Source organism: Sinohyriopsis cumingii, chromosome 18 (assembly GCF_028554795.1).
Source record: "Sinohyriopsis cumingii isolate HCF-2022 chromosome 18, ASM2855479v2, whole genome shotgun sequence".
Classification (NCBI taxonomy): domain Eukaryota; kingdom Metazoa; phylum Mollusca; class Bivalvia; order Unionida; family Unionidae; genus Sinohyriopsis; species Sinohyriopsis cumingii.
Genome location: NC_142978.1, coordinates 12,926,526 through 13,067,164, shown reverse-complemented (window position 1 = coordinate 13,067,164; position 140,639 = coordinate 12,926,526). Strand labels below are relative to the sequence as shown.

Sequence of the window (140,639 nt, the reverse complement as noted above, 5' to 3'; positions counted from 1 at the left end):
CATCAGTCAAGTTAAAAACTTCATGTATAACTGATTTCGGGAGTGTTTTCAGAGATTCATCCATAGGTTCAGTTTTTTCTAAGTCAATACTATTGCCTTTCTCATTCTTAGCTGGTGCAGGGAATCTTGCGGTTGGGTCTGTTTGATTGGGTTTTGGTAGTGTTAATTTCTGCACGGCAGTGATAACTGGTGCATCGGCCGAGTCGTCATTTCTGCAATTATCATCTTTGAATCCAGTATCAGATTTATGCCTCTCTAAATTTGGTGGATGAAGGTGTAGCTTCTGTTGTTCTTGTTGTTCGTGCCTGATAATAATCTCTTCCTGCGTCTTCTCTTCCTTGATAACGGCAAGCGTTAGATCGTTTTGAGTTTGAGGATCAGTTGGTACATTAACAAAAGCTTTTGTAATGCTTGGCAATTTGTGCTTCTTTTTGTCTAAAAGGTCTAGTATATTGGCACTTGGAGGCGATAGGTTCTCCTTGTCCTCTTTGTTTCTTCCTCTATTTTCTTTAATCAAAGAGAAGAGCAAGGGTTGGCTCTCTTCTTTGGGTTCTGATGGCATGAAAGGGAGAATTTTCGACAGATTGTCCATAGATTTTGATTTTACTTTTGAGTTCTGCTTTAGGACTCCAGGTATTGATTCAGTGGAATTATGAAGTGCTGGTTCAGTTTGTGCAGAAGGTAGTCTAGGCAATGGAAACTTCTTTTCAGTCAATTTCTTTTTCCGTTTTTTGGCTTCAATGGCTGTAAACTCCAACTCCATCATTTGTCTAAGGGACTCCCGAATTTCAAGAATACTCCGCGGTTTGATTTTAGGTTTGGTCTTGTAAACGGAACGTACTTTGATGCCATCGCCCGTGTTATTTGCTTTCCTCATCGATTCTCTCAGTTTTGTTTTTTCGTGCATCATTTCTTTATAGTATACAAGACCCGGTACTTTTGGTTTTATCAAAACCGACTTTCCTTCTTTGAAGTCCCGTATCAAGTGCTGCATTTCTGTGTCCTCATCCGGAATTATTTTTGACATTTTAAACGGTTCAACTTTTTTTGGTGGAGGCAGACTTTGTTCGGTGAGTTTGCAATGCAGATACTGAAGAAAAGGAATGAGATCTCCGTTTTTCATTTCCATCCGTGTTTTCAACTTTGATTTTACATACTCACGCATGACATCCAGAGTTGATGGATTTTTCTTGCCAACAAGTCTTTCAAAGTTTTTGGTGTCTAGAACAAATACTTCTGTATTAGCCGTACACCTTACGGTTTGCATGTAAGTTGTAAGTCCAATCAAAAGTTCGGTGTCACCGATTACTTCCCCACCCTGGACGGTACATAGATTGATTGTCTTTTCCTGCATTCTCTTTTCGATGGCTGCGTATCCTTCTGTCCGACGTATAACCAGGTCTTCTGACTTTGTCTCCCACACGGCAGGGTCCTCATATTTTTTTAAAATAGCGGCACGCCTCAGGTCTCTGCCAAAATCAGAACCAAATCAGCATCTCATTGAAATTATTAACCAAAGATCAGGAACGATTCGTAAAGACTTCTTTTCACAGGACACGAATCAGACAACATTGATTTTAAAAGTGTCTATTGTATGTATATTTCACAAATTCGAGATTGGAAAACGATCAGATCAGTCTCTAATGTTACGTCTAGCTGCTTAAAGTTAAGAAACAAGATTAGGTAAACTCGACATGCGTTCAATTTTCAAAATATAAATTTATTTCAATAAAATTTAAAACAAAAAAAGTGAAAGAATTACAAATAACTTAAGTGTATGAATTCATAGAATATTATCGTAAATTGTACTTCCAATTCTGACTAATCCGGAAACTTTCCAATGGTATTTCGAATGAATGTTCTAATGTGTTTATGTGCTACCGTGCTAGCACCACTGAAAAATTCAAATGTTTGTACATTAATATAAACCCGTGAACGTAGAATATCTCCGAAGCCTTTTAAAGTTGTACACATTCCAAGGGAATTATTTAAATATTCAAGTCCTTAATTCATTCAATAATGCAATAGGTACTGACTGTTTAAATCAAAGATTTTCCACTCCGCTAAACCCAAGGAACAAATATTATAAATAAATCACTATTTCTTCTCAACGACATTTACATAAACTAAGGAATAGAATACGTGGCGCATGTATTCTTATTATATATTCTCTATATACGCACCAAATCAACCAAATCTAAATTATTAAAAGTTTTTGAACAATTAAATCATATTATTTCAAAATATCTCAGTCATGTTCTGACCTTCTCATACTATTGAACCAATCAACAATTAGGACGTGCATAATAGCTCTACAGTGCAAATTCACCCCTACTTTCACGTGATGTATAAGTAACTTCCATTCAAATGAGTGTGCGGCAGATTTGACCGAAATAGTTGTTGACTTGACCTCAACGATCGGCCTTGATTTATGAATGAGATTCCTACAACATAGTGTACATGCACGTTACTATAGTGTCACCCGGCCACTGAATATTAGAATATAAGATATACATGTCATAAACCCAATGACTAAAATAAAACTATATTATAAATTAAATAAGTGACACAGAATTCGGTAACAATAGACAACCATACAGTTACCCCTAAAATGATGAATATGAAACTAATACCAACAACGCTCTATGTCCTTCAACATTATTGGAGATCATTGAAGAAAATGTTATTTTGCTGTATTAAACTTATGAGACTGAGATTATCTGAATTGTAGAACAAGTTTTTGCACAAACAACACACTCCCTTCACATGGATATAGATATATACATAGATTATTCTAAACAAAGGACATGACCTTTTACTACCGATGTTTAATGTCCACGAATTGTATGAATTAATGTAAAAGAACTTCTAGTTGTATGAAATAGGCCATAACGTTATACGTGATAACCAAGACACAAGTAATGTTGATAAAGCATTCTTATGCAAAACATATTTAAAAATTTCAAATTCTTGTATATATGCTTAAAGAAGTTGGAGTTGTTGCCCTATATTTACCTTAGATGTTCGAATTCCATGGAGATGATATCCACGCCAGCTTCGAAAGGCCAAAGGTTCTGGTACTGTTTCTGATGCTTCTTTGGTTCTACAATTATCTTGGCGCCTCCTCTGTAAGAGGAAAGCAAATAGAATGGAGCATGTGTAATCTGGCCACGAAAGGCACAATCATGTTAGGCCGAGGTGGGCAGTAATCCGGCCATGAAAAGCACAGACACATTGGACCAAGGTGGGCAATGATCCAGAATATTAAGATATTAAGAGTCACACCTGTTGCAGGGCTAGCTGTTTCCAGGATGGCGCGCTATCTTCTTTCGAAATGTCGCCTCCACGCGAGCTTGATTTCTGCCATAATTTTGAAGGAATGTCTGTTCTTGTTTTTGCATATTTCCAATGAATTTGTGTGTGTGTGTGTGTGTGTGTGTGTGAGTGTGTGTGTCATTGTGTGTGTGTACTGTGACCTTTTTTTTACCTACTTCACCTGAGCAGCAGTTGGATTATTGGAAGATATGCTCAGATCAGAACATCCGATATGATCCTTACATAATCCTTACTTTGGTAATATTTCGGTTAAGAACATACGCATCACAGTAAGTTACCTCCCCTTACATCTCATATAACGCCACTGCCACCGAAAGATGAAATTCATAAGGAATTTGTAGAAAGGGTTTTACTCCATGTAGCCTTGTTTTTGAAGGACTTTGCCTAAAGTACTTGTTAAAATATAAAGTGTAATGTAAACTAGCAGATTACTCATTGTCAAAATACTTTTATCAATTTTTTTATAAAAGAAAATGTATCGCTAAAATCAACAGCAATGATGTTCCAAAGCGAGGTAACAACGGATTGTACAGTCAGAGGCATTGTTCATGACGTCATCCTGGGAGCAGTTTGGGTCACACAATAAGTGTTTTTTTTTTTTTGTTTTTTTGATTGGATATGGTGTAAATGTTTGATTGAAGAGAGATCTATATTTGATTCCCAAGTTGTTCCATCGTTATTTACTGTGTTGTCCATAGTGCATGATGTCATGTTGTACGTACAATTAATGAGTCTAGTGCCAGCGGAGTCTGAGATTAAAGTTAGGTCTACCATTATAAAAGCGAATGCCAATTTTCCTAGCTCTATTTTTATGTGTTTACCAACATTTTTAAAGTGAATGATTTTGTGCAAAATTAGTTCATTCATTGTCCACTTCGCTCTTCATTAGGGTACTATATGGGTCATTAATGTACTATCTGGGTCATAAATGTACTGTCTGGGTCATTACAGTACTCTCTGGGTCATTAATGTACTATCTGGGTCATTACAGTACTCTCTGGGTCATTAATGTACTATCTGGGTCATTACAGTACTATCTGGGTCATTAAAGTACTCTCTGGGACTCAATTGTCACTTCCTTATATGTGAAATAAGGGCCCCGAGTGGCCTAGTGGTCTAAAGCGCTCTCCGTTACGGATCACTGCCATCTCACCTCTGTTTGCGTGGGTTCGAGTCCAGGATTCGGCCAATGTGGGTATGTGAGAAAGCTTGCCAGTAGCTTCTCGTGGGTCGGTGGTTCTTCTCGGGGTTTTCATGGGTTCTTCCTCCACCATTAATACTGGCCTCCATGCATAGCCTATCGTGTGCTGAAAAATGGCGTTAAACCCTACAACAACAACAACAACAACAACAACATATGTGAAATAACTTTGTTCACATAAGATTCTTCATGGTTCTTTTTGAAAAACTATTTAGTTTTGCGGAGTCGGGCTGGCATGGCTCTGAAGGTGATAATCACAGAAGGACGAGCTTCGTCGTGCCCACTCTTATTACTGATTCTTCTTCATTCTCTGACGAGAAGCACGTTGGTTATGGAGTTTTATTTTGATAGAAGGTGGCTTCAAAAGTGACAGCGCTCATCGCCAACCGGGGCCTTAACCAAAAACTATTGTGTGCTACCTTGGGCAAAGACGTTACTCGGATCTCCTATGATGATTTTTCCATACGGATCACCTCATGCGGTTGTGGTAAAAGAAAAACACACAGGATGTGATTGTCCAAACTACTTGCCTCCCCAGACAGGTCGCCGACACTTTCTTTCACTTCGATACTTCGACTGTCGCCAGTTTCTTCCGCGAATGCAGATTGGTTACTACAGTTTACAAGGAAGACATCTGTCATTTACATGTTTCTGACGAGCTATGTTTTGATACTATCAAAGGATAGACGAAAAGTGACATCATTCTGTTGTTTCGTCTACAACTAGCAGATTTCGGTACTGTATGGCTGAGGAGAATAACACTGCGGAACGTTTTCGAGAAGCCACATTTTCATGGAATTTTCGCGCACCCTACACTAATAACAAAGGTGGATTTCGGGCACAGCAGACAACGCCGATATGTGCCAAATGCCATTTTTATGTAATCTGGCGCACTTTTTCGCATGGCTGCCTTAGTGTCTTAGAAAACAAAATAAATACGCCTGCGTCTGGTGTAAAAATATGTGGCGGGGATAGATATCAAATTCCGTGATACAACTGAGAAAAGGATTATTTGAGAATCGTTCGAAGTGGTTAAATTAGGACTAAAGTTTCCATCCTTAATAACCAGGAATGTGGACATGTTCAGGTTCGAAATGGATAAGTTTGTATTTGCGGGATTTCAAGCATGTCAACTAAAATGTTAACGGGGATATTTTTTCTTTTAAAAATAAAATTACTATTGGAAAGAATATTTTCTAGAACTCTCAGTTTTTTCCCCCATTTATGAATTTATTGCGTGTAAATTCCGTTTCATGGTCAGAGTTGATGATGAGTTGTTGTCAGAGTTGTTGATGAGTTTGGATTTACAAAGGTCAGATTTACTTTTGTGAGTACACATTATGTGGAAAAGATTTTTTTCTCGTAAATTTAAATTAGTTAGGGTCCTTATAGAAAGCCATAATTATAAAACACTGAGTTCAGCATCAACTATCGTCACATGAATACTACAACCCTTTCGTCAATTCAGGAATAGGTATTGATGGCCTTGTTGTGTTGAGCTTTGATCCCAAACGGCGGCGATATGCTGTGTTCCCTATACCATACTGATAAATCGTGTTCCAAGATTCAAAACAAGAAGAACAATCATTGGTTCTCATACATACATGGACGCAGATAAAAGCATGTAGGTACAAGCCCGTAAATACATATAACTGCAGTGACTCACCTAATTAAGAAGCGAAGACCCGTTACAGGTTCTCCTTGTTGCACTATATTTGTATCAAATATAAATGTCTCTTTCCTCAAACTCATTTCCAGGAGTTTCTTGATTTTTTGAGTCATGTGGCAGAAGAATGGATGAGCGTCGATAAATTCCCGAATCTCAGCATATTTTCTTTCTTGCTCGACCTTATAATACAAGCAATTATAATGTAAGCAATTACAGAACAAACTACGCTGTAATCAATATTTACCTAGAATTACCGTAATGACAATACACTCGTAAATTAAATTGTGATTTGAAATTTGTCATGAATGAGAGAAAAGGCATTGATTTGAAACAACAAAATAAATGGAATATTGCTGCACTTAGGCGTACCTTTATGTACGTAATTCTTAAAAATGAAACATAATTTAAGTTTTAAGGATATGTGTATTACTTTAAAAATAGATTTAAAAAAGTTTAAAATGTATGTGATTTCACACATCAATATGATCAAAGCGTATCAATAAGTAATTGACTGAACTCAAAAAGAGTTATGTAATCATTTACCCCGAGGGGAATTGTAATTGGGCTTGTGATGATGACATTTTTGAAAAGTGACTGTAATTTTAATGATTACATTTGAAAGCAATTAACCACCAGGCTGGTAATATAATCTTATCTAGTTTCAGTCTGGAGCGATTTAAAGCACACGCGTCTCTGATGATGTACATAACTTACTGTTACTGGTGGAGCTTAAATGATTGATCTTCCAGAGTTAATGATAGTATATCATGAACCTATTTTCTTGTTTTTCTTGGCAATTTATATGCATGTCTCGTTTAAATATCCTTATTGCGCCCCAATGATCACATAAAATTTGTACCCTGAGTGCCCTGTCAAACAGATCCTGCCCGATAACCATCAGATCCACATCTTCATCGGAAATAATAGTAGCGTTGCGAATAGAGTCCCTATGCACCAGCGCCACCTCACCGAAAGCCTTTCCTTGATCTTGAATTACGAACAACAAATTTGAAAAGCACCATTTTCTCGTTTAGTGACAATGCAGCTTATGTGCAAACACACTTAAAGAAAAAAAGACACGTAGACAGAGGCAGATACAAATATAATGGAAGGAAAGAAGAGGGTAGAAATAATAAATCAAATCTTATCATTGTACAGGCAAAATAGAAAGGACGAAATAAACGATAAGGAAGGATATACGTCTTGTATGTTACACATCAAAATCTCGAGCTGACTCCTCGACAAATTTGCAGATTTTTACATTTACTATTGGAATGGTCATATCGAGTATTATATATCGATTATTATATATCGATTATTATATGAAGAATGAGCACAGTATGCTGATAAGAAAATTAAAACTGGTTGTTCATGTAAAGTTAAAGGTCTTCTTGACAGGGTAGCCTTGAAGGTGAAGACAAAGTTTACGTATTAATAAATGTGTATTGAGAATTATATTTGAATATACCGAAATGAAGAAGAAAAAAAATCGGTTATATTATAGCTGACTTTTCTTACCATATTTCATAATCAATTTTCCATATTTGCTTCTGTCCAGCCGTACAAGTTTATTTTTCTCCTCTTCCGTCTGGACCCGTTTTTTATCCTCTTCTCCTGCATCATCCTCATTCTGACCGTCCTTAGATTCTTCGCCACGATCCTTCTCGTCCGCTTTGCCGTTTGCTTTATCCTTTATTTTCTGTTTCTTTTTCGGCACGTCTTTTGATGGTTTTTGTGCAGGGAGAGAACCATCATCCATTTCTCCCGTCAATTTAGGGTCGATGTAGATTGACACAGATCCCTTCAGAACTACGTAAAAACTGTACAAAGGGAGTAAAATCATGGATTAATGCAAGTCCGAGATCAATGGGACGATAAGCATATAACTGCCTTGTCAATTTTGTTAAATTGGTCAGACTATTATCTAACAAAAGAATTAATCTGAAAAATGGCTCTCAAATCTTAAGTACACGGTTGTGGGATTTTAAAAGTGCTTTGATTGCAATTTACATTTATTTAGGATAGCGACACTGATAGTTATGATTTGTTATGTTCCAGTAAGGCTTCTTTAGAACGTGGGTAATTTTGTAGAAATTAAATTGCTTTTAGAAAGTGCTACGTAATCTATGCATCTTTTTCTTAAAAAAAGATTATGTCCCAGTTGTTGCTCCACAAATGTAGCCTATGATGAGGTAAACTAATGAACCGGAACTATTGAAATGTAGAAATATATATAAACATTATATAGGGTAGTAATATATTTCAAATAATCGTAACATCACTCGGTCGTTCAGTAAATGTGATTTACCACCTCAGATATGGTCGTAGGGGTTTGACCATAAATTTTGTTGCACTAAGGCTTACAATGCTCCGATTGTGGCTCTGTATATTGTTGGTTGTTAACAAAGTAGTTCCGAATATATTTCCTTGTGGCCGTCAATTATATACCAGGTTTCTTTTTCTCTTGACGTAATAGGCCGAGGATGTTCCGAGTGATCTTTCAAGCTAGAAAAATACTTTACAGGTTCTTTATATTCGGGACATTATTAAGCATCCATATTAGAGTGAAGAAGCAAACAAAGTCTGATTTCGTGATTTCACAGAATTAACTCAAAACAACACAAAACAACAAAAACAGATCATTGCTGGTTATTGAATAATCTTACAAGCAATAATTAAAAAGAAAACAAAATAAAATTCAAATATTCCTGACTAGTGGTTCAATGCAGACGAATACAAATGTTGCCTTACAATGTCTTTGGCCACTATGGTTTTTAAAAATAATTTAGTTAAGTATGTTTACTATACCTTGATATCTCAATGAATACCCGAAATGACAATCAGTATGAAACAGTAAATAGTTTTGTACAGTAGTCAGGAGGAGAGATGTCTCCCTGGCTCTTTGATGCTTTGCACTTTGACCGCAAACTTTGGACTGGTAGTACAGAACCTTAGAGAGACTTCTGATTCAGACTTCATGATTTAAACGTTACGCCTATACATTAGAATTTGGGAGCTTCAAACCTCGTGCTTAAGACTCAGATACCGAAATTCATCGGTATGAAGTCCAAAGTCTAAAGTCCGGATTAAGAATATGGAACTTCTTCAAGTCTGAAGTACATGTCTGAAGTCCGAAGTGTGAAGTTGAAAGTCTTAAGTCCCTCGTGTACATCTTTACAAGTTAGAAGTCTCAAATCTTAAACCAGAGGTTCCTATAGCGCTTTGATACAAGTTTGAAGTCTGAAGACTTAGTCCTAGATACGATGTATGAATTCGTTTGTCTGAATTATACAATAGGAAATATGAAATAGGAAGCCAAGCATACCTCCACGACTTTCCTACGTTGTGATATGGAAGTATTTTTGTGCATTGCTCCCTTCTAATTTAACAATAATTCAAAAAGCTGATGCAGTACGTGCTAAAATAAATGATTCTCTAACATTTTACTCGAAAGAATGTTCAACGGCTGTTTTATGTTTCGTTTTAATGTTATAATACGTATTTATGCATAAAACAATGTATTCTAACCGTATCAAAGTTCGGAAGGATCAAAGAGGGAAAACTGATTAGGAAATGCCTAAAATGCCCAGTGTTGTATCCCTTTGTATCCCCTTTCCCCGTTGCTAATTGTTTAGAACGTGTTGTGATCATCCCGCTTCAGGGCAACTTTCAACGGAACCATCTCGTGCAAGAGGTTTTTGATTTTCGGTTGAGTCCATCTGGTGTAATTGGTTTCCGATTATCTTTGTGTAAAAGACACTGGTGTAAAAGGTTTTTCGGTCCACAACCCTGGTTTAGTTTTAACACAGATTTTTTGAATCAAATCTGAACGCACTCAGTCATGATGAAAGGTTGTTCACAAGAAAAATAAAATAGGAATAATATGTGCGACTATAACTATCAAAAGTATATTCACAATTGACCTTGTGATAGGTCCAAGGTTAATCATATTAGCCCAGAATTTAACGCCTGCGTAACTTAATGTGGACCAGTATGACTGATATAGGACTTACACAATGCCAGTAATAAACCTTTTAAATGACATTTTTATTAATCGGTATAATGTCACAGTCCCAAGGTCTTAAATTTAACTGCCTAAGTATGTATTTGGTCTACTACACTGAAAACAGTAGCTCATGTAATGTCAGAGCAGTCTTTATATGAGGGTCTAGAGAGGGTTATACAGGGATTTATACGATGATCATAAGGTGTTAATCAAGACTTAATGCAGGGTCATACATGTATTTTACGAGCATTTATAAAGGGTTATACAGGACATTATAGTGTTATACGCGACTATAGACGAGACTTATACATGGTTATACCCGTTTTAGACTCGGTTGTACACAGGGTTATAGAGGGCTTTATCAAGGGTTATAAATAGGTTTATAAAAGGAATTTTCCATGATTATGCATGACTTTGTACAATGCTTTAAACAGGATTGCAATGGTGCAAAGTTTTGTAGACAATTTCACAGTACATTCCGTCGTGGTCAGCGTGACACGTAAACATTAAGTTCATCGTACGGAATAGACTCACAATAAATTACTGACTGCGAGGGATGGGATGTGCTCTGTTTGGGGCATGAACTGAATTTGTATTAGATATGACAGAGTAAGCTCAAACAGCGTAAAATGACAGGGTCGAGTCAAGCCAAAACAAACTTTTTGGGAAATCTGGCGTTGTTTTAAACAGTTGTCATAAAATGATATGGTCCAGAATAGTTATTAATAAATGCGGAATAGACAGGATTATTCTGACTTCCGTGGGGATGTTAAAAGTTTGGCGGTTAGAGAAAGCAATTGACTGACTAAGCTACATAAGGGGTGTATGTGTGCCCAAAAGGAATTCAAGGTTTTAAGAAATTCTCCTCGTAAAATTAGACAGCCGAAGTTTCTAAGGCAAGCCAGAATTTAGCACCGGTAAAAAATACGTATTTCTGATTAGATTGTCCAAGGGACAGGTGTCGGAAAGCTGAGGACACGAAAGGAGAACGATTCACTACATTGAAAGAACGAGTCTCAATAATGCACAATGAAATAGCTCCATATCTCTACCGCCAAGACGATGACCCGCAGAGAGAGAAAGAGAGAGAGAGAGAGAGACAGAGAGACAGAGAGAAGGCATACGGCAACGCAGACCTATCACCAACAGTACTTTGGAAGAATAAAAACGCAACCAGGTGAAGCTGACATGTTCGATCAGTCATATGATGAAATTTATTCCATCGGTATACCTTAATTGCTGTTAGACTGAGGTGACGTATTCATATGTCACATCAAACTAATTCTTTCCCTCGATTAAGAACAAAACACAAATATGATTTTGTCTGTATTACATAACCCTTCTTTTATAAATTCTAAATGTTTTACCCGTACATTTTGAATGAAATTAAAGCAAATTGTACGTTATAAAATTTCGATTCGGTGCGTCTAAGAATACGTCAGTGAGGACACCTAAATAGTTCCAATGTGGTTATCTGATAGGAAACAGCTTAAGACTAAACGGGTACGTAATTTAAACAAATGTGTGGAACATGAGATGAAAAAGAAATGACCTCTACGTCCAGCATCTCTCCTGAATAACAAGCAATGTCCAATAGCTTTTAAATAAGGTTTTCAAACAGTTAAAAAGCAGAAATCTCAAAACACGCTAAAGCACGGCATCAACAGTGTTCTGTCCCATAAAAGCAAATTTAACACGCAACCAGTGCACACGTTATTAATAGTTAGAGTCTGACATAAAATTATAGAGTAGTATGTGACAAACGCGTTCGTCTGATATTAAATTGTAGAATAGAATGTGACAAACATGTTCATCTGACATTAAATTGTAGAGTAGTATGTGACAAACATGTTCATCTGACATTAAATTGTAGAGTAGTATGTGACAAACGCGTTCGTCTGATATTAAATTGTAGAATAGAATGTGACAAACATGTTCATCTGACATTAAATTGTAGAGTAGTATGTGACAAACATGTTCATCTGACATTAAATTGTAGAGTAGTATGTGACAAACATGTTCATCTGATATTAAATTGTAGAGTAGTGACAAACATGTTCATCTGACATTTAACTGTAGTGTAGTATGTGACAAACGTGTTCATCTGACATTACATTGTAGAGTAGTATGTGACAAACCTGTTCATCTGACATCACATTGTTGAGTAGTGTGTGACAAACGTGTTCATTTGACATTACATTGTTGAGTAGTGTGTGACAAACGTGTTCATTTGACATTACGTTGTTGAATAGTATGTGACAAACCTGTTCATCTGACATTACATTGTTGAGTAGTATGTGACAAACGTGTTCATTTGACATTACATTGTTGAGAAGTATGTGACAAACGTGTTCATTTGACATTACATTGTTGAGAAGTATGTGACAAACGTGTTCATTTGACATTACAGTGATGGAAGTCATCGTATGATACATTTTTTCTGCTTGTGCCTCTCGTCGCATATAAAATTTTAAAACTAGTTTCATAAATTCCATAGTAAATAAAAACACGTAATATCCTCTACCAAAGTAACAAAGAAAAATAATACTAGATATTTACTCTTTCATTACTTTGTAAGACGTGACTGTATCAGTAAATATCATGGAACATTCATGCAAGTAAATAAATGTAGATCTTAACGTACAAATTGACAGCAATGATATGACAAATTATCTATGTATATTATGTACGGATACGCATACATGCAAACAGACGAATAAATTCGCGGAAAGGCACAAAAAGACAAGAAAAGTAATTTAAATAAAGTTATTTGTGGAATTAGGTTTACAAGTAAGTTAAATTTGTAAATTAGATTTACCAGTAAGTTTGTCAGTGCTGTATTAAACGGACCCTGTCTTGCTAAATCAGTAATACATGTATATTTTGTTGTGTATACTTGACTTGTGAGAAACCACTCATTCTAATGAAAAGTGCTTAAAAATATTCAAAACGTGATAAGTTGGTGAATGGTTTAGCAAGTGGTTGGTGAGTCCCTGTGATTTGATATTTATTATATTTATAAAAAAACAACATTTATTTTAATCGATATGAAAGAAGTCTCCGACAAAGCTGATTAGGAACATATCGTATCTCAAACAAATATTACTGTGTCAGGCTCAGGGGATGATTCGTTGCCTGATTTTATGTTATACATGTATCCATATATATATATATATATATATATATATATATATATATATATATATATATATATATATATATATATATATATATATATATATATATATATGAATGAATGCATGTATATATAAATAATGCATTAAAATTTATTCAAAGCAGTCAGCAAACACTCTTAGCTGTCATTCAAAATATGTATACGTACCACATGTCTTCCATATAGCTGTTTAAAAGGTATCAACTGTTAATTCAAATAACGAAACATGAAAAGACATACAACCTATCTCCAGTGTGTAAATCCCCTTTTATATTAAAATGAATTGTACAGGTTGCTCTGACTTGAACAACATGCAACAAATAACAGTAGATGAACGATCACATATACATGCACGTGGTACAGCCTGGGTTTGAACCCAGGAACTCCAATTGTGTGAAGCAAGCGAGTTGTTGTACCATCCAGACACCTACTGGCTACTGAATAAGAAAACTTGAGGTTTCTTTTTTTATAAAACGATCCTATCTTGGAGACTGTTAAGAACACATGCAAAAGGACCGTATTCACACGCAACAACCTCTCTCATGCACCACACAATGTTATGACGAGGAAGCTGTGAAATATATCTTTTCAAAATGCAGATGAAACATTTAGCTGTTAAATTGAAACGGACAGCTACATAAGTCCTAATACTTAATTTTAATTTTTGTTAACTTTTCTTTTGATGTTTATAGAAAATGAATTGCCGATATTACTCATAAAGGAAAGAGATGCTAGAAAACGTGAGTGTGAGAGTTAACCCGTTGTCCCCCGAAGACTAATTTAATATCTAGCATGAAATAAAAAACGCATTTAGAGGTTTATTTGTGAATGCATCCAAACACCTATTTTTCCGAGATGTTCGTTTAGCCGGATGCTACGGTGTACAAAGGACGATGTTTATGATTGGATATTTTGCACTCGCATGTGCAGAAAGGCGAATATTGGATTTTTATCTGTTATTGCTTATTGGACCCACGATTTTAGTATCCTGGCCACCTTTTACTCTAAATCTCAAACTTACTCTAAATTTTTTTTGCAAATCTTCATCTATCTTTGCGCAAAATGTACCGGTCTGCTTCAGATCAAGGCCAAAATGTCTAATATCCGGACCAAAACTTCATTTCCGAGACCGGTAGTTTGCGGTCTTAAAAGCTCGGGTCTGAAAAAATACTGTCTTCTCTATTTTGTTAACACTAGCAATACGCGTACATTGTTTTGTATCAATGTAGAACTACATCTTTCTCCTATTCTGTAATACCACCTGATTTGGTGTATCGCAAATGATGCTGACGTTACAGAATTTACAAAACAGGTTACCACCTCATAACGCGTAAATGTGGCACGTCCGGTCCATGTTATAAAGGTTTAAGTATTATATACAGATGTGTTATCTATCATGCATATTCAGTCAGATATGTCGTAATTATACAATTCATGATAAGGCTACTTTTCTCGAGGCTGATCTGAGGCCTTGTATCCAACGAGCTTCTGGTATAGATTGAGATTTCTCCCTGTCAATGATGACGTCATCTAAGAACGGTCGCGTGAAGGGACTATTGCAATTACGCTATATTTAGATATAATATGCAGTGTGAGTTAATGGCTTGAATCAAAGCAACAAAAAAAAAAAAAAATAAAAAAAAAAATAAAAAATAAATAAATAAAAAAAATGCGAAACAAACAACAACATTCAAAGGTTGTCGTTTTTTTAATGAAATATTTGTTTCGGATATATAATAAACCCATCGTTAGCAGAGTAAAAATTGCAATCTGAATGCTTCTGACATGACTCGTGTGACAGTGGAAGGATCAGATCACACTCGACCATCGGGAATCGCAAGATCTGATGTCCATCCGCTATCAAACGAAACGCAACAGTCACCCATATTAGTTGTACTGATAACCAGTGATTCCTTCAGGAGAAATACCGGCACCCATTCATTTCGTTTAGCTTTTTTTTTCGGAGACAACAAAAGATGTTATGAATTAGTTTTTGTGAGGCTTTACGCAGAATGGCGTGATTGTGACTTCTGTCTGTTATTGAATCATGAAGAAAAAAAAAATAAATAATGGAAATTACTGCTAAAAGAAAAACAGATATAAATTTAAACAATGGAAATTACTGCAAAAAAAAAAAAAGAAAAAAAAAAGAAAAAGAAGAAAAACACATATAAATGGAAATTACTGCTAAAGGAAAATTATAAATTTGCGAAAAGTATGCAATATCTTTGGGAATCTTGAGCCCATTTTCATTGCTGTTTTAGGGCCTAAATTTGGCTTCATTTCGAATGCCATTATAACTGTTCATTGCCTGTTTTAGGGCCTAAATTTGGCTTCATTTCGAATGCCATTGTAACTGTTCATTGCCTGTTTTAGGGCCTAAATTTGGCTTCATTTCGAATGCCATTATAACTGTTCATTGCCTGTTTTAGGGCCTAAATTTGGCTTCATTTCGAATGCCATTGTAACTGTTCATTGCCTGTTTTAGGGCCTAAATTTGGCTTCATTTCGAATGCCATTATAACTGTTCATTTTTTCGAATTTGAGCCTAACAAGCTGTGTCGTTTACACTGACTATAATAAGTGAGGCAAGGACATGAAGAGTTCAAGTAACATAGGTTATTAAATTATTTAAATCGTCTTTTCCCTTTTCAATATAAATTTAATTATTTAAATCTTCTTTTTTCTTTTCTATGTAATTTGAATTATTTAAATATTCTTAGTACTTTCTATGTAATTTGAATTATTTGGATTATTTAAATGTTCTATAGACTTTTTTGTCATTTCTTTTTAAAAAAATAGTGTGCAAAAAATTCATAATTTCCCAATTTGACCTTTCTACGCGTAAAAGGTCCTAATTACTTGCCAGGACCCAAATTTAAAATTGATAAATGAAATCCATGAATAGTGTGTGCGTGTAATGTTGGATAAATGAAATCCCCGAATAGTGTATACGTGTAATGTTGGATAAATGAAATCCCTGAACAGTGTGTGCGTGTAATATTAGATAAATGAAATCCCTGAATAGTGTATGGGTGTAATGTTGGATAAACCGCTCCGGTGGCCTAGTGGTTAGAGCGTCCGCCTGGGATGCGGGAGGTCGTGGGTTCGATCCCCGGTCGAGTCATACCAAAGACTTACAAAAATGGTACTAACAGCTGCCTCGCATGGCGCTCAGCATTAAGAGGTTAGTGTTAGGACTGGTCGGCCCGGTGTCAGGATAATGTGACTGGGTGGGACATCATGCTACATGTCTGCAGCATGATGCCCCAGTGCTAGACATCACTATAAACTGCCACATTGCAGACATCGTAGCGATATGACTGAAAAATTGTTAAAGCTACGTAAAAAATTCAAATCACATCACATCACACGTAATGTTGGATAAATGAAATCCCTGAATAGTGTGCACGTGTAATGTTGGATAAACGAAATTTCTGAATAGTGTGCGCGTGTAATATTGAATAAAGGACTAGATGCTGGATGGATAGACAGAAGTATCGCGGCATTGATAATCAGACAGGCACATATAAATAACTGCAAACGTGTGTGTGTGTGTGTGTGTGTGTGTGTGTGTGTGTGTGTGTGTGTGTGTGTTTGTGTGTGTGACAAACAGACAGAGAGTAAATTATGTACAAGCCTTAACAATATAGATCTTTAACATGTATAAATGCCATTTTTAAGTCAATCTTACTATACCTAAAAATTTCAGCGAAACGTGATCGTCTGAAGCTAAACTCTGCCCAGGGATTTGAAATTTTGTGTTCAATACTTATTACATATATACAAGCAATTGTCATTATTTACTCTATTTAAGTTAATCGGAAGAAAAGGTTCGCTAGATATTTAATACTCAATAGCATTACAAACAAGACTTTTTCAAAGATTATTTATCATGCCGTGTAATAAACCGGTATTATTATTCGTTACAAGAGCTTCTTACGTACTTATAGGAATACAGCATTATACACCTGGACAGGTGAGTCACTACAGTCATTATTTGTTTTAAACTCTTAGAGTACTTATTTTTTCAATTTGTATTTACCTATGCTACGTTATAACCGTTACCATTGTTGAAATTACGCGAAATTAGTTTCCATAATATTTATGAATAAGAAGATGGAGTGGGACACATTCTAAATCATTATAAATTGCAACGATTGACGCATTTGACGCTACTAAAGCCAACGAAGTTGAGCTAAGAATTTGACTGAATACGTATTAAAACAGAACGTAGTCCATTCCATGATTACAATAATAAGTATATACGTAATACATTTTACGGCTCATAATTTATCATTCTCCATCGACCAGCCAGGAAGTGTTTTAATAGAGTTGAAACAATTCACTTGTTTTATTGCAAATGATCGACAACATCAAATGCTTGAATGTGTATATAAGTACATGTTGTATGTACCAGTAAAACGTCTGTGACACATACATACATACATACATACATACATACATACAGATAGATAGATACATAGATAGATACATACATAGATAGATAGATACATAGATAGATAGATACATAGATAGATACATGCATAGATAGATAGATACATAGATAGATACATACATAGATAGATACATACATAGATAGATAGATACATAGATAGATAGATACATAGATAGATACATAGATAGATAGATACATAGATAGATACATACATAGATAGATACATACATAGATAGATAGATACATAGATAGATAGATACATAGATAGATAGATACATAGATAGATACATACATAGATAGATAGATACATAGATATATAGATACATAGATAGATAGATACATAGATAGATAGATACATAGATAGATACATACATAGATAGATACATACATAGATAGATATTCTGACTAGGTAGATAAGGTAGATCGGACGAGGAGGGGACGAGCCAGTTCGCCCTCCTGCCCTGTAAATGAGCGCGAAATAGTCCGAAGGTTTTCAAGAAAAAGTTCTATTTGCAGTTAGATGGTTAATAATATGCCCTGGAAACGCCTAAAAATGTACGAGCTTCCTTCCGGGGGATTCTAGGAGTTACATCACATAGACTAATTTCCATTTTGTTTACCACCCGAAACCCAACCCCAGCCACCGATTTTCCTGAATCGGCTCATTTAGGTAACTAAACTGTGAATACATGTTCCGACCCAGAGCTAGATGAGAGGAATAGATGCATAAAATAAAAGGAATACGTTCCGAAGCATTTAGATGCAGCAAACTGCGCTATTGAACAGTGTAAAACATGTATCCAAATAGATCACTGAGCCAGATTCCGAAAACCAACATCATAGGCCAGGAGTGGCCGTGCATAAAGCCTTCCAAATATCAGCAACATAGAACCAGAACCGCCGTGCTTAACGCGTACCCAAATACCAACACTACAGACACATAGCGTTCGTGTATAATGCGCTTCCCAATACCAACGCTATAGACACTGAGCTTTCGTGTATAAGGCGCTTCTCAATACCAACAATTACGATCCATATCCGTCATGCGGAACTCATATCCGATTATCATCACGACTTAATTGCTGTCCATAACGCGTTTCCAAATACCAGCAGCATACACCTAGAGCTGCCATGCTTAACGCATTTCCAAACACGAACTGCGTAGACAAAGAGCTGCCGTGCTTGATGCATTTCCCAAAACGAACATCATCGATACAGAGCTGTCGCGTTTAACGCATATCCAAATACCAACACTTTAGACCCGAGCTACAGTGTATAACGCTTTTCCAAATACCACCATGAACGACCCACAGTTGTCTTGCATAATGCGTTTCCAAATACCAACAACATAGACCCAGAACTGCCGTACTTAACCCGTATCTAAATACCAACATCATGGAACCAGAGCTTCTGTAATTAACGCGTTACCAAATATCAACACTTTAGACCCAGAGTTGCTCTATATAATGCGCTTTCAAATACCAGCATGATAGATAAAGCTGCCACGTATAACGCGCATTAAATTGCCATTACTATAGACGCAAAATTACCGTGTATAACGCGAATCAAATTCCAGCATTACAGGACCAGAACTACTGCATATTACAAGTATCTAAACACGCACACCACAGACCCAAAGCCGCCGTGTATAATACATATTAAATACAATCACCATAGACCCATAACTGCCGTGTAGAACGCGTATCGAAATGGCCACACCATAGACCACAGATACCGTGTATAACGCATATCCAAATGCCCACACTATAGACTCAGAACGTATAATGTATAACGCGTATCCAAAAACCCACAGCATAGATCCAAAGTTGTTTGCATAACGCATATCCAAACACGAACACTACAATCGTGGGTATATCATATATAACGCGTGTCCAACTAGCAATAATATAGACCAGGTGTATAACCTTTATCCAGCAAACAACACAATAGACCAAGAGCTGTCGTGCGTAACGCGTCTCCAAACGCCAACAACATAGACCAATAGATGTCGTGTATAACGTGTATTGAAATATCAACACCACAGAGACAAGGCTACCGTGTGTACGTTATCCAGATACCTGAACCATAAACCCATTGTTACCATAGATAAGCTATTGAAATATCAGTACCATAGACCTATATTAGCTGTGAATAATGTGGCCAACAAGTCAGGCTGTATAATATTCGCATGACATCTTAAATAGCACAAATAACGTAGACATCGATCTGCCGGTGCATTATGAACGCTAAAAGTTGAATGAGCTTTATACACGATATTACAAGAGCGTTTACGGTTTGTCGATACTATGCATGATAGGTGTTTTACAAGAGCGTTTACGGTTTGTCGATACTATGCATGATAGGTGCTTTGCAAGAGCGTTTACGGTATGTAGAGACTATGCATGATAGGTGCTTACCAATCTCCTTTGTCTCCTTGTTTAATGATCAGCTCGTCCTCTTTCACTCGTAGGAAAGCACAGTGTTGTACAATATCAATAAGAACATCTGAAATTAAAAGTAATATCGCTTATTATCTTTAGTATTGAAACAGTTGTGCTATATTGCGAATCATAAAATTTTCAGGCCCTTGTATGTTTTATGAATTTAGCGAGACAACTAAATTCGAACAAAAAATTTTTTTTTTGTAGACAGCAACATGGCTGTTTAATATGCGTACCGCATGTGGGCAGATCACAACAAAACCAAAATAAATTATGTTGCTAAAAAGAGCGATGAAACGTTTGAGGACAATTTTTCTTTTCTTTGATCTCCAGTAGTGTCTGTTATGCACGTATTCATCAGAAGATTTCGTAACCCGTGGTACATGGTAAATTCTTACAGCAATTGGTCACTTGCTGAGAGTGCAGCATGCTCAGAAAATCAGTAACACGCAAACTAGTGTTTATTCCGAATCCGGCGGGGACGGTGCTTCTTGATGCGGAAGGAATAATGCGCTCCAATAAGTGAAGGATGGATAAAAGTTGACAAATGCTAAATATTTGCCAAATTACATATGTAGCAAATCTTTTAGTGAAATTTTTAATATAAACTGGCAAGCCAATATCATAGGCAAGTAACTAATAAAATGTCTCCCGATTAATTTGTCAAAATTGTAGCAGGGTCACGCGAAGCAAAGAATAATGGTCACGGTACACCGTTAGAAAAAAGTACAGCATTCCGTACTCTCCGCAGTTGCCAGCAAATACAAGGGTCTGGTAAAAGGTCTATACAAACGGTTGTAACAATAATTACCAAAATCCGGTAAGATCGTTGATTGGTTGGGTGGTTATTCGGCGGTGTCATTCGCATAAATGAATAAATGTCATAATTTTATTTATATTGTGGACAGAATACATAAAATATTGTCGCTTCTGCACGAACAATACCGCTGATCGTCAGATAGTCCGAGTTTTCTCTGACCCTTGCCACCCCATTTTTGATATTTAGACATTTATGTTGGGGTGTAGGGAGGGTCAGAGTACACTGCCTATCGAAAAGTTGAAATTCTCCGACACCATTTGATGTCGGCACATGGTAGCCGCTTTAACCAGCCCAGCAAACTTGAGCGACCTTTCATGGAGATATACCTGCATGAAATTGATAGGAATATGATTTATTTTCTCAAAAATTGTGAGCATATCATTCGTTATGTCTTTAATCAGCTGCCAGACGAGACGAAAGTACATCGTTGCTGAAAACTGACCTGAATCTTGCCATTTGCATTCCTAGTCACATGACTATACAAATCTCGAAACCTACATGTCAATGACATCAGAGGTCATATAGTCACGTAATAGCAACATTAAACCAGTTCTATTGTTGCTGTAGGAAAATAAATCAAACATAAAAATGAAAGTCACATAATCTTTATTAAAAATGAAAGTACACAAACTTCTCATAATATTTAGTCCGAAAAGAACGACCGGAAATCTATAAATGTTGCAGCAACTTGAAGAAAACCTGATTCACTAAGCAGAATACATGTCAATGCGGTAGTCACGTGATACCAACAAAAACACCACTTACACGTGCTCGATACTTGGTTTTCTCTACCCTGCTGCGATACCGACTGGTTTCTGGTCGTTATTCTCGAATAAATATGTTGAAAATTAAGCGTGCATTGTATTTATTTACAAACATTAAGTGACTTTTGTATAATATTTTCTAATTCTATGTACAACAACTTGGGAAACTTGGGACATCTGTGTAATGTCGATATCACGTGACTATATAACCGCTGATGTCATTGACATGTAGGTCGCGAGATTTGTATAGTCATGTGTAGGAATGCAAATGGACAGATCCAGGTCAAATTTCATCAAAGATGTACTTTCTTCTCGACCGTCTGCAGATTAAAGACATGACGAATGCTCACAATTTTTGAGAAAATTAATCATTATCCTATCGATTTCATGCAGGTATATCTCGATGAAAGGTCGTTCAAATGTGCTAGTCCGGCTAGAAAGCGGCAACCTTATGCCGACACCAAATGGTGTCGGCAAATTCCAACTTTTCGATAGGCAGTGAACTCTGACACACCCTACACACCAACATAAATGTCCAAATATCGAAAATGGGGTGTCAAGGGTCAGAGGAAACTCGCAGTAATCGTCAGACTGCGACACTACTTCAGTGAATACGGAAAATGGACACGAATAACATCACTTGAGTAGCAAGAAATTCTGCCCCCGCCTAATTAAAAAAAAAGAAAGTTTATTTGCTGGTTGCACCATTCCATGGTCTGTTTTTATATCAGTACATTCTACCGCATTTGCGCACGGGAATGCTGATGGATTTTCGTACAGAAGAAAAAGCGAGTGACACCTGTTGGATAAATCTTTTATACAGAACTTTACCATATTCTAGGTGGACGTACAGTTCTCTGAGTCACGCAATAGTCTGTTTGAACGAGATTATCAGAGGAATTTTATATTTTATGTCCAAATGGGAAATCATAGACGATTGATGCCCTAAAAGATTTGACTATCAATATACATTGTTAGGAGGGTTTTGAATTTCGTCCTTTAATGTAGGCAAAAAGTCATCGGACGTAAAATACCTCAGAAGAGCTGCCAATTCGATTTTATTGCAAAGTTGAAAGCAGTTTTAGAAAATGTGCTGCGAGAGGTCGTGGGTTCGATCCCCGGCCGAGTCATACCAAAGACTTACAAAAATGGTATTAATAGCTGCCTCGCTTGGCGCTCAGCATTAAGAGGTTAATGTTAGGACTGGTCGGCCTGGTGTCAGGATAATGTGACTGGGTGGGACATGCTACATGTCTGGGTCATGATGCCCCAGTGCTAGACAACACTATAAACTGCCACACTGCAGACATCGTAGCAATATGACTGAAAAATTGTTATAGCTACGTTAAAAATCTAAGACACACACACACACACACACGATGTGCATGAATCAAGTTTCACCTTACATAAACCAAACTTTTATCTACAACATATATAAAGTTTACTTTATCACCGAATGCCATTTTAGAACGAGGATTATTTTAAATATCATAATGCTTTGACCTTTTGAGCTCTTAAAAGAATAAAGAAAGATAATTAGGCGCAATTACTAAGTGTCGATTCCCGTATTACAATGGTGGAGTTATCTATCGTGCAATCATGCATACGGACCGGTTGCTTGCCGGTCACTTCAGGTTGTTTTACTTTTCAGGCAATGTACATTGTAAATAAACAATCCGCGGCCCGCACGGTGGGTAGAGAATAAAGGAAAATGGGTGTGGAGAAATTTTGTTTTCTTGTTTTTTTTTGTGTGTGTGGAAAGCTTTGTCTAATGGAATAAAAGAAAGTTCTTTACTCCGTTAAGGACTATAACATGCATGATGTTTACGTATATACACGCCTATCGTGTGCTGAAAAATGGCGTTAAACCCTACAGCAACAGCAACGTATATACACTTAAAAATTTAAAATTGGGGTACACTGCATGTGTAAAGTAATTAAATGAAGTGTAAGATACAGTCGTATCATATCAAATACATTCGTATCATTTTTTTGTTCGTTTTTAATATAACGGTGCTGACATTCTCGATTGCTTTGGATAAAATGTAGTCCTGTTTTCTCGTTTTACCATTACCGTACATGGATAAAATATAGTTATGTTTTCTTCTCGTTTTACCATTACTGTACATAGATAAAAAAGTAATGTTTTCTCGTTTTGCCATTACCGTACACGGATAAAATATAGTCCTGTTTTTTCGTTTTACCATTACCGTACATGGATAAAATATAGTCATGTTTTCTCGTTTTACCATTAACGTACATGGATAAAATATAGTCATGTTTTCTCGTTTTACCATTACCGTACACGGATAAATTAATGTTTTCTCGTTTTACCATTACCGTATGATTTCTCATACTTCATCTAAATTCACCCCCCCCCCCTTACAAAGCAGAACAATGATAAAATAGATTTAAATAAAACGGTATCCTTGTTGGTCCTGATATTACTATACAAACGTCTTACACATCGTCGTTATACAAAGTATGTGAAGCTGATACAATTTTATTGACTCTTGTAGGAGAATAAACTTAATAAACTATAATAAAAAATAAACTTATTAAACTATAATAAAAAATAAACTTAATAAACTATAATAAAAATAAACTTAATAAACTATAATAAAAAATAAACTTAATAAGCTATAATAAAAAATAAACTTAATAAACTATAATAAAAATAAACTTAATAAACTATAATAAAAAATAAAAAGAGCAAAACAGGCTTCACTTAGATTAAAAGCATATGAAATGAAATAAAACTAAACAAAATGATCGATGGTCTAAGTCACAAACGTTAACTCTCAGGATAATAAGTGTTACTCTACACTTGAAAATTTGGCACAAAGTACCAAAAAAGAGACCAGAAAAATCAAGTACAATTGCTTCAGAAAGTAGACAAATACCTTCGATAATATTTCAGTCGCCTGTCGTACGTTATTCAGTTATTCATGAACACAAGGAATGTATATAATGTACAACAAAATCATAAAACATCAACATACCAATTAGTGTAGTTTCTTCATGAAATACAGAGTGCATAGAGCTATTTCAGGCGAGTTCATAACACAACTGACCGTGTTTCATCGCCAGTAGTAGTCTCATTGATTGACCATTTTCATCCTTCGCTCAACACAGTTGTAAAACCAGAAAAGATCTTTATATTCCCGTTTAAATTCGGTGCCAGAGGAGTTTATACCAACACTAGTTGCACTTGTTATGTATATGCATCAGTCACACGTATTAAAGAAACGCATTTTATAAATGGCAGGAAAAAGAACCAGCCAAACCATGCTTTTTCTAAAACATAATTTCGATCTCTATCGCTTACTGAATACGTTGTGACACGTCAGTCTTTCCCGTATCTAAACAATCTTATCGTTAATATACAGTTAAACGAGTTTAATGAACGAATAGATTCCGTGATATCCTTTTTATTTGAAGAGAAATATAATTTTATACTGATATTGATGGCTGTAAATAAAGAGCCATTATGAGGGACGACGTGAATTCCCCTTTTATAACGCATAATTTAGAACCGAAGGTAAATGTATTGTAAACTGAGATCGTATGTCAATTGTAGGTCAAGCACAATGAATTTTATAATGACTAGTTCTGTGTATTTGTCAAGCGCCATGCATACCGAAAATCCTCACAAACCAGAAGTCCAAAGCAAAAAAAAAAAAAAGTATTTCTATACTAATAGTCATACGCTATTATATTTGACTTATAAGGAAAACTGTCTCACTTGCCCCAGGGGATGGCTACAAAATTCTGAAACCGTTGTTCATATTTGCAGACAACTGAAATCCCCTCCTAAGGTTTAAGGCCTTTGCCTTGAACGGTTTAGGAAGAGTTGGTGGCATTATGCTTACACCCAAATAAGGCTCTTTACTACATAATATCCGCCTTTTCTTTAGAAAGCATATAAATGACGAAGCAGACACTGTCGTAGGAGAGAGAGAGAGAGAGAGAGAGAGAGAGAGAGAGAGAGAGTTGTTGTTGTTGTTGTGGGGTTTAACACCATTTTTCAGCACACGGTAGGCTATACACGGCGGCCAGTATTAATGGTGGGGGAAGAGCCCGGAGAAAACCCCGGAAAGAACCACCGACCCACGAGAAGCTACTGGCAGGCTTTCTCACATAACCACATTGGCTGAATCCGAGACTAGAACGGGTGCAGACAGAGGTGAGATGGCAGTGATCCGTAACGGAGAGCGCTTTAGACCACTCGGCCACTCGGGGCCCCGAAGAGAGAGAGAGAGAGAGAGAGAGAGAGAGAGAGAGAGAGAGAGAGAGAGAGAGAGAGAGAGAGAGAGAAGGGCCTTGCATAAAATTAAAAAATTATCAAATGAATAAATGTAACGTTGCTAAAATAATAGCAAACACATTAATAACAGTAAAAAAGTTTATCTCCACTTTGAAAAGCACGGTATATAAAAGAGAAAAACCAAATAAAGTGCACCCCACCCAAAATTATTTTTTTATAGTGGGATCCACTGGAGACCTAAGTCGGTTCTACGGTTCTACGGTCCCATTCCCTTTACTGTTTTATAATGTCAACATAACTTAGAGAGAAATATTACAACTTCAAAGAAACACACTGACATATTTAAAATAAAAACAAGCAGAGTAACTCTCAAAAACATTAAAATATTTTGCGATAAATTATGAGAGCGAGCGTAAAAGAACATAGATTCTATGGCGTAAGGACGCACTTGATCAATAGAGGAGTAGTTGGTTCGTTGTTGAGGAAGGCATACTAGTTATATCTCGATTTACATATATCTAAAAATGTAGCATTCAATAATTGATTTAGTAGCAAGTAATTTTAATAACTGTTATGAGCCTATTTATTTAAATCACTCGAGGCGTTTATTTACTTTTCAGGAGTATATCGAAATTTCTGTCATAATTGGCTTTTTATTTACGACCTTGTGTGTATAAATGTAACATACTCCAATGTAGACATGTTGTCAGAATAATTAAACTTGTAGAGATACATAACATCTTTTTATTTAAACTGAATGTAAATCAGCAGCGATAAAAAGTATGCAAACGACAAAATATACAATAGCAGCAGGGGGTTATATCTGCTGGACGCTCTCGAGCGTTGACTGGCTTCTATCGTATGGGGAATCCCAAGAGCCTTGAGTGATTTCTTGTGTATTGACAAAATACTTTGTTAAACAAACAAAAACTTGAAGCAATATGTATATTTTTGTTTTAGATACACCTTACCTTTTGCCCTCTTATTTTATAAGTTATTTCATTATTTGATTAAAGAGAAAAGAATTTTATTTTTTTGCGGGTATATACGTCTGGCACTTAAATTGTTTTTTGCCATCGATGTAACTGGAGGTCGGCGTGTGTTACTTTTGCAAAGTAATTTACTCCATAGATATCTTACAGGTAAAGCAGATTCAATAATAAATACCATCCGGAATCAGAGTCGTTTTTTTTTTTCTTCCGGAAAATAAGCGTCAAGAAAGGAACAATAAGATTTATTCTCCGATTTTCTGAGCTTTGTTTCCACTTATCTGCATTTGTCAGACATGGAGAATATACGATATGAATTTAGTTGAGTTGTGAGTGCATCCAACATAAGATGAATCGCTAGAAAGTTTGTAAATATGCAGTAGAATTCAACAAATTCGCAAAAATTGACGTCTCTAGCTTAGTGTAGAAGGATTCTTTTGAGATCAAGTATATATGCAAAGGTCTGGTAACACGTGCGGGTTCTGTTCTGTCACAAGGTAAATATGTATGTCAATTCATTATGGAATAATCCCAATAAAGGGTGGACATTTCTTCTGCAAATTGTCAAATATATGCTGCTTGGTCTTGTACCTAGATGACAACTTCTATGAAACTTTTTAGCATACTGTATACGTACAAAGGTCCGCTGTTGACGACGACATTTACTATCCCTTGTTTATCAAATTCATGTATACAGACCTCCATCGGCAGGCACAGTCAGACGGATCTGTGAGATGGTTGCCAAGTTTTGGACCACAGTTCGTCCCTTTTATGTGCGATAAGGCTTGCGCCCTTACGTCGTTTAGTAGATCCACGCGCTTTTGGTTTCTTTCATCTTTTGGAGTAATGGGAAGAGTCTCGCAAACATAGACAACATAACCCTATCCCATATACGCAAATTTTCAGCTACGTTTGCGTAAAATATAGTATTGCTGCAACGGCTTAGATTCGATGTAATCTTTATCTTGTCGGATACATTTATTATTCGTGACAACATATTTCGGACAAAGCTTTCTAACACATTAATTCTAATTTAAACGAACTGACTGTGCTCTACGTATATTTCTTACCTACCTTACAGTCAGCCTTCGCCACACTTGCTGTCATGTAAGACCTACTATCCTAGGTAACTTATATAAAGTCTGGATGGGGTAAAATATGCATATTTATACTTAGTAGTCGATAGGCGAACAAGCTTTAGTATTATTTCTATTGAGCAACCTGTAATCATGAAGACAGAAACCCCATAATAAGCGTATCTTTAATGCACTTTTGTTAGAAATGCTTTAGAGAAAATTATGCACCTGTCATTGTGATACCTATTACGAAGATTTTACCAATTACGTATGTGTAGTAAGATCAAGGTGAGATTATATTTACCTGTGCAGGTATGCAAATAATTGAGAATACAGGTAGGACATTTATTTAGAGAATGTAAAGTTCAAAACCTACAAACAGCGTATTCTATTGAATATGGTTATCTTAACATGAGCTTGATATCTAATCCTTAAAGTGAAATATAAATACTTAGGAATATTTGTACCACATTATAACTCAGAATACTCAGGGATATAAACAGTACGTATATTTGTCTGTCTTTCCAGGTCTTTTATAGTTTGGTTTTATGCACCATATTTTAATGACTTCAATCAAACCGGTCCTGCCTTACCTGTTACTTTGAGATCATTGCAGTAATTAATAATATGAGAAGCGATCAAACAAAATGTTCAGTAATTTGAGGTACACTCACTAGCTTCACGTCGAATAGCTTTTCTTTTTAAAATGACCTTTAGATAAATTATTACATGTAATAAATAAGAGCGCTTGGAAAACTTTTGACAAATTGTCGTGCTATCATTTAATGCTAGTAATATATCGATCAAATATTATGCAGTCAATGTTCCATTTGGAACGAGAGACAGGTACCATAAACATGTTTAAATGCACGCTTTAATCCGTGTTCAAAGCAAGTGTTGTGCTGATTGTTGTGTGGCTAATCAAAACGATGGTTGTAAACAAAGAATAGTGACCAAACCGGGCACGTATTAGTTCAGAAATAAAATAGTTCCTGTAAAATGCTTTCTGAATCTAAGTGCTGCCGACGGTAACTGGCCATTCGATAGTTCAAAAATAAATAGTCATTGTAAAATATCTTAACAGATGTGAGTGCTGCAGATGGTAAGTGGACGTGATCCACATTTGACGTTCATACCTGACGGAAAGACCCGTCAGATCGCATCCACACCGGCTATTATATGTACTTCCGACCAGGAGCCAAGCGATAATCAAGCATGGCGTGTTTAGTTTGGTCAACATCACCATGGATATCAAGTATCAACTAAATATGTTAACGTTGCGAATTTCAATCGTGTATCTTTCTGCAAAATATCATAGCAAGCCGGTTCTTAACCCGTACAGCCATTCAATTATTTACGTCATGTCAGATATATATATATATATATATATATATATATATATATATATATATATATATATATATATATATATATATATATATATATATATATATAAGTTATATATATTCATTAATGACTTTGATCTGGCCATACATTTGTTTGTCTGTCTGTTGATAATATCAATAACAGAGAATACAGTATCAAAGTATTAGACATCGAATCCTTACCTCTCGTATGAATTTCCTCAGCACTCCAGAAAGAACAGTATGACTTTCTCTCGGTCTTTGAATTACACTTTTTTGCATGTAACACCTGGACATTTATTTCTGTCACTCGTCAAAATCTTCTTATATTTTGTAAAACTGATAACTAGGCATCATGAAGGAATTAGTTACACTCACTTAAACTAAAACAGGCACCTTCAAAAATATCACAGTTATATTGTGTATTCCATAAGACACCATTTCTTACTGGTGCCGCACATGTATGTAAAATACATTTATTGCCTACAATGTACGTAATCCAGACGTGACCTTGATTGTAAGTAAACCTAAACCAGATAAACTTCAACCCCCCGAGGGATAAACCATCAATTTATATATTTATAATACAGCTAAGACACTATCACCGTATGTGGGGGAAATTTGCCGTTTAATACCTATACGAGACACTGACAGCGCGTTTTAATTCGATGCCAGTGGGAAGGTGTGACATAATTTAATACCTGTACGAGACATTGACAGCGTGTTTTAAGCTGTTGCCGGTGTGAAGTTGTGACATAATTTAATACCTAAACGAGACACTGACAGCGTGTTTTAAGCTGTTGATAGTGGCAAGTTGTGACATAATTTAATAACTAAACGAGACACTGACAACGTGTTTTAGGCTATTGCCAGTGAAAAATTGTGACATAAGGTAAACTGAGTGAAAAGAGCATTATTGAATCTATTCAAAAGACAATGTAAACGAGTACTGAGAATGAGATCTCGCCTAATTTCTTATTCAAGTAATATATTCACTGAACTTTTACAAAGCGTTATTTAACAATCAATAAATCAATAAATTAGAAAAAATTACACTTCGTTTACGTCTATAATTTATACAAATAGAAGTCTGTATGTCTTCACTTTTGTCTCTTTGAACATGGGCAGCTGAAATGCAGAAGGTGCGGTTACGTCCCTTTAATATCCTTGCATCCCCTACCAACTCATCCGAAAACTCTCTATAATGAAACTGGCATACGCAAACAACCAATCCAAAATTCGTTCTCTATAATGTACTTACATTCCATAGCAACCCATCCAAAATATCCCAATAATATACTGGTATCCCCAACCACCCATTCGAAAAGTACGTTATGCATTAAATAAACATTGATAATCTTAAAACTACACCTGGTATGTATGTCTGTTAGTCTGTCTGTCTGTCTGTATGTCTGTATGTATGTATGTGTGTATGTATGTATGTATGTATGTATGTATGTATGTATGTATGTGTGTGTGTGTGTGTGTGTGTATGTATGTATGTATGTATGTATGCTTATAGCTCAGGCTGTTAGAAGATTAGTCTAGAAGGAATATTTGTGAATTAGGCAGCCGTAGATTATACATGGCAAGTATGTTTTTAACTTATGATTGGACGTGTAGGGAAATTTTGCCGTGTACTCGGCCAGGTAGGCTTTTACCGGGTAGTGCAAAACCCGGTCGTGTCCTGGTGGGCAGGGAGGATACCCGTCCATTCCTAGTTTTATTCTTTATATTTTTGACAAAACTGAGTTTCACGTTCTCATTAATCACCACAACTACGATTTTTGTAGTATTGGTGGTGCTGATATTGCTAGTAGTAGCAGTAGTAGTAGTGGTGGTGCTGGTGATAGTAGTAGTAGCAGTACTAATTACAATAGTACAATATGAATAATACGAAGATAAAAGAACCCTTAGTTCTCATACGCCTACTTGACCGCAGATAAAAATATTATACACGCAGTGGTTAACAATTACAAAGTGTCAAGGCGGTACAAAATACAACGTTTCGATTCTTTCCTTAATATTTTAACTTGATTAATCTCCAAACCCGATAATGACAGGTACACATTATTTTCGAGTACACTTCAAAATATCTAAAACGTTTTCTCAAGGATAGCACGTTTCATCATGTTCGAGAGAGATTGTTGAATAGTTTTTATTCTCCATTTAGCTCTTGTGAGTGATTATAATGGAATCTTACCTAACGTTGATTTCTCGAACTCGCATTAATAGTCTGAAGGGTAGGTAGAGTGACTGAAGTATGAAGAATGACACAGAAAACAAACCAGAAGTATGCGTAAATGAAACATGTATAGCCACATTGTCCTGTTTTGAAACAACTGCGATGGATAATTAAAAGATTTAGATGGATAATTTAAAAATTGAGACTAATAATTTAAAAACTGCGATGGACAATTTAAAAATTGGGATAGATAATTTAAAACCTGCGCTGGATAATTTAAAAATTGCGATGGATAATTTGAAAAGCCTTTATCTTGATTGATCTGAGTCCATTTAAGTCCATTTAAGTATATTTGTACTGATACTCTAAAGTTTAAATCAATATACTCTTATTGTTGAAACACATTTGGTGTATATATGAACCAAGATGGAATAGGACAAAGAGTTATCACAACTAACGTCGTCATTCATAGAATTGGTTGCAAAATAAAACTGAACAAAACGGGGGCATAAAGCAATCACAGGAGAGAGAGAGAGAGAGAGAGAAAGAGAGAGAGAGAGAGAGAAAGAGAGAGAGAGAGTATGTGTTAAATCACCGTTTAACTCTGATGTTTAATATCAAATACATATTACTATTATCTCTGTCGGATTATGTGTACAGGAACACATGTTTACGAATAGTACCGAAGAAGAATTTAATTAACTTGTCTTTGGGTAAATAATTTTTGTGACCATTGTGTTTGGTTGGTTGGGGGGGTAGGGGGTTAGGTACAGTTTGGTTGTTGCTCATAAGAGCGATAACTCGTATGAACTGAACTACTCTTATATAATGTAAGAGTTGTCTCCGTATCGCTATTCTGTGTGGAAATATTTAGCTCTGATGGTGCGAGTACAAATCTGGAATAAAAGCATGATATCAAGAATGCAAATAAGGACACTGCTGACGGCCATTCGTTTACATGGATATGGAATCTATTTGAAACATTGCACTCCAAGCATTTCAAAATATAACAGGACTAAAGGTAAATCTGGATAAATTGACGTAGATCAGGTTTAACATAGGTTGTTTAAAATGAAATTTGATGTATTTACATTTAGAATGGCGGTACACGAAATTTGCTCTTTAGAGTGTTTTTATTTCTTGTAAATTTAATACACATGGTAATTATGATTAAAAGAGAATGAGATATTGTCATTTATACAATAATGAAAGATTGTCACTATTAGATATTGTCACTTGGTCAACAATGAAAAATTGTCACTTATACAATAGTGAGATACTGTCACATACAATAATGAAATAGTGTCACGATTACAACAATGGGGAATGCGTTCTTTAACCAAACTACAGAAAGTTTACACCATAAAGACACCGGTACTATCAAAACTTATGCATTTCTTTAGCCTCGATCAACCCCCATCAAAACCACAAGAAGTCAAAACTACTCCTATGGAAGAGTCAAAACCGAGAATATTCAGCAATTAGACTTGGATCTGGCAGCTACATGGATCATGAGAATTTCGGATATAGATTCCTGTTAGCAAAAATATTTATAGCTTCGTCTTCCCATCCCTGTGGGGATATTTATTAGAACTTTGAGCATAATGCTTCATCAGATACAATGCGTTTTGAAAAGATGCTTTGAAATCGTGGTGCAATGTTTGATATGCACACAGAAACCTGTTCATATGAGGTACACAGATTACACGTTCAATACATACCTGTCTATATGCATTACACAGTTTACACGTTAAATACATACCTGTCTATATGCAGTGCACAGTTTACACGTTCAATACATACCTGTCTATATGCAGTGCAAAGCTTGATATTTGCATGATGGTTAATTCTGAACTAAAACTTAACTAACTTTATAAACCTTAAGTATTTAAATGGGATTCTTGCACGTTCACCATATAACGTATGCCAAAATAGACATTTGTACATATACACATATAAACGTATGCCATAAAAGACGTTTGTTTACATATACACGTATAAACATATGCCAAAATAGATAATTGTACATATGCACATATAGACATATGCCAAATAGATATTTATACATATACACATAAACGTATGTCAAAAAAGATATTTGTGTATATGCACATAAACGTATGCCAAAATAGGTATTTGTACATATATACATATAAACGTATGCCAAATAGATTTTTGTACATATACACATAAACGTATGCCAAAAAGATATTTGTGCATATACACATAAACGTATGCCAAAATAGGTATTTGTACATATATACATATAAACGTATGCCAAAATAGATATTTGTACTTATACACATATGCCAAATAGATATTTGTACATATACACATATAAACGTATGTAAAATAGATTTTTGTACATATACACATATAAACATATGCCAAAATAGATATTTGTACATATACACATAACGTATGCCAAAATAGATATTTGTACATGTACACATATAAACGAACGTCAGAAGTTGATATTTGTACATGTACACATATAAACGAACGTCAGAATTAGATATTTTTACATGTACACGTATAAACGAACGTCAGAAGTATATATTTTATATGTACATATAAGAACGGACGTCAGAAAAGTATATAGCTTTACACTTACACATATAAATGGACGTCGGAAATTTTGTTACTTTTACTTGTACAACAATATTTTTAACTCCTTCATTGTATATTTTCAACGGTGTCAGCCTCGTGAAAACTCTACAATTCCAAACTTGGACAACACATATATCTAAATGTTTCAAACATTAAAATTATAATTTAAGTATAAAAAATTCAAATTATAAATAAGCATATTCAACGCGTTTCGTGTTCCATCTACCAGTGATTGTTGAGCTTTATAGAATTGTCCATTGCTCGAGAAAACAAGACCATGGTAGTAGCTGAAGATACACTACTCATGGTAATTCGAATTTTCATTTGCTCGAAAAACAGGACCATGGTAATTAGAATTTTCGTTTGCTCAAAAAACAGGACCATGGTATGGTAATGAGAATTTTCAACAAGATCAGTATTATTTCCGGCTATATTCCATATTTCGTATTGTCTTAATGGACCAGTAATGGACCACCTTTTCTAAAAACCATAACTTTAGTTTTAGCAAGGTTAATATTTAGATTCTATTTATTACTTTAATCACGCAAATTATTTATAACATATTTATAAACAGTCAATGTTTTCTGAAAATAAAACAAAATCACCAGCAAATAATAACAAAAATAAAAACAATTCGTCTAACTCTATACAAACATCTGACACAGAATTAGGCAAAAAAATAACTTGGTTTTGCCTTAGAACTACTTTATCCTGACTTTTGCTCACTCTCCTATTGATTTAAGTATGATCAATTTCTAAACCGACACTGGTCGTTTTGGATCACGTTAAGGAGTGTACGCTCTCCATTGTTCTCCAGCCATAGGGGTAAGTGTTAAATTTATATTTCATTTGATATGCGAAACTTATTCGGTTTGTAATGTCTTATCGCGTAATAAAGCATTTATTACAACGCAGATTTGAACTTTGAATTACAAGTCACTATTAGAGGTTAAAGTATTATCATATATCTAGAGATTTTACAGAAACTATTATTATGACCAATTTGGTTTTATTGTAGCTGATTTTAACTGTCGCTGTGATTGTGACTGTCACTGTGATTGTGACTGTGAATATGACTAGAAATGTCTAGAGCTGTCTGAAGCTGTCTGAAGCTGTCTAAAGTTGTTTAGAGATGTCTGGAGTTTCCAGAGTATTTAAGGCTACATGCTGTCGATACGTATGTATGTATGTACGTATGTCTGTGCCACGGACGTAGACGTAGCAAATTCAAAAGGGTGCTGTATGCTGTCTGTACGTGTGTATAAGTATGACTGTACATGTGGTGGATCCATAAAGGGTGCGAGCGGCCGATAAGAGTGTGGGCCAACCCAAGGAATCGTGCGACTGTACAAGGGGTCTAGAAGCATACGTTTGGTTCAGTTGTCATTCCAATTGCATAGTTGTGTTCATAAGATTATTTTGAATCTTAGTTGTGTTCATAAGATTATTTTGAATCTCAGTTGTGTTCATAAGATTATTTTTGAATCTTAATCGAGTTCATATTCAAGATTATGTGAATCTCTCTTGTAGTGTAAAATACTGTTTGAAGCGTATCTGCAGTCCATGAGGTTTTCTTGAATCTGCACTTCATATTGATTTCATATTTTTGGTTTATTTTCAATGTGTAAATGCTGTGCAGAGTGATTTGAGTCAATCGTATGTTGAGAGCGTGAGAGAATCATTGTATTTTTACATCATATATTTTTCTTTATTAATTCATTTCATAAATTTCCATCTTTCTCACATTGTGTTTGTCTTATTCATTTAGTCCAAAAGCCCACTCGGTTTCTATTCTGCGACAATCTCAGGTAGACTGGAATGATGCTTTTAGTTCTCCAGTTAATAAGGAGATAGTATCAGTGGTGAAACTTCACCTTGTATCCAACCTACTTTAAACATAAAAAGGCACTATGACTTCCCATTATTGAAATACACGATTCAACTACACCGTACACAGAACGAAGAACACTTTACATTTTGTCATTTACGCCTTGTCTAAAAACAGTCGACCACAAACCATTTATGTAAAACACTATCTATTGCCGTTTTAAAGTCAACAAAAGCTAAGTAAAAGCTTTGACGTTGATTCAAATATTTATTAATCAATGTAAAAACAAATGTAGCGTCCATAGTTCCCACTCTTTTCTTGAAACGAAACTGTCCACCCGATAGTTTGTAATTGTCCTCCGCCCAATTTACGTCTTTCATATAAAATACAGATAAATAGTATTTGAAATCATCACGATATATATATATATATGTTTCTTTGAATTCTAGGGAAATAAATTATTTCTTGAAATGGTCAAAACATGTTGGTTTTCGTTCTTTTCTTTTACTTAGTTTAAGACCATATAGTCGTAACAATAGTTACCAATGACCTTGCTTGATTGTAATGATTTCAAGCTTCGGGTATAAAAATACAGACACCAGATAAAATAGATACCCTTGGCCAAGCTAGGTTGTTATTGTTTAGAGCTTCCGGTATGAAAATACAGACACCATATAAAATAGTTACACATGGCCAAGCTTGGATGTTATGGTTTAGAGCTTCCGGTATGAAAATACAGACACCATATAAAACAGTTACTCATGGCCAAGCTTGGTTGTTATGATTTAGAGCTTCCGGTATGCAAAGAAAGACAACAGATAAAACTAATACACTGCATGTGGTAGTGACAGGGGCTCTTTATTCCAAAAATATAAATATGGTCTAGTTGTCTTCCTTAAGCATGTCGGTTTAATACATCCTGAGGCACACCTACTTTTGGCTGCATTACGTATGTAAAAATGAGCTGAAAAGTTGAGCGACTTAAATACGTTTTACACACTGTCACTATAGCATTGAAAGTAGATACTTGTCTTACATGGGTATTTTTTATGCTGCTTTACAGGTATCTCAAAACCAAAGGTTGTTGTTGTACTTTTTCTTTGTCATTGTGGTGGTTGGCTTCTTTTGGATACTGGGCTTTTTGATTTTTTAATCAAAATTAAGAACAACACATCACCTAGCTATTCATTCTCACCCATGACTTTTGGTTCCAAAGGTCAACCTTCTAGACTTCCCCGGCTCCGGACGCCCACACTTCAAAGTGAACAAAATTTGTGCTGCACAGCTTGTGTAAACTTTAGACTTGTTTACAACAACGATAACAGCATGAACAACAACAAAACTACTACTACTACTACTACTACTACTACTACTATTGTATTCCATAAAAAGTCTTAAATATACTTACTATTGTCCAGATCATGTAGCAGCTGACTCTGTTTTCGTAACCATGGTAACACGGCCTCGATATCAGCCTCGGTCCTTTTAAAAGATGGTCTAGTAATTACCCGGATGACCTCATCTATAATGCTCGCCATTTTAAAATTGCTCGATTACTTGTTAAATTTTGATTTTTGTTACATCAAACTTCACATTTTAAAAGGTCTCATTTAGCACTAGAGCACAGGCACATCTTGTCCTTTCTGAGTAATCCTATTTCGAGACACCTGTAAAATAACAATAATAATAATAATATGAACAAAACAATAGCACACACACACACACACACACACACACACACACACACACACATATATTACAATGGCAGTCATGATTTTCGTCTTATAAAGAAAAGTATTTCGGTTGTTTAAAGAACAATACCACCACTCGAAACTACACTACAGGATAGTTATATGCCTGGTTTTTCTTCCTTACTCTTTTTTCCTTTATTGCATGCACCGACAATATTAGGAACAGAAATAACGATCATTGACTGCTTGTAAGAGAGCCAGTCGTTATGCTCTTTTAACCCCACTACGTCAGATACACCCTGCATCTTTACAGAATTGATCGTGTTCCCATGAAGTGTGGCAAACACGGAGGCGTAAGGCGGTTATTTATATTTCTGCACAGCACAGAGTGGAACTGTTTCGTATGTCAAGCAGAGCTATAAAACAATGGTCGTTTAGCAGCTTGCAATTCATGTAAGACCTTTTCATCCAAATGAAACAAAGAGCGTCACACAGTGAAGACATATGCAAGTGAAAGCGTATAATAAGGGAAAAAGCACCCCCCCCCCCATTAAAACAAAGCGAAAAAAATAGAAAATATAAAATTAAAAATCTAGTAAGATGATGATGATGATAAAAATTGAAATTAAATTTAAAAAATACAAAAATTCAGGCCATTTTCCATGACGACCATTTGAATTTAATGACATAGAGAAAAGTATTTGCTCGTGAAACAACAAAGAATCAAATTTCTGTGTGACTAGGTTTGCTAATGGCTTAAGAAATATCTCTCTTTATTCTATCCAAAAAGGTTTGCACGAACGAAAAAGAAAAAAGAAGGAAAAACAAAGAAATAAAACTAAAAATATTAACTTGTAACTACGTTTCACCTCTCCCCAAAAAGCAACAAATAAATCAATAAAAAAAGCAAAAACAATATAGGCCTTCTATATCGTATCCAAGAAGCAAGTTTTCATCGTTTAAATTATAATTTAGACAGCTTGAAGCAAATAAAGGAACATTGCTGGATAGGTTTTGAATTTTAGTTTAAAACTGAACTTCAAATCATGTTTGAAATTGCGTTGCTTTGAATCATCACATGACACACAAGTTTGTGACCATAGATTCGTAACATCATCATGTGATAAATATAGTCTTACATTTTCATCATTCATGAATATAGTGGTACATTATTATGTAATAAATATGGTCGTACATTTTCATCATCGATAAATATAGTCTTAATTTTTATCATGTGATAACTATAGTCTTACATTTTCATCATGTGATATAGTCTTACATTTTCATCATGTGATATAGACTTACAGTTTCATCATGTGATATAGTCTTACATTTTCATCATGTGATATAGTCTTACAGTTTCATCATGTGATATAGTTTTACATTTTCATCATGTGATAAATATAGTTTTACATTTTCATCATGTGATAAATATAGTTTACATTTTCATCATGTGATATAATTTTACATTTTCATCATGTGATATAGTCTTACATTTGTGCTCATTTTCTTCTCATTTTATCATATTTGTTGAAGGAAGGCAAAAATTACAAATTCTTAAACATGTGTCATAACTTTTATTTAAAATCAGTATTCGGATGAGATCTGTTAATTATAGTTATGGTGTAATTCACGATGAAGAAAATGATTGTTGTTGAAGTTGCTGTTCTTGGTTTAACGCCATTTTTTTTTATCGCATGATAGGCTACACTTGGCGGCCAGTACATATGATGGAGGAAGAACCTGGAAAAAATCCCGGGAAGAACCGCAGGCCCACGGGAAGCTACGGGCAAGCTTTCTCACATACCCACGCTGGCCGAGCATGAAACTTGAACATGTAAAGGCGAGCGCCTTAAACCACTCAGCCACCCAGGGCCCTTCGTAAATAATTACTAAGAATATTTAAAAAAAAAAAGAAACTCATTGATTTCCAAGAGAAAGTTACAAAACACAGCTTGATAAATTCAATATAATTGCAGATAATCATATCTAAGGCTAATGGCACGATGCTTCAGATTAGGCGAGGGATATATTCTTTTTTGAGAAAAGAAAAATACTTATTAAAAAAGAATAAATATGCAAAGTGAGGAACTACCGCTGTTCCAGACTTATCTACCAGGGTATTCTCAGTTTTGGTTGCTTTTAAATTAGTCACTTTATTGATCCATACAATATGACACAAACTTTTAAATTAGTCACTTTATTGATCGGTACTATAGGACACAAACTTTCTCCTCTACATCAAGAGTCACCGAAAGTTACAAAACACATCCATTCAATCTTATTATGTACAAATGCCACAAAAGTATAGTTATAAAAGTATTGACCCTCAACTGTGATGGTGGCCAGGAAAAAATATATTTCAAATGCATTTATTCACGTAAACATGCTCGTGTACAGTAATACTTATTGAGGCAACACTTCTTGTCCTTTAGACTGCCACACAGTCTCTAAAGACAGGTAGCTGAATGGTTACTTAAAAAATACGCGTACGACAAACATTAAACATATTACGAGGGCAATTCGGAAAATAAAACAGACGGAGATATTATATATATGAGCAAACGAATTCATTAATATTATTAAGAATTAGACGTTTTGTCCTTTCCTGCTCGTGCGCGCAAGTCTGAAGACGATGTTGAAAATGAGACTAGCAACCATTTTTTCTCTGCCATTTTTACGTACATCAGTGACATACATAATGGATAAAATATGGATACACACATACGCCAGTTACTTATATAATGAATAAAATATGGACACACATATTGGTGACGTATATTATGATAAATTATGGATGCACATATCAGTGACCTATATAATGGATAAAATATGGACACACACACGTCAGTGACGCATATAATGAATAAAATACGGACACCTATTAGTGACGTATATAATGGCTAAAATATGGATACACACATCAGTAGTGTATATAAGGGATACAATATGAACACAAACACACCAGGACCTATATAACGTGTAGAATATGGACACATTCACCACAAGAGTACATAAATAATGAGACTTATATAAGGGATAGAGTACGCACAAAGTTGATGTAATAAACTCAACAGTAGTATTCTTTCAGGTTTATTTTGAACCTATTTTTAGCAATTTTACTGTTTACAAGCATTCGAAATATCATTCGGAATCTCATGATGACAGAACTATCCATTGATATTTCTTATATACGGTGATTTTTAGCAATTTTACTGTTTACAAGCATTCGAAATATCATTCGGAATCTCATGATGACAGAACTATCCATTGATATTTCTTATATACGGTGATTTTTGGCAATTTTACTGTTTACAAGCATTCGAAATATCATTCGGAATCTCATGATGACAGAACTATCCATTGATATTTCTTATATACGGTGATTTTGAAGTTGCTGTTTTATATTTGTTTTTAAACCAACAAAAATGTTTTCCCTGAAATAAAAATAAAATGTGTCATTGTAATTGCAACTGGTCACGGACAGTGATCGAAAAAGTCTGTTACTCTTTTCCACAAGCATAGTTTAAGAAGATTGGATTTTACATGCATTTTTTAAAATACGTAATAACTATGGTAAGTATTTAAGAATATGTATGCTAAACTTCATTGGCCCAAGTAACACTACATTAAGTTAACAACCATGGTATTGATCTGTGTCATCTGCATTGTTTTAATCAAATATGCACACTTAAAAATGAAAACAAATCCATCAGCTTTGCGGTAATAGCTATCAATAAAACAGTTCAAGACTTGAATCCAAAAATGCATGCACAAAGTCTACTGAAATTAAATTTCATTATTTAAATTATGTCAGCATCTAACCAATGCCCCATGGAAATCCAGGTAAAAATATGGTCTTTTTATGCTAAGTGCCTTTGATAATCAATGCACAAAGAAGTACAGTTTAAATAACAGAAATATCTCTCGATAGCCCTTTGGCTCTATATTAAGTTTTTTTTTATAAAAAAAAATACAATATTGTATGTATATAACGAAAAGTTGACTTAGACTGACATGACTGCGACCGCTAATTAAAAAAACAAGCCCTTCTAGTACTTTCATTTTTTTAATAAATTGGAGGCCCCAGTCGTGTTAGTCTTAGCGTCCGTACTAGTAGAGCTTGTTTATAAATTGGAGGCCCCTGCCATGTTAGTCTAAGTGTCCGTACTAGTAGAGGTTGTTTATAAATTGAGGAGGCCCCAGTCATGTCAGTCATAGTGTCCGTTCTAGTAGAGATTATTCTTAAAATTGGAGGACCCATTCATGTCAAAGTGTGCGTTCTAGTAGAAATTATTTTTAAAATTGGAGGACCCATTCATGGCAAAGTGTGCGTTCTAGTAGAAATTATTTTTAAAATTGGAGGACCCATTCATGTCAAAGTGTGCGTTCTAGTAGAAATTATTTTTAAAATTGGAGGACCCATTCATGTCAAAGTGTGCGTTCTAGTAGAAATTATTTTTAAAATTGGAGGACCCATTCATGGCAAAGTGTGCGTTCTAGTAGAGATTATTTTTAAAATTGGAGGACCCATTAATGTTTGTCTAAGTGTCCGTTCTAGTAGAGATTATTTTTAGAATTGTAGGACCCATTCATGTCAAAGTGTGCGTTCTAGTAGAAATTATTTTTAAAATTGGAGGACCCATTCATGTCAAAGTGTCCGTTATAGTAGAGATTATTTTTAAAATTGGAGGACCCATTCATGTCAGTCTATGTGTTCGTTCTAGTAGAGATTATTTTTAAAAGTGGAGGACCCATTCATGTCAGTCTAAGTGTCCGTTATAGCAGTGATTTTAAAAAAAAAGAAATTGGAGGACCCATTCATGTCAGTCTAAGTGACTGTCCTAGTAGAGATTATTTTTAAAATTGGAGGACCCATTCATGTCAAAGTGTCCGTTATAGTAGAGATTATTTTTAAAACTGGAGGACCCATTCATGTTAGTTTAAGTGTCAGTTCTAGTAGAGATTATTTTTTAAATTGGAGGACCCATTCATGTCAGTCTAAGTGTTTGTACGATGTTACGTGTTTAGGCTCTAATAAACAGTAATAAGATTGAAGACAACAAGCTTTATGAAATTTAACAAATAATTTATTTCCCTAGAAAATCAAGGTAAAAAAGGAAAAAAATACTTACGGTTTTAAGAATCAAATCCAAAAATAATCCAAAAATAATCCATGAATAAAAAAATTAGAAGTCCTAGTAATAAAATGTTCTAATGAATTTGAGTTCGAGTCCCGACGAAAATCCAAAATGGAAGGCGATGACTTACGCTATAACCTGTATAGTACGGATGTGTCTACAGTTCTTTGTTGTACCACAAAATATAATATTCCTGTGTTTGAATTTCTGAATAAAATTTCAATAAATGTGTTTATCCAAAAATTCTGTATGAGCACTTAAATATTCTCCAGGGAAACGAGTTAATCTTTTAGAATCCAAACAATTTGAAGAAAATTAAAAATATAACTCATGCTGGTCGCAACAAAACGAACACCTTGACATCAAGTGTTTAGAAACCCAAACTAACTAAATTCTCTATAGACTAAGGTTATACAGTCTAAGTAGGACGTAACATAGATACCCGTATGAGGGTCACTTGATTAGTTTAGAGAACAATGTAGAAGCTATTTACGTGTCGAAGGTCACGAATTCCAGTACAGCCTCGATCTCACTTATGTATCCCACAACAAAAAAGGTTGTTTACTCAACTGTTACTAATTTTGAATCAAGTTCAGGAACTAGGACAGCATTAGGTGCTTACGACTAAGCGGTCAGGTCAAACTAATTTCAGGAAAATATCAAATTCCAGTAAAAAAATTACATTACTATAACATGTAATGGAAACAAACAAACTAAAACTAACAAACAAACAATTAAATCAAATCAAATATAAATTAAATCAAAATGTACATTACAACTAATAGAGCTTGTTTTTTAAACTAGAAGCCCACAGGGGTCTCTGCAATTTCTTTTTTTTTTTGGGGGGGGGAGGGGGCAAACATGTAGTGGTCAGCTATTTTATTTTACGGATGTAAGTCAAAACATATTTAGAAGTGAAAAGATCCCAAGTTATTCTCATTTGTAAGACAGTTGCACGTTGCCAGATATCAATGTCTAACTAAAATCTGTCCAAATACTTTTTTTGCAATAACATTTTAAAAAAGTAATCTAACAGAAATGTGACATTTTCAAGTGTTAAAAGTATCTTTACATTAGGAATACTAAACGCCATTTTCCAAACTATATTAAGGTCATCTTCATTCCTTCTCGTGCTGTATTTTGTAATTTTCGTTCATTTTGGAATAAATGCACGGCTTCTGAGGTATGTTTTACTTGTTGCTATTTGTAGAATAGGTGTTTAATAACGATTATTATAACTAATTTCAGCTAGATGGTTTTACTGAAGTTTGATAACTACTTGTTATGCCATTGCTGAAGCAAAGAGCAAAGGACTGACTGGTAGCGTTGTAAAGATGACAAGCGCAATGCTGAGTTTTATCCTTTTCAACGTTTTGAGTCTGGCAAGCTGTATTCACGTTTTCAGTGATTTTTAGAAAGGGGTCCCTTTATTGATGACGTAACAACATCATTTGGTTCTTTGTTTGTATGGAGGCTATCGTCATAGTGTGTGAATTCATTGCATGTTTCATAACTTTTGGAAGTTATTTTTTTTTAAATGGCAATTCTTTGCACAAACCTTTGAAATTGGAATACAGTTTTCCAGTAAAATTCCTACATTACGATACCTGTCAAAATGGAGAATATTGACCTTAAAATTTATGACAAAAAATGATTGTAAAACATAAGAAAAAGACCTATCGTTTTAGCGTTTTTTTAATTGTTTTTTTTGTAACTTTGATCGATTCCATCAGGGCAAATACCAAGGGACGTGGACAATTAGGTGACTGGTCTTAAATTTTATCTATGTCATTACTTACGATAGATGCGCGCGCACACACGCACGCACGCACGCACACACACACACACACACACACACACACGCTCTTCAAGGTTTGATGTTTTGGGCATTCACTGCATCAGACTGTAAGCTATCGATCTGAAGCTGTCGCTCCGTTAGGTCAACACGGTGTACGAATCATTAGAACTATAGTGTATGTCAGACCAGTCAAAGTGGTAGCTATTTAACCTTAGAATTACGATTAATCTATTATTTAACTTATCATTCTTTTAGGTTCAGTTTTTGTAGACATTTGAATTCACTGTTCTTGGGTGTAACTATTTACATTCGTAGGCGCTAAAGTGTTTTCACTTTCCGATATAATAAACTGTAGTAAGTGAGAGGTAACTGAATACGTAAACGGTCGGATTCAGTTTCAATTAAAAATGAAATGTTTATTTAATCATGACCATGCGTACTCTAGGCCACAAAGGTAAGAGTGCGTTTTTAGAGGAAGACTGCAAACATATCATGAATATCCACTGTACTTTGAATGACAACCATTCATATTCGAAACCCATCCAAAAGAATTAAAAAAATGCTAAGTTTGTTTTGTATTCCTGCACATAAATTATATGATACTACCCGTTTATTTTACACCGGTCAAGGTAGGGACATTAAACCTTGCGAAAGAAAGCTGAGTACTCGGTAGATGTGCATAGCGTTTTTTTTTATATAACTTTGATCGATTCCATCAGGGCAAATACCAAGGGACGCGGACAATTTGCATGAAAGTGAAATAGTGTCAAATGTATAAAAATTTACTGAGTTAGGTGACTGGTCTTAAAGTTTACCTTCGTCATTACTTACGATAGATGCGCGCGCGCATACACACACACACACACACACACACACACGCACACCTCTTATTTGTAGCTACAGACGTGAGAATGCAAAACTATGTCACGAAGATGTTTTCTAAGCCTAACATAAATGAGATTCCAGTATAGGACTGTATGTGCACATAATTAGCATGAAAACAATCAATACTTTTCTCAACTCAAGATCGGCCTGGCATGGGTCTTGGTGTGGGGGCGTTACAACTGGAATTGATAAAAACTGAGTAAAGCACCTAGATATTCAACTTTATTGTGAAATGTTAGTTCTAATTATTGGGTGAATTTCTATGACGTCACCAAGTTTAAAAATTCCTTGCATATTTAATCATTTGTGCATCATCATTGCACATAAATTACAAAATTAGCAATTCCTTGACAATTTGAAAGATATTTATAAAACCAATGTTAAACATGTGAATATATTGACTATTTAAATATAGCCTGATGATAACATTTTTAATCTATTTGCCCCTTTTCCTAATAACGAGTTAGTTTCTACTCTCTACCTATTTCTTTTTAATTTAATTTTGTAATAATAATATTGTACATGTGATATATTAAGGATTCTGAATAACACAGGTCATGTTCAATACTAAATAACATAGGCCATGTACAATACTGAATAACATAGGTCATGTCCAATACTGAATACCATAGGTCATGTACAATACTGAATAACAGTGGTCATGTACAATAGTGAATAACATAGGTCATCTATAATACTGAATAACATCGGTCATGTACAATACTGAATAAGATAGGTCATGTACAATACTGAATAACAGTGGTCATGTACAATACTGAATAACATAGGTCATCTATAATACTGAATAACAGTGGTCATGTACAATACTGAATAACATCGGTCATGTACAATACTGAATAGCATAGGTCATCTATAATACTGAATAACATCGGTCATGTACAATACTGAATAACAGTGGTCATGTCCAATACTGAATAACATAGGCCATGTACAATACTGAATAATATAGGCCATGTACAATACTGAATAACATAGGTCATCTATAATACTGAATAACATCGGTCATGTACAATACTGAATAACATCGGTCTGTACAATGCTGAATATCATAGGTCATAGATAATATTGAATGAAATGGTTTTCAGAGTTGAATATGTTTCATACTATTCTTACAAAGACACTTCGTGTATTCGTTCCGTACATTATAAAGACGTCAGAAATACTCAATATAATATACTAATTTTAATTATTAAAATAATTACGCACATATCTCAGGCCATCTTTACAACCTACCCATCTAAATACGCATGCGTGTACGTATATGAGAGAGAGAGAGAGAGAGAGAGAGAGAGAGAGAGAGAGAGAGAGAGAGAATAAGAAGAAGTGACAGAGAATATGATTTTAATCAAGAGGCAGAAAGAGGAAACACACAGGCTGCCCTTCGCAAAGAATTCTCATCCCCTGTATGTTGTCTACTCCCATCCGTTCAGCTTTGCAGTGCCCATCACCCAACCCGATCCATATGTTCAAAGAGGGTATGGTCTGCTGAAGAGGAGATTGAGGTGTGAAGAGTGGTGGTGGTTTTTGACGTTATCCATATCCGATAGCACTGAAAACGCACATATTTCTCCGATATACCACTTTCAAGGTGATACTTGCATCAAAATGATTAGAACACATTGTTTTCAGCCACTCATGAATTTTGAATATATCAAATTTAATTTAAATTACAATCGTTATCAGCAGGAACTCTGTACTTACAATCCAAATGAGGGAGACCTCTAACATTTATCGTCAACAACTCCTTTCTGACAAATATGGCACATGTTGGCCGAATTAAAAATTTCATATCTTTAAGTGAAAACCTCAGGTTTTGGTTTGAACTATAGCTACACTAGCTTGCAATTTTGCTCAAAGCATTCTAAAACACCTGAACAGAATCATTACCTCTGTAAACTATTGGTTTTTACTTCTTGTGTACTAGTTTTTATGTATGTGCAAAAGCCAGATGGTTTATTCGTCGAAGCTTTTACCCCTTGTGTACTCGTGTTTATGTATCTGCAGAGGCCAGATGGTTTATTCGTCGAAGCTTTTACCCCTTGTGTACTCGTGTTTATGTATCTGCAGAGGCCAGATGGTTTATTCGTCGAAGCTTTTACCCCTTGTGTACTCGTGTTTATGTATCTGCAGAAGCCAGATGGTTTATTCGTCGAAGCTTTTACCCCTTGTGTACTCGTGTTTATGTATCTGCAGAGGCCAGATGGTTTATTCGTCGAAGCTTTTACCCCTTGTGTACTCGTGTTTATGTATCTGCAGAGGCCAGATGGTTTATTCGTCGAAGCTTTTACCCCTTGTGTACTCGTGTTTATGTATCTGCAGAGGCCAGATGGTTTATTCGTCGAAGCTTTTACCCCTTGTGTACTCGTGTTTATTTATCTGCAGAGGCCAGATGGTTTATTCGTCAAAGCTTTTACCCCTTGTGTACTCGTGTTTATTTATCTGCAGAAGCCAGATGGTTTATTCGTCGAAGCTTTTGCATATTTTAATATTAACTCCATTGTATGTTTTGGTAGCAGACATTCAAGGTCACAGTAGCTGACCAATGAACTTTTAGCTGATGTTGATAGTTCATGAGTTTCAAGATATAATCTTTTCTGATATGAGGCCTATTGCGTTGCCTACTCTTTTCAACTCTTTTAATCTTTCCTCCGAATAACAAATGAGCACGTTTTTCAAACGAACCGTGGAGTGTGATGACCTTTTATCTGACAGTACATCTATTTCGAGAGATCTTTCATTCCAACATAATAACACTTACATTCCTCCTGAATTAATATTAGTAACACGTTAATTGCATTCCTTCTCAGTTTTAATTGCTCTAAACGGCCTAATGTCTTTATTTGTTCTTGTCCCATATACAATATCTGATATATTCATTTTCCAATTATTCAATATTCTCAATTTTGTATTTTAAAAACTGTTCCATGTATCTATCTAATTTGCAGTTTGAATACTTATTATTTAAAATAGACTCAGTATCATAAATCTATGCATATTTATCGTCAACGCATGCTTTTATTAAACCCACTGAATAAATCTTTGTTTACACTTTCACTGAGTAGCACACGTGTTCTCATGAATAGGCAGTTGTACCTCTCAAATGCCCATTTTTAAGTGATATATCGGTAAAATTTAGTACGAGTTTAATTCTATAAGATATGATGATAACATTCATTTCTGGTTTGTTCATAATAGCAAAGCATAAACATTTCAATTTGCATTTGAATGCCCTCTTCTGGAGAAGGCAAACATATCAACTTAGCAGTCATTACAAGCTGAATGAAGTACAATATCAAATATATTAGTTTCTTACCAATTAGTATCTTCATGTGCGGTTCAGCCTGAAAAAGAAAGGTTCAGGTTTTGGTCATTTGTGCCACTTTAACCTTGTTGATTCTATTCCTAAACAATCCTTTCCTCCCATTCGTAGTCGGATTTTGTCCAAATTTGTACTGCCCACGTAGTTTTCTATTCAGTTGTCTTCTTTTTTTCTTGTTCTGTCTACTGCGTTCGATTTTGTTTTAATTTCATAAATATTTCATCGTCGCTAAGATTCATCGTCGTTGCAGTGAAATCGAGTTTATATGTATTTATCTAACGCGATCTGCATTGTTTCCATTCTTAAGGTGCCGTGCTTTGAACATGCCCTGCGATTCCAGTGTTTTTTCTTTAACACTGCGTAGCTGTTTATCACGTATTCTATTAATACCACTAATGAATAATGTTAATAGTGGTGTACTTCCTTCAAACTTTGAACTGGGTACATGAAGTCCATCAACTCATTTCCCATGTATAAGTTCATCAACTGCTCACATCATCCATAATTTGCATCTATGGAAACAGGATCAACACGTTTGCAATGTGATTTAATGTCCTTGAAAGGAAAATAAACCTCTTCGAACCATGGACCGTGTCCGTCTCTGTTAAATCCCTTCAATTACATAGTTTAAAGTCCCAAAATGTAGCACAAAAAATTATACTAACGTTTAATAGTATCCATTACTGTTAAAAAGTCTCTAAAAATCAACGTTATCAATCTGTATTAGATCCGTTATATATAGATATAAATTAACTGTCTTCATTATTGTTACTTTAACTATTCTAATATTAACAACTCAAATATGACGTCTAGCATAAAATATGTGTTTGTGAATGCTTTCATTTGAACCATCCATTTTCTCGTACATTAATTTAGATTATTGTGGATTTACGACTTAAAGTTTATTCTCACTGAATGAATATTTACATTTTTTTCATTATTGCATTAGTGTTACTACCGTTTGGTCCATCCTGCCTTCTGTTTATTTGGACAGAGGCTTACATATCAACCATCTATATTTTCTTTTAAAAAATTCGTTTGGAAGTTTTATTTTTGTTACACTCACCGTCAAGAACAACATTTGTATCAACAAGAATTTCTTTCTGACAAATATTTTCAATATTCAAGAAACTGGTAACTTAAAATTGACTACCTATGTAACCGAAAATGACGACCGGAACTTTTTGTGAGAAATACAGTGACTGCCTGATTTACTAAAATGGGCTAACGTTTTCGAAACTTAAACAGGTTGGATATCGAAAAAGTGCCTTTTTTCCTTCGTGGACAAGGAACATGCGCAATATTTCTCAAAATGTTGAAAATTAGTTTCATAATGAGACGGATTAATTAAACTCCAAAAATTAAGCCCGTTTCCACAGAAGGTGAGATACAAACATAAACAGAACTGATTTATTGGATGATCACTTTTCATATCAAATTTTAACTTCCTATTTAGCATCAGTTACATCATTAATAAAGTTGAGAAATTGTCCAAGCCTGTACACATTCAAATTAATATATCAAAGACACATGGGATGTCCTATATAACTAAGAAGCAGAACAGAACGTCTAAGCTTATGCTCTCAACTGATCTAGTTTATAGGACAGTGGGGGTGGGGGGAGGGCATAACAGAACTGTGGAGCTTACATAATGTAATATGTATATCCCCTAAACGCTGTAAACGTACTTAAACATAAATAATGACACTAAAACAAGTAGTATACAACAAACATCTCGCCATTAACTTTTGCCAATATAAAGGACAGCAAAATGTGAATGATAAATAATATATCAACCTGATTTACAGAGCTGAGTTAGCAACTGGTCTAACTGTTCGTTATAACACACTGTTGAAATCGAATAGCTACATGTGTACCTGTGTGTGTGTGTGTGTGTGTGTGTGTGTGTGATTTGGATTTTTAACTTAGCTTTAACAATTTTTCAGTCATATCGCTACGATGTCTGTAATGTGGCAGGTAAAGTGATGCCTAGCACTGGGGCATCATGTCACAGATATGTAGCATGATGTCCCACCCAGTCACATTATCCTGAGACCAAGAGGACCAATTCTAACACTAATTTCTAAATTTTGAGCTCTAAGCGAGGTAGCTGTTAGTACCATTTTTGTAAGTCTTCGGTATGACTCGGCTGAGGATCGAACCCACGACCTCCCGCATCCGAGGCGGACGCTCTAACCAAGATACAAGTCAAATTATTAGAACATTTTGTTTGAAAGCATATAGCAGCTACAGGTCTAATTGTTAGTTAGAACATGCTGTTTGAAAGCATATAAATACAGGGCAAATTGTTAGCTAGAACATGCTGTTTGAAAGTATATATATATACAGGTCTAATTGTCAGTTAGAACATGCTGTTTGAAAGCGTACATCTACATGTCTAATTGTTAGCTAGAGCATGCTATTTGAAAGCGTACGTCTACATGTCTAACTGTTTGCTAGAACATGCTGTTTGAAAGCATATATCTACAGGTCTAACTGTTAGCTAGAACATGCTGTTTGAACGCATACAGCTGCAAGTCTAATTGTTAGTTGGAACATGCTGTTTGAAAGTATACAGCTACATGTCTAATTGTTAGAACATGCTGTTTGAACGCATACAGCTACAGGTCTAACTGTTAGAACATGCTGTTTGAAAGCTTATATCTCTGCAGGTCTAATTGTTAGCTAGAACATGCTGTTTGAAAACATATATATACAGGTCTAATTGTTATTTGGAACATGCTGTTTGAAAGCATATATATACAGGTCTAATTGTTAGCTAGAACATGCTGTTTGAACGCATACAGCTACAAGTCTAATTGTTAGAACATGCTGTTTGAAAGCATATTGATCTATTACAAGATAGGCACACCTTCTAAAATATCAGCTAAGGATATTACAAATCTACTTTTCCCAGTAATTTTATCAGACACAAGAATAAACTATTTGATTTTATACTCTTTCAATGATCAATTATAAATACATTCGTGTACACTTTCAACTATTTTATTAACACTATTGAACCAGTGATCTTTCGATAAGTTTCAAGTAAATCTGGAAGACAAAATTATTAGACCACCACATCATTGAAAAGGCAAATGGATTAGTTAACAGGATAGTAAAGCCAAATGAGTCAAGTAATTTGAGACAGCATAAATGTTGATTCGATACATGAGATAATATATAGACCGAAACCGATCGATGCTAAATAGATGAAACATTTGCTTCTATTGAACAAATCGGTCATTTTGGACAGAAAGTTTAAGTAGATCTGGAATTTTGCTGTCATTTAATTCATGTCTGTTTTAAGTATATATAGTGAAGGCCGTGGAGATTTATGACATATGGGAACTTAAATTTAAATACAAATTTGGAAAGGTAATATAATCTAAACAAATCGTAACTTTCCGCATCTGCAATTTTTTAAATAAGAAAAACTGCCCAAAAACACTTGTATTCCAGATCACCATTTTTTTTCTCACTGCCCCCAAACCTTAGCGTGCCAGATCTCCAATTTTCTTTACTGCTGGTGTCTGTTAAATTATGGCTGGATGTGATAAGGACAGGAGAAGAATAAAAACAGAACAGTCCAGTAGAATTCGTTTAGTAGCGACCAAACAATGAGTGGAGTTATGTAAGATTTGCTTATCAGATTATGTTTTTGCATGGATATCAACCAAATGGAATGTGATGTCAGCAGCGAAGAGAACAGACAGAAATATGTATCATAAATTATGCTCTTCGGAAAGAAAACCTATTTGCACTGGGGACAAAACTTTGCTGCAATATAAAATTCATCACAGACTCTGGATAAAGAGACATACATCTAACTATTTTAGAACAGCAGGTTTGATACCTCGGCATTTTATCAAAACTCGTTTCCAGTCACGCACTCTTGAGAAAATACTTACCATCAGCTAAATATTTCTCTCGTAGTAGTTTTCTTCAGCCTTCAAGACTTCAGATCGGTCTGATATTGTCCTAATTATATTTCAGAATCGATGATTACAAACCACATCCGAATAGTATACTAACGGAACTGGTCATGCATCAGTAGTAATCATCAATCACATCCCGAATTACCGGAATTAATCTCCCATTGTTGATCGATATACAAATCTGAATGATAATGCAGATGACATTATGTTCTTTAATCTGGAAGAGGTATTTCATACTTATTATTTATTGCCTGCATTATATAAATTAGATCCCCTTGTCGTGTTGACCCCTAGCTTATATATCACATTGTTTATGTATTCATCCGCGCAAAGCATACATAGACCAGATTACACCTTTGCGTGAACAGCCCTGGGGGTTAAGCCCTGCCACTCAAATTTCGTATGTCTCTGGAACATTAGGTTAAGATTTGTCAGTTAATTTAACATGCAATAAGGTCACGTGTTAGTTTAGATTAAAGAATCACAGGTTTGGCAAAGGAACGAAATCGATCATCAATGTTATAATAGTGTAAGCAAACAACGTCCCTGGGAGCAGAAACTGTTTGGGTTTAGATTTCAAAGAGCCCCTACAAGGTAACATTGATTCTTCAAAATTAAAAGAAAATTGATTTTATGTATAATCCATATTGCGATGAAATCTCATGCTGTTCACAATTTATAAGGGAGTGCTCACCATTGTATTATGTCCGAATAAGCAAATTATGTCCGAAAAGTTTAAAGCAGTAACACTAATAATCTGATATAAAAATCACACTACATGTATCACCGATGAGTTTGTTTTCTTTGTCCTATTTTTCATCTAGTATGAAATATTCGTTCTGTTTTTCCAATGTTAAACCACGTGAATACACTTCAGCACCATGCTAGCTGATATCTACTTAGTTATATTTAATGAGCTGTCAATAAACTTCTTTACTTCGGAAAATGTATATTATGACTGTATTGCTTGAAATGATATGTCTATCTTGTCTGTTAAGAGTCACTTTATTAGAGGAAATGTTATAGTGCAGAAAGAGGCCACATGCGAACCATGAAGACTTTCTATTGTATAAGAAGTGGCCTCTTAATTTAATATTATGTTGAGTATTTTGATTTGTCTAATATAACTTGTGGCAAGTTTTTAAGTTGAACATTTTCAGTTAAAATTTTTGTGGTGAATATTTCAAATGAAATACTTTGTTGTAAATTTTCCCCAAGAACATATTGTGATGCATTTTCCAGCAGAACATTTGTGGCGAGTTTTTCATGAGAACATTTGTGGCGAGTATTTCAGCAGAACGTTTGTGGCGAGTTTTTCAACAGAACATTTGTGGCGAGATTTGAAAAAAAAACATTTGTGGGGAGTTTTTCAAAGAACATTCTGTGATGAGTTTGTCAATATAACTTTTGTGCTTAGTTTTTCAATCGAACATTGAGTTGTGAATTTTTCAATCGAACATTTTGTGTTGAGCTTTCCAGTCGAACATTTTGTGGTAAGATCTTCAATAAAACAGCTTTGCTAGTTTGATAATACTCAGCAGACACAAAGATGTGGGAAACTAATACATTTATAGGAAATATTCAGTTGTCCTTTGTGCAAAACGCCTGCAGTTCGTTATTGCATTTCATCATTTGATGAAACTTTCCAATAATATGAACGTAGAGACTAATTTTATCTTTGTAAAGGTTAAAGTTTACCAGCCATAAATTCGTCTAGAAACATTAATATGTAGTATACATTACCTCAACCTTTGACCCAGAGATATATGTAAATGAAAATATCTATTTAATAAGAATATGCATATGGCATAATGAATTAATCATGTTAGAAAACTGAAGCATAAAGGTATTACAAGTATAAAGCTGTTACAAGTAAAAAGCTATAACAGGCATAAAGCTATTACAAGCATAAAGCTATTACACGCATAAATCTATTACAAGTATAATGCTATTAAACGTAAAATGCTACAACAAGCATAAAGCTATAACAAGCATAATTCTATTACAAGCATAAAGCTTTTACAAGCATAAAGCTATTACAAGCATAAAGCTATTACAAGCATAAAGCTATTACAATCATAAAGCTATTACAAGCATAAAGCTATTACAAGCATAAAGCTCTTACAAGTATAAAGCTATTACAAGCATAAAGCTATTACAAGTATAAAGCTATTACAAGCATAAAGCTATTACAAGTATAAAGCTATTACAAGCATAAATCTATTACAAGTATAAAGCTATTACAAGCATAAAGCTATTACAAGCATAAAGCTATTACACGCATAAATCTATTACAAGCATAAAGCTCTTACAAGCATAAAGCTATTACAAGCATAAAGCTATTACAAGCATAAAGCTATTACAAGTATAAAGCTATTACAAGCATAAAGCTATTACAAGCATAAAGCTATTACAATCATAAAGCTATTACAAGCATAAAGCTATTACAAGCATAAAGCTCTTACAAGTATAAAGCTATTACAAGCATAAAGCTATTACAAGCATAAAGCTATTACAAGCATAAAGCTATTACAAGTATAAAGCTATTACAAGTATAAATCTATTACAAGCATAAAGCTATTACAAGCATAAAGCTATTACAAGCATAAATCTATTACAAGTATAATGCTATTAAACGTAAAATGCTACAAAAAGCATAAAGCTATAACAATCATAATTCTATTACAAGCATAAAACTATTACAAGCATAAAACTATTACAAGCATAAAGCTATTACAATCATAAAGCTATTAAAAGCATAAAGCTATTACAAGCATAAAGCTATTACAAGCATAAAGCTATTACAAGCATAAAGCTCTTACAAGCATAAAGCTATTACAATCATAAAGTTATCACAAGTATAAAGCTATTACACCCATAAATCTGTTACAAGTATAATGCTATTAAACGTTAAATGCTATAACAGGCATAAAGCTATAGTAAGTATGAAGCTTTAACAGGCATAATTCTATCACAAGTTGAAAGCTATAACAGGCATAAAGCTGTTACAAGCATAAAGCTATTACAAGCATAAAGCTGTTACAAGCACAAAGCTATTACACACATAAATCTGTTGCAAGAATAATGCTATTAAACGTTAAATGCTATAACAGGCATAAAGCTATAACAGGCATAAAGCTATAACAATCATAAAGCTATAACAATTATAATTCTATTACAAGCATAATGCTATAACAGGCATAAAGATATTACAAGTAGAAAGCTGTTACAAGTATAAAGATATAACAAGCTTAAAGCTTATAGAAGTAAGAAGCTATTACAAAACTGGATATTTACATATTACCCAGATATTTACTGTCCAAGAGCATTAATGGAAGCATTGGCTTTCATGGGACTCACGGCAATAATGATTTGGAAGAATGGTAACCATTCTAGAAATTGGTGACAATATATTTAAGTATATAGGGATTTTGTAGGCCATAATTGGCTGATAATGAAAATAAGATTTTAGTATAAAAAATCTCCTGAATACTTATTCTAGATGTGACTGAGGAAAAAAAACCCCAGCATAGGCATTGATTTAATTTCAGTCCTTTTACAAAACTGACTTAGGAAAACTTATTACTGAAATTACCACTCGACTCTTTGGTGCGGAATTGAAAGCTCGTGTTTCAAACACATGTAGATCCAGAACATGCCGCTGCTCATATGGTTTTCTCTGAATGGGAACTGTCATAAGGGACGTATCTATCTATCTATCTATCTATCTATCTATCTATCTATCTCTATATCTATCTATCTATCTATCTATCTATAGAAGCTTGGTTATGAGCACTCAGAAATTTAAAGTTATTGAATTTTTAATGCCATAGTGTTTGTATAGGTTTCTATGGAAACCGAATTAGTACCGGGATGCATTAATTGTTCTTTATTGATCTTGACTACTTAATAAATATTTAATTGTCTAATGTTGGTGTGAAAGACAATGAAGGAGTAGTATAATTATACCATCCATTTAACTGGCAATTAAAAAGGCATCCAAGTTTTTATAAATTCACAAAAAATATTTAGATTGTTGGTGCGAAAATCTACCACAAGTAATTACGTTATTAAGGTTATGGAGCTATGAATGAATCAAATAACTCCTTTAATAAAGGTACTGAATTGATAATCAATGCACAAAAAGATAAATTATGATCGCTTATTGAAGCCTTACATTATTATTTCAATACAGTATAGCATACTGAGGAAGTTAAAGCGCTTGGATACGAATGGTACACAATTGAGGGATGTAAAAATACAATAACACCGCATTACATCTGCAAATAGGCACAACGTGAAATAATTTTTTGTTTACAGTACATATATGTTATCTAATTATTATCTTGCAATGTTGTTCTTTTGAAATGAAGACTTCAATTAAAAATACTGTAAATAAACGCTCACCTGTATTATCGACATTAACGTTTTATGTCATTGACAGGCTTTGACTAGTTAGGTGTTTAGAATGCATCACATTATGCACAAAGTTCGGTCTATATAAACAAATACAATTGTACATAGCTACAATACGTTGGGGTAGTTGCCAGCCAGTTCGTAAATGGATCCCAAACATGTCGTCAATCAAGGGCAATATCTATAGTAGTAGGGTTGATCGCTAATCTCGAGTCGAACATTATATCCGTCACATTCAGGATAAATAAATTCTCAATAATAACATCTATCCACGATTTGTTTCCTACAACAAAAACTCGATTAAAGAGAATTTATCCAAGGTACTTAAACACATAATGTATACGAAGGTGCTACAGTTCGATACCTGATAGGCTAACATTAAACCAATTTACGGGATCATCTCTACTAAAACTGCATCGATCAACATTTATATAATCAACAGTAACACTGATTAACGTTAATTTACTCTCGTGATAAAGATTAACATTCTCAGAGTTTTTAAAAAATAGCCTTTCATGTAACTGCCATGCACATTTTGACATAAATGTTGAGAGATCTGCGCTAACTTTGATTGTTTTAAACTCATACTAGGAAACCTTTCATACTTTGAAATTAATAATGCGAAAAATTGAACACGTACAGTACACTATACACATTATGTTGAAAAATGCTTTAATAATATGATGCCATGCAAATAAGTATACATTAAATTTGTACATTCCTTATTTATTAATATCCTCTAGGAAAATAAAAAGCACGCACAAGTTTACGATGTTCTTCTGTATTAAAGCAAGCAAATTTATTCTGAAGTTTGAGATACATTCCTTATATATTATTGTATTGGCTATTTAAAACAAACTATTGACATGAATATTGCTGAACATGATGGCTATTTCTGACAAGATATGGACATGAATATTACTGTACAGCCTGGCTATTTCTGACAAGATATGGAAATGGATATTACTGTACAACCTGGCTATTTCTGACAAGATATAGACATGAATATTACTGTACATCATGGCTATTTCTGACAAGATATGGACATGAAAATTATTGTATATGCTGGCTATTTCTGACAAGATATAGACATGAATATTACTGTACAGCCTGGCTTTTTCTGACAAGATATAGACATGAAAATTATTGTATATGCTGGCTATTTCTGACAAGATATAGACATGAATATTACTGTACAGCCTGGCTTTTTCTGACAAGATATAGACCTGAAAATTATTGTATATGCTGGCTATTTCTGACAAGATATGGACATGAATATTACTAAACATGCTGGCTATTTCTAGCAAAATGTACTGACATGAAAAAATATTTTAAACCATATCTTTCAAATATATTTATGACCTTGCTGTTCAAGCTTGTGATAGTAAATTGATTTAACAGAAATCTGAGAATATGTCTGTTCGTTATCACAGACTAAAACTTTCTGGGTACATTGAGAGCAGTGGCGTCACTCGGGTTGGTGTCACCCAGTGCGGTAGCTCATGGTGTCACCCCCATGGTCCTCCTTCCGTAACAGACTATACAGAATCCTTAGTAATGTCATTTTGGTGTCACCCCCTCTGATGGTGTCACCCGGTGCAGTCCGCAACCCCCGCATCCCGCTAGCGACGCCACTGCTGTGCCTGCTAGTCATGTATTTAACTATGATCGGTTATCCGCTTATGAAATCCGACTAGACCGAGCAGTGTGTGGTCTGTAAAATTTGCAATTTTTCGTTTTGGTGTCACCCCTCTGAGATGGTGTCACCCGGTGCGGTCCTCACCCCCCGCACCCCCCTAGCGACGCCACTGATTGAGAGAGAAAAAATTGCATAACGTATTGAATTTATACGTTTTTCAGGCTGTTCAGTTAGCGTTTCTGTTTTTCAGCTAATTGCACAAATGCAAGCAAAGACCTGATATTGTATTTATTTATCTATTTATCGTGTTAGAAGATATGTTATCAGCTGGTACGAGTAAAAGTCAAAGCATGTCAATCACTCGAAATAGTTCATGTTTCTTCCTCATGCCCCCATATTACGCATCTCCAATCACGAACATTAACGACTATTGCCACATATGTCTGAATTTTTCTTTCTGTTTTGTTTGTTCTTATTTATTCGTTGAAGGAAGACCAGTGTGAGCATATGAAAATGAAAGAACACTGTAAACAGAAGAATGCTGTAAACCAAAGGAATATGCCATAGCTTTCCAGAAATAAAAGGAAAACAATAAATGACCATTAGCCGTGTAAGTTTGTATTTGAGATGGAGGAGTGAAACACACCTTCACGTATTGTGCATTGTTGCATAGATTCAGTCCTACTTGTCCTAGATACGTAGACAGATTCTTGGGTTTTAGTGGTGGGTATAGTCAGAGAGATTTTCTTTAAACTGTAGTTGTAAAATTGTTCCAGTGATGACAACAGGTCGAGACTTTTCCTGAATTTTGCGAAGAGAAGTCCGTAAGTTTCATCCTTGGGTGTTTGAAATAAACACATGGGCTTGTTGGTGAAAGGAAAGATCTACAAGAGGCGTGGCGGAGATAATACCAGGACAAACACTCACACACACGCAACGACATCTCCACCCACACCCCACATGAATGCGCGAACACACATATGCCTCTAGAAAAAATTGTTCTTGAACAGAATCTTGCAATGCAGGAATATATAAATACCAGAACACATAACATATAGGAACAGCTATGATGCTTTAATCTTTTACTTACATAAAGCCTTTGATTATTTACAGATTTAATCTTTTACTTACATAAAGCCTTTGATTATTTACAGAACATGTGGTCTATAATGAGATTCATCGTACAATTTTTCTGTTATCATGATGTGTTATTTCTTGAAAGCGTTTTAATAAAACACAAATGTATATAAAATGATTGCAAGACGAACATTTCTGTATTAGATAGTTTACAACAAAGCTTTCATACGGATTAGAAATACAAACATCAACTCGATAGCTTAGTCTACATCAGGGCTGATCGTTAGACCCGATTAGCGATTGAATCCTTTAAGACCATCGTTATCCCAGTTGACAAAGCATACATTGGCCGCATTAGTACAATAAATGAGACAATGAACTATCCGCCGAATGTAAATTAATAAGGGTTCTAAAACGAAATGAATCAATGAAACATTACCATGAAATACCAACTCTTTATCGAAGTTAGTAGATACATTGTCACTCAAGTTAGTAGATACATTGTCACTAAAGTTAGTCGATACATTGTCACTAAAGTTTGTTGATATGTTGTCACTAAAGTTAGTCGATACATTGTCACTAAAGTTAGTTGACATGTTGTCACTAAAGTCAGTAGATACATTGTCACTAAAGTTAGTAGATACATTGTCACTAAAGTTAGTCGATATGTTGTCACTAAAGCTGGTAGATACATTGTCACTAAAGTTAGTCGATACATTGTCACTAAAGTTAGTCGATACATTGTCACTAAAGTTAGTCGATACATTGTCACTAAAGTTAGTCGATACCTTGTCACTAAAGTTAGTAGATACATTGTCACTAAAGTTAGTAGATACATTGTCACTAAAGTTAGTAGATACATTGTCACTAAAGTTAGTAGATACATTGTCACTAAAGTTAGTCGATACATTGTCACTAACGTTAGTCTATTCGTTGTCACTAAAGTTACTCGATACGTTGTCTCTAAGCATTTATACCACACGTACTATCGATTTAAGAGTCACATACAGTATTTTATTATCTAGTATACCCCCATGCTCGAATATTAGACGATAATGTACTATCCTGGGATATACCTATCTGGGGAATATTAGACGATAATGTACTATCCTGGTATACTCCCTTCCAGTGAATTTTAATTAATGTTGTGCTATTATGGTATGCCCATATTCCTCGAATTTTAGACAACAATTTACTATCCTGTTATACCCCGATCCCTCAATTAATAGATGACAATATACTATCCTCGTATACCACTAACTCTCAAATATTAGACGATAATGTACTATCCTGGTATACCTCGATCTTTCGAATATTAGACTTTAATGTGCTATCCTGGTACACCTCGATTCCTCGAATATTAGACTTTAATGTACTATCCTGGTATACCTCGATCCCTCGAATACTAGACGATAATGTACTATCCTGGTATACCTCGATTCCTTGAATATTAGACTTTAATGTGCTATCCTGGTATACCTCGATCCCTCGAATACTAGACGATAATGTACTATCCTGGTATACCTCGATTCCTCGAATATTAGACTTTAATGTACTATCCTGGTATACCTCGAATATTAGACGATAATGTACTATCCTGGTATACCCCAAATATTAGACGATAATGTACTATCCTGGTATACCTCGATCTTTCGAATATTAGACGATAATGTGCTATCCTGGTATACCTCGATTCCTCGAATATTAGACTTTAATGTACTATCCTGGTATACCTCGATCCCTCGAATACTAGACGATAATGTACTATCCTGGTATACCTCGATTCCTCGAATATTAGACTTTAATGTGCTATCCTGGTATACCTCGATCCCTCGAATACTAGACGATAATGTACTATCCTGGTATACCTCGATTCCTCGAATATTAGACTTTAATGTACTATCCTGGTATACCTCGAATATTAGACGATAATGTACTATCCTGGTATACCTCAAATATTAGACGATAATGTACTATCCTGGTATACCTCGATCCCTCGAATATTAGACAATAATGTACTATCATGTTATACCCATATCCTTCAAATATTAGACTTTAATGTACTATCCTTTTACACCCATATCCCTTAAATATTAGACGATAATGTATATCCTTTTACACCCATATCCCTCTATTGCTTGACAATATTGTGCTATCGTAATATGCTTCCTTCCTTGTCAGATTAGACAATGTTGTACTATCCTAGTATACCCACCTCCCTGTCACATTAGACTGTATCTTATTATCCTAGTATACCCACCTTCCTGTCACATTAGACGGTATCTTACTATCATGGTTTACTCACATCCCTATCATATTAGACGGTATCTTACCAACAAGGTTTTCCACCTCCCTGTCACATTCATTAGACGTGTCTTACTATCATGGTATACTCGCCTCCCTGTCACATTAGACGGTATCTTACTCTCCTAGCATACCCTCATCCCAGTCATATTAGATGGTATCTTACTCTCCTAGCATACCCTCATCCCAGTCACATTAGACGGTATCTTACTCTCCTAGCATACCCTCATCCCAGTCATATTAGATGGTATCTTACTCTCCTAGCATACCCTCATCCCAGTCATATTAGACGGCATCTTACTCTCCTCGCATACCCTCATCCCAGTCATATTAGATGGTATCTTACCAGCCTGATATACATATCCCTCTCACATTAGTAGGTATCTTATTATCCTGGAAAACTGCTCTCCCTCGAATACTAGACGATACTTTCTTGGCATACCCACTCCCTTGAATATGTGACTGTATTGTATTATCCTTATATGTCCCCTCCCTTGAATATGTGACTGTATTGTATTATCCTTATATACCCCATCCCTTGAATATGTGACTGTATTGTATTATCCTTATATACCCCATCCCTTGAATATGTGACTGTATTTAATTATCCTTATATATCCCCTCCTTTGAATATGTGATTGTATTGTATTATCCTTATATACCCCATCCCTTGAATATGTAACTGTATTGTGTTATCATTATATACCCCCTCCCTTGAATATGTGACTGTATTGTATTATCCTTATATACCCCATCTCTTGAATATGTGACTGTATTGTATTATCCTTATGTACCCCCTCGTCGGACATACATTTTTAATGAACGAAATATAGTTAAATCTCCGTTTAAAGTAGCAACCCTTTCTTATCTTGTTATACAATTTTGATATAAATCCTAGTTTGAGATAATATGGATTTTCTATGAATTCCCTGCACATAGCTAATATACCTTGCCTAAGACAGCACATATACATACTACATGAATAGGATGATGCAACACACAGGGGCGGATTAAGGCTCACTGGTGCCCTAAGCACTGACAAATCTTGGTGTCCCCCTCCTTTCCACGTACACCTGAGAAGATAACCCTAGGGTGCACCATGATCAAGAAACAGAACATTATGATCAATTTGCACTAGTTTTATCAATTTTTGTTTACAAATTTTCATTCGTTTTTGTTTCTTTTCACCCTTTTCTAAACTTTGTGGTGCCCTCTTTGACCCTGGTGCCCTAAGCACGTGCTTAGTCTGCTTAATGGTTAATACGCCCCTGGCAACAAATATACATACTATATGAATAGGATGAGGCAACACATATACATACTATATGAATAGGATGAGGTAACACATGTACATACTATATGAATAGGATGAGGCAACACATGTACCTACTATATGAATAGGATGAGGCAACACATGTACATACTATATGAATAGGATGAGGCAACACATATACATACTATATGAATAGGATGAGGCAACACATGTACATACTATATGAATAGGATGAGGCAACACATATACATACTATATGAATAGGATGAGGCAACACATGCACATACTATATGAATAGGATGAGGCAACACATATACATACTATATGAATAGGATGAGGCAACACATATACATACTATATGAATAGGATGAGGCAACACATGTACATACTATATGAATAGGATGAGGCAACACATGTACATGCTATATGAATAGGATGAGGCAACACATGTACATACTATATGAATAGGATGAGGCAACACATGTACATACTATGTGAATAGGATGAGGCAACACATGTACATACTATATGAATAGGATGAGGCAACACATGTACATACTATATGAATAGGATGTAGCAACACATGTACATACTATGTGAATAGGATGAGGCAACACATGTACATACTATGAGAATAGGATGAGGCAACACATGTACATACTATGTGAATAGGATGAGGCAACACATATACATACTACATGAATAGGATGAGGCAACACATGTACATACTATATGAATAGGATAAGAGGCTTAATACATAATCGCATGTAAGGTCTTAGTGTTACATGAAAGAATACAAAAATGGAATCGAAAGGAGCACATTCTTTGAATATCAATATCCCGGCAGATTACAAACGGAACAGGTACAATATATGCCTAACATATCGTGTTCCGGGGAGAGAATCTTAGATGAATATTCTCGAGACGGGAAGTTAAACAAGCTTTTGATACGTAAGAAGAAGCGAATATACAAAATACTTGCCGTGTTGAAACAAAGCTACTTGCGTTTCCATGTACTAAATTGGCTGAACATGACAGGAATCAAACTTAAACTAGAAGTAGGCTTAAGGCCAACATCAGACCAGAGCTATTTAATACCTGTTTGACCGCAGAAGCTGACATGAACCAGGCGAGAGCCCCCCCCCCCCGCCAGTTTTGAAATTAATTTAGAGGTGATATCCATTATTCAATGCATGAAACAAGTCTCTACTCGAGAATTAACTTCTTGTACAGTCTGGAAATTGAGTTATTATAAAAGGGTGGTTTGACGTTAGGAGAATGGTAAAGCTTGAAATATATATATATATATATATATATATATATATATATATATATATATATATATATATATATATATATATATATATATATATATATATATATTATATGGCAACGATTTATTTCTTGATTAGTAAATCATACACTAATATAGTCATGCTGAACAATGCTTAAATTTAGTTACCTTTTTCACTGTTGATTACTAAATCAAAGGTATGAAAGTACGGTGGCCGAGTGGTTAAGGCGTTGGTCTTAAGATCCAATGGACGCATGTCCGCGTGGGTTCGAACCCCACCCGTACTAGAACTAAATATGTTTGTTTGTTCAATGAAGAGCAACCAATGGCCGATTTACTGGAATGTTCCTAATTCAACTATACATCAAGAATCATCCCATTTTATTCAAAATAATGTAACGATTTTCTCATGCATCATAAGTCGACCGTTTTGATATCCCATATTGAGAATGGAATGGTCAAGTTAAGAATAGATCCATCTGGTAGCGTGATAGGTCACGTGGTACCACCCTATATAGAGGCTGAAGGCGATGTTATTCGGGATTCTGATCTGTGTAGTCCACAGAGAAGAAGAATAGGGAAGCAGTAAATCAAGAAGATAATCGTTAGGTGATTTTTGTAATGAAAAAGCTGGCGATGAAGTTCCTGACGAAGGCTTGCCACAATTCTAACAAAATTAAAGACGATAAAGATAATCGTTGTATTTACCTTCTTCGAATAGGCAAGCGCCTGGGCTCGAGAAAACTTACCAGACGCCGATACCACTCTGAGTAACAAAAGAGTACGAACAACAAAAGGGCAGGTTCGCATCTAAAGTCGTAAATATTCGTTTATGCACGCACCCATACGCGTCACAAATTAATTGGTGCCAGCGGTCGAGTTGGAAGAAGGTGCTTGTATAATTCATTTTGAGCACGGCATATAGAATACTAGTTGACAATGACTTCTAACACCGCTGGATTCAACGTGAAAGAAAGTGCTGAGGATAGATATGTGGCGCAGAGTTCTCGCTGATCGACGAATCTTTCAATGAAACAATTGAGATGGTTGATAGCAGTTCGCCCAAGAGGAGCGCACGACATGCAAAGCCTAGCGCCAATGAAGGTGTAATTAATATGCAGCGAAACTCAATGATAACCCGAGCAAATGGGTTGATGACAAATTATATGAAAATAAAACGTCATAAATATTCAAGGTAAATGTCTAATTAGTGAATTTGTCGTAATTTATGAATTCGAGACTATGGCAGCTACTAATACGTACTAACAACTGGACAATAGGCTGTGAAGAACAGGGTACCATTGTTATGAAACTGAAAGAAACAGCCTAAACAAGCTTACGTAACCAAAAATAGTATTTCCCATCAGTCAATTTTTATATTAAAAAGCGACAAGTAATTTTGCAAAGTTCAATCCTCCAAGAAAAGGAAGGAAAAGCTCCCAAAGAAACAAAGAAGCACATTTTTTAAACAAACAGCAACAGTGAATACTATACCAGGAGTCACTGTCACTGTCACTGTCACACACACTTGTAGCAAAATAACCGAAGATTTTCAAGATAAAGGTTTCTTTAGAGCCGAATGGATAAAACTGCCCTGAAAACGTATACAACGTCCAGTATATACAGTTTTGTTGTAAGTATTTACAAATTACTGGACAACGACTAGTATATACAGTTTTGTTGTATGTATTTATATATTATTGGACAGCGTCTAGTATATATAGTTTTGTTGTATGTATTTACATATTACTGGACAACGTCTAGTATATACAGTTTTGTTGTATGCATTTACATATTACTGGACAACGACTAGCATATACATTTTTGTTGTATGTATTTACATATTACTGGACAACGTCTAGTATATACAGTTTTGTTGTATGTATTTACATAGTACTCGACAACGACTAACATATACAGTTTTGTTGCATGTATTTACACATTACTGGACAAAGACTAGTATATACAGTTTGGTTGTTATTGTAGGGTTTAACGCCATTTTTCAGCACACGATAGGCTATACATGGCGGCCAGTATTAATGGTGGAGGAAGAACCAGGGAAAACCCCGGAAAGAACCACCGACCCACGAGAAGCTACTGGCAAGCTTTCTCACATACCCACATTCGCTGAATCCGAGACTCCAGTTTGGTTGTATGCATTTAAATATTACTGGACAACGTCTAGCATATACAGTTTTGTTGTATGTATTTACATATTACTGGACAACGTCTAGTATATAAAGTTTTGTTGTATGTATTTACATATTACTAAACAACGTCTAGTATATAAAGTTTTGTTGAATGTATTTGCATATTACTGGACAACGTCTAGTGTATATAGTTTTGTTGTATGTATTTACATATTACTGGACAACGTCTAGTGTATCCAGTTTTGTTGTATGTATTTACATATTACTGAACAACGTCTAGTGTATACAGTTTTGTTGTGTGTATTTACATATTAATGGACAACGACTAGTATATACAGCTTGGTTGTATGCATTTACATATTACTGGTCAACGTTTAGTATATACAGTTTTGTTAAATGTATTTGCATATTACTGGACAACGTCTAGTGTATACAGTTTTGTTGTATGTATTTACATATTACTGAACAACGTCTAGTGTATACAGTTTTGCTGTATGTATTTACATATTATTGGACAACGACTAGTGTATACAGTTTTGTTGTATGTATTTACATATTATTGGACAACGACTAGTGTATACAGTTTTGTTGAATGTATTTACATATTATTGGACAACGACTAGTATATACAGTTTGGTTGTATGTATTTACATATTACTGGACAACGTCTAGTGTATACAGTTTTGTTGCATGTATCTACATATTACTGAACAACGTCTAGTATATACAGTTTTGTTGTATGCATTTACATATTACTGGACAACGTCTAGTATATACAGTTTTGTTGTATATATTTACATATTACTGGACAAAGACTAGTATATACAGTTTTGTTGCATGCATTTACATATTACTGGACAACGTCTAGTATATACAGTTTTGTTGTATATATTTACATATTACTGGACAAAGACTAGTATATACAGTTTTGTTGTATGCATTTACATATTACTGGACAACGTCTAGTATATACAGTTTTGTTGTATATATTTACATATTACTGGACAAAGACTAGTATATACAGATTTGTTGTATGTATTTACATATTACTGGACAACGTATAGTATATAGAGTTTTGTTGTATGTATTTACATATTACTGGACAATGTCTAGTAAATGCAGTTTTGTTGTATGTATTTACATATTACTAGACAACGTCTAGTAAATGCAGTTTTGTTGCATGTATTTACATATTACTGGACAACGTATAGTATATACAGTTTTGTTGTATGTATTTACATATTACTGGACAACGTCTAGTAAATGTAGTTTTGTTGCATTTATTTACATATTACTGGACAACGTCTAGTAAATGCAGTTTTGTTGCATGTATTTACATATTACTGGACAACGATTAGTATATACAGTTTTGTTGTATGTATTTACATATTACTGGACAACGTATAGTATATACAGTTTTGTTGTATGTATTTACATATTACTGGACAACGTATAGTATATACAGTTTTGTTGTATGTATTTACATATTACTGGACAACGATTAGTATATACAGTTTTGTTGTATGTATTTACATATTACTGGACAACGTATAGTATATACAGTTTTGTTGTATGTATTTACATATTACTGGACAACGATTAGTATATACAGTTTTGTTGTATGTATTTACATATTACTGGACAATGTCTAGTATATACAGTTTTGTTGTATGTATTTACATATTACTGGACAACGTATAGTATATACAGTTTTGTTGTATGTATTTACATATTATTGAACAACGGCTAGTATATACAGTTTTGTTGTATGTATTTACATATTACTGGACAACGTCTAGTATATACAGTTTTGTTGTATGTATTTACATATTACTGGACAACGTCTAGTATATACAGTTTTGTTGTATGTATTTACATATTACTGGACAACGATTAGTATATACAGTTTTGTTGTATGTATTTACATATTACTGGACAACGTATAGTATATACAGTTTTGTTGTATGTATTTACATATTACTGGACAACGTCTAGTAAATGCAGTTTTGTTGCATGTATTTACATATTACTGGACAACGTCTAGCATATACAGTTTTGTTGTATGTATTTACATATTTCTGGACAACGTCTAGTAAATGCAGTTTTGTTGCATGTATTTACATATTACTGGACAACGTCTAGTGTATGCAGTTTTGTTGTATGTATTTACATATTACTGGACAACGTCTAGCATATACAGTTTTGTTGTATGCATTTACATATTACTGGACAACATCTAGTATATACAGTTTTGTTGTATGTATTTACATATTACTGGACAAAGACTAGTATATACAGTTTTTTGTATGTATTTACATATTACTGGACAACGTCTAGTATATACAGTTCTGTTGTATGTATTTACATATTACTGGACAACGTATAGTATATACAGTTTTGTTGTATGCATTTACATATTACTGGACAAAGACTAGTATATACAGTTTTGTTGTATGTATTTACATATTACTGGACAACATCTAGTATATACAGTTTTGTTGTATGTATTTACATATTACTGGACAACATATAGTATATACAGTTTTGTTGCATGTATTTACATATTACTGGACAACGACTAGTATATACAGTTTGGTTGTATGTATTTACATATTACTGGACAAAGACTAGTATATACAGTTTTTTGTATGTATTTACATATTACTGGACAACGTCTAGTATATACAGTTTTGTTGTATGTATTTACATATTACTGGACAACGTCTAGTATATACAGTTTTGTTGTATGTATTTACATATTACTGGACAACGATTAGTATATACAGTTTTATTGCATGTATTTACATATTACTGGACAACGACTAGTATATACAGTTTGGTTGTATGTATTTACATATTACTGGACAACGTCTAGTATATACAGTTTTGTTGTATGTATTTACATATTACTGGACAACGTCTAGTATATACAGCTTTGTTGTATGTATTTACATATTACTGGACAAAGACTAGTATATACAGTTTTGTTGTATGTATTTACATATTACTGGACAACGTCTAGTATATACAGTTTTGTTGTATGTATTTACATATTACTGGACAAAGACTAGTATATACAGTTTTGTTGTATGTATTTACATATTACTGGACAACGTCTAGTATATACAGTTTTGTTGTATGTATTTACATATTACTGGACAACGTCTAGTATATACAGTTTTGTTGTATGTATTTACATTTTACTGGACAAAGACTAGTATATACAGTTTTGTTGTATGTATTTACATATTACTGGACAACGTCTTGTATATACAGTTTTGTTGTATGTATTTACATATTACTGGACAACGTCTAGTAAATGCAGTTTTGTTGCATGTATTTACATATTACTGGACAACGTCTAGTATATACCGTTTTGTTGCATGTATTTACATATTACTGGACAACGTCTAGTAAATGCAGTTTTATTGCATGTATTTACATATTATTGGACAACGACTAGTAAATGCAGTTTTGTTGTATGTATTTACATATTACTGGACAACGTCTAGTAAATGCAGTTTTGTTGTATGTATTTACATATTATTGGACAACGACTAGTATATACAGTTTTGTTGTATGTATTTACATATTACTGGACAACGTCTAGTAAATGCAGTTTTGTTGTATGTATTTACATATTATTGGACAACGTCTAGTATATACAGTTTTGTTGTATGTATTTACATATTACTGGACAACGTCTAGTAAATGCAGTTTTATTGCATGTATTTACATATTACTGGACAACGATTAGTATATACAGTTTTGTTGTATGTATTTACATATTACTGGACAACGTCTAGTAAATGCAGTTTTATTGCATGTATTTACATATTACTGGACAAGGTCTAGGATATACAGTTTTGTTGTATGTATTTACATATTACTGGACAACGTCTAGTAAATGCAGTTTTGTTGCATGTATTTACATATTACTGGACAACGTCTAGTATATACAGTTTTGTTGCATGTATTTACATATTACTGGACAACGTTTAGTAAATGCAGTTTTATTGCATGTATTTACATATTATTGGACAACGACTAGTATATACAGTTTTGTTGTATGTATTTACATATTACTGGACAACGTCTAGTAAATGCAGTTTTATTGCATGTATTTACATATTACTGGACAACGATTAGTATATACAGTTTTGTTGTATGTATTTACATATTACTGGACAACGTATAGTAAATGCAGTTTTATTGCATGTATTTACATATTACTGGACAACGTCTAGTATATACAGTTTTGTTGTATGTATTTACATATTACTGGACAACGTCTAGGAAATGCAGTTTTGTTGCATGTATTTACATATTACTGGACAACGTCTAGTATATACAGTTTTGTTGTATGTATTTACATATTACTGGACAACGTCTAGTAAATGCAGTTTTATTGCATGTATTTACATATTACTGGACAACGTATAGTATACACAGTTTTGTTGTATGTATTTACATATTACTGGACAACGTCTAGTAAATGCAGTTTTATTGCATGTATTTACATATTACTGGACAACGTCTAGTATATACAGTTTTGTTGAATGTATTTACATATTACTGGACAACGTCTAGTATATACAGTTTTGTTGTATGTATTTACATATTACTGGACAACGTCTAGTAAATGCAGTTTTGTTGTATGTATTTACATATTACTGGACAACGACTAGTATAGCCAGTTTTGTTGTTTGTATTTACATATTACTGGACAACGAATGCACACAAGAATAAACCCCTTTTCTAAATACAGGCAGTGTTGAGTCACTAAAACTGGTCATAAAAGCAATATTTACGATGCAATGATCTCAACATATATTTAGGAGTGATGTTCGAAGAACGTTTTCCTCACTAAAATAACAGGGTTTTGTTTTAATACAGGACTTTCCTTATGGGTGTACCATTGCTACGCTGACCAGAATGTGTGGGCGTGTAATTTGAAGTTGTTCCACTCTTACAACTGGGGAAGAATTTTCAGAGTTTATTTTTCAAAACCGTGATCGTGATATGAACGTATTTCAAAATAATTTTAATATATAAATCTTTATTTGTTTTCAGAATGGAACACCTTTTAAAATTCCAGTCATTTGTTTTTATAATGGAACACCTTTAGTAATTCTAGCCATTTGTTATTCATACAAACATAACTCGTGCAACTCCTGGAATGGTCCCAGAGTTTCAGAATCTATACAAAAATGTACTCACCTTTTTTGAGATTCAACATACAATCATCCAATGTACCTCTGGTTTGAATGTGAAACTGGTAAATGCAGGCACCCTTTTACAGACTGATACATTACGTGTTGAACAGAAATACCAGTCCTATACATTATGTAATAGTATTCCACCCTGAAGGACATTTGTCTGTCGTAAACACACTTCAAGCTAAACACAGACTTGTGATAATGCTATACTCTCGTTATGATGAAACCCTTTGCAAAGGAAAATGACCCTGAGTTCGTCTTTTTCATAAAACTGTTACGAGTCATTACAAATATTGCTGAATTTTAGTGGCTGGCATTAGCCATTGCGTTCATACAAGTACACAAAACTGGTTCTACTGTTTTCCTCTTCGCGGGTAGCGTCATGATCAAGTAAAACTCCATATCGAAGGGATTATGGTATTTATTTTATGCTATGCATGTGGTTTCTTCTATGGTGGGTACGGTACTCCTCATATTTCATCGCACTTTGTGTCCAATTATAAAATATGTACACATGTAACAAAGGCATATATAAAACACTACAATTATGCCTCATTTGGAGTGCCTCCTTTTGACTGCCCGTACATCTTTACGCCGCCTCCATCCAAACTCAGGATTCCCTTTTGTGCCGGAGCGAAAGTATGAAATACGTTGTACCGACCTGTAGTGATCATTTATAAGCGATTACGGAAATGTGTTCTTCTGCAGGAGAAAAATTAATACATAGTGCTAATATTAATCGTCGTAAATAACGCAATAGAATCTGATAAAGATTAAAAACAAACTGATACAATCGTATGCCTTTTTGGCAAATTAGGTGTGTGTGTATGTGTGTGCGTGCGTGCGTGCGTGCGTGTGTGTGTGTGTGTGTGTTTGTGTGTTCATTTCACACAAGTAGCACCCATGATAGACGTAACGTTTTCGCAGGAAAACAACAACAACAAAAAACAACATTAGGGTTTGGGTACACTGTTTATAGCGCATTTTTAATGTAAATGGTATTTCAATTATGTTTTTTCTTAAATGATATTTTGAGACTAAGTAAAAGAGCTCTTACAAAAGTTAAAATATAAAACCAAGCTTATTTTTGGATATCGCGGCATTCAAGTGTTGATTTTGAGTCGTAGGAATACGCATCGCTCTACTGCCTTCATTTTCCGACAAACAAAGGCCGATGTATCGCATACTAACATCACATGGGTTTTATATTCTTCTATTCTGCTGACTAATTGAAATATTAATTTAACTCCTCCATAATATTCCAGGCTAGTGTAAATACGAAGCATAAAAACCTGAAGATCAAGAAACGATTTGTAGTTAATGCAAACAATAAAGCGGAGACTTTAATTACAGCTTTAATATAAACCCAAGGAATTAATTTAAAGACGTTTTTATTTGAATATATAAAAATTATCAATCGATCTTAAATACGAAACGATATGTTTATTAAACTTAAACAGAAGAAGAAATGTGCAAACATAACCTTTAACCTTTAAATATACCAAGAATCGCAATATTTACACTAATAAAGTATAGTTCAGATATACTTACAGGTTACTGCATTTGTATGGGAACATATGAACGAGTTTGATGTAAATACTGCACGACCTTGGGAGTGCAGTATATCCAACCGAAAAAGTTCATATTTTCCCATACAAATGCAGTAACCTTTTTATTATATGTTCATTTTCTCATTCTAGCTAATGCTTAATTATATTAACAAAACACACTACAAGAAACAAAGTAACTGAATGTATGCCGTATTTCAAACTAAATACACAATAGTAGATCCATCATTACAAAAGAACAACATAAATCCTCCCAGATAAATCTGAACTTAGTCACACGCTCGACATAACTTTGAAAAGAAAATGGCGTGTCTAGTTAAAATTGAAATTTGTAGTCATATTGTGAATGAATGCGCATTGCAACAACTTTTCCATTTGATCTGGACTGAATAGATTTTGATATTTTTTTCGATTCTACGAAATTTCGTGATTATGGACTAGATTTATATGTGACAATTCCACATGAAATACATCAATTTGGAAGAAGCGAGGGAGAAGCGTGTTGACATCTGCAAATATGTTGATGTGTCTGTCACTGAATGTTTGAAATTATAATGTGGTAATAATATGAAGTCTTTCAATTAATCAAAAAGACGCTATGGAATGTAATGCTTATTTCATTTTGAGTGCAGGAAGGAGGATATAATTGCACTTGGGATAAAGTCGAAATTACAATACAATTTCGAAATGTGTAATCAAGATTGAGAATCTATGACATGTAATTCGGATTTGCAGAACTAAGAAAGTACATTTTGAGGAAATTCAGGACGTAAAACTGTAAGTATATTGTCTTGTCATTCTTATTACCAGCTAAAGAAGACAAGTTTATGCCTTGTTACTTGTATGTTATTTGTTAGGACCCTTTCTGGCGTCTACTCTATAGCTAGCCTAAATCCGAAACATCGTATCAAAAAAGTTAACGCGGAATGTGCCAAAACAGCTGGTATGTGGCAGTCCACGAAACATCTGCTTTACTTCATTCATAAACAAATTTAATCAACCAAAACGTAAAGCACATACTACACGAGTGTGCATGATTTGTTTACAAATCAAAAGTGCTGGCCCCAGCGTCCTTTGTTTGTTTACAATAGAAAGTAGTTCCTTTATGCACGTGAATGTAATATGAAGGTGTGCAATATTGTAAATTACTGAACGATTCTGACAATGTAAAGTTAACGGAGAAAAAAAAGAGCATATAATAATTTACTTTGATAGATTCCTGTAGCTTCTAGAAGTCGAGCAGACAAATGAAATACAATGCTTTAATACTTATAATCAATTCAGAAACAGACAGACTGATAGACAGAAGTCTTCTGTCTTACACATAAATAGAGTTATCAACCTTTGTTTATAATTTTCTTTTTTGTTCTTGCTACCATCTGTTTGTCCCTTATTTTGCTGTTAAGTGAGTCCGTAGGTCATGCTACATTACTCGGGTTCACGCACTGTATATATCATATATGTCACAATTTGGCCTGATTTTGTTTAGTTTGAAAGTAGTTGTAGTTTAAGTTATGCTAGTTTTACGACTACATTGACTTAAACTAAGTGAACAGAAGAAGCCAAAACCAATACGTTTTTGTAACATTCAACAAATAATTGATTTCCCTACAATACAAACTGAAAATTTAAAAAGAACTGACAGTATTGTGAATTAAACTAACGGTTTCATCACAAGTCCAAAATATATGAATTTTCAATTGAATTCCAGAGGTGTTCTAAATAAATTCCATTATTGAGTGTGTTGATGTGCCTGTGATCTATAATGTGCTTAGGTGAAAATGATCTGGAATGTTGTAATGTGGTAACAGTCATTTGATGTATTACAATACTATATTCTAAATGACGTTGTCTAAATTCGCTACAATTCCAAATTAATGTTTTAGTCCATGAATAGTATTGAGTACTTTGTAATTCCACTGAATAATTTTTTTAATAAATAAATAAATCCAACCAAATAAAATAATCAACACAACAAAAATACTGATTCTGCGTCAGCTATTAAGGCAAGAATGAATTTTTCTTAAGTAAACAAGGTTATATACCCGTCTACTTGACCTAGGTCGCAATCACAATTTTCTGAAAATAATCGGTCAACTGAAGAGGAAAGTTCCATTCCGGAATTTTCTAAGGTCAGAAAAAGACTATAAACATGTTTACAATTAAAACTAATCTGAATATTTAATCCACACTCATAGAGAAATATTAGCTTTTTATTATGCTGTTTACAAAATTAATGTCACTGGTCAGGTACACCATACATGATTTTGGACAAGGCTCAAGTATAAAATACAAATATACATAACGTATAATCATTACGAAAAGCCAACAAATAATACAAATTAAATATACATAACATTAATCAGTCTTTTGACCATACTATCATTGTTCTTTCACAGCGTTTTTATATTTAATATTATTTTTTTATATTATTTTTGATTAAGTTATGCCTTTAGCTACTTAGTAACGCATTGTCTTTCCCATGCTTGCTAATCTTGTATTAGATTTATTGAATATTTAATTAGTTTTATCCGTAGTGATAAGTTTGACATGCCCCTATTTCTTTTGTTTCTTGGGTTTTATTGATGCTCGTGCTTAAGACGCCGCATTTATAGGCAACACTATTTATTTAAAACGCCGGTCACAATGACCTACTATATGCCTTTATTTTAACCTATTTAACAATGTCTTCAATCGGTAGAATACCTTCCTAGAGCTATGGTCTGCAATTCATACACCGACACTGAGTTTTCTGGCTTTTGCTAGTCGGCAGATGGATAATTTCGTTAAATTATGCTAATTGATTTTGTAAAAGTTAAACTCAGGTTTTTAATAGTTTCAAGGCATGGTTCACTTTTTAGGTAATAGTACAGATGAAACTCAAAATAATGTATCACGATGACCAAACATATTTTATTTTTGATTATTTGTAGTGAAGTGATCGCAAACCAGTTATATTATTTACTTCGCGACTCTGCCAAACTGTGTAAAAGAATCATTTACTGCCTTGAAGAGAAATATTTATTTGCAATAGTTAGTGCCTATATTATTCTCCAGTCATATCAAAATTTCTAAACTGCAAAATTCTAAAAGTAAAAGATGAAAACGAACTCTTAAACTTTAATTTTAAGACTAAGGTTTTTGTTATTGTCTAAGTCTATAGATAGAAAAAGGTGAATTTAAAGAATAGACAAAAACTGCACACAGTTTAGTTACGACATATGTGTACGCGAATAGAATTGTACACATTCTGACAGATGCGAACATGAATAGAATTGTAAAAATTATGACAAAGATGTACATGTATAACATTGTAAAAAGTACGACAGATGTGTGCATGACAGAATTGTACAAATGATTAACAAACAACACATGAACGCACACATATATGTAGTTTTGAAAATTTAAAAAATAACTAAAGTTTTCAGAAAGATTTGATTTCAGCATTGATGTCAGCTGGAACACTCACAACATCATTTAATGTGGAACTTACACGGATTTACTCCGTTACCACTCTTAAGTCTTAAAATGAGAAACATAAAGACAAAGTGAAAAATGAATAGAAACTTGCAGTATTGTGAATTAAATCCTTATTAATCATAAATGTCCTATCACAAGTCCAAGAATATAGAATGTTCCAAATGAATTCCAAGAGTATCGGATGTCCTGATTTACCACATTATGTAATCCAGAATGTCTTTGAATAGGTTCTCAATAATTCCAGACAGCTTCGGTGGCTTAAGTGTTTAGAACGTTCGCCTTGGATGCGGGAGGTCCCCGGTTCGATCCTATAAAAATAGTACTAGCAGCTGCCTTCGCTTAGCCCGGTGTCAGGAAAATGTGACTGGGTGGGACATGACGCTATTAGTCTGCGAAATGATGCTCCAGTGCTAGACATTACTATAAACTTAGACAATGCAGACATCGTAGCGATATAAATGATTTTTTTTAAAGCTGCTTTAAAAATCCAAATTACACACACACACACACACACACACACTCCAAACAAATATGTTAGTCCAAGGTCAATCAGTACTATGCGATTTCAATGAATTTAAATAGTCCTCTCGAATTATATCTGAACACAACTGTAAACTCTGATAAGAAATAGATTCCAGAGACTGATCTAAGATAGGAAGGAATTTTTTTGTTTATCAAGTCCTTATTTATACACATTTTCTCTTAACCTAAATGGGAGTCCTTGAAATAGAAAATTCCAATCAAATTGTAAACAAGTCTGTTTATAGAATATTTTAAACTCAAGTGCCTTGTAAACATGTTATTTAAATCTACAATCATGGTGTAAAGTTAGTAATATCAACACCCTGTTTACAAACCACCATTATCTCAAAGAATAACATGCAATCATGGCCAAAAGTTAGCAATATCAACACCCTGTTTATAAACCACCATTATCTTAAAGAATAACATGCAATCATGGCCAAAGGTTAGCAATATCAACACCCTGTTTATAAACCAACATTATCTTAAAGAATAATATTATATAATGGTCAATAGTTAGTAATATCAACACCTCATTTACAAACCACCATTATCATAAAGAATAATCAACAATCATGATCAGAAGTTAGTAATATCAACACACTGTTTACAAACCACCATCATCGTAAAGAATAATCTACAATCATGGTCAAAAGTTAGTAATATCAAGAACTTGTTTACAAACCACCATTATTTTAAAGAATGATCTACAATCATGGTCAAAAGTTAGTAATATCAAGAACCTGTTTACAAACCACCATTATCGTAAAGAATAATCTACAATCATGGTCAAAAGTTAGTAATATCAAGAACTTGTTTACAAACCACCATTATTTTAAAGAATGATCTACAATCATGGTCAAAAGTTAGTAATATCAAGAACCTGTTTACAAACCGCCATTATTTTAAAGAATAATCTACAATCATGGTCAAAAGTTAGTAATATCAAGACCCTGTTTACAAACCACCATTATCTTAAAGAATAATCTACAATCATGGTCAAAAGTTAGTAATATCAAGAACCTGTTTACAAACCACCATTATCGTAAAGAATAATCTACAATCATGGTCAAAAGTTAGTAATATCAAGAACCTGTTTGCAAACCGCCATTATTTTAAAGAATAATCTACAATCATGGTCAAAAGTTAGTAATATCAAGACCCTGTTTACAAACCACCATTATTTTAAAGAATAATCTGCAATCATGGTCAAATGTTAGCAATATCAAGACCTGTTTACAAACCACCATTATCTTAAAGAATAATCTGCAATCATAGTCAAAAGTTAGTAATATCAACACCTCATTTACAAACCACCATTATCTTAAAGAATAATCTGCAATCATGGTCAAAAGTTAGTAATATCAAGACCCTGTTTACAAACCACCATTATCTTAAAGAATAATCTGCAATCATAGTCAAAAGTTAGCAATATCAACACCCTGTTTACAAACCACCATTATCTTAAAGAATAATCTGCACTCCTGGTCAAAAGTTAGCAATATCAAACCACCATTATCTTAAAGAATAATCTGCAATCATAGTCAAATGTTAGCAATATCAACACCCTGTTTTCAAATCATCATTATCTTAAAGAATAATTTGCAATCATGGTCAAAATTTAGTAATATCAACACCCTGTTTACAAACTACCATTATCATAAAGAATAATGTGCAATACTTGTTAATAGTTAGTAATATCAAGACCCTATTTACAAACTACCATTGTCTTAGATATTAATCTGCAATCATTGTCAAAATTTAGTAATATCAACACCCTATTTACAAACCACCATTATCTTAAATAATAATCTGCAATCCTGGTCAAAGGTTATTAATATCAAGACCCTGTTTACAAACCACCATTATCTGAAAGAATAATCTGCAATTATGGTGAAAAAAGTTAAGCACGCACGATAGATATAACATAACTCGGATAATTTTTATCTTAAGCTAAGGGAAGTAATGCATTCTTGTCACGCTATCAAGGGATACAAGACACAGACAATGTACGTTCGAATTAAAAAAGCAAACAAACAAACCACAATTTACCGCGAGGACTTGGTAGGGTCTATATATGATGACATCTCCAGTGGTATCTAACCACTTAACAATCCTTATAATAATCTTGTCTCTAGTACTTCCTTTTCATTGCACAGCTGCCGAAGTGTAACCAATCATGATCTTTCATTTATGCAACGTGACTTGAAAGTATAATTAGGTACTGTCCAGTTGCTGAATATAGCCGGAATACATAGGCTATTTGGAATAACCCCACCCCCCTTTAAAAAAACATCCCATTAATATTGGATGGTTAAAAGCCATCTGGAGAAAAGGGAAGTTAATGGTCTAGGCCGTCATAATTTTATACTTAAGAGTTACTTCCCTTGTAACTGAATACCGTCTGCTGCTGATGGGGGGGGGGGGGGGAATGGTAAAAGGTTCAGACAAGTCCGAACTCATATAATAATAAGTATAACCTTTTGAGCCAATCATATTTCGGCGTTGACGTGTGTGCTGCATAGGTTGCCTATTTTGAAAATAGATTCGCATGTATACGATGCATGTGCAGTGAAAGAAGACATGTCCAATTCTTGCATGGAACGGTATTCCTAAGGTTGAATCGAGTTAATGGTAAGTAAAAACTTACTTCTGCATCTACAATTTTTCTGTAATTCAAAAAGGGATGCATCGTAGAGTCGCAAACATGATACATGTAGCTCTTTTCACTGGTTTTCACATGTAAACGCACTTGCATTTGTCCCAAGAGACAAAATTCTCGAAATTCGTACGTTTCAGAGCCAGTAACTTCAGTTTGGTACAAGGGAGAAACGTCAATGATGGCTTGATTAGAAAAATATCTCAGGAGTAAAACAATATATATAGAAGGTCGTGTGCCTTTAAAGACGGAAATAGCAGAAGGAAAAGAGAGGGTCATATGTCACAACGGGTCATTGGGTAATCTAAGGTATTTTTATCACTCTGTATGAATTTTTTTCTCCTTAGATTGTGTTTTTTCTCAACATCAACTTATCGTCAAGCACCTGTGAAAGCATGGAAATGAATGTATTGGCCTCTGTCACGGAAGCGTGTGAACAAAAGAACTGAGTCACGTGCCGCCGCCACATGCTAATACCGGACCTCCCTAGCTGGAATTAATTTTTTTCTTACATAGGAATCCTCATAACTAAAGACAACTCTAAACACAAAATGTGATTATAGAGCTAGTCCATACATAAATAAAAAACAACAACAACACGGGTACTATACAGTAGATATTGCATACGCATCTAGCATACACTGAACAACATGGATCCTTGGCAACGATCACTATGGTAATTAAAGCTCCGAAACCAGCTAGGGTTAATAAGCTATATAAACACTAGAGTAGGACGGTGTACAAAACCGTAATCCAAATGAATAAATTTGTCAATTCTATTTTAATATACACACACTACATATACTATGGGGGCAAGAAAACAAAATCATTCAGATTTCGGCACTTGGGGGTCCTCTCTATGATGGAGTCTGAGAGGGACCACATCAATAAATTTACTGAAGCAACCATCAACTTTATAGTTGTTTCTCATGGTCATTCTTAAATTCTTTTGTGTTTCGTACAACCCAGATGCTTCGGTCGTAGGTGACGTTAGCTCGGAGGACCGATCTGGTTTACTCACAGTGAAGTACCAAAGCTCTAAGACCAACGGTATGCAGGGAATGATGAAGCACTCAAGAGATTCTTCGACAGACTAAGAGGGGCTAGCCTTGCGTGGTAGCTACTTGACCATTTGACTAGACCCGTGGAATCTGAAATACATCATGTTTGTCAACTGGAGACCACGAGATACATATGTTCGAGTTTTGAAATAAGTTATTCAGTATCACTATACGAGTGCAATCAATAATTCAATATCGCTAAAATGATTCAAAAGTAATGACACATACATCCTACTAGTGGATGAAACATTATTCATATTTGTGTATAAATTCTAGTTTTATTACCCATGGTGATACAATGATAATGTTGATATTTCTGTACAAGTTCTGCACATTAATCATCCATCGTGATAGATCAATATAGCAATCTATTTTGCTTTTAAGTTCTATACCTTGATTCTTGTTTTACTCGACGAAGTTTTTAATAATTTCTTTTAGGAACGATGTTATTTCCTTCAGCTGTACCACTTACGAACTTCGTAAAATTCCAAATTATCTGCCTCGCCTCAATATTCATATCTACCGCATCAGAAAAAAGACTAAAATAAATGTCCTATTAAATAAAGTTGTCGCATATACAAATATATACATAAATATCACACATACATATGTATATATGTATATGTTTGTGCGTATATATGTATATGTATGTCATTAAAACTGAATATGCTTCCCATATATGTAAATAAAATAAAATGTAACACATACCCCTATGGCTGTAGAATGAAATAGAGATCATACACTCTTTGACAAAATCCCCCAAAATACCAATGTGTCGATTAGAACAGAAACGTGCCTTAAATCTACACAAAAATGAATATTAGCAAGGGTAAAATACCCTTGCATACCGTGCTTTTTGTGTCTATCGCTGTTGCATGTTAGCTCAGTCACTTAACTATTAAAATAATTATCCACCCTAAGTATCGTTGTACGCTCGTACGACGAAAATAATCAAATCGTTCAACGGCGAAACCAAGTTATTTCTTTCCTTATTCTGTGATAATTTGTTATTGTTTCACGTCTCAGAGTCGCGGCATCTATATGTGTTGATAAAACTGTTTCCAGATTCTTTTACCTGAACAGAAAATATAAGGAAACATTTTCGACGAAGACCATTTATTAACCACCCGAAAGTGACTTTACTTGCATGGATTGTGATGCATTTAGTGAAAAGCTGAAACATACGATTATGCAAAGGCTTGGCAAAACATTTATAAATTTACAGAGGTGCAAAGAAAAATTAAAGTCCTGTATTTCATATGTGCGGATGTTGAGTGCTTAAATATTCCCGCAGACGCTCGCGAGGTTCCGCCTAATCCCACAGAACTAGTTGAACATGTCCTATGATGATTTGTTACGTTGTCGTTGTAAAAATCTTGGTGACTATCACGACCTGTATTTGTGCACAGATGTGTTGATGCTCGCCTGTCTCATCGAGACATTTCGTGATAGAACCATGCACGTGTTCAAGCTCAATCATGCGCACTACTTTTTGTCACCAGTAATGGCATGGAATGCATTGTTGTATAAAACCCGCGTTGAACTGGTGATGTTAACGGACAGTGAACAAAATCTTTTTGTTGAATGTGGGACCCAGCGCGGGATTTCCATGGCGAGTCATCGCTATGCAAGATCCAAAAATTCGCTAGTGAAAGGATGAGACCCATCCATTCCGAAAAAATACGTCATGTACCTAGATATCAACAATGTATAGAAATTTGCAATGATGCAGCCACTCCCTGTATAAGATTTTAAATGGATCGTCCAACATCTGTGGATATACCAAAACAAGTATGTAGGTACGATCGAGTACTTCTTCGAGGCTTATCTTGAGTTTCAAGACGAGCTTCGTCAAGCCCCTAATGAGTATCTGCTAAAACCGGATTCGCTTATGGTGCAACGCGAGTGGTTGCCCCCGTACCAGTGTACGAGTGTTGATGATTCCGGCCGTAAGTTAACAGAATACCTTAAGACTGTCCCGAACTTGCGTCGCAAGATTAACTATGCAGTTCACGTGCGAAACATGCATTTATATTTACGATTGGGAATGCACGGTAGAATCTTTTGGGTGCTCAGGTTTTACCAATATGCGTGAATGACCCCTTACATTTTGATGAATACGAATCTGAGCACATCAGCTTCAAACGAATTTGAAAAAGATTTTTGTTAAACTGATAAATATTGCATTATTTGGCAAGACGATGGAGATCGGGAAAAGAAAACTGGTAGATATGGTCCTGGAAACTGAAGAGGACAAGCTTCGAGCTTCGAATGTCCGTTGCCGACACCAACATTTAACTCGTGCAGTATATTGGACAGTGAACTCACAGCCGTGCATAGTAATAAATCTAAGCTTAAGTTAATAAAGCCTACCTACGTAGGCGTGTCAGTGTTATATATTTCCTCGCTCTTAATGTACGAGTTTTATTACTACTCGATCAATCCAGGGTCTGGCTATATCACACGGTTGCTACATATGGATACGGATTCATAATTCATGCATATCACAACCGATGATGTGTACGCATACGCGTAAAGCATTCTAATTGGATGCAAGTGAGTATCCGAAAGATCAACCACTGTTTAGCAACACCAAAAAGAAAGTTATGGGATGATTGCGAGGACAAACTCACCGAGGAATACGTGGGATTGTGCGCCACAGTGAGCACGAGGAAGACGTTTGAGAAGCACTTGATAATCTTTCATGGCCGACACCACCCGTGCCCGAGTCAATGCTAGAAACAACCACAACAAAAAATTTTAACCAAGGCTGTCGCCAGTGGATCTTTAAAATTCCTGCTAAGTGACTCTCTCATTATTGCCGCCCCCCCCCCCCTCCACGTGGAGTCAGTTTGTGTTAAAAATAGCATCGCATGTGCATGATGTATGGACCAAGTGGGTATGCATGGAAATTACCAGGTACAACCAAGCCATTTGCGCTTGGTGGAAAGATTATAATAGAATACTTGATACATTGACGCTGTAGACTTTGACCAAGAAAAACAATGTTGTTAGATTTTATGAGACGAGTGAAGGAGGAAAAACGATAAGACCACATCGTGCAAGTCCATCCAAACCAGGACCATGATATGAAACTTCACCAGCTGTTGAGGATCAGATATAGGTGGAGAAACAGTAACATAGACATGTAGTTACGGCCACCTACAGCAAACCGAAAGCAAGAGCAAAGAAGACCTGCACTCACATGGGAACAACAAGAATAATTTCTAAGAAAACAAGTAGAAATGAATAAGCAGCTAGCGCAATAAAGATGTGATCATGTTCATAAACAAATTGAACTAAACGGGGCACAGAAACAACCAAAGGAAGGGAAGTGTTCTCTTGGACTGTCTGGACCTCACGACATTGTGGATCACTTGGAAACATTCGTGGGGTCGGTTCAAGCAGACATTGATAATCTGTATTACACCGATGCTGAATTCTGAAGCGATCCTTCACGAAATCAATGCTGTTGTTCAACGTGTCGTCGCAAACACAGCCCAGGTGTTACTTCGATAATCATGATTTCCTTAACGAAACTAGAATTCAACGTGGTTTTCTCTTCATTAATTAACTCGGATGAATCCCATATACTCAAGAGCGCTCTCGCATTGTCGTGCGTCTATTACATATACATACTAATATCCGTTTGTGGGTCTTCTCGCGAATAACTCGGTCGTTTAGGCGGATGCCATAATCTGGGTAGTTGTTGATGTTCCCATTGGCGCGTACGACATTGAATTAAATATTAATGAGATTTGGAGGAGGATTTCATTAATGATTTCCAAAGACATTAAATTTTTATACGCGAACACAATCTCTGTAATCTCGAGTAAATCGGCACCTTAAGCGGCTATCACACGGTCGTCGATACAAACAACCCTTATTTGGTCTGAAGATGTATCGGAGATTTCACTCAACAACAATTCCTGCAATTAGGACCTGAATAATTTATTGTTAGGATTACGTCAAACTATTCAGACCATTTTAACCTGTCACGCCATCAGTGGCAGCTATGAAAGAGGATCTATCACAAGTGTAACGTCTCAGGGATTTATGTTGTGTGGGTTTTTCACATTTTGGAACCATTGCAATTTTGTCGATTACTTCAGCGGCGCCCGTGTCTATTCAATGCCACAATACCATGGTTTGTGCATATTCTTTTTACTGCTGTGGATCAGACCGGGCACATGATAGATCTCCGCGAGATGATATTGTGCATTAGAGATCAACCTGACATTTAAATATAAAGACGTCTGTACATGAGTATGGGATACCCTCGTGTATTATCAATTTCATTCATATGACATATTTTGGAGATGGTTTCGATGATGTCTTCTAGGGATTGTTAACATTAGCCCCAAATGTTCTTGCGGCCCTGACATCGCGCACTACACCAATCTCTAAAATAGGTTGCAATATGAATCGTTGATAGCATCGAAAGCGTTGCTGTATCGGTTCAAAATCTAGGATTGCAATTCGAGATCAACAAAGGAAGTTAGTGACTCTAGAATCACCAAAAGCATTAAATCAACATCTACAATGCTAGCTTATTTTGGTTTAAACTGGATCAGTTTAAACCGCGATGATAGATTTCAGCACCAAAGATTTTCAGTATTGAATGCTGCTGTTACAAACTAGGCTGGTCGACCCCATCTTGTTGTTGAAGCGTTGCTTGCAGTTGCGTTCACCGATACCACACGCGCTTGTCGATGTAATCTTATCACATAGAAAGTAGACGTAATATGTTATGAAATGCCAGTAAGCATTTACGTACGCAACAGCTCAAGGATCAAACGCAGCCCTGATGTGGACCTAACCAGGTTTGCTACCATAGCGGATTTGATTGAGTCTCCAGCCGGGTTGTTATTTACGGCAACTAGGGCTAGCTTTATGACTTTTCAAGATTAAACTGGAAAACGTAAAACGTTTAATGTGGACATTCAAGATGTTATTTTGAAGATGCGACGCTCAGTAGCTAAACAAACCGACGATATTAATTAAATCGGGACAATCAGAGACTGGTGTGTCGGTTGCATTTATCATTTACTCTGTCGGCACAAATATTGTATAAAAAGTTGAAAAATCTCGCAAAGAAATTCGTGGCGACCATTTTAGGAACGGAAATCGAATTCAACTGATACAAGAATCCACCGGTGACGCTGATGCTGCAGCAAAAGAATACGTGGATGTAAAAGATTGTCGAGTTGTCCTCACGGCAACAACTAGCAAAACCATGGTGCCAGTTTGTTAACATATTGGCCTACAAGCGAGAAATACCCAGCCAGTGCACAAAAGTGGCCGATTGATAGCAATACTCTTTTTTGGGAGGTTGGTTTTACTAGGGATATTGATCAACTATTCCTAGTGTTATAGATCATCTATCGCACGCGACCAGGTGATAATGTTAGATCGTCTTTTACATATGCAGTAAAAGTAAAAGATGAAATTCAGTTCGAAGAACTTTGCATCATTCCAGATGGAATACATAACCATCATTAGCGTTTGTGTTTAAGATTAGTTTTTATCATTAAGTATAATTGATGGATGCTGGACAGTGATTTCAATTTCGTTCCATTTGTTGATGAATATCTGCTTCAACATTTTTGTTTTAACATATCCTCATATACGCTCCAATATTATTTTGTTAAGGGTCAGTTAGAAATCAACGATTGGGACCATTCTGATGTGCCAATGTCAACTCGAAGCCAGCTTAGAATCACTGCATTATCACCAATAGGACTCGGTCGCTAAATACATCAAATGCGTCACCAGGCGTAAAAGACTCGGGAATTATTTCTACAATGATGAAGTGGAGTTCATCGCCAAATCCACTCCTATTACATACCGCGTCTAGGTAGCTGCACCTATATTGACTCAACCACGATGAGAAATTCTCGTCTGTTATTTAATAAGGACTCTCTTGCTTCTGTGTCCTTATCACAGTTTTTGGGCGAAGACGATAACTATCGTTTCGGACACCATTCAATGGCTTAATCAGCATGGTTATATAGGAATATAGTGCCAGGCGCCTTGAAAGTACAGAATGGCCGAAGACATAAATATTCCACAAGCAGATATTTTTTTTTTATGATTGTGTTGCAGTTACACTAGTAAGAAAGAGTAATTGGTCATAAGTGCGCGTGCGTGTGCGTGTGCGTGTTCGTGTTGACCTGAAGAAGGCAAGATTCTCGAGAAATTATACTTCGCTATCACAATATTATTAGAAGAACTATAATAGACCCTCCAATTTATCGACGTGAAAAATTTGATACGGAACGACAACTGCGGGATGACATCATCAAGAGAACCGCACTGCTCTTGAAATTAAAACGGGTGTGCGTGGTTGTATATGAGCGCGTGATGTGAGAACGGGTGGGGGTGGGGTGGGGTGGGGGAGGGTAGATGACTTTGACCTCGATCAGTAACCAACTAAAAAAACCGATATTGTTATGCTATTTAACATTCATCCCATTCCATGAAGTATCATGAAACATGAGCTTTTTCCTCAATTACACAACCATTCCCATATCTACGAAATCAACAGACGATCTTCCAATAGTGTAAATATAATTTCGTGGAAATCAACCCGCGAGAAAAGACTTGTACGAAACGTGTTGCCGAACAGCAACTGCCTGATAAACCGGACCATAAATTATCTCTCAAAGGTATTCAACGGATAACAGTTTATTCTGTAAACGTCTTGAATATTTAAAAATGAAAATCTACAATGGAACATTTATATCGACCAGCTTTGTTCAATTATCTCAGTAAAGGTTATTGTGTTTAAACGTGCCTCATAATACATTCCTCGACAAAGTATTTGATTATCTGGAAACGTTGGAAAACGCTTTCATAATTGCTCCGTTATCAGATGCTAGCCGCTGGATTACTCCCCTTAACAAAGTGCTTGATTAGCTCCAAACATTGTAAAACTGTTATATAGTTGACAATGGCGGCGACTTACCAAGTTTTTGTGTTAATATACACTGCAAAACCAGAAATACTCCTTTATGATTTTAATTCGGTTTCTTCGTGAGTAACTAATACCCACGAAATTAAGTCCACCTTGAGAAAAGGCTTAAATATTAGTTAGGTAGGTCATAAGAGTGATCCCCAAAAATTATTTACCAAAAGCATTGTCCCTTAACTTTTAACCCATAAAATTTTATCCTCATCAATATTTCTTATAAAACACACACACACACACACACACACACACACACACACACACATATATATATATATATATATATATATATATATATATATATATATATATATATATATATATATATATATATATATACAAAGAAAACAATACGCTCCAATTAATTCTTTAAATGATGTTATACACATAAGACAATATTATTGTATTATCTGTCTTTTATTGACATTAACAATGTAAAATAAAATAAAAACGTTTGGCACATTTAAAGAATCTCCATGTCGTGGTCTGTGCTTGTCTTCTTTTGTTCCTATTATAATCGTTTTCTTTGTTTACACCTTTGCGCAAAATCAACTAACTTGAACAAGGTTTTAATACGATAAAACTTTGCCTTGTTTGTGTCTATAATTATACAAGATATTTCGAAGTTTTCTGTGTATAAACTATTTAGATTTTGTGTGATCTTTATTTAAATGAACCAAAATTATACCTATTGAGTGTTATGTGTTTGTTTCTTTGATATCTCTAATCAAATGAACCAAAATTATACCTATTGAGTGTTATGTGTTTGTTTCTTTGATATCTCTATTCAGATGAACCAAAATTATACCTATTGAGTGTTATGTGTTTGTTTCTTTGATATCTCTATTCAAATGAACCAAAATTATACCTATTGAGTGTTATGTGTTTGTTTCTTTGATATCTCTATTCAAATAAACCAAAATTATACCTATTGAGTGTTATGTGTTTGTTTCTTTGATATCTCTATTCAAATGAACCAAAATTATACCTATTGAGTGTTTGTTTCTTTGATATCTCTGTTCAAATGAACCAAAATTATACCTGTTGAGTGTTATGTGTTTGTTTCTTTGATATCTCTATTCAAATGAACCAAAATTATACCTATTGAGTGTTTGTTTCTTTGATATCTCTATTCAAATAACCCAAAATTATACTTATTGAGTGTTATGTGTTTGTTTCTTTGAGTGAACCAAACGTATACCTATTAAAGGTTATGTGGTTCTTTCTTTATTAAGCATGTATTTTGGTCACATGATTTCAAAAGAGTACAACAAAAACTATCCATTGTAATTAATCTAACTGTTTTGAGTACCTATATTAAATTAAAGTAATTATAGATATATGAAATGAAAAAATTGCTACCAAAAGAAGCAAGTACATTTTTGTACTTTCCATATATTCACGAAAATGTTCAAGATATTCACTTTTTAAAATTGTTCAATTAACTCCTTAAACTTACCCGTAACATAGTTACCCACTACAGTTTGACTATATGATCGATGTGGTGTGAATATTTGTTTAAAACTATCTTTAAATTGTAATTATTTTTGTTAGTTTTAATAAAGTTTTAGAAACTAAATTTAAAAAAAAATAAAAAGCAAAAAACAAACAGCAAACAGTCCGAAAAAAAACCAAAACCCCCAAAACCCCAAACCAAAACCAAACAACAAGAACCCAATGAAGACATCACATTGCTTGTTCTAGTGTCAATTCATTAAATAGTTGTACTTATGCGTAATGATCATACTGTACTCATATCAGTTACAATTAACATAAGTGTTTAGTTTCTGCTGTGCTCATATGAAGTCTTGGAGCATAGATATACGGTGCAATGATCGAAATGGCCACATAAATGTTTACAAGGGATGACCGTTGTTCCAGACACAAACAAATTCTGAATTCATGCATGATTGATCGGCTATTTTACGACAGAAATTCCCCATAATGTTTTAATTGGTAGGTTGTGATAGAAAAGGTCGATAAAGTTCCGAATGTGACTTACTGTCCGATGTGAACAAATTTAGTTCCTAATGAAGTTATCAACAGCGGCGAATTACATCAGAGATTTATTTCTCGAACTAATGCATCTGGCCGAATGTATACCGATTCATGGTAACTAATATTCACCTGGGTCTGACCTGCATTGATGGTAAACCACTTGGTCATGCACCAGGTCATGAACCGGTCACATGACAAACAGTGCATTAATTATGTCAACAAAAGTCGAGGCATGCATTTTTAAATGGCTAAACATGTCTTTTCCTCTTTCATTACGAATATTTACTGCATTTCCAGCATCGGCTGATTTATACATGCAAATCATAAAATGTGTGTTTTATTATATGAAACATTATTTGAACACATTTACAGTATCGTATATTCTTTTTTTAACAATTCCGTCTTTTTGGAAATAACCCCTCCTACAAGTGCAGGAATCCGCATGCAGCTTTACAAAGTTGATATTAAGTCAGAAAGAAGGCTGTTGAAAGAAGTGGACATGAGAGAAGGTGCAAACTGACATTCAAAATATAGTCAGCAAAAAAATGAAACTGATGGAAATCCTAAAAATTCATGGCAAGTTACACATGACAAGAACAATTTCAATGATTGTGAAAGCTCACAAAAACGGATGGATTTTCATAAAACTAGAATAATATCATCATATAAACCAAATAGACATTTTGTAACATTTTTGTGTTCGCAGCGATATTATCCACTCCAAGGCCAAACCATTCATATTGTGACACCGACACGCTTCGTAAACATTCTAAACTGAACACTTGGCGGTCAGTGAACAGATCGTATGAGAGGTCAAAAATCATGGTTCTGTCCGAACATAATTATCACATAGCTGGTACACTTTGTACACAGTGTTTGTGGCGGAATAGTTTTGATATGTCACCATGTTAACATTATCACTTTTTGTGAGTCTGATTGGACCAAATAAACCATTGAAATTCTTGCGCAGTATTTTAATTACTCCGCGCTCCGCCTTTAAGAATTTTTTTTTTTAAAATTATTACTATCAACAATATGGCGATCGTCTTTCCAATCGATAGCCTAGTGGATTTGGAGAGAAAAGGCCGACTATCACAAAGCGCATGTTAGTGGTCTCGTATGTCGTAATACGGTCCATTTACACTGCGTAGAATTCTCCAAATCCTCTCAACAAAACTAGAACACGACGAGTATATTGCTGCTACCACGCAGTAAGGATCTTGTACCCCACCCACCTCAGGACACGCTTGGTTTAAATATCAATCTATAGGAGTAAATACACGCAATCTCTCATGAAAAGAGTGTTGACAAATGCTGGATTCCCAGCAGACAGAAGGTTATGGAAACGCAGCATTCAAAAAAAATAAAGTAATGTATTTATCCGGTAAGAAAAACAGTAAATGTGTGATCACTATAACTAGCTTGTACTATATATAGTACATTTTCTGCATGCAGTCAGTAGACTTCAAACGAATATTCAACAAACGGAATGCAACTTTTTCTGCCGTATCGGATACTGCATCTGTGGTGAATATTCAAGGTGGTATAGATATACATTTTGGTGGAAAAGGTGCAAACAATCCCTTCGAAATCCATGTTACAGGTTATCAAATTGTGATGTGATTTTGATTTTTAACGTAGCTTTAACAATTTCTCAGTCATATCGCTACGATGTCTGCAATACGGCAGTTTATAGTGATGTCTAGCACTGGGGCATCATGCCGCAGACATGTAGCATGATGTCCCACCCAGTCACATTATCCTGACACCAGGCCGACCAGTCCTAACACTAACCTCTTAATGCTGAACGCCAAGAGAGGCAGCTGTTAGTACCATTTTTTAAGTCTCTGGTATGACTCGGCCGGGGATCGAACTGGGGCGGACGCTCTTACCACTAGGCCACCGGAGCGGTATATCAAATTGTGTAATATTGCTTCCACTCTCGTCGGGGATTAATTTTCATATGCGCAGGAATTTAAAGATATTGCGGCTGAGCCTGAATAAAATGAAATGACAAAGCACCTTTATTCTTTTTCATATCCAAACTCTCTCCACTAAAATGAAAATAACGTGATAAACAGAATTTAGAATGGGTGATGCTTTAATGTTAAATTTATGAAACTCGTTCAATAATTTCAAGCTCTTCTCGTCAAGGCTCACAAAATGGAAATATTCAACTCGTTTTATAAATTCAATATTAAATCAAAACCTAATAAATATCCTCTATATATCAACAAAATATGGAATTGTCCAGAAAACAAATGTGAATTTTTTCCTCAGATACATGCAATGCGCTTTTATGCACGTGTAGACACTTTGACACAGTCGTGCATATATTATAAATACATGGATCATCATTATTCCTATAAGCACGTTATTATACTTATTTATTATACAGTTCTGTAAAAATAAATTCAGTCTTATAATGCAACAAAAAGTCACTTCTTGTTCGCGTATTGTTTTCAGGCAAACCTCTTGTTGACAAAAATATTGATTCGCCTGTGTTTTAAAACAGCGGATCGTCAGATCCGTGTAGACCACATACACGTGCCTGGTTAACAGGTGTTTACACATAGGAACGTCACCTGAAGGTCTAAAAGTTTATGAACTTTAATTATACCCATGTTATCGTCTTTCTCCAACCCCAAACCATGTCATTCACACAGTATCATACATAATTTTGTTTTCGCACAGGTAAAATCACACAAAGGTCGAGGGTTTCCAATCGAATAAGGGGCATACATCTTTTGTGTGAGCAAATCATTATAGTAAAATATCCCTTAAATTATAATACTTGCAACAAATTGTAGGCATCTTCTTTAGTAGCCATATGCCCTCTCGCATCCCCCTATTTTAGTAGCCATATGCCCTCTCGCATCCCCTCTTTTATCTCTAAAGTGGAATCGAAATTCCATATATTTTCAAAGTGCTCGGAAATGAAATAGAAATATCAAACAACCAGCTCCAAATAAAAGAAAGACCCACATCACAAGCAAACTAAAATAAAATAACAGATATTTCTCAACTGTAAATTTGTAACTTAATGTCTTGCATATCGACATTTAAAATATCTAAACTGGATATAATTATTTTTAGGAAGCAGAACGTTATCTTTCTGCTGGTTTGGTTGTTTGACCAGGTATATACTTCTCTTTGGTAACGATTCTAGGCGCATAACTATGAGAGGTTCGATGAGGGTAATTATCCCAGGGGCATATGCATGTTCGATTAGGGTAATGATTCCAGGCACATGAGAGGTGCAATGAGTCCACTGTTACGTATATTTAATTTGCATTGTTTGTTAAGTATTTTTATTCATTGCTTGTGGTAGAAAGTTGTATTTTGGACTTGACCTTGTCCAAAATAAAGTTCATTTCGTTCATGGTGTTTTTTTTTTCTTTCTGTAAACAAATAATACAGAATTAAATTTTCCACAGGAGTATGGGTTAAATATTAAGATCATTATCTTAGTGTCAGTCAGGAACATTATGTTTACCATCTTCTTTATTAAAATTTTAGTAACAAATTCTTCTAGAAATGAACTTTTGTTCTACATCTTCTTTTATGTCTTAGTTTATAAAAAAAATATAATCGTGTTTATCTGAGAAATTGATTCCTCCTGCAATAACATCTGAAGCAAAAATCAGTCTTTTTGTTGAACTAAGTATTTCATTTGGTCTGGAATTTATTTATAATAAATTATTTATTCACTAGAGATACAACGTGCTCTTAAAATATTCTCGGACAGGAACATTAATTTGGATTTATAGTGAATCCAGACAAAGACATCTTGAATTATATTTTTGTGATTAATTAGATGACTGTTTGCACATCATCACAATTCAGGGTACTGGTACATTAGTACATTCAAGACTTCAGGTACATCGACGCCCTCAGCGCTGGCTCTTGTTTCGAACACCACTGGAATTTAATTAGAACTTTATTCATTAGGGCCGGTGGTAGAACGTTTTGGATTTTTTGCGATTTAGTTCATAATACTGTCATTTCTTTTTCATTTTCATTTTGTACTCAGGGGAAATAAATTATTTGTTGAATTTTACCAAACCTGTTGGCTTTCGCTCTTTTCTATTACTTTGTTTAAAACCATGTAATACCTCTTCATAAATTAAATTAACTGGAATGATCAAATATTTAAAGGGTAAATCAGGTCGTCAAATTCACTATTGGAATCCTGGACTACATTTCGGCCACCGGTATAGGTACCGAACAACCGTGGTAGCTCTGGCAGGAATGTCGGTATCTAAGCAGTTATGAACGCAACATTATGTATAGTCTTTAGGACTTATGAAGGTTCATTCGGTTGTGATATCTTGTTTCGTCTACTGCTATTAACATACACGTAACAAATTCGTCTACTACAATCAACATACACGAAACAAATTCGTCTACTACTAACATACACGAAACAAATTCGTCTACTACACTTAACATCCACGTAACAAATTCGTCTACTACAATTAACATACGCGTAACAAATTCGTCTACTACTAACATACACGAAACAAATTCGTCTACTACAATTAACATACACGTAACAAATTCGTCTACTACTGTTAACATACACGTAACAAATTCGTCTACTACAATTAACACACACGTAACAAATTTGTCTACTACAATTAACATACACGTAACAAATTCGTCTACTATAAAATATTGATCATTTTATTCGCAGGGTGGGGAATGGAAATGAGATTTTCTTTCCAGACGAGATATTTTATTTTCCTTTAACTCAGGATAATTAATTTGTTTCAAAAATAAAATGGAAATAATTCGGTGTTATTTTGTTATTAATCAGAGGAAGGTATTTGTATCAGCTGTGTGAGAGCTGGACAATTTGTGCAAAAACGTCCCAGGACCTAGTCCCAGAAAATTAAAGCATTTGATCTCTAATATGACTGGTAGACCGTGGTAGGTATCGCGGTACGTTGACAATTTTTCGTGCTACCCAGTTAATGTTATTATCGTCTTTCTGTTGTTTATTCCAATAAAACTTGACAAGGAACGCGTATTTAAAAAGCTCCATCAGTAATTTAGTAGGTATGCATATTTTCAAAACTAATAAATCACAACACAGAAGTCTTTTCGGTAAAAAAACAAATAAATGCGGTTCCTTCAGTGACTACTATTACTACTACTACTACTACTACTACTAATAATAATTTTTACAATACGTACTCTTTTATAAGACGAATCCGACTGCAAACTATAGATCCAGATCTGCCGTCGCATAATGCCTCGGAAGATCTGGGTCAACGCCGTTTGTTAGGAGTAACCAGATGAACAAACAGATCTGGGTCTGTGCAGTTTGGTATGAGTAACCAGATGAACAAATAGATCTGGGTCTACGCAGTTTGGTAGGAGTAACCAGATGAACAAACAGATCTGGGTCTACGCAGTTTGGTAGAAGTAACCAGATGAACAAACAGATCTGGGTCTACGCAGTTTGTTATGAGTAACCAGATGAACAAACAGATCTGGGTCTACGCAGTTTGTTAGGAGTAACCAGTTGAACAAACAAATCTGGGTCTATGCAGTTTGTTAGGAGTAACCAGATGAACAAACATATCTGCGTCTACGCAGTTTGTTAGGAGTAACCAGATGAACAAAAAAGTAAGGACCCTGATCTTCAGGCACATAATGTTACGGCAAATCAGGATCTTTTTTATTTTACAGTTTAATTCGACTTATAAGTGAGTGCTGACCGTAAGTACCGATACTAAGATTACATTAACATTGCTATCAGGTGATTTCGCTTGTCTAATAGTATACTCAGCTTGGTTCATATTGCTTATAGAGAGTTATTCATTCCTGAAAGTTACAGTGTTTCCGTTATTTCATTTTTTTGACTAAATACAACAGACCACAATTAAATAAAATGTGTACATCACCGTATTCCATTCCAAACGAACCCCTGTTTGTGACCAGTTAAGTACGTTCCTTCCTGGGGCCCCGAGTGGCCGAGTGGTCTAAAGCGCTGCCCGTTACGGATCACTGCCATCTCACCTCTGTCTGCGTGGGTTCGAGTCTCGGATTCAGCCAATGTGGGTATGTGAGAAAGCTTGCCAGTAGCTTCTCGTGGGTCGGTAGTTCTTTCTGGGGTTTTCCCGGGTTCTTCCTCCACCATTAATACTAGCCGCCATGTATAGCCTATCATGTGCTGAAAAATGGCGTTAAACCCTACAACAACAACAACGTTCCTTCCTGTCAGGTCGAGTGGTCTCCAAGGCAATTTTACCTAAGCAAACTCTCTGTAATCTGGTTTCGTTTCCTGACAGGGTAGTGGTATTACTACTCAGGGTAGATGTCGGGTCCCAAAATAGTACAATTATTTTAATTTTAATGAAACCACTTTATTGTCTACCTCAATAGAATGGACAGAATTCTGATTCTAAGGATGGTCGGTTTAAAGTAATAATATATGAACTGTAGTCAAGAAAAAGAAGCTTCAGGAATTAAATTAGAATTTTACAGTGTAAAACTCTATCAGATACCATTGAAATTACGACCCGTTCAGATCATACGATGTCAAAAACAGAATGAGTCCGATTCTCTCTTTTCCAGCTTGTGAACTAACCCGTGACATTGTCTTATTGTCTCCCTAAAGTATTTTGCTTGCGGGCAAACCAAAATACAACTACGCTTCACTGCCCTATTACTTAGCTCTTATCACTACACGGATCAAGCTAACAACAAGGCTTTAGAGTCAAGGTTTACATAGGCTGAAGATATGTTGCTGTAAAGACAAATTCATTTGGAAAAGCGCAGAAGAGAGAAACGCATCCATCAGAAAGTGAAATTGTTACAAACTTGTTTAACTGAAGTCGAAATTTCATGCTACAATATAAAGCATGGAGATTGAAAGCGCTTCAGTATCTCGTTCAGATCTCGTCTCAAATGCTTCAAAGAGGATGCAAGGATCTGGAAAAAAATGTTTATGTATTCTCCTGGTCTGTCTAATCTTTGTGATTCTAGCACTTTTGATAGCTCTGCTTGTTGGTCTCCAGCGACAATATGAATGGATTGGAATCCAGAGTGCTAATTCTATGACCCAGCATCGACCGTCACATATTGTTCCAGATTGTATGTTACTAGCTGGCTCTCCCGACCCCCATCTTGATCTGGCTAATTGTGTTTTGGATTCATACCCACTGATTGATGGGTAAGAGGTTTTATTTTCTCAATACAAAATATATCCCAATTAAAAATGTGTCCTTTTTCATATCAAATCCATTTTGTTTAAGGTGAATTTTGTCGTGAAACTTTTGTTCATATTCGGTACATAAACCACATATTTGTATGTTAATTTTATGTACGTATTTTCATGGATTATATCTGGCAGAGTTGCCACACGCATAGCAAAAATATCTAGCAACTAATCTTTTATATAAACTTGCAGATCTTTATAAAATTACCTAATTTTGATAAAATGCTAACAGGGATATTTATTCAGTGCAAAGCGGTTCTTGTCTGCTGTAATCGTCCATTTCCTTTTCTTTCTTTCTCAAAATAATGCATCGTTTACTTAGTGGCGTTTTGTAATAAAGGCTTAAAAAGTGTTCAATGCGTGGAATGAGCTATTAAAATAAAGTTTATCTGTTGGGTTTATCTCAGAATAATGTAGAACTGGTAGCAACATTATGAGCAGATGAAAATATATAACAGTAGAAGACTACCGTAACGAAGCTAAGGCAGTTGCTGCCTGTCGTTGTCTGTTAAATAAAGGGTAAGATATCCCCCCCCCAAGAAAAAAAAAAAAAAAAATAGAAACAAGAAAGAAAAACAAATGTATACATTATTAAACGAATGGCTTATGTTAGTCTGTGTGTAGTCATACACATTTATGAGTATATGAGTCTTTCAAATTATTGAAAAAACATATATACAAATGTTTCTATCCATGCACTGATCCCCTTTTTAGGACAACTATCTTTCATTTTAGCCACAACGATTTGTCATGGCAGTTTCTAAATAATGTCAACAACAAAGTATACGGCAGTGTTGACTTCAGCACTGATCTCAGGCAGGTGTGGAAGACAACAAAAACACACTTTCCATCCCATACAGATATTCCACGACTCCGACAGGGAAAGGTTGGCGCCCAGGTAATTGATTCACATTTAGTTTTGATTTAATTGATAATTGATAATATTATATTTTACTGTAATAAAGCCAAAATACAGTTTGCATCATCTATATATCATTTGGTGCATTTAGGATTTTAAATATAAGTGTTCATTACATACAAGTGTTCATTACATACAAGTGTTCATTACATATAAAATTTGAGAAATACAAGTGTTCATTACATATAAAATGTAAGAAGACAGTTGATGGGTATTATATGATACAAGTTGATGGGTATTGTATGATACAAGTTGATAGGTATTATATGATACAAGTTGATGGGTATTATATGATACAAGTTGATGGGTATTGTATGATACAAATTGATAGGTATTATATGATACAAGTTGATGGGTATTAAATGATACAAGTTGATGGGTATTATATGATACAAGTTGATGGGTAATACATGATGACAGTTGATGGGTATTATATAATAATAATAATAATAATAATAATAATGAGGAGTAATCTCTAGAAGCTCTAAGCGCTTTACAACATTAGACAACACCTATAAGATTAAAAAAACATATAATAATATTATTACAAAAACAAACACCATGAAATTAGAAAAGATTAAAAAATAAAAAAATTTGCTGAGAATATTTCAGGTGGGAAACAGTATTAGGTCTTTAAGTTTGTTCTTGCAGTCGAAATAAGTGATTTTTGAGAGCCATCTTGAATGTGATCAATGTGTCTTTGTGTCTAAGTTCAGTGGGCAATTCATTCCACGTTGCTGGGCCCTGGTATGCAAAAGAATGCTGCCCATATGTCTTTGTTTTTATACTTGGAATAATGTGCATATGATTGTCAGAAGAGGAGTGAAAGTATCTTGCTGGTGTGTACACATGGGAGAGGTCAAATAGGTATGTTGGACTAGAATCCGACAATGAAACGTAGCACAGAGAACAAATTTTGTGTTTGATTCTGGATCGAATGGATAGCAAGTGTAGGGTACAGAGCATCGGGGAGGTGTGCTCTGATCGTGGTACTCTAAGTATGATCCGAGCAGCTGTGTTTTGAACTTTTTGAAGTTTCTGGAGTAGATATTGAGATGAACCAGACAGAATTGAGTTACAATAGTCCAGTCTTGAAAGTACTAATGAACACACAAGTGTTTTAGTGGCATCAACTGAAAGATATTTGCGAATTGAGCTGATGCGTCTCAGCTCAAGATATGCAGCCTTGCATATGTTTATGACATGTTGGTGCAATGTGAGAGTACTGTCCAGAATAACACCTAGGTTTCGTACTGATTGTGTGAATTTAATGTTGGTGTTGCTGATATTTATTGTTTGAGGTAAAGGATGTGAATGAGAAAGACTTCTTGTTGTGATCAGAATGGCCTCAGTTTTATCATCATTCATCTGCAGCTTGTTACATGTCATCCATGATTTCACATCAGAAATGCACCTCTCTTCACCTTGGATGGTAGCATCAGCTTCAGTTGGGTGGCTAGATTTGTATATTTGGGTGTCATCAGCGTACATATGGTGAGACACTGGATGATGATCTATGACACTTGAGAGCAACTGAGTGTACAGAATGAAGAGAACAGGTCCAAGAACAGACCCCTGTGGAACACCACAACCATTGATCAACTGGGCTGGAGTGTATTCCATTTGCAGATATAATTTGTGTCCTGTTGACCAAGTAGGACTTGAACCACAGTAAGGCTGTATCATGAATGTCAAATACATGCTGGAGACGGTGAAGTAATATATCATGGTCTATTTTATCAAATGCTGCAGAAAAATCAAGGAGGGTGAGGACTGTAATCTTTCTGCTATCCAACGCATAGAGAATGTCATTAACTACTTTTAGAAGAGTAGTTTCAGTACTGTGGCAAGGGCGATATGCAAATTGTACATTGCTAAAAAGACTGTCTGAATTTAGATGAGATACAAGCTGGGATAGAACAAGTTGATGGGCATTATATGATACAAGTTGATGGGAGTTATACGAAACAAATTGATGGGTGTTATATGATACAAGTTCATGACGATTACATGATACAAGTTGACGGGTATTATAAGATAGAAGTTGATGGGTATTATATGATACAAGTTTATGGGTATTCTACAAGTTGATGAATATTATATCATACAAGTTGATGGGTATTATATGATACAACTTGATGGGTATTATATGATGCAAGTTCATGGGTATTATATGATACAAGGTGATGGGTATTATACAAGTTGATGGGTATTGTATGATATAAGTTGATGGGTGTTATATGATACAAGTTGATGGGTGTTATATGATACAAGTTGATGGGTATTAAGTCCTTTGACAGAAATTGTCTATAACTATTTTTTTATTGGTATATTACCTGAAGAACGGAACACAGTTCAATATGCCATATTTTTTACAGATGTTTCATTAAATGATCCATATAACACACACACACACACACACACACACACACACACACACACACACACTTCAAACAATAAAACATATATGACGGTAAATAAGCCTCAAGCAATATAAAACCGTTGACGCTAAATACACTTTTCAAGCAATATAATATAGTTGACGCTAATTATACCTAAAGCTATACAATATTTTTAATGGTAAATATACCTCAAGCAATATAATATCGTTGACAGTAAATATACCTCAAGCAATAAAATATAGTTGCCCGTAAGTATGCTTTAAGCAATACATTATCAATGACGGTAAATACACCTCAAGCAATTTAAGTGCACCTCTGAAATGTATTTCAACAAATTTTGTTAGGTAGTACATTGTATTTCAACAACTTTTGTTAGGTAGTATATTGTATTTCAACAACTTTTGTTTGGTAGTACATTGTCACGTTCGGTGGTTTATGAAATGTAATGTTCACTGTTTTTGTGCGCATGTATTTAGGCCATATGCCGGATAATGAGTAGACCTAATATGTTTATTTAATTTTCATATGGGCTAGGAATACATGGGCAACATTATGACAACTGTCATAAGTGCTAGGAATACGTGAACTACATTATGGCAATTGGCATAAGTGCTAGGAATACATGGACTACATTATGACTATTGTCATTAGTGCTAGGAATGCATGGGCTACATTATGGCATTGTCATAAGTGCTAGGAATACATGGGCTACATTATGGAAATTGTTATAAATGCTAGGAATACATGGGCTACATTATGGCAATTGTCATAAATGCTAGGAAAACATGGACTACATTATGGCACTTGTCATTAGTGCTAAGAATACATGGACTACATTATGGCAATTGTCATAACTGCTAGGAATACATGGACTACATTATGGCAATTGTCATAAGTGCTAGAAATACATGGCCTACATTATGGCAATTGTCATAAGTGCTAGGAATACATGGGCTACATTATGGCAATTGTCATAAGTGCTAGGAATACATGGACTACATTATGGCAATCGTCATAAGTGCTAGGAATACATGGACTACATTATGGCAATTGTCGTAAGTGCTAGGAATACATGGACTACATTATGGCAATTGTCATTTGTGCTAGGAATACATGGGCTATATTATGGCAATTGTCATAAGTCCTAGAAATACATGGGCTACATTATGGTAATTGTCATAAGTGCTAGGAATACATGGGCTACATTATGGCAATTGTCATACGTGCTAGGAATACATAGACTATATTATGGCAATTGTCATAAGTGCTGGGAATACATGGACTACATTATGGCACTTGTCATAAGTGTTAAGAATAGATGGACTACATTATGGCAATTGTCATACGTGCTAGGAATACATGGGCTACATTATGGCAATTGTCATAAGTGCTAGAAATACATGTGCTACATTATGGCAATTCTCATTTGTGCTAGGAATACATGGACTGCATTATGGCAATCGTCATAAGTGCTAGGAATACATGGACTACATTATGGCAATTGTCATTTGTGCTAGGAATACATGGGCTACATTATGGCAATTGTCATTTGTGCTAGAAATACATGGGCTACATTATGGTAGTTGTCATAAGTGCTAGAAATACATGGGCTACATTATGGCAATTGTCATAACTGCTAGGAATACACGGACTACATTATGGCAATTGTCATAAGTGCTAGGAATACATGGACTGCATTATGGCAATCGTCATAAGTGCTAGAAATACATGGACTACATTATGGCAATTGTCATTTGTGCTAGGAATACATGGACTACATTATGGCAATTGTCATTTGTGCTAGGAATACATGGGCTACATTATGACAATTGTCATAAGTGCTAGGAATACATGGGCTACATTATGGTAGCTGTCATAAGTGCTAGGAATACATGGGCTACATTATGGCAATTGTCATAACTGCTAGGAATACATGAACTACATTATGGCAATTGTCATAAGTGCTAGGAATACATGGACTACATTATGGCAGTTGTCATAAGTGTTAAGAATACATGGACTACATTATGGCAATTGCCATTTGTGCTAGGAATACATGGGCTACATTATGGCAATTGTTATAAGTGCTAGAAATACATGGGCTACATTATGGCAATTCTCATTTTTGCTTGGAATACATGGACTACATTATGGCAATTGTCATAAATGCTAGAAATACATGTGCTACATTATGACAATTGTCATAAGGGCAAGGAATACATGGGCTACATTATGGCAATTGTCATAAGTGCTAGGAATACATAGGCTACATTATGGCAATTGTCATAAATGCTAGGAATACATGGGCTACATTATGGCAATTGTCATAACTGCTAGGAATACATGAACTACATTATGGCAATTGTCATAAGTGCTAGGAATACATGGAGTACATTATGGCAGTTGTCATAAGTGTTAAGAATACATGGACTACATTATGGCAATTGCCATTTGTGCTAGGAATACATGGGCTACATTATGGCAATTGTCATAAGTGCTAGAAATACATGGGCTACATTATGGCAATTCTCATTTTTGCTTGGAATACATGGGCTACATTATGGCAATTGTCATAAATGCTAGAAATACATGGACTACATTATGGCAATTGTCATTTGTGCTCGGAATACATGAGCTACATTATGGCAATTGTCATAAGTGCTAGAAACACATGGGCTACATTATAGTAATTGTCATAAGTGCTAGGAATACTTGGGCTACATTATGGCAATTGTCATAAGTGCTAGGAATACATGAACTACATTATGGCAATTGACATAAGTGCTAGGAATACATGGACTACATTATGGCAATTGTCATAAGTGCTAGGAATGCAAGGGCTACATTACGGCAATTGCTAATAGATAAATATATTTAAGAACTGCCACAAGAACAAGTAATTCATATTGTTTTAGTTTCTAAAATTTCACTAAATAATCACAAAATCTAACTCATTTTAAAGCTATTTTTAAAAAACAAGCCTTTCAAATCTATAGGCCGGCATATACACATATTAATTTGCACTATAGTGGCCATGTATTCAAGCCATAGTAGTGACTGATATTTCGTTTAAGTAACCTCCGTTCTAAGACTAAATGTTTAATTGGAAAATTAAAAAAATGAAAGTAAATGAATTTGACGTTGTTGTCAATTTTTATCGAAACTTTAGAAACTAAAAAAAAAATTATTTGTTCTAATGGCAGTTGTATAGGTATGCTTACCTACTTTCAATCAGTATAATTTCGTACCGGTGCTCCTAGCACTTAAAATTCATTATATTATATAGTTACCGCTGAATTAAATTCATGTCATGTGATCAAAATTCAAGATGTAATTGCCTAGATGGTAACTTAAAAGTTAACTGAGAAAGACTGGTGCAAGTAAACATGCTTGCAAAACGTAACTGCGGACGTATTACATCTAATTTCTGTAAAAGACGCCACTTATACTGGTCACGATTGATGATAGGGTAGCAACAACGACGACAACGACAGGAACAATGACTACAAGAAGCATGACATCATTCTGCTTTAAGCAACACCAAAGAAGCAATAATGAAAGCGTCATTTTTATTAGGTGTCAAAACTAAAGAAAAATTCAATTTATAATAATTTGCAATGATTTTTATTATATATTTATAATTGATCATGTAAATATAACCGTTATAAAAATTGTGCTGAGTTCTAAACTTTTCAAAATACATTTGGAAAAGTCTTAAAACCTTGCGGTTTAGCCTTATAGTTTTAAACTATTTCCTCATAATTTTGAAAAGCTTCATTTTCTTAGCAAATTCATGACTTAGCCAAGCGTGTGTGTTACTAAGATTTATATTTCGTCTGTAAAACTTTGTAATTGTACTGTTTCTGTGTTTCCAGTTTTGGGCTATATTTGCACCCTGCAGTTCCCAGTACAAGGATTCTGTGAGAAGATCCTTGGAACAGACGGATTTTCATTACAAAATTTTTACAAAGTACTCCAAACATCTCAAACACGTTACAACGGCACAAGGTAAACGCCTGGACTAGCCTTAACATTTTATCAGATTTGTTTTTGTTTCAATGTCTGTTTGTCTTCAAATTAGGATAAGTCAATAATATTGGGGCTGTGAGTGATTGAGTACCCGAGTACTCGCTAGGCAGAAGCCAAAATCATCTCCTATACAGTATTAGATCAACGAGGAGATAACTCTTAATGACAATTTCAGAGACATGATTTTTATAATTTTATTTCCCTTTAGTTAAACTTGCCCTGCAGGAATGTCGCATTCTCCGATTATTTCTTTCGTATCATATACATAACCGGTCTATATCCATCAAGGCCTGTCATTTTGGAAGTTTTGTTGCGCGTAGTTGTACCCATTTTTAGTTCACGTACGTCTACAACACACTGCATGTTTTCCTACCTCATGACAGTGACATCATGTTCTCCGGTTGCACTGACCACAGACATGGTAGCACCGACTGTCAATTTTATTTATATCAATTTTTCTTATTGATACGGAGCTTTTACTGTGCATATTCTAAATACATAAGCAAGATGCGAATCTTATCTTGCACAAAATTCAATAATATTCGGGAAAAGGGTAATAAGCATGATGTCTAATCTGATTCTCCAGACAAAATAAATTACGAGTACTCAAACCCTAGTGGGGTCAGCCACTTCGAGTATACTGTCACGACTCTATGGTCTTTTACTAACAAAAATAGTGAAAACCAAAAAATTTTGTAAAGTTCAGCATATAAGTTATTTTCCCAGAAAACAAAGTGAAAATTGGAAAGAACGAACAGCATTGTGAATTAAATCCCAAATACTCCTAAAAGTTCTATCAAAAATACAAAAATATTGTGTTCCGCATGAATCCCAGTGGTGTTCCGAATGAATGCAAATCCTGAATCTGCTTATGTGCCAGTAGCCTCGAATATGCTAATGTGTCAACAGTCTTGATGTAACAAAAATATATAATCCAGAATGTTTTTAAATGAATTCACACTAATCCCAAAATCTTGATTTTGTCTTTATGTTAATGGGCACTTTGCAATTCCAATCAATAATTGAAGTAAGAAAATAATGACTGATTCACACTATGGGTCTTAAGATACTAATAATTAATTCTGTTTATTACAACCTTGATATAAAAAACTAAGACACAATAAAAGAACTATTATGAGGGTCATTTTTTCATACTCCTTGTAAACAATACCACTTCTGGAAACTTCCAAGGTCAAAGAGCCATATAAACATATTTACCATAAACATATTTATATATAAAACGTGCCTCCTACGGCACTATTTTTAACACCGGAAAAGGTGGACAATTAAAATTTAAATGGCTCCAAGCACCCAGTCAGCAATGGCGACGGTCTAGGTGTATAAAAATTTCAAGGTGAAAGGTATAACAATTTAATATAATATGTCAAACGTATCCAACTATTTCATCGACAAATTTCTCAATGACATTTTCTTTCGAACAAATACCAGCAAGGACATATTCACAGTTGGCAATCGCAATCATCCTATGAAAATAAAGTCTTAAGTGAGAGCCTTTCCTTTTGGTGTTGATTCTGGTACTCATTTGTCCGCCTCTTGTTTCTCTTTTGGTACTTCCGGTACCCTTGGCTACGTGCTATACTGGCATTTATTGATCCGTACTTTCAACACTTCTGGTACTCTCTTCACGTGTTCCTTCCGGGACTGCATCTCCACCCAACTGCTGACGTGCTCTCAACGTGTCTTCCCTCTCTCCGTTTTTCTGGCGTCGCCTCTTACACCCACCCAGTAAGCTCTCCCATGAAGCCTTTGTTCGCAATCCAAACTTAGAATTTCGTTCGAATTTCGTCCCACCTTTTAACGAGTGCAAGTAGTAAGGTGGGGTACATTAGCGACAATGGGAATTAGCATTACAGAGACCCCTGGGTCAGATTAGCGACAATGGAAATTTAACATGGCGAAAAATCGTGGGTCAGATTAGCAACAAGGGAAATTAACATGGGGAATAAATCGTGGGTCACTCTAGCGACAAGGGGAATTTAACATGGAACTATAGTGTAGGTCTGTCTAGGGACAACGGGAATTTAACATAGGGAATAGATCGTGGGACTGTCTAGGGACAATGGGAAATTTAACATGGGGAATAGATCGTGGGACTGTCTAGGGACAATGGGAAATTTAACATTACGGAAACCCCTGGGGGATATAGCCTCAAAGGAATTTAACATATGGAAATTGAACATGGTGGATCTGAATAGCGTCAAGGGGAATTGAACATGGTGGGACTATCTAGGGACAATGATGGTAGAGGGTCAAACACAACAGAGACAGAAACATACATACACTAGTACAAGCGAGAGATTTATATATAAAGCATTACCAAGACCTGAAATCTTGCTGGGGTGTTCAAAAATTTGCATAATTGTAATGATGCTATAAATAGATATAATCAAGGAAATGCTCAACGACAAAATGGATGTGACTTAAAGTAACGTTAAAATGACGAAATTGTCCCAGAATTTAAAGGAAAATAAACATATCCCCGAAAATTAAGTTACAATGGTTTAGACTAAAATGGATAAAATTAGTAACTACTTACAATATCAACTTCTGTGACGATCGTGGATAAATACCTATGTATCTATAATCAGCTGAAATTCCTATGAAATCCCGCTATCTATTTATAGCTCCAACTTGTGGGTTTTTCCTTTGGAAAATCCCACTATCTTTTTATAGCCTCAGCTTGAGTGACGTTCCTGTTTATGAATTCTAGTATATATGTATAGCTACAAAATGTGGAAATCCCCAAGTCGATATTTATAGTCTCAAAATTTCCAGTCTCAGTGACGTCACTGTACTGAACACTAGGGGATAAATGGCAACAGTGTTGCAAGTGGCTGACCTGAATACGCGCTACTGTAGGTAGGTAGAGTGTATCTGATAGGGAAAAAGTGAGTTTTATAGGGACAAACAGAGACCAATACACACACACACACACACACACACACACACACACACACACAACATACGCGCGCAGACACACTCACACACACACAGAGAAGAGGAAAAAACAAACCCCAAATATACTATCCACACTCGGGAGGAAGAAAAAAAAACAACCAAATATACGATCTACACAACGTACGCGAACACACACACACACACACACACACACACACACACACACACACACAGGGAAGAGGAAAAAACAAAATCCAAATATACTATCAACACAGAAGGGAGATAATACAAACCCCAAATAAACTATCCACACAAACGTACACGAACGCATACAAACCCCAAATAAACTATCCACACAAACGTACGCGAACGCATACAAACCCCAAATAAACTATCCACACAAACGTACGCGAACGCATACAAACCCCAAATATACTATCCACACTCGGGAGGAAGAAGAAAAAACAACCAAATATACGATCTACACAACGTACGCTAACACACACACACACACACACACACACACACACACACACACACGCACACCACAGAGGGAAGAAGAAAACCATTATACACTATCCACACGGAGTGAAGAAATAAACCTTTATATATATACTATCAACAGAGAGTGAAGAAAATAACCCATTATATTCCATCAACACAGAGTGAAGAAGAAAAGGTTTTTTGAAAGCACCTAAGCCCTCACCTGCAATGACCAACTCTGCCAAACACCTACACCCCACCCCACCCCCCACTCCCAGCACTACAAAACCCATTTAACCCGTTATTTTATGGCATCAGTGTGTGCTTTAGGAAACATCAAGACACAAAATGATGGATGAATAGACTGACTATTGTTTACGGACTTGCATGCCTAAAGAGCGTGCGTGAAGGAAAACATCCTTCCATTTCAATTCTAACTAAAACATGATCCAGAGGGATAGAGAGGTGAAAGAGCACAATTTCATAAAGTGTGAGTAAAAACAAAACACGCCATCCTTATTATACAATGTCAAGACCAAGAGACACTTACGTTTTCTTTCTGGGCTATTCTCTTTTAGGAGGTAGCATGAAATTTCACATCAGGGCCAACGCATCGGCTCACATTGTCAATTTTTCCATTTCCATGTCTTTACTGGCACAAGTTCTTCATCATCTTCAATTTCTTCTTCTTCTTCTGAATCCCTCTTCTCTGTTTCGTCTTGTTTCTTTTTTCTTCTCTTTTCTCGTAGGGCACTCTGAATTCCAGTGTCCTTTCCCCTGATAACGATATTAGATATCTTGACTTTTGTCTCTCTTTCTTAGACGAAGCAGGTATTTTGGAGACAAATACCCATTTACCTTTGCAGATATAGCAAACTTCATTAGCACACACTTTCGTATGACTCTCATCAAATCAACGACCAAAAGAGTAAGTTTTGTTGCCACTTTCGCCTGTGAATTATGCTTTCGTATGACTTTTAGCAAATATTTGACCAGCAGGTCGATCTGTGCTGACTCTTCCATCTTCGTGATCGTTTGAGAGCGGAATGAATACTCTGACGCTAAGACACTCTCCTTATATACAGGGACCTGCTGCGTATGAAACCTAGTCAAATGTAATTTTGCAATAAGATGAAACGATTTCATTGAGGAAGTAAAAGGCAATGATGTACCGTATCGCCTCACACAAAACCTGAAGTGTTAGCTTAGATCCGTGTCAGCAATTTCGAAGACATAACTGAGCTTTCATCAATGCTCTCCATTTATACCACAAAACCACGAGTCCTGATTCACGCCAAAAGAAATTTCGTTCGGTCCATAAAAAATAGTATCACATCCGAGAAACGCAAAACCGAACTTCCAGAAAACTGAGAACGACGGCTTACACCTACAACGTGAAATGTATGAGTTCAAGTAGTGCGTAAAACTTAGTCAAATTAAATTTTTATAGTCAAGACAAAACGATCTCTTTTCGAAGAAGAAAGCAGACACCAAGCGACAATGGCGATCCGTGTCACACAACACTTTTCAAAATGTATATGATCAGAGGTTTGTTCTAGCGATCTGCACGGTTAAATTAAATGTTGATGTATTTTGCAATAAGACGGACACAATTTCCATGGGATCGCCCATGGAACCATTGTTCGTGCATTAGTTTCATTTTTCAAAATATTTTTTTATATAAATCGCCTATAGGATAGACCCAGTAAAGCATGGCCATTCTCGTCACTGTGTGAATAGCTACTCAAGTCAATTCGAAGTGAACGTGGTAAGAAAATAAGTATAGCCAATGAAATGGCTTACAACGGGTGATGCATTGTTTTGTTCTAGGACTGTGTGGCATAATAATCCCTATGTTCTTGCGTTGTTACCATTACAGTGCAGACAGACTGAAATGTGAACTTACAAGCCCTCTTTGTGTGTGTGTGTTGTACCATTTCTTCTTACCACATCAAAATACTGAGCGTCACAGTATTGGTTCGCGTTTTCAAGCTGACCATTTTTTTTATATCTCACTTAAACATTTTAACATAAACACTCACATCGGTAGAGTCAGAACAGACGTGTTACAGTACTGAGGGGCATGTTATCTTTTTTTTCAAACTAATAAATTTGGGGTTTGTATGAAGTAAAGAACCGAAAGTACAGTGAAACTCAAGGATGATGACCCAATCTGTCTGTCTATTGATGCGTGTATTTACTTAAGAAGAAATATGACCTCTAAAACACAAAGAGATACGGCAAGCATGATTAGAATGAACATAACGATGTTTTCCTTCACGTCCGTGTAATTTAGAGTTTCAATCCTCTTTGAAAACAAACTTGGTCTCCTTTTGTAGGGCTTGAAATAATAAAAAACCTGAAAAAAATCTTAAGCACTTTGCTATAGATAATTTCATCAACAGACTAAACAACATAAATGCCGTTACAACACTAGAAAGCCTTAAATCTTCTATCAAAAAGAAATGCATCAAAAAATTAAAGATTAACGATAACTAACCAATGAAACCGAATTTAACAAAGGCAGTGACATGTGAAGAAATGTCTCTCACTTTGGAAAGGTAGGCGAATGTACTCTGTCATGCACCATCAACTTGAAAAAAAAATTATAAACAGAGAGAAACCTGAATTCAAAATTCAGTTGTTTTTTTTCTTCAAAATTGTTTCGTTTCTTTTTTCTTTTTTTTGGAACAAATCTAAGCACTAATATAGAGTGGAAAAGGGAAAATGCACATACAAGCTTTGATATTTCTGAAAAAATGAGGGGATATTCCTAACGTTCATAACCACCTATGGACTTGGACTTGTCTGTGACTTATCCACAAAACAAGATGTACATATTTCTGGTCAAGCTGCAAGTGTGTGCGTGTTTTTGAAAATGGTAAAAATGGGATATACAATTTTCTCGTGATACTTATAAAGTGAAGAGTCTGTGCAAGTGTCAAAAGCCAAAGTCATATAAGTTTTGTATTTTGTACGGCTTGTAAAGATTTCCACTTTAGAAAATGTGAAGTATCACAAGTTATTATCACAAACAGAAGTGGAACATAGGGGCTTGCAAGAAAGAAAATAACCCAGACAGTTGGTGTCATCAAGAGTGCTAGAGACGGTACCCGAACTTGCTTGCTTGCTTACTTGAATTAAAGTGATTTTCGCCCTAATGGAGCATATATCACTGGTTTAATAACGCACCGCGTGATTTTTAATTACTCCTAGGGAAGGAAAGAGAGCCTCATCTCCCAGGCTTTTATGTACTCACAGACTACTTTTAAATTTAGCCACTCAGGTGTAGGACTAACTAGTCCTTAACAACCTGACTGAAAGGCTTTAAACATGAGTGGGAATAGTCTCACCACACACTCATATTTCTGTCCGAGCGTGGTAAAGGAGGAAAAAGGTGCTCAAAAAGACAGCCATGGGTGTTAAGTACTCAACAAAACGCTAGCCCGTACTTATTTCAAATCAAGTCGTGTCACCAAAAAAGACGACGTGTACGATATCAAAGGCATTGTCAAACGCAGAAACCGTAAAGTGGGCAAACGACGTGTCAAAGAAGTCAAAGTACGTTGGAAAGGATATCCACCCAGTTTTCATTCTTGCATCGACGCTTCGCACTATAAAAAGAAGTGACCATCATGCCCTTTCACACAGATTCAGCTACTGCGATCTCTCCTTCACCCAATTCTTCTCTGCAAGATTTACAAACACAACGCTTGTGGGTGTGGTGTGGAAAACGTGTGCCTAAAACGCAAATCGTCTTTTTCTGCCAAATCTTCGTGGTGTATTGTGTCATCGGGGCAGCCATTGCCAATTTGAGTTTGCAACAAGGAGACAAACAATTGTGGACCATTGTATTGAGCAGTTGCATCGGTTACCTGCTTCCTAATCCCTCCCTGAAATTCTCCTCGAACGGGAACAACGGGAACCTTGTGTCCAGTGTCAGTGCCAGTCACCACTCCAACAACAACCCCATTTTGGGCGGAGACACTCCTCTGACGTCCAGTAATATCCCCTCGGAGAGCCACAAAACTCTGGAATTATGAGCAATAACAACCAATTTTACTTAACCTTACCCAGTGACAGTTCCATGGAGGTGTTTCCCAAGAACACGTTATGCTGTTACACGGTCAAATTACCTCAGACCATCCAGTTAGATCACGAAGCCCATTGGGAAGTGGTTTTGGTAGAAATCATTCACCCAACACAAATCAAAAACATCACCGAAAAGCAAGACACTTTCGAGGTGGAAATCCTGAATGCCCAATTGGAGGAAGAAATCAACAAAATAGGGTTTTTAGGGGACACAAGACCAGCCAGCAATCCAGCCTTCATTATCTACACCTTGAAAATTCCTTCAGGTTATTATTTTAGTGGTGAACATTTGGTGGACACTATTGCGGACAGGTTCAACTTAGCCTTTGGCAAAGCACTGAACAGAGCCAAGAAAAGTGTGAAGATTGAGTACAATAAAGTGGCTCATCGTCTCGTGATCAAATTTCAAGATACGGACACATTGTCCCTCAGGTTCAATGGTAGTTTGTTTGAAATTTTGGGCGGACATGCAGAAATGGTCGCAAACAATATGAGCCCCAAGATCAAAAGTAATATGGATTTTTACAGAGCTTTTGGAAACTCAGTAGAACTGAACCAAGGACTTAATTTGATGTTTGTGTATTCCGATGTGGTGGAGTACAACGTGGTGGGACACACCTCTGTTCCGTTACTGCGTGTCATTCCTTTCAAAGTGGATAGTACCACAAACAATGACCAGGAAGGTGCAAACACCTATCACGTACACCGCGAATTTGTACATCCTCACTATTTGCCCGTCAGTAAGTCGTATTTAGACACTGTCAACATTGCTATAAAAGGAGATCTGGGACAAAATATTCCATTCTCCAAAGGGAAAGTTACAGTGAAACTCCATTTTCGAAAACGGTTCTCTAACGAATTGTAAGTCAAGACAGCGAGGAGGGACATTTTCACCCTATAAAATCCGGCCAGATGCGTGTGGAATTTCAGTTTGCAGAAAATCTACGCGCAGATAATACGGTGAACGTCATCCTGTATGCTGAATTGGACAATACGATATAAACCAACAGTTTGAGAGAAGTCATTCTAGACTATTAGAAGTCATGGAGGATTTTTATCAATGTTTGTATAGTAGGGATTCTTTGGACATGGAATGTGAAGATCCCTGAGGAAGGAGAATCCCAAGACAAAGACGAAGAAGTCATCATGATGAAGTCAAGATGGCCAGAACAAGAATCACATTTAGTTTCCTGTTATGCCATAGTCTTGACAGAAAAAAATTAAGGAATTGATCAAGAAAAATTGTTATGGATGTCAAAACGATCATCCCAGTCAAATTCAACACGATAAATGCCTGATGTTAAGTCAAGAAGAAAAATTGGACGAGTATCTGGACGAAGCTTGGAGTCTCATCTCGGACGAAGACGTGTGGCACCAGTGGTATAAAGACTTGCGTGAACATTCTTGTCCACCATTAACCACTCAAGAGATCCATCGTATCGAAGCTCTCCTGAATCAGAGTGAGGAAACAGAACGAATAACCGTTTATTCGTCAGACATTTTCAAGCAAAAAGTCAGGATCGAATTGACCACTTATCATTACCTGTGAAGAAGAAAAAAAAAAAACACAAAAAATGGATACCTGAGAACTTTGTTACCTTTTGAACCACAGTTTGTACACTGCTTCTTGGAATCCTGTCGTCTGTGCTAAAGATGAACTCCCTCATTGCACACCTCAAAACCATCAAGCTTATGTGATCAACACGGACGACAGTCATCTCCCAGGAACCCACTGGGTAGCCGTCTACTTTCCTCAAGAAGGATGTGTGGAATACTTTGATTCCTATGGACTGCCCCCTTTGGAAGACGATATCATCGACTTTATGAGAAGAAATGCTCAGACCACACGATTCAATAACGTGAAATAACAAGGCACATATTCCTTGGTGTGTGGACAGTACTGTGTGTATTTTCTGCATGATTGCAGCCTGGGCTATTCTTTAGAACATTTAGTGACTCATTTTGATGCTCGTCATTCTTCTAGAAACGATGTGAAAGTACATCGATGGTTTTGTGACCATTATGCTTATCTTTTGTCTCTAACTAGCAAACGTAGTGTCCATCAATGGCCTAATGACTTCCGACAGTGGAAATCACAATTTCATTCACAACGTTGTCAGCCCTGTTTAAAGTAGACTGTCAATTGAAAAAAAATGTTTGGTATTTGAAAAAAAATGTTTGATGTTATAGTGTTGGATTATTGTTTAAAAAAATGTTAGAGTTGTTTGTTAGTATGAATAAAAATGTTGTGTTTTGAAGAAAAAAATGCCTTTGTGGTTTATTTGGCTATAGGAATCTTGATTCATGCTCTTTGACTTCTCTCTATCCCTCCCATAACACTATTTGAACGTTCCGGCTAAAAAACCGTGTAGTAATGTTTTCCTTCACGTCCGCGCTTTGACTTTAAGAACCGGGGAAGTTTCCAGTCTGCCCATCCATTGTTAACTCATCCTCCTACGAAGATGTGCTCCAAACTAGCTAAGCTAAACGAAGCCTACGTGAATTTACATAGGGTCAGATACAGTCTGATACCGAAGCCAGAAGAGATAGAAAATGTGAGAATGCTAAAAGTCACTGAAGACCTGAAAGAAGAGCTCTTCAAGGAGGAATTCAAGAAGGAGAAAGAAGAATGGATGGAGAAGTACAGACTTCATAAACAGCAGAGAGAGCAGCAACAGCAGCAGCATGAACCTAACAGAGGCTTTGTCAACAGTTGTATCGACACCAAAGAGTTCTTCTTCTCTTTTCCGAAGAAGCAGACCTTATCCTGTGAGAAAGCCTGTCGTCAGAGAAGGCCGCCATCTCATAACCTAAGCGATCGCCATAGCTTCAAGTTCCAAAAAAAAAATTTCAGGGCTGCCCCATACTCTCGAAAAGAAATAACATTCCATTGCCTATGATATGTTAGTCAATTAGAAGAAAAAATACAGAAGTGAGTCTATCAGCACATGATTTCTTTATCTTGGTTAGAAAGTGCGACTCTAAGTCCTTCGTTTCCGTCGCTTATCAAAATTTTAAAAATAGTAATGTTCTGTAAAAAAGTGAGTGAGTGTTTCTTTTAGGTTTGTGCGTTTTTGTTTTTTTTTGTTGGTGATAATATGGATAATGTAAGTTCGGGTACAACGAAATTAAAAGAATTAGGCCCAGAACTCGGTGTGGAGGGAAGAAATATACGCAACAGTAGCGGGAGCAAGAAATGCAGACCTAGCCAGTTAGCACTCCACCCACCTCGAGAACACAAATAACATCTAGTCAACATCCGACTATACCTAACAAACAACTCGCCCCGGAAAGAGTGGTGGCAAAACAAAGGGCCAATTATGTTAGACAAACGGTATGGCAAACTCAAATGTAATTATCGGAGGCACTACGTTCTTTTCTGGGGCCCAGAGTGGCCGAGTGGTCTAAAGCGCTCTCCGTTACGGATCACTGTCATCTCACCTTTGTCTGCGTGGGTTCGAGTCTCGGATTCGGCTAATGTGGGTATGTGAGAAAACTTGCCAGTAGCTTCTCGTGGGTCGGTGGTTCTTTCCGGGTTTTTCCCGGGTTCTTCCTCCACCATTAATGCTGGCCGCCATGTATAGCCTATCGCGTGCTGAAAAATGGCGTTAAACCCTACAACAACAACAACGTTCTTTTCTCACTCCGATACTACAGGCAATCTCAGCTGAAAGAACAACCACAACAACAATAACAGCGACAGACACCATAGCAGCGGATTTGGAACTATCTACCTCAACTAAAGAATTAGTATCAGAACCAGAAGAGGAAATTGAGGCGGTTGAGGATGAAGAGGGGGACGCTGACCCTCGTTGAGAAGTACACCGAAATGGGACTAGATCAAGCATTGTATGACGTCAACAAAGCAGGGCAGTTTATTAGAGCCATACAATACGTTGCCTACAAATCTCTGGACACCTTTAAACCAAGACCTTCTCATTGGGGATTAGGGTCAGAGTTCTTCCCCAATTCTACAGACAAACCTACACTGGATACCTCCTCAGTCAACTGGTAGAAGCCGCTGCTTACATTGCCGCCCATCATGGCTACGCATTTCCTGATATCAAGAATCATGAGACTAGGAGTGCGAGAAAGAACGTGAAAGCAAAAGAGAGACGTGTTACCTTCTAATAGAAAAAACAAACTTTTTTAGGGCTCCGAAAGATTGCATTTTATTAAATAGGGAACCATATTTGGCTTGGTATCCCTCCTTGACTAAACTATTCTCGAAACAAACTTGACCCATTGGAACACCGCAACAAATTTAACTTTTTAAACCTAACAGTGACCAAACTGGTATATGTCTCTTAGACATAATAATTTAAATAAGATCACTATGGCTATTTTTATGTACACTAAGTACTAATATTAGATAGATATGTTGGGAAGTAGGAAATTTAACAGACTCGTTAGATTTGAACTAATTGCACAAGTAGTTAACACATTATTGGTACTTTATACTGTCCATTAGCAAAAACGGGACTTGATTTGAAATAAGTACGGGCTAGCGTTTTGTTGAGTACTTAACACCCATGGCTGTCTTTTTGAGCACCTTTCTCCTCCTTTACCACGCTCGGACAGAAATATGAGTGTGTGGTGAGACTATTCCCACTCATGTTTAAAGCCTTTCAGTCAGGTTGTTAAGGACTAGTTAGTCCTACTACCTGAGTGGCTAAATTTAAAAGTAGTCTGTGAGTACATAAAAGCCTGGGAGATGAGGCTCTCTTTCCTTCCCTAGGAGTAATTAAAAATCACGCGGTGCGTTATTAAACCAGTGATATATGCTCCATTAGGGCGAAAATCACTTTAATTCAAGTAAGCAAGCAAGCAAGTTCGGGTACCGTCTCTAGCACTCTTGATGACACCAACTGTCTGGGTTATTTTCTTTCTTGCAAGCCCCTATGTTCCACTTCTGTTTGTGATAATAACTTGTGATACTTCACATTTTCTAAAGTGGAAATCTTTACAAGCCGTACAAAATACAAAACTTATATGACTTTGGCTTTTGACACTTGCACAGACTCTTCACTTTATAAGTATCACGAGAAAATTGTATATCCCATTTTTACCATTTTCAAAAACACGCACACACTTGCAGCTTGACCAGAAATATGTACATCTTGTTTTGTGGATAAGTCACAGACAAGTCCAAGTCCATAGGTGGTTATGAACGTTAGGAATATCCCCTCATTTTTTCAGAAATATCAAAGCTTGTATGTGCATTTTCCCTTTTCCACTCTATATTAGTGCTTAGATTTGTTCCAAAAAAAAGAAAAAAGAAACGAAACAATTTTGAAGAAAAAAAACAACTGAATTTTGAATTCAGGTTTCTCTCTGTTTATAATTTTTTTTTCAAGTTGATGGTGCATGACAGAGTACATTCGCCTACCTTTCCAAAGTGAGAGACATTTCTTCACATGTCACTGCCTTTGTTAAATTCGGTTTCATTGGTTAGTTATCGTTAATCTTTAATTTTTTGATGCATTTCTTTTTGATAGAAGATTTAAGGCTTTCTAGTGTTGTAACGGCATTTATGTTGTTTAGTCTGTTGATGAAATTATCTATAGCAAAGTGCTTAAGATTTTTTTCAGGTTTTTTATTATTTCAAGCCCTACAAAAGGAGACCAAGTTTGTTTTCAAAGAGGATTGAAACTCTAAATTACACGGACGTGAAGGAAAACATCGTTATGTTCATTCTAATCATGCTTGCCGTATCTCTTTGTGTTTTAGAGGTCATATTTCTTCTTAAGTAAATACACGCATCAATAGACAGACAGATTGGGTCATCATCCTTGAGTTTCACTGTACTTTCGGTTCTTTACTTCATACAAACCCCAAATTTATTAGTTTGAAAAAAAAGATAACATGCCCCTCAGTACTGTAACACGTCTGTTCTGACTCTACCGATGTGAGTGTTTATGTTAAAATGTTTAAGTGAGATATAAAAAAAATGGTCAGCTTGAAAACGCGAACCAATACTGTGACGCTCAGTATTTTGATGTGGTAAGAAGAAATGGTACAACACACACACACAAAGAGGGCTTGTAAGTTCACATTTCAGTCTGTCTGCACTGTAATGGTAACAACGCAAGAACATAGGGATTATTATGCCACACAGTCCTAGAACAAAACAATGCATCACCCGTTGTAAGCCATTTCATTGGCTATACTTATTTTCTTACCACGTTCACTTCGAATTGACTTGAGTAGCTATTCACACAGTGACGAGAATGGCCATGCTTTACTGGGTCTATCCTATAGGCGATTTATATAAAAAAATATTTTGAAAAATGAAACTAATGCACGAACAATGGTTCCATGGGCGATCCCATGGAAATTGTGTCCGTCTTATTGCAAAATACATCAACATTTAATTTAACCGTGCAGATCGCTAGAACAAACCTCTGATCATATACATTTTGAAAAGTGTTGTGTGACACGGATCGCCATTGTCGCTTGGTGTCTGCTTTCTTCTTCGAAAAGAGATCGTTTTGTCTTGACTATAAAAATTTAATTTGACTAAGTTTTACGCACTACTTGAACTCATACATTTCACGTTGTAGGTGTAAGCCGTCGTTCTCAGTTTTCTGGAAGTTCGGTTTTGCGTTTCTCGGATGTGATACTATTTTTTATGGACCGAACGAAATTTCTTTTGGCGTGAATCAGGACTCGTGGTTTTGTGGTATAAATGGAGAGCATTGATGAAAGCTCAGTTATGTCTTCGAAATTGCTGACACGGATCTAAGCTAACACTTCAGGTTTTGTGTGAGGCGATACGGTACATCATTGCCTTTTACTTCCTCAATGAAATCGTTTCATCTTATTGCAAAATTACATTTGACTAGGTTTCATACGCAGCAGGTCCCTGTATATAAGGAGAGTGTCTTAGCGTCAGAGTATTCATTCCGCTCTCAAACGATCACGAAGATGGAAGAGTCAGCACAGATCGACCTGCTGGTCAAATATTTGCTAAAAGTCATACGAAAGCATAATTCACAGGCGAAAGTGGCAACAAAACTTACTCTTTTGGTCGTTGATTTGATGAGAGTCATACGAAAGTGTGTGCTAATGAAGTTTGCTATATCTGCAAAGGTAAATGGGTATTTGTCTCCAAAATACCTGCTTCGTCTAAGAAAGAGAGACAAAAGTCAAGATACCTAATATCGTTATCAGGGGAAAGGACACTGGAATTCAGAGTGCCCTACGAGAAAAGAGAAGAAAAAAGAAACAAGACGAAACAGAGAAGAGGGATTCAGAAGAAGAAGAAGAAATTGAAGATGATGAAGAACTTGTGCCAGTAAAGACATGGAAATGGAAAAATTGACAATGTGAGCCGATGCGTTGGCCCTGATGTGAAATTTCATGCTACCTCCTAAAAGAGAATAGCCCAGAAAGAAAACGTAAGTGTCTCTTGGTCTTGACATTGTATAATAAGGATGGCGTGTTTTGTTTTTACTCACACTTTATGAAATTGTGCTCTTTCACCTCTCTATCCCTCTGGATCATGTTTTAGTTAGAATTGAAATGGAAGGATGTTTTCCTTCACGCACGCTCTTTAGGCATGCAAGTCCGTAAACAATAGTCAGTCTATTCATCCATCATTTTGTGTCTTGATGTTTCCTAAAGCACACACTGATGCCATAAAATAACGGGTTAAATGGGTTTTGTAGTGCTGGGAGTGGGGGGTGGGGTGGGGTGTAGGTGTTTGGCAGAGTTGGTCATTGCAGGTGAGGGCTTAGGTGCTTTCAAAAAACCTTTTCTTCTTCACTCTGTGTTGATGGAATATAATGGGTTATTTTCTTCACTCTCTGTTGATAGTATATATATAAAGGTTTATTTCTTCACTCCGTGTGGATAGTGTATAATGGTTTTCTTCTTCCCTCTGTGGTGTGCGTGTGTGTGTGTGTGTGTTAGCGTACGTTGTGTAGATCGTATATTTGGTTGTTTTTTCTTCTTCCTCCCGAGTGTGGATAGTATATTTGGGGTTTGTATGCGTTCGCGTACGTTTGTGTGGATAGTTTATTTGGGGTTTGTATGCGTTCGCGTACGTTTGTGTGGATAGTTTATTTGGGGTTTGTATGCGTTCGCGTACGTTTGTGTGGATAGTTTATTTGGGGTTTGTATTATCTCCCTTCTGTGTTGATAGTATATTTGGATTTTGTTTTTTCCTCTTCCCTGTGTGTGTGTGTGTGTGTGTGTTCGCGTACGTTGTGTAGATCGTATATTTGGTTGTTTCTTTTTCTTCCTCCCGAGTGTGGATAGTATATTTGGGGTTTGTTTTTTCCTCTTCTCTGTGTGTGTGTGAGTGTGTCTGCGCGCGTATGTTGTGTGTGTGTGTGTGTGTGTGTGTGTGTGTGTGTATTGGTCTCTGTTTGTCCCTATAAAACTCACTTTTTCCCTATCAGATACACTCTACCTACCTACAGTAGCGCGTATTCAGGTCAGCCACTTGCAACACTGTTGCCATTTATCCCCTAGTGTTCAGTACAGTGACGTCACTGAGACTGGAAATTTTGAGACTATAAATATCGACTTGGGGATTTCCACATTTTGTAGCTATACATATATACTAGAATTCATAAACAGGAACGTCACTCAAGCTGAGGCTATAAAAAGATAGTGGGATTTTCCAAAGGAAAAACCCACAAGTTGGAGCTATAACTAGATAGCTGGATTTCATAGGAATTTCAGCTGATTATAGATACATAGGTATTTATCCACGATCGTCACAGAAGTTGATATTGTAAGTAGTTACTAATTTTATCCATTTTAGTCTAAACCATTGTAACTTAATTTTCGGGGATATGTTTATTTTCCTTTAAATTCTGGGACAATTTCGTCATTTTAACGTTACTTTAAGTCACATCCATTTTGTCGTTGATCATTTCCTTGATTATATCTATTTATAGCATCATTACAATTATGCAAATTTTTGAACACCCCAGCAAGATTTCAGGTCTTGGTAATGCTTTATATATAAATCTCTCGCTTGTACTAGTGTATGTATGTTTCTGTCTCTGTTGTGTTTGACCCTCTACCATCATTGTCCCTAGATAGTCCCACCATGTTCAATTCCCCTTGACGCTATTCAGATCCACCATGTTCAATTTCCATATGTTAAATTCCCTTGAGGCTATATCCCCCAGGGGTTTCCGTAATGTTAAATTTCCCATTGTCCCTAGACAGTCCCACGATCTATTCCCCATGTTAAATTTCCCATTGTCCCTAGACAGTCCCACGATCTATTCCCTATGTTAAATTCCCGTTGTCCCTAGACAGACCTACACTATAGTTCCATGTTAAATTCCCCTTGTCGCTAGAGTGACCCACGATTTATTCCCCATGTTAATTTCCCTTGTCGCTAATCTGACCCAGGGGTCTCTGTAATGCTAATTCCCATTGTCGCTAATGTACCCCACCTTACTACTAGTGCACAACTTCGGCACTCGGAGTACAGTCTAATGTCTCCAAACTTCTCTATGATCTTTTTTTTTTTTTTTGGGGGGGGGGGGGCACCAGACAGATGCCACCCCACCCCAACTTAGCCAAAGCTTATAAAAGGTTTATGTGTGTTTGTTACCCCCAAAGTATTGGTTTATATGTGTGTATTAAATTTATCACTCTCTCATATAAAATTAAGATTCAACTGTGCTCGAGGTGGGGTTTATACTTTCTTTATTTTTTGTATGTCTCCCATCTCGAGCAGGTCTGTCTTGTATTTGAAATTTATGCCAAAGAGCCAGAATAAATCTATATGAAAATTGTCTTCCCTTTCGGGGCGGTTTGTACAGTATATATCTGTACTATTGTCAGTAATGAGAAATGAAAGGTAGGAAAGGGTAATATTTAAAACTGTAATACTGTATAGAAGTCCAAGCCATAAGGGTTCCTTTTCTCTATGATCGACCTCTAGCGACGGTCAAACATGTACTAACGGAAAAAGGGACTTAGTCCGAACAAACTGCATATTAAGACTCCGCCCTAGATTTGAATCTCTCGCTTTCGATTGGATACGGTCTGGCATCTTTGAAAACTGCCCTGGGGTAATTTAGCACTTACCTATTCCCTTAGATTTCTGGTCTCTGCCTGCTCTTAGAATTCCCATTGAATTTAACCGTGAATGGGTCGTTGCGTAATAGTTAAACAAAAGACAGGCAGTTCTTTTTCCAGAATCGGTTTAAAGTCGTAATCTTACATAATACGTATTGACATTATTATAGGCGCTCTTACTACGAATTAACTATAAGAAAATATGTGCATACAATTTCAATTGGCTATCACACGGTAGAAATGGAGTTTGCATTCTAACGGGGTCTAAATGAAACAAAATCATTAAAAGCTAAGAAGATCTAAACTGTATGGATATGACCATTTTCTTAAAAAGCCAATCAAAATGACGCCTGAATATTTTCAACATTGAATTGACGTCACTCAGTCTCGAGGAAAAAATAACCCCGAAATATATTGAACAAACAAGCAAAGAAAACCAAACCTAGTCTGAAACGTGGTGTTTGATTGGTTAAGAAATTCTGAATACTTCACTACCCGAGTCATTTGGATATAACCTCCAATACGGTTGTTTCAGATACCTATAGGTTGCCCAAGACTGGAGGGGACTCGTGCGTATATACTCATGCCACATCGTATACAGAAGAGAATTAGCCAATTACAGATAATTAACCACTATTTAGCTTTATCGCTCCATTAAAATGGAGATCTAAATGCAAATCCAACCACATATAGTAGATGGACATTGTCAAAATGTAATAGAAATAAATCGTGCTTTCTCGATACCAAATGGCTTTTCCTCATAAATATGCTGTTTACAATTGTTAGGGATCTATTTACTCTATTTAATTCTTTATTCATCGTAACAGGAGACAGGGATATAATTTTTCGATAAATCAAAGGCGACACCAGTTATAATAATAATAATAATAATAATGAGGACTTTGTATAGCAACTAATCGTTAGAAGCTCTAAGCGCTTTAAAACATTAGACAACACCTATAACATAAAAAACATATATAATGATATGATTACAAAAAGAAACACCATGAAATTAGAAAACATAAAAAAAACATGCTGAAAATATTTAAGGTAGGAAACATATAATAATAATAATAATAATAATAATAATAATAATAATTGTAATAATAATAATTGTAATAATAATAATATTCGTGCTATTGAAATTTTCAGCAGAATTATTAACTGTTACTACCGTCCGATTTCGTCCCATCCAGGGGATACACTCTGAATCGCTCTATGTCATGAAAATTTAGACGGTGTCTGATTTTAAGAACGCCTATATGGCTGCAAAGACGTTTAACTTTGAGATTTTGCTTTTAGGTATCCTTGATGCTTTCTACGAGGGAAAGATAGCCAGTCTCCTGGGTCTTGAAGGAGGTCACTCTATCGACAGTAGTCTGGCCAACTTAAGAATGTTCTACAGGCTTGGCTGTAGATATATGACAATCACACATAGCTGTAGTACGCCATGGTGAGACATTATTTTCTACCGCATGTACCCGATTATTAGTCAACCCCAAATGCAACGGCAGGTCTGGGTTTATGCAATTTTGTTATGAATACTCATCAGAACGAATAAAAAATACTCTGATCTGCCGGCGCTTTATGCGACGGTATATTAGAATTAATGTTGTTTTCCAGTTGGAGTCGACTTACAGGCAAGCATGGACGGTATGTTTTTGCCAGTTACTATGTGTTTTCGTTCTGATGTAATTGTGTTGTTGTTCCTACAGTCAAACGTTTTGCTGAGTGTATGTATTAACCTTAAATTTTTCTAAATAAAAAAACACTACAAGTTCGTCTCTGTTGATATCACTAGGGGACTGAGATAATTTTGATGTAGATAATGGCAATACGGTTGACATCACAAGCGGAATGAGACTAGTTTGATGTAGATAATGGCAATACGGTTGACATTAGTAATTCCAGCTACTTTGTACAATTATTGTCACTTTGTCTCATTTTTACTATCACTCCGGTGACCAAGTGGTTAGAGCGTCCGCTTCGGAAGCGGGAGGTCGTGGGTTCGATCCCCGGCCGAGTCATACCAAAGACTTACAATAATCGTTAGGCGCTCATCATTAAGAGGTTAGTGTAAGGACTGGTCGGCCTGATGTCAGGATAATGTGACTGGGTACTACATGTCTGTGGCATGATGCCCCAGTGCTAGACATCACTATAAACTGACACACTGCCGTCATCGTAGCGATATGACTGAAAAATTGTTAATGCTACGTTAAAAATCCTAAACACAAACACACACACACACACACACACACACACACACACACAGACACAGAGACTCATCTAGCTTGTACTTGTTTCTTATGTTGGCTTTTATATACATGAACCCGCGTTTTCTTCACACTTTACACTTGTTCGTGTAGCCTTGAGAAAGAAAGATTTTAAATTAAAGAGAGATTGCATCAGTTAGATTAGAAATAAAAGTACATATAGTACATGTAATATATTTGTAGCCGGTATTGATATTATATTTTTTGTTGTTTTCTTTTTTCTTTCATTCAGGGCAGACAATTGGAAGGTTGACTTAAATAATTCGTCAAAATACAATGGACTGACAGAATTTGGCAAGGTAACGGAGAAACAAGTACTTATGTGTTCATGATGTAAATCGTTTATTAATATAGTCAAGTCTTTATTTATTCAAGCATAGACATGATTATATTGTGTTACAATTATAATTATCTTCAGGCAAAATTAGACAATGTTATGTTTCCTACTTTTAAAAACATGGACGAGTTCACTTAACTGCAGTAGAGGTCTTGGATCCCCACCTCTCCCCGATATTTTCCCTACGAAGAAACAGCGAAAAGAAACAAATCACAACAACAAAAAAAAAATCCACAACACACACATACAAACAGTCTCAAAAGAAGTTAAGTAAGACAGAATTTCCTTTATCACAAAGATTAGCAGTAGAAGTTTCAGTTGTGTGTAATTCAATATTTTTCTTTTATTGTATTTCATATAATTTTTTTAAAGGCTTTTAGTATAGAGACCTAAACATCAAAATATTACTTTGGTTAATCGAATGGGATTACCCGGTGGAACAAAGTAAATAACTGTTCAGTTTTGTTTCTTAATAAAAAGAATATATCAAAAGGAAAAATATACGGAAGTGCAAGTATGGAAAAATATAATACGTCATTTTTAGGAAGTTTTCTAAGTGTCTGTACGATTGTGTCAATACTTATTGGAAAGATTTCTTAAAGTGTGGATATATAATTTCAAAGAAAAGAAGAAAAAAAAAACATGCAGTTTCAGTGATCTATCTCTGTTGTATGTTTGGCTGCACACAGAGAAAAATGACACCTGAAAAAATCAAAATGTCTCACTTCACATGAAAATTTTACTGGCTGATCGCGATAATGGCGAAAACAAATCCCCGCGGAGGTAAAGTGTTAAAGAGTAAACCTTCCTCGAATTGGAAGTCCTGTTTCTAATCAACTTGAAGTGTTTCATTTTTGTCTTCTTGTTTTGCTAGATCGTCATTAAAGAGATGAATAGATTGGGCATGATAATAGATTTGTCCCACGTTGCCAAGGAAACCATGATCGACGCCATTCAAGAATCGAGTGCTCCCGTCATCTTCAGTCATTCGTCTGCATATGGCTATTGTAATCATCACAGAAATGTTCAAGATGATGTCCTAAGAATGACGGTAGGTTGATCATGTCGTAAGATGTTCAAGATGATGTCCTAAGAATGACGGTAGGTTGATCATGTCGTAAGATGTTCAAGATGATGTCCTAAGAATGACGGTAGGTTGATCATGTCGTACGATGTTCAAGATGATGTCCTATGAATGACGGTAGGTTGATCATTTCGTGAGATGTTCAAGATGATGTCCTAAGAATGACGGTAGGTTGATCATGTCGTAAGATGTTCAAGATGATGTCCTAAGAATGACGGTAGGTTGATCATGTCGTACGATGTTCAAGATGATGTCCTAAGAATGACGGTAGGTTGATCATGTGGTACGATGTTCAAGATGATGTCCTAAGAATGACGGTAGGTTGATCATGTCGTGAGATGTTCAAGATAATGTCCTAAGAATGACGGTAGGTTGATCATGTCGTGAGATGTTCAAGATGATGTCCTAAGAATGACGGTAGGTTGATCATGTCGTACGATGTTCAAGATGATGTCCTAAGAATGACGGTAGGTTGATCATGTCGTGAGATGTTCAAGATAATGTCCTAAGAATGACGGTAGGTTGATCATGTCGTGCGATGTTCAAGATAATGTCCTAAGAATGACGGTAGGTTGATCATGTCGTACGATGTTCAAGATGATGTCCTAAGAATGACGGTAGGTTGATCATGTCGTAAGATGTTCAAGATGATGTCCTAAGAATGACGGTAGGTTGATCATGTCGTGAGATGTTCAAGATGATGTCCTAAGAATGACGGTAGGTTGATCATGTCGTGAGAATCTAGTGATAGAGTATCTGTTGTAATAACCGGTGATGGTTGTGTGCATGATCACATATCAAAATGATTTCGTTTAAACAGAAATGGTGAGACTACTTTTTAGAAATAAATATACGATAGGGACTTAGTCTTACATCTTATTATTTTTCAGTGTAAATATTCAATTTTTATTGGCTCCATCTTTTGAAGAAATGAAGGAGTAAGACCAACAACGAAACGAAACAAAAAATCCCCCCCCAAAAAAAAAATAACACAACCCCCCAAAACCTCTCAAAAATAAAAAATAAATAAAACAAAAAGCATCAAATATAAAACAACAAAACCAGTACAGAAAATAATGAAAACCACAAAGCAAAACATCCCCCAGTATCTAAGGCACCGATCACATAAACAAAGAAACTAATGTATGAATTATTGACCTTCCTTACGTGTATAACTTGAAGCTGAAGCAGTTCCTCGCATAACGCTTGACACAGACATTTCAATTTGTTGAATATTGTATACTATCTTAGAATCTGCGTTTAGTGAAAATGAAAAAGAACAAAGTTTTAAAATCCATATCCACCCACGGGGTAATATAAAGAGTAGGAAAGTGATCGAAGCAATAAGTCAGATGTCTGAGACACAGATTTGGACAAATTCAATCTGCTGATGATATCTTTCGGTGAAAATTTTGTTCGCAGTTTAAAAGAAAAGCGAAAGGATAGTATGACCAAATATGTCCGTGTGTAAGTGACCGGGTTTATTCAACACCATCCACCTGCCAAAGTTTACATCCGAAACTTTGATCTTACTGATATTACCTAATGTAATTTGCAGGTGTGACAATTGTCTTTGAATGCATATCCACCTACTGTGGGACTTGAGGAAATTAAGAATAATCACTAATAAAGAAACGTCTAGGGAAGTGATGATGGTTTTCAGCGTGAAGTTGCTGTCGGAACAACCCCAGTAACAACTCAAGCCCATTACCAATAAAGCCTATAACTTTTCTTCCTGCTGAAATCGTACCGTACTCAAATCTATTTTAACTTTATTGAAACTTCTATAAATATCCTCATACAATAATTGTTTCCAAGGACCTCAAGACAACATAAATTGTCAAGAAAAGGATTCTTAAATGCACCATGCGAAAATGTCCTCTGATTAAATCATGAACCATAAATTCATGAGTCTCGTTATTTCATACTTGTAAGGGTTTAATTACTTTTCATTGGTGAATACGCAGTCGTAAGCTGTCGATCGGTATTTCATGCCACCTGCTACGGAACAGGAGCCACCCACATAATACATAGAATTAGGCCTATCTCAAATTATACATGAGAATGTAGCAACAATTCCTAATTTTAGCAAATTTGACATGGGCCATTTCATGACAATAACCGATGTTATCACAAAGTCCTGTGAATACAGTGTAGCACGAATAACGCCTGCAGAATGATGCCCGTGGTTGCCTGGACTATGTACTTAGATTTGAGGAATAGCTTCCCAACCTAGATTCTCCATAATCAAACAAGTAATCACTAGAATCTAACAAAGTGACCCCACCCCACGCCACTCCCAGCACAGAATATTCTTCACTTGATTTTGAATGGTTACTTTATGCTGTGAATGTGGCATCTAGTATGTCATGGATATTTGTCTCATTCCGTGTTTTTATCTGAGGTTTATTATTTTGGTACAGAAAGAAAACGGCGGACTCGTCATGGTGAACTTCGGTGCTGATTTTATCAACTGTAAACCCAACAAACAACCTAATGCGACCCTGTCTCAAGTTGCAGGTAACCTACACAGATATAAATTATTATATAAGGTCATGTTCCTTCAGTATCCGATCTTGACACAAGTTGCATGTAACCTGTGTAATGGTATGTTTTTGTACTTCAACAGAAAGGAAAGATAGTAAAGCAAGAAAAGAGCCATGTTACTAGAGAAGTCTTAATCATAGATGTAATTTCAGATTGGTCATTGTTTTCCACCTAAGACGGCCATAGTGACTATGACAGCCACATAAAGAAAACAGTAAATAAAAGCAAATGTAAAGAAACAAACAATCGTATAATACTAATGTCTGCTATTAATACATGATATGCCAAATGCTGGACTTACAAATGATTGTATAATACTAATGCCTGCTGCTAATACATGATATGCCAAATGCTGGACTTACAAATGATTGTATAATACTAATGTCTGCTGCTAGTACATGATATGCCAAATGCTGGACTTACAAATGATTGTATAATACTAATGTCTGCTGCTAGTACATGATATGCCAAATGCTGGACTTACAAATGATTGTATAATACTAATGTCTGCTGCTAATACATGATATGCCAAATGCTGGACTTACAAATGATTGTATAATACTAATGTCTGCTGCTAGTACATGATATGCCAAATGCTGGACTTACAAATGATTGTATAATACTAATGTCTGCTGCTAATACATGATATGCCAAATGCTGGACTTACAAATGATTGTATAATACTAATGTCTGCTGCTAATACATGATATGCCAAATGCTGGACTTACAAATGATTGTATAATACTAATGTCTGCTGCTAGTACATGGTATGCCAAATGCTGGACTTACAAACGATTGTATAATACTAATGCCTACTGCTAGTACATGATATGCCAAATGCTGGACTTAACAAGCGATTGTATAATACTAATGTCTGCTGCTAATACATGGTATGGCAAATGCTGGACTTAACAAGCAATTGTATAATACTAATGTCTGCTGCTAATACATGATATGCCAAATGCTGGACTTACAAATGATTGTATAATACTAATGTCTGCTGCTAGTACATGATATGCCAAATGCTGGACTTAACAAGCGATTGTATAATACTAAATGCCTGCTGCTAATACATGGTATGCCAAATGCTGGACTTACAAACGATTGTATAATGCTAATGCCTGCTGCTAGTACATGATATGCCAAATGCTGGACTTACAAACGATTGTAAGGGCAATGATTATGATGAGGTCCTGCGTGGAAGTTCATTTCTCAAACACTGCTTGTACTTAAAAACATACTGTACACATAGGAAACAAAGGACCCTCTTAAACAGTATTATAGTTTTTGCATAAATCACCGTTTGTTTGTACCCCCAACCTATTTCAATAACGAAAATCTTTAATGTTGTAACAAGTGCACAAAACTTAGTCCATTCATTCATTGATTTATAATTTTTAACCTAAATGTGACCAGACTGGCCCTAACACTGGCATCTTCTGCGCGTTTCATGCTTAACGGAGTTTTCTTACTAACACGGCGCCATATTGCTTGCATTATGGGCGAGTCTATTTTCCTCGAACAACAGAGTGACGTAGTTCATACTATTCGGTAACTGTCTAGCAATATTACCATAAGGTTGAGAGTTATATCCCTTTGCACACATGTACATAGAAATTACACCGTTCGTTAAATCCACGTGAAAGGCAAATTTAATACTGTCATTCTTTTCCTTTGCATGATTCGACGCTGTAAATATCGTAAGCAGACGACGTAATATTCCCCCCCCCCCCGTGTACATACATGTGCAGTCATCCATCCACCCCTGCACGCAAAATGAACTTGTTCAGGAATTGCAAATGACTGGCGAGCAGGGTCGTCTTTTACACTGAAAACTTCCGTTTGATATGAAATGCGCAGAGACAACGGTGTTAGGCTCCCTCCGGTCATTAATCAGGTTTGGAATTATTAATCAATGAATAAACTGAATAAATACTCTGCATCTTTTATCTCATTTGTGCTTTTCGCTTTTTTTTTTTAAATCGGTGGGTGGCACAAACAAACGGGGGGGGGGGGGGGGTATACTCAGACCGTACTCACTTGTTATTAGTGACTGTTAAAACTAAACATTTATCAATTTGTGAAGCATAATTTAGAAACATCTTTGTCGCTATTAACTCACTTTATATAATTGCTTGTGTTTTTCTTTTGCAGATCACATTGAATATATCAAAAACTTGATCGGCGTTGAATACGTTGGTATCGGAGCTGATTATGATGGGGTGGCAGTGTATGTTACTTATTAACCCCACTTCCTTTCCTTCTTCCTTCAATATCATTTTCATGTCAGTGTTCACGTTTTGTCCTATGTCTTACTATAAATTTATGAAACTTTATTTCCCCATGTGTTTGGGATATTCCATGTGCATCGTTCAATATTTTCCAGTATTGTAATACGTACTTAAAGGCGTTGAAATAAATACTCAGAAGTATTGTAATAAATACTCAGAAGTATTGCAATAAATACTCAGAAGTATTGTAATAAATACTCAGAAGTAGTATTGTAATATATACTCAAAATATCATGCAAACATTGAAATAGTTACTGCAGTATACAATTAATAATGACAGCCATTGCAAGAATACGAAAAAGGAAAACAATTAATCATAGCAGAATAATTCTAAAGTTCTTACGTATTTCATATTATGATATAAAAAGAAAGTCTTCAAGATAAGATTCATGTAATATTTTCCAAAAGTCATCTCTCTTTTTAAATATGAGATCTAACATTTGATGCTTAATTTATTAAATTTCAGTTAATGAATTGAGTTTTGTTTACATGTGGTAAAATAAATGTTGCATTCCTTCGATATCAGCTAAAGATTCATATTTGTTTCGAGCAAAATTACCTTGCTTGCATGCGATCAAGCGTATTAAGTATAAAATTATGAAGAAGATAATGTTTCATATATATTGCTTCATCGCAATACAAATGATTCTCGTCGAAGCTATTTTGTTTTACATTAGTAAACTATTTGAAGGGTAAATATTATGCAGTTTTTTATACTGCAATATCTTTAATGTTTTACAGACAATCATAATGTTAGTATCCATATCCTATATACAGGAGATTTACAAGTGTTATCTGTGACAATTGTCAGTCCGTTTTTTTGTATTAAGGTCAACAATAGTCATATTATGAGATAACTAAATGTTTTGAAAACAATTTTTAGAATAATCCAGTTTAAGATAAGAGCTGAACAACAGTCATTAATCCGGTAAAAGTACTAAGTGTATTTTTAAAATATCCTAACTCATCGTAATGAATGATGAGTTATCTGCATATTGCAGTATTTTAAGCACATATTTATCCCAAAGCATATCTGGAGGTTTAACGCATTTATAATGAACATAATTCAAGGGCTATTACAAAAACTAGTTGGAAGAAAAAGACATTTCTGTGTTCTGTGTAATATCAGATCCTAAATGGAACCACTCTGTCATTCATCCATAATTTTGCATGCACCCTTCAGGGTAGCTTGTCAAAATAGCGATCCAAGTGACATGGTAGTTGCCAAATGCAAACACTGTAAATGCTTTAGTTTTAGTCTTTTGATGCTGAGTTAAATGGCTTCTTCTATTCTATTTTTCAATGATTTAAAAAGCAGTTTGTTTTAAAAGAATCCGAAAAATTATATAGTTATTCCCATCCTTTCGAAGATATCATTTTACGGTTTTGAATGTACATAGGCACAAAGAGTAATAGCCCTTGCACATGGACATGCCACGGTAGTCTTTCCGGATTGATCTAATGGTGGAATGTAGTGCACAAATATGTTTATACAGCCCATTTATTGGTATTATACGTAGGACCTTTAATACGTCCATGGTCGAATGTAAATATTCCTCAATGAAAACATTTTGTAATACCAATTGACCAGTGTTAAACGTTTTACCAACTGACCCGTGTTAAACGTTTCACACTACAATGAATTTTTGATTTTGTTATCATTTATTCATTAGACAGCCAGTGGGTCTTGAAGACGTGTCAAAGTATCCGTATCTATTTGCCGAGTTAAACAGACGAGGATGGTCTGAGGAAGATCTAAGGAAGCTGGCTGGTGAAAACCTAATCAGGGTTTTCCGCAAGGTGGAACAGGTAGGGCACGATTATTAACCTGACGCGATTGCGAAAGGGCGTGTTTTCACTATTGCCTGTGAATGTTTGTACAAAATTAAAATTGAGAATTATCTGCTGAATTAATTGCAACTCGATGAAATTAATGAGGGTTATACAAATAGTGTTCTTGTAGAAAGCTTGCCATGCTTTAACTGAACAAATTGGGTGTTGGATAGACGCCTGGACGAAAACCTTAATGTATAGGTAATAATCTAGATATTCCTGGGAAAGAACTGTGGATAATCTGTATACTTCTAGCGTGTTGTCAGAATTACCTATTCATAACAAGACATAGGTTTAATGAAAATACTGTTTGATAGATAGTTTTTAATAAACATTTGAATCAAAGTAAAAGCCATTCATTGCAAAGGTGGTGAATGCTAATGCAGACGGGGAACATCAGTGTATACCGTAGCATTCTAGACTTGCCTTGTAATGTTTAACTTCATTAATGTTTCCAGTACTGCCAGCACAATAACAAGTGTTCTTTACTAACTGAAAATTAGAGGTGCCTGGATCGATATAAACTGGCACCATCTGTTGAAAATGTAAGAAGCGAGACCCTTCAAACTTCTGACAATAATAATAACTGTTGATCATGATAGAATATTGCTTAAGACTTCCTAGGCAATATAACCAGGAGAAATAGACACTGGTAAACTTCGTAATTGGAGCTAATCCACCCTGTTTTCGGTTAAACCGACATAATTCCAATTAGTGTGTCGTAATTTGTTTTAATCAATTGGTAACGCTATCAACAGCTCATACTGTTTAAGAGTATATTACTGCCGTAACGATGTTGCTCCTATGTCATCTTAGTTTAAGCTCACCGTGTCCGCAGATAAGCATACGTGAAGCTTGACTGGTTACTACTCCTGTTCCAACAAAATTACGAGTATAGAAACCTGACAAAATATGGCAGATCAGACGCGTTATGTTGTCCGCCCTCATGCTACCATTTAACGTTACGATCTTGTTTTCCATGGTTAAAAGTAAAGATTCCGAGGACTTTTAGTTCGTCGTATTATACAAAATCTGTAACTTTTACACGATATAAAATATGAGCGAAATCCACAATAAATACAATAAATATCATATAGTTATAAAATAGTGATTTTCTTCACGTGGCATTTTGCCACAAAATTGAATGCGTTTTTTTCCGTTGGATTTATCCTACAAAGGGAAGTCACACGATGTGGGGAGTATGCCAATCAAAACAATCTACATTACCTGAAAAAGTGAGATTTTTCTCCAGTAGAGTTGTTTATTCCTTAAAGCCTGTTTTGTAATCGGCGCTGAGGTAAATAACACTACCATTTTTATACTGATGCAAACTAGTAGTCATAGTGAGTTCCATTAATATGAGCGATGAGTATCTCTGTGATTCCATCAATATGAGCGATGCGTATATCTGTGATTCCATTAACATGAGCGATGAGTATCTCTGTGATTCCATCAATATGAGCGATGCATATCTCTGTGATTCCATCAATATGAGCGATGCGTATATCTGTGATTCCATTAACATGAGCGATGCATATCTCTGTGATTCCATCAATATGAGCGATGCGTATATCTGTGATTCCATTAACATGAGCGATGCATATCTCTGTGATTCCATTAACATGAGCGATGCATATCTCTGTGATTCCATTAATATGAGCGATGCATATCTCTGTGATTCTATTAATATGAGCGATGCATATCTCTGTGATTCCATTAATATGAGCGATGCATATCTCTCGTCTTTCAGGTACGGGATGAATTGAGTTACCTGCCTCCGTATGAAGTTCACCTGCCACAGTCTGAATATGTGAACAGGACATGTAAAACAGGATTCTAGACGTGAATAGGTGTATAAGCTGGGTCGTTGTTTTCCCTAGCTTATCTGGCCCGTCTGAGACGTTACCAATGCGCTAATAACCCACTAATATGACAATCACTGACTTAAGAACAAGTAGGATTTAAATCTAACATTGTCCTCTCCATCTAAGGAATAATATTAAGGTCGATTCAAGTGAACGACGACTTTACATATAAATATTGTTACTCATGTGCTCCAGCCATCTGAAGAAACGATGGGTTGAAACAATTTTGGCAAGAATATTCGACAAAGCATTATCAAAAGACATTACAAAATATATTACATTTTTTTTCTGTATTAATTGCAGTTGTATTAGTTAGTAAATGTAACGAAGATTTTCATTGGTCAGAACGCAATGGTGTGATAAAGTTTAGCTGCGTTTATATTTGTATAAACTGTACAGAGATCTACTTGATACCAACCTTCAAAACGAAATAAAAATGTTCTGTTTGTTTATCTCATCTGCAAATTGAATAAAATGACTTCGACAGAATGAAACATCAGATATTTTTAATTTGTTCATGAGAAGATCTCATTCTTTCTTTGCTTATATTTGTCATAAATCTTTTGATCGAAATGCTGTATGCACGATAGACCAATGTATACTGTGTCGCTGGTATTCTGTATGCAACCGTTGTGCCAAAAATGGCAGAATTCTAAAAATATTTGCTATATTTGGCATATGACATAAATGTCATACATGTTATACATTAAACACACTGACCCATTACTATTTGACGTGCCTTCTGAGGTGGACAATACTCAACAAGCAGGATTATCAAGCATTCGGAATGAACCAATTAAACTTTAGTCGCTTGCCAGTTGAACAGTAGGATGTTATTTAATTCGTAAGTTTTGAACCTGCTTTCATATCTACTTTTAAGAAAAGAACACAAATATTGAATAAACATATTCTTAACTACTTCGACTGCTCCATGTTTATCTCCCCCATATACTTTAAATGTCTCACAACTTCACTTACCCGTCATTCAATTTGCTAACTGGTTATCAAACTTAATTTGAATTTTAAGAATTAATTGTCACCTACCGATGGCATCCAAACAAGCTTGAGATGCGGAATAAGCCAATAACAACAAAAAAGGTTCACCGTATAATGAAGTTGCAAATATGTACGTTTCCACTCGCGTTACCCATTAACTGTACGAAACGTGACTTACATTGCCTGTTAAGTGTACAAAAGATAATTATAGAAGGATGAATATTATACTAGATAGAGAGAGCCCTGTTAATCATTCAGCCAATCTAGTTGTACCTGTCCCACACAGTGAAGGTTTAAATGATGGCGTACATCCAGATTGTAGGGACTTTGGTTCGACCATCCTTCAAAATTTAGAAATATTAAAGAATTTGTACAAGACTTATCCACAAGAAAAAAATGAGTGAATATGAGCACTTGTTTCAAGATGTTCCAACCTGAACAAAATCCACCATGATGTTGAAATTGTAGATTCTGCACCTGAAAACAGCATCCGTACAGGATGAATCCCCTCAAGGAGGAATGTTTGAAAAAGGAAACTGTATTTTTAGGGGGGAATGACATTATTGAACAAAACAAAGCGACACTGTTCATGGCTCACGTTTCTCTTCTCAAAGCGACCGGACGCAAAATGGTGTTATTGGTGGACGACCTTCTCAGCACCAAAACGAGCCTCGTCCGAATTAATAAACCTCAAGACCAGATGTGTTTCTCCAGGGCCATCTTGGTGGGATGAAATTATGCCGACAAGAACGACACGGCAGAAAGGAAAGGAACATGGCAAACGATTCAAAAATCGAACCGAGCAAAACAACAAAGATCAGCAGAACTCCTGGTACAGCAAGCTGGGACATCCAAAGATGGCATTCCTGAAATGCAAGACGTCTTGGCTCCACGATGCACATTGAATGTACGCCCTGAAGAAGTGCGTGGACCTCTGTTGTTTCGAGGCAAACATTTCAAAGACGGAAAATACATTCACGTCTATCATCAAGATGAACATTTCGATAATATTACCATTATAGCAGCATTTCTGGGATGTTGTTAGTATTGCGAGAAATGTGACTATGGCTATACCAATCGAGAACAACACAATCATTGTAGATCGAGATGTTAGGGATGCTTGTCACCTCAACCCTGCCTTGACTAAGGACAAGAACGAGTACATTGACCGGTTTGTCAGCGCACTTTTGTCAGCCCTACCTGTAACTAACAGCATCTGAAAACGCAAGGTTCACAGCGGAAGAGTGCTTGTCAACTTTTGATATCGTGTTCTACTTGTGGACAAGTGATACGTAGCAATAATGCCAATGCGCACGTATGTTCAGGAAAGAAACGATGTCACATTTATCACCAAATCATGGACTTGCAAAAGGAATGCTTCATTCAAAAATACCATGTAAAACAAGAGGAGAAAAATAACCAGAACGAAGTTAATTTCATCTATTTTGATTTCGAATACACGAAGAGACCGGTATTCACATTCTTAATTTCCGCGGGGATCATAGAGCGTGCGACAAGTGCATCCAATAACCTATCTTTAGTCATTGCTCTTCCTGCAGAAAGATTCGTGGATGACGTGAAAAAATCTTCCGGGACCAAACACGCTGACCGATTTCGTCCAATGGATCTTAGACTCCATCGACGAGACGTGGAGTTAAGAGGACATAAAACATTAAGGAGATTTCATCATTAAGCCAGGATATCTCACAGTTTTTCGTGATACAATGGGCAATTCGTTCTCAGATAATATACGGAACCAAGCACCGAACGTCAAAAAGTGACTTTGAACGGAGCGCGAATCATTTCCACGCAAGTGGCACAAGTGCAGTTTAAAGATTCGATTAATTCACTTTACCGTACTTGGTCATCCCGTTGAGCTGAATGCCTTAAACGTTTGGAATGACAGATATGTCCAAAGGCTATTATCCGCACTTTTTCAATACCGAAGCCAATCAACACGGCGTTCTACATCGTTTGCCTGAGGATCACTACTACGACCCCGACAACATGCCTACCGAACAACGAGAAGCTTTCTACGCTTGGTACCAGGCTCACGCCTCGGACCCCTTCGACTTTCAGGAAGAAATGTTAAAATATTGTCGTTCAGACGTGGAGATTGTACGGCGTTGTTGTGGAAAAGTTCGACAATTATTCATGGAGCACGGAAAGAAGCCTGCACCATTGCCATGTCGTGTTCCTTAGTGTACCGCCTGCGATTTATGCCCAAAAGAACCGTAGCTGTGATAAGCCCTCAAACGACCATTTTTTTCAAACGTCAATACTCGGTCGAAGCTCTACGGTGGTTGCATTACTTGTGCGACAAGGAAGACAAACGGATCCATCACAGCCGCAACGGAGGAGGAAAAAAGACCTTAGGAACGTATTGCTGACAGAACACATCGCCCTGGACAACATTCGACAATACAAAGGATTGATCAAGTGCAAAGTATTGATTCATACGGACTTGCATCATCCCATTTTACTGCACCATTGCCAAGGAAAACTGAGGTTTCCCTTGTGCCGTACTTGTGGCGAAACGTGCAACCAAACCCAACCTTGTCAGCACGCCCAGGAAGAACGCACCTTGACAGGAACGTTGGTCAGCGTGGAATTGTTCAAAGCTCTGGACCTGGGATACCAACTGTTAGAAGTGTACGAAATTTACCGCTTTTCCAAGACAGAGCAATACGACAAGGGCAACGAATCTCAGAAATGCATTTTCTCAGACTACGTGGATGCCTTTTTAAAACTGAAACAAGAAGTCAGCGGCTATCCTTCCTGGTGCCACATTCCCGAAGGTCAAACGATATTCAAAAAGAAATATGGGAACAGGAATGCATCAGTTTAGACCACATCGACAAAAAGGAAGGAAGGCGATCGTTTGCCAAAGTTATGGTGAAATGTTTGTGTGGCGAAATGGCACAACGTCAGTGTTTACCCAAGATGGAGTACTTGGCAGAACCTTGCCGCTACTTCCAGATGATTCACAACAAAACCAAATATATGAAACACGTGGAAGTCCCTCGCGAAGACTTGATTCTAGTCATTTACGAAGAAGAACTGGACTATGTACATGCCGACACGTCATCACTGAAGCCTACGTGACAGCCTATGCTCGCTTGAAATTGTACGAACTTTCAGAACTATTAGGAGATCGTGTGATGTATTTTGACACGGACAGTTTCATCTACATCGATCATCTGGGTCACCGACACCCTGACGCCGAGACCGTTTAGGAGCCTTGACAGACGAGCACCCCGACAACAAGATTCTAAGTTTTGCTAGTGGTGGTCCCAAACATTACGGCTACGAATATTTGGACCCTCAAGAAGTGCACACCGAGTGTAAAGTGAAAGGATTGACTCTCAATTGGACTAGTCAAGTGGTGATCTTTGGGGTGTTGAAAAAAGCCTTGCAGTCTGGAAATAATCAAGATTTTTAAGTGACCACCTACCAACTTCACAAGATTGTACGTTTATACACATACCAAATTGTCAGTCGGCCTTTAGAAAAAGTGTATCAAATCGTGTAACAAAAGCAAGTGCGGATTCCCAGTTAATTCACTTTACCGTACGGACACATCGTAATTGGTTAGCATATAAAAAAGAACAACGTCCAAGACCGATAGTTCATTGTAACTACAAAGACCAAGCCAGAAAGATGAATACTTTTAAACAGACAATACCATTCAATTTTGGTTATTCTCAAGTGGAGTATAATGCTGCACCTAGCGATGGCAGGGATGCTGTGACCTCAGCGATGCAGTAATACATTATGGCAACTTTGCTATGAGTACTACTACTACCGTACCTACCATGGAAAGTGATGCTGTGCGTGTCAAACCTGACGGAGGCGAAAGCGATGTCACTCGTTACATAACACCTTATCACTTTACTGGTTTTCATGGTCAATGTCCAACTCCACGTGAAACCATGCGGTTCCCAACCTATGTAAGTCATCCAAAAATGAGGAGACTGCCGACAATTTTACCTTAACATCGTCGAAATGAGCCTGTAAAAGAATAATTTTCGTTCCGTTTGCGTTTGCATGAATACTGTGATTTTTGTAGTCGTTTTTAAACGTTCCAAGGAAAGTGGCCTAAATATCTGAAAGGAACTACCCCAGAACAATTAGCTAGCCGGATTTTTCTACTTGGGCGAAGGGGATAGCGTGAACTGCTTCAGTCGTGGTGTGGCACTTCACCAGTGAGTACATAAAGATTCGGCTTACCTAGAACATGCTCGATGGTCTCCGGACTGTCAGTACCTACCATTGGTGGGAACTTAGTTATCTCTGGCTGGATACTATACAAGAACACAGTCTGGGTTTGTCTGCGATGTTGAGAGAAATCATTTACCGAGAATTCGTCAAAATATAATCATAGGTACCTGAAGGCTATAAGTGGACTGATTCTTTAGAAAGTGTTCCAGTGGCATACATTGATCAACTACCTATTGGCGAAAAGGACTGGTTCGTTGCTGGTTCTATTTACTACAAGGTAGATTTACTGCAACGAATTCGAGAAGAAGAGTTAGAGGGTTACCAAAATCTTTTACACAGTGTAAACTTAGTTCAAGATGAAACCTCTGAACGGTGTGTGATGTGGAAGTTCGTGACTAAACAATTTATATTCGCCACTGGAATACAATCATCTCAGTGCAGAAAGTACACTTAT

At 35.7% G+C, this 140,639-nt stretch overlaps 2 protein-coding genes and 1 non-coding gene across 7 annotated transcripts in view; 2 read left to right on the top strand and 1 right to left on the bottom strand.

The window, feature by feature from the left end:
* Positions 1–49,120, bottom strand: part of LOC149776085 (uncharacterized) — a 53,295-nt gene extending 4,175 nt beyond the window's left edge. Inside the window, exons 1-9 of one of the 5 annotated variants that reach the window (XM_089942366.1) lie at positions 49,040–49,120; positions 37,599–37,857; positions 20,264–20,351; positions 13,556–13,573; positions 7,725–8,026; positions 7,066–7,193; positions 6,204–6,385; positions 3,016–3,126; positions 1–1,469 (exon numbers count right to left, since the gene is read on the bottom strand). The exon at positions 1–1,469 is cut by the window's left edge and continues 326 nt beyond it. In XM_089942366.1, coding sequence (XP_089798492.1) covers positions 1–1,469; positions 3,016–3,126; positions 6,204–6,385; positions 7,066–7,193; positions 7,725–8,026; positions 13,556–13,573; positions 20,264–20,351; positions 37,599–37,728 — 2,428 coding nt within the window. In that variant the 5' untranslated portion in view covers positions 37,729–37,857; positions 49,040–49,120. Of the gene's footprint in view, positions 1,470–3,015; positions 3,127–6,203; positions 6,386–7,065; positions 7,194–7,724; positions 8,027–13,555; positions 13,574–20,263; positions 20,352–24,873; positions 25,018–29,771; positions 29,985–37,598; positions 37,858–49,039 lie in introns of those variants that run through there. The other 4 variants (XM_089942367.1, XM_089942371.1, XM_089942369.1 and 1 more) reach the window with 4 other exon arrangements.
* Positions 49,121–65,190: 16,070 nt separating this feature from the next.
* Positions 65,191–65,273, top strand: Trnal-uaa (transfer RNA leucine (anticodon UAA)). Its single transcript has one exon. It is a non-coding gene; the product is annotated as a tRNA-Leu (tRNA).
* A 32,136-nt stretch (positions 65,274–97,409) lies between these two features.
* On the top strand, positions 97,410–135,456 carry LOC149776083 (dipeptidase 1-like). The gene is made up of 10 exons (XM_089941208.1): positions 97,410–97,796; positions 98,577–98,739; positions 105,038–105,170; positions 124,038–124,188; positions 125,244–125,310; positions 126,223–126,399; positions 128,856–128,952; positions 131,134–131,209; positions 132,944–133,079; positions 134,854–135,456. The coding sequence occupies exons 1-10, from the start codon at positions 97,486–97,488 to the stop codon at positions 134,941–134,943; spliced, it is 1,401 nt and encodes a 466-aa protein (XP_089797334.1). The 5' UTR covers positions 97,410–97,485; the 3' UTR covers positions 134,944–135,456.
* The last annotated feature ends 5,183 nt before the right edge of the window (positions 135,457–140,639 follow it).

What these genes read in the sequence shown, in the direction of transcription:
- LOC149776083 (XM_089941208.1), top strand. Translation starts at nt 97,486, where the DNA reads ATGGAGATTGAAAGCGCTTCAGTATCTCGTTCAGATCTCGTCTCAAAT. An exon ending in TCATACCCACTGATTGATGG is followed by an intron (nt 97,797 to 98,576) that starts GTAAGAGGTTTT and finishes CTTTCATTTTAG; the next exon opens with CCACAACGATTTGTCATGGC. An exon ending in ATGATGTCCTAAGAATGACG is followed by an intron (nt 126,400 to 128,855) that starts GTAGGTTGATCA and finishes ATTTTGGTACAG; the next exon opens with AAAGAAAACGGCGGACTCGT.